This window comes from Triturus cristatus, chromosome 7 (genome assembly GCF_964204655.1).
Source record: "Triturus cristatus chromosome 7, aTriCri1.1, whole genome shotgun sequence".
Taxonomy (NCBI): Eukaryota; Metazoa; Chordata; class Amphibia; order Caudata; family Salamandridae; genus Triturus; species Triturus cristatus.
Genome location: NC_140590.1, coordinates 1,163,666,949 through 1,163,811,127, shown reverse-complemented (window position 1 = coordinate 1,163,811,127; position 144,179 = coordinate 1,163,666,949). Strand labels below are relative to the sequence as shown.

The 144,179-nt window shown below is 45.1% G+C and overlaps 2 protein-coding genes across 2 annotated transcripts; one reads left to right on the top strand and one right to left on the bottom strand.

The window, feature by feature from the left end:
- Positions 1 to 30,180: 30,180 nt before the first annotated feature.
- HYLS1 (HYLS1 centriolar and ciliogenesis associated) lies at positions 30,181 to 33,960 on the bottom strand. The gene has a single exon (XM_085618433.1). The coding sequence runs from the start codon at positions 32,863 to 32,865 to the stop codon at positions 31,549 to 31,551; it is 1,317 nt and encodes a 438-aa protein (XP_085474559.1). The 5' UTR covers positions 32,866 to 33,960; the 3' UTR covers positions 30,181 to 31,548.
- LOC146811337 (zinc finger BED domain-containing protein 5-like) lies at positions 33,663 to 84,382 on the top strand. Its single transcript, XM_085618432.1, has 2 exons — positions 33,663 to 33,780; positions 81,381 to 84,382. The coding sequence occupies exon 2, from the start codon at positions 81,401 to 81,403 to the stop codon at positions 83,297 to 83,299; it is 1,899 nt and encodes a 632-aa protein (XP_085474558.1). The 5' UTR covers positions 33,663 to 33,780; positions 81,381 to 81,400; the 3' UTR covers positions 83,300 to 84,382.
- Positions 84,383 to 144,179: the final 59,797 nt, after the last annotated feature.

The following is a 144,179-nucleotide window of genomic DNA, read 5'->3' as shown; positions in this document are numbered from 1 at the left end:
GTAACAGACAATGTTGAATTTCAAAATTCCCAGTAACATGTGTGGCCATTAACATGCATCCCAATTTCCAGGACTGCCAAATATCTCCTTGAAATGTTGAATACAAGATATCATTGTTATCAAAACAACAGCCTGGAAAATCAGTAAAAACTGATCTAGTCTTAAGTTATTAGATTGGAATACTAAACATACTTTTAGTTGGCCAAAAATGTGAGTTTGGAATATTCCATAAAATTATCAATTTGGCCAAGAATTACACTAGAATACACCGTTTCAATTCAATAATTCAAACAGGAGAATATTTCGAAGTTTTCCTGAGGGTACTGTGGCTACACATGTATGTATTTGCATTCTGCCAGGAAGAAAGAGATGACTATATGCTATTAAGTATGTATTTATCATTTGTAGAGCGCACTGTAACCCTACGGGCATCCTGGCGCTAAGACACAGCAGAAATGAACGCAACTGCGGCTGGGCAAAAAGAACAGCAGATTATGCTCTGGGAAAAAGCCAGGTCTTAACTTGCCTACGGAACAGCAGCCAATCCTGTATCTGTCTCAACTCTAATGGGAGACTATTCCACAGGCGCGCCGCTGCGACTCTGAACGCTCGCCCCCCCATGGTGGTTCTTTTTGTCATCGGAATCCTGACCAATTTGGCTACCGCGGAACGCAAGCTGCGCGTGGGTACATACCAGCTGAACCTACGTTGCAGCGGTTTAGGTCCTAGCCCATGAAGAGCTTTCAAAACCATGCACAAGGACTTAAACAAAATTCTTTGTCTCATCGGGAGCCAGTGCAACTCTGCTAGTGCCTCAGTAGTTGATGCATTGCGAGTTCTCATTAAGACGAGCTTTGCTGCTGCTGCCTGGATACGCTGGAGTTGCAGAACCAAGTAGCCAGGCGACTCAAGCAGCAAGGCATTGCAGTAGTCCAGGCGGGTAAGAATAACACAAAAACACAATTTAAATGAGGGTCACGGGGGAATTCAGTTTAAGGACTACTACACCTCCAATCCCCAAAAGATACTATGAAAACTACCAGAAGGTGCAAAGTCCATTAATGGAAAACAGCAAGCCACTGTGAACTGTGAAAGAGTGCAAGAGACTTATCAGATAGTTAGTACATCACCTGGCTGGAGTTAAGAGTCCATCAGCCCACCTTTACTGGCGGAACTTCGTCATCTGGAACTCTAGGGAATCAAAGTCTGGGCCCGCAATATCAAGCCAGAAGGCTCTGCTGGGTGCACAGCCTAATGCTTCCCAAGAAAAACAAGCTCCTGCCAAGGTGTATGTTCAAACCCTGAGGACTCCAGTAATGTGCAGTGCTCTAGTGTGGGTGTGAATTAAAAATGAATACCTGGGCAAAAAAATGTTTAATAGGAATTGTCCAGGTGCCATATCTATAGTCTTGAAAAAATAGACTATTTCCTGACTCAGTTTTAAAGGGTCGACATGTTTCAGCCGAAATGGTCAACTGACCCGGCTTTCTTCAGGACCAAAACATACGGTGGAAAAATACAAGCTACTGCAGGATAGATATAAATTTGTGAATTGTGAAACAACAAAATTAAACAGTGTAGGTGCGATCGTCGGGTAATTATGTGGCGATAGCCACCTTACCGGACAGGCACTCTCGTACTTAGACGTAAGAACTGTGTCTTCTTTCCTAAAGAGAATCCGGAGAATCAACCGTCAGAAGAGACATCTTACACATGAATCTCAGCAAACATGGCCGCTATACAACAATGCCTATTATGCACTGCTTTCTCTACAGAAACCACTATGATGGTTGCATATAAACAGAATTCAATTAGAACTGTTTAGGACTCACCCAGCCTTTTGTGGGAGAAACGCCTCACCTCACCCGGCTGACCGCTCAGGGATGGAGGCACCGCTCTGTTTGAATGTGAAGGCGAACAGATAAGTTGCAGGTTGATACCTATCTGTCCTAACTCTTCACACATACCTTCAAACAATTTAAAAACCTAAATAAACTCAAAAGTCAAAGACCTATAGAGAAACTCCCCATGGACACACTACTACAGGTAAATCAAATGATGGTCCTTAAAATTACATCATGTTTAAATATGCTAAGGTTGAAACAAAGACATATATCTGATGTAAGTTTTAGAGTAAATGATAGTCAACTGTGTTTCTGTTGGCTCAAAGCACATGGTCCGAAAACCTAGCGTTTGAATGCAGATGAACCTGGAGCTTTAAGCAGATTAAGGCAAGAGAGGTGTAGTCAGCTACCTTATTAAACCTCAAACAGAATACTGTTTATCAAAAAACATTACAAAGCATTACAGCTACAACTCCCCTTCCTTACCTGTCCGTCGGTACTTCAGACCAGCCTACGAGCTGTCTGGGAGGTGGCGGCAGGAAGGAGAGGGGTCCTTAAATACCCTCCCTAATCACGTTAAAGGATTCGATCATAATCAGGTGCGAGTGTGTTCATAATGCCAGCGCGATCATCAGGCATATAGCACATGCGCCAGGCTCTGAACACGCATCTCTAAAGCAAGCGCGCTGCACGTCCCGGCCGACTATAGTATGTACTGCTAGCTCGGCATCTCCACAGTGCACATGCGTATTAGAGAGCCCACAGAGACGCCAGCGTGACCTCGATCAATGCGCGGCAGGAACAATCGAAAATCCTTTGACGTGGCCAGCCCATCATCATCGGAAAAGGCGCATGCGCGTCAGGCACCTCGTGCGGGGCACAACCTGAAACACTAACCATGGTGCATGCACAGCACCAAGCTAGACTAGACCGCTAGAGTGTCCCCCACGCAAGAGATACTAGACGACCCAAAGAGAGCACCGGGAGTGCTCGTTACGGTCCACGTGTGTCAATAAAACGGTGGGGACCCTGCAAAGAGTGCCCTCATTCGTTAATATTTATACATGGTAGTTGAACCCTCGAAGACCTCATGGCTGAGTATCTACACATGTGGGCAGGTGTCAGGGCTGACTAATTGTTTCCAATGACACAGTCAGCGCTCGCCACAAGTGACCCACAGCGCACACGCACACGCACAACACGCACTACCAAACCATTCTCTGGCTACTTTGAAAAATGCACGGTTAGCTCTTTAACCGGTGACTCATGTGTAGCGGTAACTGTCTGTGTCTAACTAGAAACCCATCAGCTAGCATTTCTGGGCTGCGTCTCTACTGCGGTGTGTATACAATATTTGCAGACGAGATGGGACCAGAGGACCTATAGGTCCTGGCCAACATCAGACTGGTCCACCAGCAGACAAACAACCAAACAAACTGCCTATAGTGACCTGGCACAATGCTCGCATATAACCGACAGCAAACACCAACCACTGTAGCCTAAAAAGAATTGCCAACACACACCGTCCACGAGTGTCATGACAGACAGTAGTGATGGTAAATGCGTGCAGGGGGTGGATGCCGTAATGTGAATGCGTCTCTGTAGAATGGGGTCAGAGTACTCCTACAACAAACGGGACAGATATCCTATGGAATCAAATATCCTATCAAACATTAAGGATATCAAGTGTGGTGAGGTCTCTGATAAAGTGTCTACAAACCAGGTTTGATAAGAGTTATGATTGTCGGACCGGATTTCAAATGGAGGCCCATGGTATACTGTCATTGAGGCCGTGTGTATCTGTCTTAAATTTGAAAATCCATCTTTGCTCTTTGGAAAATAGAAACCTCGAGATATCTGTTATATGCTGGGGAATGAAGGGACGTTCCAGCACAATCCACCTCAGATCGTCGGCCTTGTGTTTTTTGGCGAGAAAATGATCTGTCAAACATGTGGACTGTTTCATGCAACGGATGGTGCTCTTGTGCTCACTTATGCGGAGCTTGACTTTGCGTGTAGTATATCCGATGTAATGCAAAGTGCAAGGGCATGTGATCCGATAGATCACACACTCCGAATTGCAGTTAGTGTGGTTATGTAATATCCAAGGTCGGCTCGTCCCTATGTCCAGGGAGTTGTAGCTGTAATGTTTTGTAATGTTTTTTGATAAACAGTATTCTGTTTGAGGTTTAATAAGGTAGCTGACTAGGGGACGCTAGGTGGCGCGCTAGCGCATGGTTGCCTTTGAGTAAGGCTCACGCAGTCCGGTGTCATTTATCCGCCTAAATTATCCTTTAACGGCGGCTGAGAGGGCTGAAATTGCACACAGCGGTTGCCTGGGAGATCTGCTGATGGCGGGCGAAGTTTGAAGGAAATCGGTGCATCGCTGGAGTCGGTAGCTGGCCTGGAAGCTCCGACGGACTGAGCGGCTGGTGACTGTGGAGCAGATTGCTGGTGGTGAATCCTGGGAAAGATCGCGGCCGCGATAACGGCCGTAGGCCTCAGGAGCGCGGACGGAGAAAGCCAAGCCCGGTGGCGAGACGCATGAGTGGCGGACGCTGTGAGCCCACTTGAGCGGAGATATTGCGGGACACGAGAGGTGGAGGAGCCTTCCCCCCCCCCCATCGGGAGGTCTGCTGCGATCGACTCGGCTGGCGCTGCAGCGGAACGGGTCTTGGATGTCCGGGTGCTGCCGTGCTCTGCCTGCTGCCAGGAGAACATGCGGGGAGCCACCGGGGGAAGTGGTGTGGTGAGTTGGAGCTTCCCCCAATCCCTATCGATTGTGGGCCTGGAGTGGCGCGGGGGGGCCCCCGGGTGCTGGAGACGCGTGGTTGAAACCTACATTCGACGGGGGAGCCGGAATCGGACTGGCGGACTGCGCCTCCGGTGCCTGGGTAGTGGTGGCACTGGTGGACGGGGGCTTGAGAGACCCAAACAGCACACAGGGGATTGGCGTGGCCCATTCTGGATCCTTTATAGCTGCCGGAGCTGAGTGTGAGGCTGGGCCGGGCGGAGTGCCTGCGGCCTTGGGCCCCGAGCATGCCGATGGGTACTGAGGACCGACACCCGCGGCAGGGATATTGAAGCCCAGTGGGAACTGTACATGGATCCTTCCTATCGGTGGCGCACACTGGATAGCGGGCGCTGTGCATTAGCGATGAGTGGTTGCTACTGGTGAATTTGGGCGGCCTTCCCTGTTGAGCACCAGGCGCGCCTCCTCAGAAGGGTTAGAAGGTAGTGAAAGCATGCACTGGCTCTGACAACGAGGCTACTGGCTGTACAGGAGGCCTATGGACTGTCGGTGAGACTGTACTGGCTGGAACTGTGGGGGTGACGTTGCTTGAAGTGCGGCTGACACTGCTGGCTTGGGTATTGCAGCGCGGTCCTGCAAACGGTGAGAAATATTGCATAGACACCAGACAGCCATGGGTAAGACGGATACGCGACAAGCTAAGCTCACGTTTGACTCTGGAAAGGCCACTAAACCTGGGGAAGTGTTGCACAGCCCGGATGAGACGGAAGGTGGTGCGGGGGATTCGGCGGCTACAGCGGCCGGTCTACATGAGGTGCTGCGAGAGATGCGCCAAGGGTTTGCGACGATTGCTGACAAAGTGGACCGAATATCGTCGTGTATGGATGCAGTGGTGCATAAACTGGATGCGCATGAGGAGCGCCTTAAAGGGGCGGAACAACGGATATCGGATGCAGAGGACACGGCAACACACCATACTTCGCAGCTCTCTAGAATGGACAACCTGCTGCGAGTAATAGCATCCACAAACGAGGATTTAGAAGTGAGGAGCCGCCGCAATAATGTCCGCATCGTAGGTATTCCAGAGACGACCAATACAGGCAAAATGGAGGACTATGTGGAACGGATGCTACTGGCAGCGATTGGGTCGGCTGCGTTTTCTCCCCACTTTATCGTAGAACGGGCACACCGTGCTCTGGGCCCTAGACCAAAGCCGGGTGCGACCCCCAGGCCCATCATTGCCCGGCTGTTGAACTATCGGGATCGGGATACGGCTCTAAGAACGGCGCGCGGCACGCGCTCTTTATCTTATGAAGGTAATTCCTTCACGTTGTTCCCGGATTTCACTCCAATGGTCCAGGAGGAGCGCAGGAAATTTTTAGCTGTGAAGGCCAAACTACGGAACTTGCAATTGGACTATGCATTGCTCTATCCAGCTCGGCTGCGAGTCACGTACCAGGGCAAACAAAAGTTTTTCACGACTCCTCAGCAAGTGGAGGATTTCCTCAAGCACTACAGACGAGCTACCAAGTCCGGGGCTGCGGCGGAAGAAGAACAGGCACCACAGCACGAGGAGGGGATGGACGGCGAACAGTGAGTGGGGTTGCTAATGATCGTGCACTGACAACATGGGGGTGAACGAACACTTGGTGTGAGCACTCTAATGGGGGAACTTGATAGCCACAGACGGCACCTTGGTCTAAGCATGATGCATAATCCTTAAATGCTTATGCGTAAAGAGACATGGGGAGGAGCGATGAGCACACTGTGGTGTTGGATATGGCTCTGTGAGTACGATAGATGCTTATTTTCTATAGGTTGTATACTTTGTTGTGTGTTAATGAAGACTCTCAGTTGCTGCTGGATATAACGCCGGACACCTCCTCTGGGTCATCGAGCCAGACTACAAGTCTCTTGTGAGTCTGGAATAGATGAGGGGGATATAGTGGTGCCACCTAGACATGATCCCTGAAGGGAAATACCCTAGCGTATATGGGGTGGTTTGGAGGTACGATTAGCCCTTGTTCTTGGGGCAATTGCGGGAGGGGCGGGGGGATCCTTGGCTGGCAAGTTGGGGTGTGCTTCAGTGGGAGGGGGGAGGATGGGAAGGCGTTATGGCATGGTTGGGGGAGTGGAGTTTGGGGATGGGGGGAGGGGGTATTGGGATGGGGATGGGTGTTAGTCTCAAGCAAAAAGTGGGGATGTTGGGTTATGGGGCGTTTGTACTGCTTATTCAGGGAGGTCCGAAGATGTGGGTGCTGTGGCATACATTGGTCAGTGCGCTGCTGCATATGCAAAGAATACTGCCGGATGACACATGGTGGCTAGGAGTGAGGGGAATTGATGAGAAATGGCTGAATTGAGGAGGAATGCAAGGCTCACAGTCCTCTCATGGAATGTTCGTGGATTAAATGATGCTAGAAAATGCAGAAAGGTAATCGCTTATTTAGAGCAGCATCAGGTACACATTGCGTTACTACAGGAAACACACCTTAGTCCCAGACCACATTACACACTGGCGGGGAAGTGGGCGGCAGTGCGCAGCTTTTCGTCGTATTCAGGGTATGCTAGGGGAGTTGCGATTTTAATCAAAAAGACAGTACCCTTTGTGAAGCTGGGGGAGCATGCGGACGCTGAGGGGAGATTTGTGGTGTTATGGGGTAGGCTGGGCACTGACACAGTCACTGTAGTAAACTGTTATGGTCCTAATGTGGATTCGCCAGCCTTCTTCACACACTTATGGGGAAAGATACTAGACACTGGCTCCATGCATATTTTATGGGGTGGAGATTTCAATGTAGCGCTGGTCCCCGGAATGGACAGGTCAGACAACAGTCCTCAATACAACAAAAGGGCACGGGATGCTTTAGCGGGTATATTGGAGGAAGGGGGATTGATTGATAGCTGGAGATTTGTACATGATGGACTTCGAGAAGGTACGCACTTTACAGCGTATGCTAACACATGGGCTAGACTGGACTACTGTTTTTTGTCTCGGGGTATAGCGTCGGATTTAGGAAGGGTTGCGCACTTACCGCGGTCATATTCGGATCATTGCCCGGTTCTGGTTCAGATAGCGGTCCCGGGAGGTGGGAGCGCTGGTACACGGTGGCGAATGCAACCCACGGCCTTTTTGGATGCTTTGTTTAAGACAGAGTTGGGAGAGGAGATAGCAGATTTCTTTCCCCGCAATAAGGGCTCGGTAGATAGTGTGGACACCATCTGGGAGGCATTTAAGGTAACGGTTAGGGGATACTACATATCAAAGAGCTTCGGGGTCCTAAAGGACATAAGAGGGACACTAGCTAAGTTAGAGGGAGAACTTAAGGACCTAGAGGCTAGGAAGAACAGAGAACCGATGGGCCCCATTCAGAAAGGATTCAGAGAACGGCTTACGCAGTTTGAAAAGGAAGCGGATAGGGAGGCTAACTTCAGGGGTAAATACTGGCAGGCTCGAAGATATTGTGAGGGGGAGAGGCCGGGACGTGCTTTGGCAGAGGTTACGCGGCCCCCGCGTTGTATGACGCACGTATTGGAACTGCACACACCGGAAGGGGTCACACGGCGAGATACGAAAGGTATTTTGGAACTCTTCACTACACAGTATACTGAGCTGTATACTGCTCACAATGTGGGGGAGGTAGCATGGGGGGATTTTCTGGATGATGTGGCGCTGTGTTGGCTGAGCGACGACCACAGGCAGTTCCTTGGTGCCCCGTTTGAATTAGATGAAATCCGGGAAGCAATTATGTCCCTGGCCAATGGAAAGGCGACGGGTTTGGATGGGCTGCCGGTGGAATTTTACAAATGTTACATTGATATCATGGCGCCAGTCCTCAAGGAGGTATATGAGGAGTCTTTGGAGGTGGGAGTGTTGCCGGGATCGATGAGGGAGGTGTTGATTACCTCGCTGTTGAAGCCGGGCAAGGATCCTGCTGACTGTGATGCATATAGACCGCTCTCTTTGATCAATTGTGACGCTAAGAAGTTGGCGAAGGTGCTAGCCAATAGGCTTTCGTTATTAATGACTAAGATAGCCCTTCCGGACCAGTCCGGGTTTGTGCCTGGGAGATCCACTGCCAATAATTTACGTACCCTTTTCTCTCTGATGCATACCATAGCGCCGGAAAAGCCAGTGGCTGCTATATTTCTTAACGCCACTAAAGCATTCGATTCGGTTGAGTGGAACTATCTGTTTGCTATCTTGTATAGGATGGGGTTTCCAAAGATATTTGTTGCGTGGATACGGTTGCTGTATACTGATCCGAAGGCGAAGGTCCTGATCAATGGTGAGATGTCGAGCCTGATTTCCTTAACCAGAGGTACTAGACAGGGTTGCCCATTGTCTCCATTGTTATTTGCTATCGCAATTGAGCCATTGGCGTGTCGTATCCGGCAGCTACACAAGCGCAGCGCCTTTCAATGTGTCCAGCGTCAAATAGATGTGTCACTGTATGCGGATGATTTGACGTTATATGTGGTGGATCCACAGACCAATCTTAATCCGCTACTTAGGGAATTATTGGTGTTTGGCCGGTTGTCTGGTATAAAAATTAATTGGAAGAAGTCGCAGTTCTTCCCTCTGACTCCTGCGGTGACCCGGTTCGCATTGGACTATCCGATTGAATGGTGTGATTCGGACCTTCGTTATTTAGGGATCCAGATATCAAAGATTAAGGAGGAGACAGTGCGAATAAATTATGGTTCTGCAATTGCCAAATTAACCGATGATGTGACAAGATGAATTTCTTTACCCTTCACTATGGCGGGAAGGGCCTCACTAATTAAAATGGTCGTGCTGCCCGGTTTTCTATATCTGTTCCAAAATGTCCCGTACTATCCAAGTGCTTATTTTTTCCGGACGCTCCGCTCAGAGTTAATAAGACTGTTCTGGGCCGGGAAGCAGCCTAGACTGGCGTGGTCGATTATAACTCAGCCCTATGGTAAAGGTGGCTTTGATGTCCCCGATTTTTTAGCCTATTACTTGAGTGCTCAAGCTCAGTTTGCGTACCACTGGTTTGTGCCTACGCCATTCATGCCGCAGTTGGCTGTGGAGGACTGGATAGTTAGGCCGCTGCCACTGCGCGGCATTATTCAAGGCCCGGTAAGTGTGATTGAGACGCCGGCTACTACAGTGACCTGTACGATAGATGCGTGGCAGCGGATTCTTCGTAAGGTAGCACTTCAGTTCTTATATGCACCGACCTTGCCACTAGTTTACCACCCGGGGTTGTCATTGTTGCAAGAAGGAGGGTTCCAGGAGATGTGCGCTAGGCGGCGGATCTGCAGCTGGGGCGATTTATTCCTGAATGGGCGGTTCAAAACGAAAGAACAGTGGTTTCAGGGGGGTCAGCCTACACCGCTAGAGGTCTTTTATTATCTTCGGTTGAGGCAGGGGCTCAGAGCTATCATACCACAGTTCCCAGAGGAACCTGGTGTAGTACAGCCTCTGCGAGTCGTACTTACGTCTGCGGATGGCAGACATCTAGTGTTGCACTTGTATCGTAGCATTAGAGAGCAAAGTGGGAGTGGAGCGTGCAGAGCGCTCGGACAGTGGAGTGAGGACATAGGAAGAGACATAACGGAGGCGCAATGGGCGTATTGTTGTGATCAGACCTCGCAGATATCGGCCAGTTGCAGACTACGTATTATTCACTATAAGTTTTTGCAGCGTTTATACTGCACACCCGTGCGGAAGTTGCGATTTCGCCTGGCGGATAATGACAGGTGTGAACGGTGTCACTCGGAAGGAGCTGGATTTTTACACCTGGCATGGTTATGTCCGGTTGTGTCTGATTACTGGGCGCAAGTGCACACTGCGCTGGTGGCTATGCTGGGCGCCACGATTGACTGTGATCCACTAGTGATGCTCCTGGGGTACACTATGGGAATAGCCAAGGTACATCGGAAATTTGGGAATATTGCTCTTTTGATGGCGAAAAGGAGGGTGGCATGTAGATGGGGGAGGGGTCGTGCGCCGAAATTTAAGGAATGGATAGCGGACTTATTATACTGTCAGGAACAGAACACAATATACGCAGACACACAACCATTGAATAGTAGAGCCAAGGATATATGGGACCCGTTTAGAGCATACTTGGCAGCGCAGGCGGTGGCAGAGGGAGACGGAACTCTAGAGACAAGTGGCACTGGTTCCACAGCTGCACCAGGCAGTTCGGAACAGTAGGCTGGGGATATGTTGTACTGATATGTGTGGCTGGCTGATGCTAGAGGACATGGTAAGAGTTGGGGTACTCGCAAGAGGTGTTATAGTCGTAAAAGAGCGAATGACTGAGACTGTTTTGTGCTGGTGTTAGAGGGTTGGGCACTCATTCCACAAGTTTGACTTTGTAGAGGTTGCACGCTGTAGCAGCGTGACAGTGAATTCAGCATAGCTATGTGGACCTTAGACTGATAGGAAATATGCAGTGATGTTATGTGAAATCGATTGGAGTGCTTCGCCTCCGGACCACTGGGTTGTCGGGCAAAAGGCTGTGTATATGCATATTGGTAACAAGTGGGTATTGTAGATGATAGCCGGCCCGAGAGGTTGTAGGCGTGATGGTGTACAATTGTTTTGAGATGGTAATAAAGGTTTTTGAAGAAAAAAAAAAAAAGAAAAAAAAGGTAGCTGACTACACCTCTCTTGCCTTATTCTGCTTAAAGCTCCAGGTTCATCTGCATTCAAACACTAGGTTTTCGGACCATGTGCTTTGAGCCAACAGAAACACAGTTGACTATCATTTACTCTAAAACTTACATCAGATATATGTCTTTGTTTCAACCTTAGCATATTTAAACATGATGTAATTTTAAGGACCATCATTTGATTTACCTGTATTAGTGTGTCCATGGGGAGTTTCTCTATAGGTCTTTGACTTTTGAGTTTATTTAGGTTTTTAAATTGTTTGAAGGTATGTGTGAAGAGTTAGGACGGATAGGTATCAACCTGCAACTTATCTGTTCGCCTTCACATTCAAACAGAGCGGTGCCTCCATCTCCGAGCGGTCAGCCGGGTGAGGTGAGGCGTTTCTCCCACAAAAGGCTGGGTGAGTCCTAAACAGTTCTAATTTAATTCTGTTTATATGCAACCATCATAGTGGTTTCTGTAGAGAAAGCAGTGCATAATAGGCATTGTTGTATAGCGGCCATGTTTGCTGAGATTCATGTGTAAGATGTCTCTTCTGACGGTTGATTCTCCGGATTCTCTTTAGGAAAGAAGACACAGTTCTTACGTCTAAGTACGAGAGTGCCTGTCCGGTAAGGTGGCTATCGCCACATAATAACCCGACGATCGCACCGACACTGTTTAATTTTGTTGTTTCACAATTCACAAATTTATATCTATCCTGCAGTAGCTTATATTTTTCCACCGTATGTTTTGGTCCTGAAGAAAGCCGGGTCAGTTGACCATTTCGGCTGAAACATGTCGACCCTTTAAAACTGAGTCAGGAAATAGTCTATTTTTTCAAGACTATAGGTTTTTTTTAGATATGGCACCTGGACAATTCCTATTAAACATTTTTTTGCCCAGGTATTCATTTTTAATTCACACCCACACTAGAGCACTGCACATTACTGGAGTCCTCAGGGTTTGAACATACACCTTGGCAGGAGCTTGTTTTTCTTGGGAAGCATTAGGTTGTGCACCCAGCAGATCCTTCTGGCTTGATATTGCGGGCCCAGACTTTGATTCCCTAGAGTTCCAGATGACGAAGTTCCGCCAGTAAAGGTGGGCTGATGGACTCTTAACTCCAGCCAGGTGATGTACTAACTATCTGATAAGTCTCTTGCACTCTTTCACAGTTCACAGTGGCTTGCTGTTTTCCATTAATGGACTTTGCACCTTCTGGTAGTTTTCAGGGTAAGAATAACACACCTGACTACTGTCCCTCTAACTATAGAGGGTAAGAGTGCTAACACCTTGCGCAAGCCTCTGATGATCAAGAGGCAGTTCGTGACCACTTTATTCACATGTGACTCCAGGCTGAGCTCCTCATTAAAGCTAACCCCCAAATTCCGCACTGTCTTCGCAGGTACCAGAGGTGCATCCAGGGGAAAAGGCCAAAAGTTAGATGGCAGGGCCTTCGGCACGTTGCCCACTGCACAGTGCAGAATCTCGGTTTTGGCATTGTTAAATTGCAGAGCATTATTTCTCAACCAGGACACCATTTCAGTCATACACTTGTGAAACATTACTTGGGAGTCAGCATGGTCCCCTTCCAGGGATACAATCAATTGCGTGTCATCAGCATAATTGACCGCCCTGATGTTATTAGTTTGAATAATCTCCACCAGTGGCCGCATATATACATTAAACAAGATAGGGCTAATTGAAGAGCCCTGAGGAACACCATGCTCGTTAGGAATAAAAACTGATGGTACGGGGGCAGAGACACAGCCTGCCGTCTACCTGATAGGTAAGAGCGGAGCCATTTCAAAGCCAGATATGTAACACCCACCTCCTCTAACCTTAGCAACAGAATATCATGGTTAACCGTGTCGAATGCGGCGGACAGATCTAGCAATATTAACGTTGCAGATTGACCCTTGTCCGCTCGCATCCGAAGATCATCCAACACGGTGACCAGCACGGTCTCCGTCCCATGCCAGGGTCGGAAGCCAAATTGGAGCCACACAAGCCTCAAGCCTCCAAGTGTAAGATTATTAGTACAATAAGTAATTTTACATTTCTACCATGATGTGGATTTTATTGTAGACATTACTGTAGGTAAAGCAACGGTCTTCAAATAGGATTCCATTAAGTCTTATACATAACCATTACACAGCCTAGTAGAGGCGAACAGTACACCGCCCTGTTACAAGACAACATGCTCCTTTAATATCATCCATGTGTGTGCCCCAGACAAGATTTTGGGTCTGATTACAATGTCAGGCGGACTTGCGTCTGCCCGACACAGTCTCAGTCCTGGGACCGACCGACCTCCAGTCAGCGGTCCCAACTGGCTAATTACAATGTAACCAAACACTGTTCGGTCGCATACTCCCATTTCTCGATGGGAGCTTGTGTTGCAGCCATAACACAAGCTCCCATTGAGAAATGGGAGGTGTTGTTTATCCCTGCACCCCGTAGCAGGCACCTCAAGGTGCCTGCCACGAGGTGAAGGGATCAACAGGGGGCACCATAGGTGCCACCTCAGCTCCCAACTCGGAGGCTGCGCACACAAAGGAGCCCTGCTGGGTCCCCCAAACACACTTTCCAACATGGTTTCCATGTCGGACAGGCCAGCATGGAAACCATGTCAGAAAACGTGCATCATAATCCCAAGGGCAGAAAGGCCTGCCCTTTGGGATTACGAGCCGGCTCTGACTGGAAGTCGGGCTCCACGAGCCCGCCGCAATGACTGGCCGATTTACTTTCCTACCACTAGCATTATAATGCGGTAGTCAGAATGTAAACCGAGCGGCCTGTCATGATGCGGCACGGAGAGCCTTTACAGGCTGCATCGTAATCGGCCCCTTTATGTTTAAAACAACATTATAAATACTTGGGTGTTTGCAAATGTAAAATGCATATTAGTAATGCAGTGCCTCCAGTGTATTATAGGCAAAGTGAGCGGATATTAAAGGAAATTATGATTATCTGAAAGAGGGGCAGGCGCCATCTAGCTAATTAGCATTCAAACTCTTGGAGACCCTTGCACTCACATGCCTGAATACAGAACTTCAGTCAATTAGGTCCAGTGGCGCAAACCCCCAACACACATGGGAGGTGCTTACCCGACCTACAGGTGGACACACTGGATGCTTCAGATTGCCCCCGGCTGAATTCACAACAATCAAGAGCTGTCGCCTGGGACGCCAAAGATTGTTTGATCCACATCCAAACCTCGTCAGCAATTAGAATGAGAAAGGAAGGTTGTAAAAAACAACTTTACGCAGACAAACGTCAGTAGCTTCAACTACCAACCCCCTACCAACCCCCTGCTTACCCCCAGAACCATTGCCACTCCACCCATATTCCACATAACCATCAAGTCTACATTAGTTAACCAAATTTGCTTATTAAAAGGGCCCAGACTGAGACCCATTTCTCTGAATGATCTCAATCGGGGCACGTTGGAAGATACGTTTTTTATTGTGCTTTTATTAGGCATGTAAAAACATCTTTTTTAAATGATTTATTACATCCAAAATGCACAATATCAACATCCTAAGAAAAGTAAAAAAGTATCAATTGATTATCAGATATGGTACCAATGGCCAGCGAGCCAAGATGGCGGACGTGCCTACCTGAAGCTCCGTATCCCACAACAATTAGTCATGGGTCGTCTCTGTTCTAGCTTTCCATTCACCCCGGCGGGGCCCTACCAAGCGCCGGAGAAACTATTGGATCGTGACGCACAGCCTGAACCTGTACAAACAGATGTGGCTCTGGGTGACAAGTTAGTGTGCTGTCTGCAGTGGAGAAAATTGGGGCGTCCCTAGAAACCACAAGAGTGTCCCTCGAAAGCAAAGTTGACAAAATCACTATAGACTACAGCCAGCTACAGGCAGACCAGCGCAAGCTGGCTGACAAACACCACACAACTGAAAAAACTACAAACAGCCACCTGGGAAAATACTGATATGTTACAGGCACTCCTTGGTCGCATAGCTGTGCTGGAAGACAGAGTGGAGGATGCGGAGGGCAGATTGCACCGCAACAGTATACGCGTCATAGGTCTGCCTGAAGGGACAGAAGGCCAAGATGCCGTGAAGTATATAGAGGGCTGGCTACGTGAATGGATGCCCCAAGCGGCGCTGTCCACCCAATTTGTGGTCGATAGGGCGCATCGTGTGCCAGCAAGGAATCCACCGCCGGGGCTGCCCCCAGATCCGTCCTGTTCTGCCTACTCATTTACTGGGACGTGACAGCATACTGCATGAGGCAGGCCGTGGGCAGGAGCTCAAGGCTAACGGTGCTGTATTGATGTTGTTTCCGGATTACACCGTAACAGTCCAGAACCAGAGGCACTCCTTCTTGGTGGTTAAGCGGCAGCTCCATGAGCTAAATATACAGAATTCACTGCTCTTACTTGCACACCAATGGGTGGTGGATAATGGCAACACCATATTCTTTGATGATCTGACAGATGTGTGGGACTGGATGAAGCAGGCGGGGCATGCAGCAGTGGCATCGCGCCCCACCGGATTGGAGATGGCTTTTGGAACAACACATCGTCGTAACCGATGCAAACAGAGATGCGTCAGTAGGGCTGAACAACTGGTAGCAGAGCCTAACCTTGAGCAAATTATTATAGAAAGAAGAAATGCCATACGGGTGGCGGCGGCGCAGCACTCTGAACAGCAGGTCTCGGATCCAGACAATGATAGGGATAAATCCACTAGCAAAGAGGACTCCATAACAGGGCATACTTCAGAATCTGACACACTGACACCACAGACAGTGACACCGCAAACAGCTGATCACTTCATCTAAATCGGTGGCACACACTCCTAGTAAGGGCCCTCAGGTCATTACCAGCACAGATTGTTCTGTATTACAGTGCCTGTGGGTCCGGGCTTGTGCTATGGGCCCCCTTCTGCTCACCTGATCAACTGTGGCCAACATTAGAAGTAAAACACACGCGGGGAGAGGGACAGCTCCAGGCACACACAGAAGTGGAACCGACATATGCGACCGCAAGCGACCACTATGTGTTTAAATGGACACAGGGGCATAGGGATCCTCACCCCCCAACCGTCACATGACATGCGAGTGGGAATTTTATTGGAGCCACTCTTAGTCCCCCAGGGCTGGTATAGATAAACAAAGGAAGAGTGTGTCCGTCAGAATTGAACCAGTGCTAAAGTATTTAAAAAAGCACAGGGGTGAATCACTATGTTTTAGAAGAACCCTCACTCACCAACCTAGTTGGTGACATGCTTCATCATTGGGTTCCCACCGGAGAGACCGAATGTCTCCCCGGTGTGCTACGACGCCTGATTTACAGCGGAGCTGGATTTTTTGTGTGTGAAGACAGTGCAATCCGTGATAGTGTAAGTTAAAATGTGTCACAATTTAAACCAATAAACAACTTTAATAGTGGTCAACTGGACACGGTTAAAAATAGTGTGGTGGACGTGAGAACTCTGGTGATAATTAGACCAGCTACGTCCTAAATAAAGTGCAATATAAACGAAGTGGTCAACATGTTTCTGCTTCTCACGATACTACATGAAGCATTCTTCAGGACCTAGTGGTGGACCACCACGGCGGTATACGCTCGCTAAGGCGTACCCTAACCTGTGGGGTCCGGAACCGCTAAAACTTACGGTTATAGAAAATTAACCCTTCAGGATTTCTGAGAGCTTTCGGTTCTGTTGGAGCAAAGAAGAAGTGAAAGGGGAAACAAAACAAACAGTGATTCACAACATACATATATATTCACAGAGAACAGACCATGGACACTCAAACAAATTTGTGAATGAACTTCATGCTCACAAATGGTGAATTTCCATAAAACCTGGACCACTGGGAGTTAACGTTCGTATCAGCCCGTGCCGGTATAGTGAATTTCTCGTGGTGCTAAATAGCACTAAACAGTTGTGCCAAAGAGTGCTGCGCCCTAGTGGGTGGTAAATGCAACAAGGGTGGAATTTCACGTGAGGTGCACTCTAAGTACATAAACTTCTGGCCGTCAAACTCTTAATCAGCGTTACACTCCGGCTGACTACGGGAGGCAGAATGAAGTGAAATAAAACAAAATAAAAATGCTTGGATTTGTCGGTGGAGATGCGAGGCATTATCAGACTGATTGGTAAACACCCAAACGGAACCACAAGGTTGGTAAATAGGTGCTTATGTGATGTTGGATTCAACGTCACTGCATGAGTCCGGGTGGGGGGCGGGACTTATAGTCACACACTAAGCAGAGAATAATAAAAGTAATAAAAGTAAGTAACTTACGAGGTAGAGGTGAAGCGGGATTAATCAAAGCAGAACCTCTACTTACTACGCCAAAGTCACCAGCCCACAGGAAACCTATTCGGCCCTCCTTCGGACTCGGATGTTAACGTCCGGGCCGGGAGTGGTACAGAAATAGGATGTGCTTTTCCGGTTGAGAAACGTAACGTCATCACGCATATCACGTGGTGCGGTGTATGCAGAAGTGGAAGACTAGACTGCTACAGTCGCCTCCCATACAAAGACTATTACGTGGTTACGGGGGTTTCTAAGGAAACCGCTAAACACCAAGAGGTTTATTAAATGTGACCTTGTTGTTAAAGTGGTGCTTATTCATTTATATAGAGTCATGCTGTTTATTTGGGATAAATTATGTCTGACATGCAGGAGAATGGACATCATGGTGTTGATGTTCCCTTCTCTAACCGATTATAAGAATCAGACAGAGGTATAGGTGCACGTAAATACGGACTATTTTTTATAGTTATACAGCTTGGTTCTGGGTTTACGAGGCGTCAAAGTAAACAAAGACCATAATAGTGTTAGCGGGCTTGAAAGGTTGTAATTTACGCAGGCTACTGTAATACGTTTGTTGCCACAAGTTGGTACATTCGTTTCGGGGGATCCCTATTGCATATCTGCTCCATCATGGTTGTACAAGGTACATTTCATGATTTGTTATGTTAGTTACCTAGTCACTGAGCAATGATATCACGAATGCTGCATCTCCCCCTGCACACGCCATCACTTTGGGACGGTCAACACCTCTGGCCAGGGGTGAGGGATGGTCCGAAGCAGGTGCTGCCACAGAAACAATGTCTCACGCAAATATAATAACATGCAATGTGAGGGGTATGCACTCACCAGCGTGCCGCTATGCAGTCTATTCCTACCTCAAGCACAAAGCTACTCATCGCTCTCCTGCAGGAGACTCGCCTGGAGACAGAGCACCTCTGCCGCCGCTGGCGAGGTCTGGTCTATGCTACCGACTACTCCTCATACACAAGAGGGGCGCTAATATGGATGCGGGTGGGGATCCCGTTCATATCGGATGAGGTTAAAACTGACTCGAACGGGGGATACGTCTTCATAGAAGCTCGCCTTAATGGTATCCCGCTGGTGTTGGGTGTGATATACGCCCCTGTTTTTTCAGTCATTTTTCCGGTCTCTCTCGGTGGCCCTGGTAGGATGGAGTGGTCTTCCATGGCTGATTGGGGGCAACTACAATGCTGTCCTTGACACATCGCTGGACCGCTCCTTCCCTCCATTACTAGGTACGCAATCCCAGAATAACGCTCGGGCCCTGGGCAAATGGATGCGTCAATGGACACTGGCAGACTAATGGCGGACACGTTACCCCAACACAAGGGTATATTCTTACTTCTCGGCACCACACAGCCTGCATATGCGATTCGATCGGATAATGGGCTCTCTGGCATTCCACCCCATGTTAGAACATGCAGAATATCTAGGCCGCACGCACTCTGATCACAACCCACTGTTGATGCGCCTGAAATGGGAAGCCCCTCGCCCAATAATACCACATGGCGCCTCCAACCGTCGGCCCTAAAAGACACACCACTTTGGGGTGCAGTGGGTACAGCCACTGCTGAATTAAATGAACTTAACAGGGGTCGGCCGGTGACGTACTAAGGGAATGGGAGGCATTCAAGATGACCATCAGGGGTAGTTGTCTTGGTATCAATTGGAACATCCGAAAGCAGCTGGAGGGAGAGGTGGGGAGGGGAGAGAACGAGCTTATGCACTTAGAAATGGACTGGGCAGTCTAGTCAGAGAGCATGGCGGCACTCGAAGAAAAACGGGCCGAATTAGCAGTTATTGGATCACCGGCGAAATGTTAACTATGAAGCACACTCAGCCAGCGTTCATGTGCACTCAGATTGGGCAGGCCGCCTACTAGCATGGCTTATACGGTAAGAACAAATATTTTAGCCCATAACTGCCCTCCGTGATGCAGAAGGGCGGCTGCTCTGCACACAAGTTGAAATACACGCTGGACTGGCAGGCTACTATACAATCCTCTATACATCCAGAAACACATTCAGTGACAGTTTGATTCCATACTTTCCCAGTGAATGCTCCTAACACTGGATCAGGCACAAATATTAGAGTTGGAAGAGCATATTACTTCCATGGAGATCGGAGCGGCAATAAGAGCATTAGCCACGGGCAAAACCCCGGGCACGGACAGCCTTCCTTCTGACTGTTATAAGCTTAGGCACCTGTAGTGACGCCACACCTCTAACAATTGTGAAACACTGCATTTGATGTGGGTCTCCTCTCCCTCTCTGCGGGAAGCACTGCTCGTGCATCTTATCAAGCCGGATAAAGATCCGACCGAGCCTGGTTCATATCCCCTGTTAGCTTTACTAAACACAGACTACAAAATACTGGCTAATGTGCTTGTTGATCGTCTGGCCCCGCTGGTGCCGCTGCTGGTGGGTGCAGATCAGAATGGCTTTATCCCAGCCCGCAATACGTCACTGAATCTTTGCCGCTCCTTCAGGGTTGCTGCCTATTCTCCCCTAAGCTGGCCACACTCAAGCTGTCTGGTATTAGATTTGGAGAAGGTATTCGACTCACTGAAATGGAACTCTCTCTTTGCGGTGCTTAATAAAATGGCTGTTCCAGGCCGTATTCTCGGTTTAGCCCAGCTGCTGTACGCACAACCAACGTCAAGAATTTAGACAGGCAATTACATTTTTGAACCCATACCCATCAGGCGTGGTACCAGATGGGGTGCCCCTGTCGCCACTGTTATTTCCTTTGGCTGTGGAGCCATTAGCTGCAATGCTCAGCAAACAGGGTGCGGAGAGGGGTATCCCCCCTGGGTGATGGCACACATGCAGTGTCATTATACGCCGATGATATCCTGATGTATCTCAGGGATGCGCGTGATCTTCCGCCTACGCTTACACATACGCTGGTGACCTTCGCTGATCTTTCAGGGCTGAAGGTCAATTGGAGCAAATCCTGCCTGGATCCCTTCAGCCAGGAACACACATATGCAGCACTCCGGTATAATGATGTGTGTTTACTCTGGCAGCCGGACACCTTCCGATATCTAGGGATCCGTACACATCATAAACGGGAGGATCTACTGGAGGGCAATCTGGGGAGAGCAATTACGGTATTGCGTTCGCGAATGTCCTTCTGGCGCACGCTCCCGCTGTCGGTTGCTGGCAGCATTGCACTGTTGAAAATGGTGGTACTCCCCAGACTGTTATACCATTTTACCAATCTCCCTGTCTACGTGGCACCAGCTCTGTTCCGGAGATTTTAATTAATTAAATGGCTCCTGCTGTTGTGTAGCTCTTGCGAAGCTTTATCTCCCATCCAACGGGGGTGGCCCAACGGTACCCAACATGGAGCAATACTATCTGGCCTTGAGACTCCAGGGGGTGGCGGGGTTACAGCTATCAGACACTGCCACAGAGGACCCACCCTGGTCTGAGGGAGACATACTTCACATGTTTCATCCATGCGTCAGATGCAGACCGCCAGACCAGCTTTTGCTTCAAGTTGCTCATAAAGCTTATCGTAGAAGTCTGTACATGACATGCTCAACAACTCCATATGCCCCAGCTTTATCATTACAGGGCACGCCTCGCACGTCACGTAGTTGCTGTAGAACTGGCGACCTGGCTGTCTGTGGTGGTACAAACGTTGGGAAATCTTTATCAAGACTGTGTGCTTCTTCCATATGTGGAGCTGGCGGAGGCGTACGAGCTACCACCTAGTCAGTTCTTACAATATTTCTTAATTTTAGCAACACTCAAGGACAGCTGGGGCTACATGAATGCAGAGCGGCCCATACACCTTACTGTGCAATACATACATGTCATGGGCAGGGGTGGACACCATACCAGATGGTTTGCGGAGCCGCTCCGGCTCTACACAGTGGCAACAATGACACCAGTTAGACAGAAATGAGAGGTAGATAGAGGATGGTCATTCACAGACATGGAATAATCCGAGGCACTACTCAGTCCTACATACATTACACGTAACTCATGCTTTCAGACTTATACAACACTTTATACTCCAGAGGGCCTATCTCACACTGGAAAAAATAAGTATTACGGAAGGGCAGATGGGGCGTCCCCCAGATGAAATCACCTAGGAGCCACCTTGTTGCACATGCTGTGGGCCTGCTCACCAATACATACATATTGAAATCAAGTCTGTGATGCCCTAGCGGCAGCCACGAGTTGTCTGCTGGAGCACACCTGGGAGGAATGCATACTGCATCTCTATCCTAGAAGTAAGAAGCTAAAAGCCATTTCCCGACTTCCTATACGTAGGCATATTAACTGCAACACGCTTGGGGCAGAGCGCTCTCCGTGGAGGACATCTGTGGCGTCCGTAAAGTACCTATTGCAACACAGTGAGAGGCCATATTGCAGGAATTTCACAGGTCGCTGGAGGGCGTGTTGGGGTCCCCAGTCACTGCCCCCCCCTGTAGACACCACCCTCGATGCTCTCTCTTGAGGCGCAGCTGGCTTGCGTTGTTGCTTCACCTACCTCCCCACATGCTGGTTTTATTTTACAGCCCCTGAGATGGGGGGCTGTGATGGGGAGGGGCACTACTGGAGTGCATGAAATACCCAATCACAAACTAAACATACCACATTAGCAGCATATGTTCTGCTCACCATAGGTCGGTTGCTTCCTGCCCCTCTCGGTATTAAATCAACCATATAAGTGGTGATCTGTGTGTGCAGCGTCGCGCACAACATCTGCTTTGTTATTATAGTACAGTGTAAGCTTAAGGGGGAACTGCAAGCCATAGACAGCTTACCTCATGAAGTGAAGTGAAATTGTACTAGAATAGTCAGAAGTTCTTGTTGCTCATGTTTAAATCTGTTGCAGAATTGTCTAATTGGTGGACTTAACTGTACAGCCTATTCGAATCTACACAGTCATTGGCAACTTTGCTATAGTACATTACATGTGCAAACGTGACAACATGGCTGTAACCATTATTTGGTGTATACCATGACTGTTCATCTCCTGTAAAGTCGAGAAAATTTTATGTAACGTGTATGCAAACAAAGCTAAATCTAACAAGCATTGGCATAGCCAATAGGTCTCGCCTTTAGGACCTTACAAGTGTTTAGCCATGCAGCACATTATCCTTGATGCTGTGCCACCACGGATTGAAGAGGTATACAATAGCTACACACTAGATCATGCAGTCCGAGTTAGAAATATATGCTTGCCTTAGTAAACACTTTTGAACACATTCCAAGGCTGTTCAACGCCATGGCAGAAAAACAAGTGGCTTGATGCAAGTAAACGGCAATGTAACATTCTGTGTGTGGCCATCTTGAAGCTGTTTCCTTGATAAATGTTACAAAAAAACGGAGCATGGATCACTACCCCACTCTCCATGCTAGTTCATGACAATGAGGTATCCTTTGTAATAAATACGCATGTTTTATGTAAATAGAAGTCATACTCCTTGCAGTATCGTATCTAAAGAATAGTCATGGTCTGCGGAAGTAATATCTTAAATTAATTACCACGAGATAAAAATACAACAAATTATTATGAATATATATTTCCATGTCTTCAGTAGTTGGAAAGTCAGTATCTACTGAGGGAGCAGGAGTGGAGGCACCGCTCCTCGCTATGGATGTGGTTGTCTCAGATGGGCGAGTACTGTCAGTATCCACTGAGGTGGCAGGAGTGGAGGCATCGTTCCTTAAGAGAGAGGCAGAAGCACTGTTATCCACTATGGGTGTAGTAGCCCCGAATGGGAAAGGCGCGAGGACCATACTCGTTAACGAAGGAGCTGAAAGATCTGTTGCCGCTGGAGCTGGTGTCATAAGATCAATATATGCCGTAATACGGGAGAAAAGTTGGTATCAGCAGCAGTTGCGGAAAGGGTATTGGAAATCTCTGAATGTGGATTAAAGAGATTGATATCAATCCCACGTGGAGCAGAGGTGGTAGCATCCAGTAAGGGGAGAACAGAAGAATCCGTTAATACAAAAGGCATAAAGAAGTTTTGTTTGATGGAGAATTAAACAGATTCTCAACTACTGAAGAGGCAGTTCCCCACATGGAGAGATTAGGTAGATCAGTATCTGACACTGGTGCAACAGAGATGAAGGTACACCACTCGTGATGAAGGAGTGAAGTTGGTCTTCCCACAGGAGGGCGCCAGAGATGTAAATATTTCATACGAGGATGACAAATACTGTTTTTGTCGCAGAAGTAGTCATTCTCCAATTGATGAAAATGAGAGCCTATTTCCAACACATGGGGTTTTAAAGAGGCAGAAGGAGCACCGTCAGAATCAACAGATGCTAGGAGAGAAGAGGTGCTATCTACTAAAGAGGAAACAGAGCAGGTGGCACTGCTCGACTCAGAATAAGATAAAGGGGGGGGGGACGTAAGAATGAGCTGTCCCCGCCAAGGGAAGGATGTTGGTCAATTAAGTGTGCAGAAGAGTCTGCTTCCACTGAAGCATTAGGAGGAAGGTCTGTGTCTAATGCAGGGGCAGGCGATTGATCAGCTTTGTCAGAGAGCAGGTTGATGTGTGCCAAGGGGTCTTCATCCCCTGAGGGGGGGGAGGGGGGTCTGAGAGAGGTCAAGAAACAGTGGTGTCTTCCAGCGGGATAGCCTCGGAGGAAGTTAATTGCGGAGACGAGCAAGGGTCATCCCATGGCGAGCAAACCAGGGGAGTCGTTGATCGAAGAATATTCTTTTCACAATTTATTTCGCACTGAGAGCTGTAATCCGAGTTACCTGATGTAGGAGGGTTGTTGTCTTCCTCCTCAAAATGAGACGCCTGTAACCTCCATAACGGATAGCTAAGACGTTCCGTAAAGAATGGCTCACCGTTGATTTCCCTGCTGTCTGATATGTTAGGAAGCACGACGGAGTAGTGCTGCCGGAGTGCGATCGAACATGGAAGATGAAATTGACGTAGAATGAGGAAGGACTAGAGGAAATGCTGCTTTCAGAGAAAGAAGGTCTTACAGAGGGAGTGATACCAGACTTTGGCAAACCGGTGTACTCTCTGTACTGGGAGAAGGTACGGGCTGAAGGTGAGAAAGACCAGATCTGCCAGGGGGGAGGTTGGAGTAAGAACATAGGTAGGGAGTGGTGTGATCAGAGAGTGGAGAAGGAGAAGAGAGAGTGAAGTCGGAGATGAAAAGAGGAAGGGAAGGAATAGTTTGGACGGAGGTGGGCGAACCGGTCGTACTCTCTGGAAGGGGAAAAACATCAGATGGAATGGGAGATGCATCAGCCTTTCCAGTGGTCCCTGTCCTATGGTTCGGGTCACTTAAGAGCACAGCAGAGTGGTCAGTATTGGCTACGGGGTGATTAAAACGCTTGGGCTCTACTAAAGGTGGGGGAGAAATGGGCACTCTGTCGGATTTCTCCTCCAGGGATGGCACAGTTGGGGCACTTTCTACTGGGAGGATAGGACAGATGCCAGCCATCTCCGAAACTGGCACAGAAATGTTAGTATTTTTCACGGCGGTAGTCTCGGAGGAAATTAAGGCTGGAGATAAGCTAACTTGGGTAGTCAGTAATTTAAGGTTACTCTGTGCATGATGTTTGTCGCACCGGGAGCAGAAATGTTTACAGTTATCTGAGTTGGAAGGGCGTGTGTCTTTCTCCCTAGGATACCTGGCCCAAAACATCTTTAATAAAGCGTGAAGACATTCCTCATTGGACTGATTACCTCTGAACCCTTACTGCGATCAACCTCCAAAACACTTTCGCACATTACCAACAGCCACTTGTCTTAATTTCACCTGCATCGCTCCCTGGAATGCTCTCCCGCCACCACCTAATGTTCCCAATCTAAGACCCAATATGCCAAATTTACCAGTTAAGTACACAATTTCTCCACTTGGATGCCACAACTTTCGTTTGTGATCAGTATCCATCTTACACTAGTCAAATAATCCAATTTTTACTGTTGAAACATGCATGACCATAACACAAGAGGCTGTGGGGACAGACTGCAAAAATGGTCAACAGCTTGGCACACGACACTAAGGTACTGCACTGAAAACACTGGGTGACAAAATAAGGGAAAGCACCACGCCACCGCAACGCAAGCTAGCAGACCCCCGTACACTCCTTACCGACTCCTCCAGAGACCCTCAGCCTCGTCATAGCAACCGCCCAGGCCGCCGACGTCACAATCAGCGACGTCTAGCGTTAAAAAGCACAGACCTCCAGCCGTTCACTCCTACCTTTAAACAAACATCCACTGGCTGGAGAAAAAGCCAGAGTGAGGCTTGCAATGCGCTGACGACGTACAGACCATGTGATATTGTTGGTCCACAAAGAGGCTTGTAATGCACGATGCCCTTCTCTCCAGACGATAGATCTCTACTCGCTCGCGTCACTCATACCATCTAACAAGATGCTTGGAACGTACAATCTCTTCTTTTCCTCGTGACTGCTATGAAATTGTCAGAGCTTGATGGTGCAAAGGCAAAATAACAAAAAATGCAAAAGAAACAGGCAAAGTTCCCCTAGACTATTTTTTCCATGCAAGGTATGTATTCTTATTTAGGTGTTGTGTACAGTACAAAAGAATCAAAATAAATTGCAATGTTGGCACTTCAGTCCTGGTGAGCTTTTATGGTGTACTCCCAGCCTCGTGTTCGCAAAAAGAAATAAGTATACACGTGAATGAATATGCAACTAGCACGGTCCGCTTTCACTTTCGTCCGTTGTGAATGCTTTCTTGTCTTTATGGGGCCATGTGTTTGAAACACATGGCCCCATAAAGATAAGAAAGCTTTCACGACGCACAGAAGGCAGACGAGCCCGTCCAAATGGGACCGCTCAGAAAGCCGGACGAAAACATCAAGCACACACCTCTTTTCCAATGGCTGGCCACCGTTTAGCATAAAAGGTGATGCCAGCTAATGGAAAAGAGGGGCGGGTCTTAATGCCCTTTACTAAAAAATCCCCATATCTTTAAATCTCGCCAGCGAGACTGCGCATGTACGCAGCCTACGCCAGGCGAGACCTAAAAATCAATAAACAGTTTAAATTTAAAAAAATCAGATATAATAGCAGTACTATTCAGTGCTTCACGTTTAACACTGCCTGTTTAGCGCAAGTGTTCCATTTGTCTAGTACAGATGCATCTTTAGTTCACCAGTTTATGATTCGGTCCAGTGCCCATTCTGCTGCCAAGTTCTTCGACTTCCCAAATACTTCAGCGTGAGTGGAAATGCCGTACCTAGAGTCCATGTCCTAATTATTATGAAACATTCAGGGTAGGAGGGAAAAAGGTTTAAAAAAATCTTGTATTGGATAGAAAATGAAGATTAATACATATATTATTAGCAAGGCACCAAAACTTGACTAGACATCCGAGAAGATGAAGAGCATCTAGAAGTAGACCCAGACGTTTTAACTGCATGAAGCAACAAACCTTGCCAAAGGCAATAAGTCTCACCTTTTTGACTTACTGGCTGTGCCAATGCCTTTTCACAATGCTGTACAGCATTAGAAAAATGCTATGCAACATGGCCAAAATCGCCATATTATAAGTGTGTGCATGCACGTTAACGTGCATCGATTATTGGGCATGTGCACCTACCAAATGATGCAGGCACCCTTTTCTTATTTGTCGATCCATGTTGGGCTAGTAAATAAGACAAATATTTAAAAAGTAGTAGCCTGAAAGTATTTTTTTCTTTAAGGCAAGGGGGCTAGGCCTACCCTCCACAAAAAAACAAAAACAAATGTTGGGGGCCTGGTGGGAGGGCATCGTAACAAAGTACCCATTGAAGCAGCAAAGGGAAGTGGGTGAAGGGAGTAAAGTAGCACATAAGGGAGAGCAACACAGGGGGACGAGAACCACACAAGTTAAAAAGTAACAGTGTAGAGGGGAGATGGCATTTGAAGGGTGGCTTGCAGCACAAGGGAGTCAACACAGAACACAGGGTGGTATTTGGCAGGGGAGAAGCACTTGAGGTATAGTGCTTAAAAACATATGCAATCTCAATAAGTGCCTAAGCAAAAAAGAAAAAGGTAATTGCCTAAAAGTGAGCAGTGGAAGAATAAAAGACAGCCAATAGGAGAGACAGTAAAAAGGCTATACTCCATGGGAGGGATCAACAAGTTGGACACACTGGGACATGGAAACCACCAAATAAGAAGCAAGCAAATGAGAGGAACAATGAACACAAACAGTAAGTAATGGGCAGACTGTAAACCCCTACAAATTCTTGGACAGCTTCTTCTGTCTGGTGGGCTCAATCTAAAAATCAGGGACGCAGATAGTAACTAGGGAGCAAACATAATGAAAAATAAGGGAATGGATGTGTTGAGAGTATTCATCATTTGTAAATGCCTCACTGACATCATAGTAAAAGAACACTTCATCTTGGATTTGGAAACCTCAGGTAGAATTCATTTAACAGGCCGCCATTTTGTAAGAGCAGTTTATAAAACTTGCCAACGCTCCTTTCCTGAAAGTAATGATGTTGATTTGGCACTCAAAGAAGCCCAAATGTGACATGCTTTGCCAAGCCCTGTACTTTGCAGTCCCATTGCCCTTCTGACCGGTTGCTCAGTGTAGCTCAAACCTGTTAGCACAACTAAGAGGCGGTTGGAAATACATACCAACCTCTCCCCCTTCAGAAGTACTGGATTCTTCCTGCAATCATGTGCAACTTAGTTCTTGAAGACCCAAACTGATTCTATCCTGGGTTCACTCTCCGCGCCGGATAATTAGGACATCTCCTACTCACTATAGTACATATGAAGAACTCGCTGGCGGCTACTTGCACTCCTTAAGGAAATAGGCTGGACAGTTACATGCTGTGTGACAGTATTTTTCAGAAACGTTACATCAGACTATGGTGTACCAGACTAAAGGAATATGGTATGGAGGCAGTGGTGAAGGATACTTGGAGGGCTCTGTGTTTGATGAATTTCATCGTAGAAAAAGTTGGTGATCAATAGCTTATAGATTTGACCATATTCAATACAGCTGCTTCTCCTGAAAGTTAAAAGCTCAAATCCCAAATAAAGGCTCAGTAGTTTGAGTGTCTGCTAAACGCGTCAATGTACATTACAGGTTAAAAAAAAAAACCTCCAAGCCAGCTCAGTAGAGAGAGACTTACATCACTGTTATTTTAGGTCTTTTCTCTGTTGTAAACTAAAATCCAACCCATTTAAAGGAACAGCTTTATATCAGCAGGAGCATCTCAAAATGAAAGTGTAACACATTCAGGAGTATTTTACAAGTGGCACATCTGAATGAAATACGATTTTTTTACATTAATTAATGAAAACCACACCCTAGACAATCTATAGATTACTTTTTCAATTGGCAAATTGATATGCCTACAAGCATGCAATTTTGGATAGGAGTCATATGATATCAGTATAATGACTTTGGGCTAGCTCTTAAAATCATGTTCGACTCAATAGAATGCCGCTAGGGCCAAATCCAGCACAAGAATGCCTATGTTCTCAGGTACGAGTACTGAGTCACGCAGAGGAGCTACCCTGGATGGAATTGAAGATAAACAACTCATGAAATGTAATCTTATGAGTGACCGTTCTGGTCCAAGTACATGTCTGGTACTGAACTTTCCTAGAATTCTGTTTTGTGACCTAGGTTTTTCTTTAGCTATTAAAATGGGGAGGCCTGTTGAATACATTACTATGGTAATGCTAGAGACAATCAAGTGCCACTACCAGGTAAAGCTAAAAGACTTTTACACCTTACCTCACAGAACTCAAGTTCACTGTTCAACAGAAACTACCAATCTAAGGACAGGCCTCAAAGTGACTTAGACAAGGCTCTCCAAACACACAATGAGGCTCAACCCTGATAAAACCAAATTATTTCTAGTTTACAATTCTCATACCGGACTCAATCTCATTAGAAAACACAACAATTATTGTTAGTAAAGCAAAGACCCTATGTTTCATATTTGACAACGGTCTCAAAAGATCTCTCAATTGGCTGCTGAGTCAGAAGGATATGTGTAACCTATAAAGCAGTACAATTTAAGTTCCAGACCTACTTAGTTCACAAACCGCATACTAAGAGGAATTTAAGGTTGAAATCCTTACATTTTACAAGCAGAAAACAATCATTCTCGGGGGTGAACCTGAAGCTGGAATAGCAGTACTATCCCTTCATTCATCTCCTTTAGGGGCAGGATAAAAGAATTATATTGACCTGATAAGAACATCCCTGTAAAGTAACTGTACAGATCTGCACTCCAGCGCAAGGTGCCATCACTTATCTCTTAACCTATAGAAATGAAATATTAATTTGTAACATGCACTAATGCCCAAGGGTGTATAGGGCTCCCGTTCAACAAAATTAATCAATTCCCTAAAAATCACAAACATTTTAATGAATAAATTCTATCCCCCCATTTCTAATTAGATCAATGGGGACAAACCAAGACTCCAACACTAAGAGTGCAATAGATGTTGCTTGAACGGCCAGGACTGGAAACAGGGTCTGTGATGCCACGGAGAGTTGTGGGAACCCTACTGCTGAAACAGGAAGCAGGATGATCTTACCCCCCAGGAACACTTGACTATCGGAGAGAGCACATACAATGACATTTGAAGCAAGTAAAAGCACAGTACTCATCTATCTCTTGATAAAATGAAGCCTTTACAGAAACAAGTATCGGCAAATATTTTATTAAAACATGTTTCTTGAAAGGACACACTCATAAAAACAGAGCACACATCTGAGGAGAGCATCAGCTGAAAGACGGCAAGTGACCATCAGTTTATTTATTTTTAAAAGCCCCTCAGAGAAAAAATTGCAATCAGGCTGATTTTAAGACACGAGCATTGATCCAGTTGTTTAATTCTGAGCACAAGGTTGTTTAGTACATGTTGATAATTTAAAAAAAGCAAATTTGGAGATTATGGTCTTTGGTCCTTCAGAAAGGCATTTGTCCAGATTTCATAACCCAGCTCATGGACATTGTGCTTAGGATTCTGAGTAGGAGTGGTAAATTGGTCGTAAATATGGCTTGAAGGCAGGTGTAGACTGAATATTGTGCAGTATAGGAAACATGCAAGATGAATCAGACACTCAAGAACCATTAAGGGTGTGAGGGGGAAGTGTCTTCTGAGTGGTTAGAAAATGGTTTGCTGTCTCTAGCTACCCTAAACCAGTTGTGGTGGGTTTTCGGGAAATAAGGACTCATGAGACAAAGCATTCGGGTGCCTAGAAAGGATAAAGGGTGACTGCTGTCTTTCTGGTGTGAGAAGCATCCCTGGATGACGCAGGAAGCCTCCTGAAATGTTCAAGATGAACAAAAACAGTTTGAATATTCAAGGTGAAAAGATGCTAAATAAATTGAATCTAAGAGATGAAAGCTTGAGACCTTTAGTGGAACAAGAAACTTCATGGGACGAGCAAGATGCAATGTCATGAATCTAGCACAGCATGGAAATCTTATTGGATCTTCTTACGCATGTGATGCAGAGGTGATTCCTCAAGGTCGGATTTGATATTAGAGATGAACATCTATGAAATCTCCAAGAGTTACACAAGATGAGGGCGATCACTGCAATGTAAAGAGTCTTTTGAAGGTACTGGAAATCCCAGAGGAACAATGGTGCCATAAATGTTTGGGATGGTAGATGTTACTGAGACACGGACCAAATTCCCTTAGATCTCGAAGGCGACATGGTAAATGTCGAATCTTTAGGGAAGAATTAGTCTCTTACTCAGGATGACACTAAGGTGATGTGGTTGGTCTCTGGGATAGAATTGGTCTATGAGAGGGAGGAAATACTTTGGAATCTCAAGGCAGAGCACTGGCTGATCAGACAGCAGGTCTTTGCAAAGGAAGAAAAAAATATGCAGGTGGCATATGGTTGTATGCTGTATAATCATGTAGAAATAAGCTTGTTTTTTAAGAGAAGACGGGATCCCTCATTGGATAGTAAGAAAAGCAAAATGATGAGGGAAAGGAGTATGTAGGTATATATGAAACCTAACTACACAAGGAACTTAAAATGAGAAGAAAAAAAACTTAGTGTGCCTGTGGTATGATACCATTGACGAGGTCATAGCGAACCCCCCATCGTAAGGCATACCTCTTCTTCTCAGTGGGCACAACATAACTGTTGGGCACATACACCTGTGGAGGCCTAGAAATCGCCTGTGGTGCCTTATACAGCATCTGCTCACGTATGCCCCAGCACAGCTCCCTTCGACCCTTCTCCACAGACATCTGCATGGAGTCCCAGCTCTGCTTGTAGTGCATGTACTTAGCCACAGGGTCAGTCCTCTTCCGGTAGCCATCGAGCAGCGGTTCTATTCTAGGACGGATGAATGACTTGTGCCTTTCCCAGTTGGCAGGCCGTTGGGTCCACCTGCTCGACTGCATGTCAGAGGAAAGCGAATCACTGTCAGTTACGGCTTCTCCTTGGAACACTGCTCTAGGTTCCCAGAAGTCAGAGTCAGTTTCAGAAATGATGGACTCATCAGAAATTAGGGTCTTGCCATCATGTCTCCTTCGCAGCACCTTCCTCTTCATCACAGGTCGCCGTCCAGGCACATCCAGGGAGCTGCTGCTGCTGCCCCCAGGGCTGCTGCCTCCTGGGCTGTTTGAGAGGGGTACCAGCCTCTCACCTCTCCGGCTGCTCAATCTAGGGGTATTGCTAGAAATGGGTGCTGATGGCCACTGCCTTCCAATGGCCACTGTGTGCTTGCTGTAAGAGTCACTCGGAGGAGCCCCGGTGGAACGCGGGGGCCACTCTGGTGCAGTGTTGCCACGGGATTGCCCACTCGAAACAGCACCTCTGGAAGGGGGTTGGCTGCCGCTCTGTGCCTGCCAAGAAGACGGACCAGCCCATGCTCCCCTTCCTGTATCTGCTGTGACAGCAAAATGTTGCGCTGGATCCACAGCATGATCATCACTGGTAGGACTATAGCTAGGTTCCTGCTGTTGGCCGTCTGGTCGCCACGCATCCCCAGGCCAAGGGTTTTCATCAGACCATGGGTCGCTGGAGGAGGGGGATGTCTCTGGTGTGAGTTCATTCTGGGCACTCCGCGCCATGTCTCCCTCAGGCCCTGGTATCAGCCCAGCTCGGCGCTCCATCAGTTGCTCCAAGTCCTGCTTAAACTCCAAGAGTCTCTCACGGGGAATGCCACTGAAGCCCAGGAGAGCCAGTTCCCGGCGTAGCTCCTCCTCTGTAATCTCTTGGCGTGCAGTGGGCTCCTCATCACGAGTCTGCCTCCGCCGCAGGCCCCATGTTGGTTCTTGCAGGGGGCTATCAAATTGAACATCTTGTGCATCTTCTCTTTCACTTTCCTCATGAGACCCTTCATTCCTTGATGAGGACATACTTTTGTCTCAGTCCCTTGGTTCTATTACACAACTCAATCGTCTTAAGCTCTTGGGGTTACACCAGAACGATCTTAAGTGCTTCGACCTCAAGACTTTAAAAAACAGCCCCAGTTTTCCTATGCACCGAGGATACTGCTTGCTCTTTCCGTTAATATGTCAGCTGATATCTCCTGGTAAAGTTAAGCATAAGTGAATGTTTTCTTACCCATCGATGAGCTTATTTTTCAAGCAGCCTGGTTGTATATGCATTGACACATCGTAACAAGTTTTTTTCTTTTTTCGCTCTGTGGTTCCTTATACTGAGAGCCTCTCTTGTTGAGATTACGGCTTGTGCTGCATCGGTTGATTGCACATACTCCCCAGTGATTTGATAGACGCCCTTTTACCGCCGTTTCAAGTTCTCCGGTGTGCGGTTAACCTTCCGCTTCGTTGCACGGTTTGTTGGTAGCCGTTGACTAGCAGTCTGAATTGTTGGTGGCACTCTGATGGATTTACCTTTCTGCCGCCAGTCTATAGAGTCGCCATTAACGCTGTAGTTTTTCTTCTGCAGAGTCCCGTCCACTTTTGCCCGGGACTAGATTGTTCGGCTTCTCCCTCTAGGCTGTTTTGTCTGTTCCCCTTTCCTCTTTACCCCCGCCTCCCCTTCCTTCAACAGCAGTTTGAGTCTCCCGGGCCGGGCAGCGGGAGCAGGAAGGGGCGGGGATCCTAGCAACGGCCAGTAATCAAACAAACTACACCTCCCGGCATCCCCTTGAAAAATAACCACGCCTGGCGCCATTGTCCGTAATAGCAACTTCATTTCCCGTCGTCCACCTGGAAAAGAACTACACCCGCTGACTTGCTTAGCGAAAAACCCAACTTTTATCCTGCAGGGCGGGACGCTATCATCTTCTTCGCATCTCCTCAGAAACGGTAAGTGGTGCGGACTGTAACCTGTGACCGCATTGAAAGTGAAGGAGTTTATCAGGTGCGATGTATGGCTACTGGGCTCGTAGTCGTTTATGGCCCAGTATAGCGGAGGCACCACCCACCTAGTCGTTCTCTCGGATCCCACAAACTCAATCATTGCACGATCACTTCTGCTTCCACCCCAGCAGGATGACCCTCCGCTTCCGGTGTACCACACTTTTGCCTTCCGGCAAGCATCTGCTTCCAGCCCAACCGTTAATGAACGCATATCATTCCAGTTCTAAAATAATATAGGCTGAGAATGAGCAGACGAGTTGGGTTTAACGTGGTCTACCTTTTTATTTTATATTTCCCAAGCAGACAAAAGGGCCTTTAAATTAAAACACACCAGTTAGCTGGCTGACAATCACTCAAAATGTATGCAGAACTCACAGTGATAGAGACACAAAACTGGACAAACCACAAACTTCCATGTATTAACTCAGTAACAGCATGTATGTGTTGAAACACACAACGGATAATGGTAAACTGCGTAAAAACACCTTAGTGCACAGTGGCACAGTCTAAGTCTGACTGAGCCAAAGTACATATTTGAAAGTGTCCTGTCTGGGTGCAGACAGATGCAGTAGAGGAAACGTGGTGATTAAATATGTTCAAGGATTTGACCAAATAAGGAAGGTGCACTCAACAAGTGCCAGTTATTATGCTGCTTGGCACGGTTGTCTCTTACAAATCGGGATTATAACCACTAAGAACTGTTTCTGTCATTGGCATCACTCTTCATGCTGTTATGGTCCATCTCAATATGGAAGTGACCTTTACATTATTATCTGATTTGGATCTTGATGTCTCATCTATATACATCTGTTCTGAATATTTTCCAGTAATCTGATCTTGATTCTTTGGGATACTGTGCAAATCGCCTTCCCAATATTATTCGTGTCAATTGCTTCGTAGCCCTGAAGAAGTTCCTTGGCAAAAGGGACGAAACGCGTTGGCTATTTGCCGTTTATTTACAACCTTTTGGAATGAAAACAAGATAAATGGACATTACCTGTGGTCTTGAATGACTCTTAAGTGCACCTTCCTTATTTGGTCAAATACTTGAACTTTGTAGCATCAATCAACGACGGATGCTGGAAGTGGATGCACCGTTTTTTGATAATATGAATTTGGGAATTTAAGTGCTTAACCTTTGTCTATCGTTGGTGGCTTTTTGTTTATGATTAAATATGTTCGGTTGTATCCTTTAAGGCATCTCTTGACTGTAACTTGTTGTAAATAAAAATGATGCCTGGGCACTCCTTCAGGTACAAACAGTTGACTTTATTGAGCAGCATAATAAACAATTCCCCAGCTGACCAGAGGAGTAACTGGCATAATTGGAATCTATAGCACGAACAACCGTAGAATATTGCAGGGGAATTCTAGAAGGGTTTAAGGAGCGAGGACACAAAGGAAGGGCTGAGGGACAGGTGATAGAACATGTGAGTAAGTAACTTTTATCTTTAACACATATTCCACCTTTATGCAAACAAACATACTTTCAATCTTCTTAACAGCAAAAAAACGAGAAAAAAACAATAGAAGAAAACACAAAAAAATGCAATAATGGAGAAAACAGGAAAAGAAAACTGTTTAACAAATGATATCATTTAAGTAAGCAGGTGGTCATGTGACTCCTTAAACATCTGGTCCCTTGAGACCTGTGTACATTTTCTTCACCAGAAGCACTGACAAATTGGAATCTATATCGCAAACAACCTTAGAACCCAGCAGGGGAATTCTAGAAGAGTTTAAGGAGCAAGGACACAAGGGCTGAGGGACAGGTGATACAACATGTGAGTAAGTAACTTTTATGTAAAACATAACCTAATAGATGCTTTCTGGCTTTGACGTTCTGCTCGTTGGCAGTTGATGATTGCCTGGATGCATGCTTATAGGCCCACTACTTTGGCTTATTTAATGTCTAATAAATAAAATACAACTTACCCAATATCTGCTTGTGAACTTATTACATTTTGGCAATTATCTGGGGAGTAAGTGAAGCGTTCATAGCGGCAGTTGGAGATACTACGGGATCTGGTGCATAAGTGAAGCATTTATAGCGACAGTTGAAGATACTATGGGACGTAAGGATGGGAAGCGCTTGCTGCAACGTGGAGATTTGACAAGCCGTCAGGCAAGGAGTGAGGGACAGTGCTTGCGTGTCATCTTCCTAGCAAACCACGTGCTACATTAGGCTACAACGTTGTGAGCAGCTACAAAATTTGGGGCGGCCATTGTGGGGGAAGTTGCCGAGGTAGTAGCAAACCAGTCTTTCTGTGATGCGCTATGTTGCATTGGATTACGTGAAGTGGTGGCCATCTTACATGCAGTTCTGCGGTGTGCTGTATTGTTGAAGGTATTGTTGAAGGCAAGTCTTTTTTCTTCCTTCTGCAGTTACTGAGGTCATTATGGAGATCGTTGGAGAGTTAGTGATTTCGTTTGGAGGGCGCACCAAAAGCCATCAATCGTGAGTTCGATAAGGATTTAGGCAAGCTGATAATTTACATTTTGTGGAAATATTGAGCAGGTTTGGTCCAGGTTTTTTGTTCCTGCATAACGTTGTGGGGTTTTATGGATTTTTGCAGCCTCAGCAGTCGTGTATATTTTTCAAAGCATTTTTTACGGTATGTGTATCTAACACCACAGGAAAAAATTAAGATGGCTAGTAGTGGTAATGTTCAGCAGCCTCCACATTTTCCAATGAATCCAGGGAAACCAGTATTAGAATGGAAAATATGGTTTTGAGCTTTCCGAAATTATTTGACTGCTAGAGATGCAGTCATTTATTCTCCAGTGAGAAAACTGTTTAGGGAATGAAGGACAAAGATTTTTTGACCATCTGCCAGAAGTGCAACCATCAGGCAAGGATTCAGGTGATGCGGGGGATTGGAATATGTATGTTGAAGCAGAAAATAAACTATTTCAACATGTTTCAGAGGAACCCAGTATTGCACTGCAGCATTTCAATTTTTATCAGTGTAAACAAAACTCTGTAGAGTCTTTAGACCAATATGTGGCTGCTTTGAGGATTTTGGACAGTACGTGTGAATTTGAAAATACAGTTGACCAATATATTAGGGACCAGATTGCTTTGAATTGCCATATTAAAAAAGTACAAGAGCACTTACTGTGCTGTACTAATCCCACTCTTGACCAAACAATAAAGTTAACAAAAGGAATGAAACTTTCAGTTAAGTTTGTTAAGATATCGGGAAAGTGGGTCAGGCTGAGAATGCTGAAAATGTAAGTTTGGTCAAAGAACAGGAAGCTGGGAAGGCCGGTAATGTTTTATTTTAGGTAAGGCTCACGTTATCATTTAGGAAACAATATAAGGTGTCCAGCTGAAGTGCATTAGAGGCAATAGAGTAGGTCACTTTATAAAAGTGTGTAAGAGTATGCGTGGAAGTGTGAAGATAAGTTGCATTTCTGAGTTTGAGCAACAGGAAGAGAGCAGTATGGAGTGGCAGGAAATTAGTAATATTGCTACTACTCAGGGGTGTGGAATTTAATAAAATATCTACTTGTCCATGGGGCAGGTTGCTTCATAAATCTACTTGTCCTGTAACAAAATCCACTCTTCCCTTTTGTGCCATGTTGGGCTGTGACTAATTATCACAGCAATCTCATTATACAAGAGCTCAGAAATAGCCTCTCTGAGTATGTCAGGGCTCCTTCCATAGTAGGGTTTGAATCCTAGCAATTCCCTTATGTTGCCACGTTTCCGCAGATCTATGTACTGGCGTTGAAGTTAATGGTAAGCAACAGTTCCAGGGTTGGAATGCCCGTTTGAGTCTGTGCAAACCTACTAACTTGCATGTTTTAAGGGTTTTCATCAACTCTTCTCTAATCTTTTCCCATACTGAGAAAGATTGGAAATTTACTCCTGACAATGGCAGACATAAAACTTGTTCCAAGATTGGGAAAAAAATGGTTGGAGAGAAAGTGAACTTGCAAACACTCAGAATTTTGCATGAGCAAATCTGCACCTGCAGGCAGATTTGCTCTTGCTAAAATGCTGTTAACAAAAGTACTATTTCTTGGCCTTCTTCTGTAAAGTCTTTTGAATTCACGAAAGTTGTATATCTGCACTTCATGCAGGGACATGAGTGCACTTTTGAGATTTTATTTAATAATTGGGCCCCTAATCAGTTCTGGCGTTAACTATGACCTTTTGTATTTATTAAAATTCTGTCTCTCTATCCATCTAACAGCTAGCTTTATTGTGAGTGACAGCATTCTATTCTTTCACAAGGAGCATAATTGACACAGTCAATTTGTTCCGCGCCATGAACTGCTGTGGCAATGTGTGCTTTTTGAGACCAAAGCAATTTTGCTTTTGCCAATGTTTGTTATAATGATGAGAGCCAGCAGCTCCCACACCAATAAGGTTTCACAAAAAACGGACCAAAACAAGGCACGCATTGACAGAACCAAAAGGCTGACCAACAATTTCAGACCTATTGGCTTTACCAATGTTTGTTTTTTTTTATGTTTCCCATAATCTTATTAAAACTGGTTACACTGATTTTCCATTATTAATATTTTTGGAAACTACGAGTGCTCCAGCGGGAAGGGGGCAAATTTACATATCCTCCCTGCGTCACAGATCCGTCAACCGCACTTACTCATTCGCACAAACATTCATTGGTGGGGCCCATAACACCAACACTCACACTTCTCACTCTGAATCCGCACGCAGGAGGATGACGAATCCGCTGGACATGTGGGGGTTACCTTATTACCTACAGAAAGAAATCTTTACATTATCCTAAATATATACAGTGACATTTATAGAATCCTAACTTTAACATCAAGGCATTCCACCACTTGGTCGATGGACCAATTTGTTGGACTGGTTGATGGTGATTTAGAACCAGCTAAAACACACTTAAAGTCTTAGATCCTTAATTAATAATCTTCAAAGAAAAATCACAAACTCATTTCTATTTAATAAATGTTTTAGTTTATCTAATAAATGTCACTTTCATCGACATAATCATCATCATTTCAAATCAGAAAATTTGATCATATTAACATGATTCCATATGGCATTTATACTTACCTAATCTTGGATTCTAGTGACCTTTCTCCCGCAACTTATTAGCCCTGCATAAGTCAAGCCTTTTCCGATATAACCCTCCAATCGAATGCAGGCTACAACCCAGTCAGTCCGGAGGCAAAGTTCTTTCGCCCTGCACGATACAGTCCCAAAGATCTCCGGGGACCTGGCCCTCGTGCAAGCAATCAATCACGCAAGTGCGGGACACCTTTCTGGAACGCGCTTGACTAGACCCTCTCCTATAGTTCCCCTTTTATAATAAATTTCAACGCAACAATTTCTGAAATTCAAGCAATCGGATTGGCTGTGCCCTCCAAATTGAAATATGGTCTTCAATTAACACTTCCCCGGTTCTCAGGGAAGTGGCTTATGTCATTCTTTTAGTTCATAAAGTTTCTTCTGCGAAAAAGATCCGAAGTAACAACATGCCGATTTCAACAAATATATTGTTCCTTTTGTCATTTCACCCTTCTTGAACTTAGCCAGTCCTCCACGTTCCTATCCTTGACAAGGAACACTGTGCTGTGGATCGAAGGACACCTGTAGATCTTCAGAGCCATCTGAGTCTGCGCAGTAGACATCGCGCTCACACGACAGTGGCCACTTCCGAACTCCATTTTGAATATCATGGCTTGGTAGGCCCGAATGCCAACTTAAGCAAAACAAACATAAAACATAATTAATATATGGAAATGAAGATTCTAATGTTTAAACCCACACTAAACCCATTATTTATTAGTATTTTCCTAGCTTATAGCGACATTTTAAGCAATAATACTCACCATTTGGTCCCAACAGGAACGCAAAACATCACCAAAGCAGCACAAATCATGCAATTTCTATCACCACACCTTCTATTGTTAATATGCGTACCACAGTTAGTAATTAAAGTTATTCTGCCATGCAAATAGCAATTAGTCCCGAGTGTAATTTGTGTTTATCAAGGTGCATTTTATTGATTAGTATATCACGGCACACAGTTAATACAGGTTAATATGTAAACTGATTACGTCATTAGTATTTTCATGCAGAAATAGAGATGGTATACAACATTTTTGTTTTATCTGCTCCATCAATCCCCCCTTTGGTGATTTTTTAATATCACCATAAATTCCACAAAAGTTTGATACATTTTTTACAGAAATGAATTCAGTTCTCTTAAGTGTTGTTACGTCACATCATAGTTTCCCCTGTCTCATCCTCTCTTGTCTTCTTATACATATTTTCTTTCCCTTCTTCCAATTCTATGTCTCCTATCTCTCTTTCATTTCTTTCTTTCTCTCTCTTCCTGGTTACTTCTCTTTTTATTTTATTTTGTACTTTTCTTCTTTTAATACATACACAACCTAATCTTATTATTAGTACTAATATTACCATACAAGTTACTGGAATTAAAATCTTGCCTATAAATGTACTGCCTAACTTAACTAAAAAATTCTTAATAGTAGAACACCCTTTACCAATTTACTCCCAAACACTTTCAACCTCCAATGGAACAATCTCTTCATGCAAGTCCGTTATATTCTTAATATATGTCTTTAAGTCTTGACTTTCGTCAGGAATATAAGTACAACAATGTTGCACCTTCAGCATTGCACAAACTCCTCCCTCTTTGGCCAAAATGATATCAAGGGCAAGTCGATTTTGCATCACCATGGCTCTCATGGCAACCATTTCGGTATTTACTAATAGAAATCCTCCAGCAGTGCTTGTCGATAAGCGATCCACCACTGTAGACAATTTTCTGATTTTATGTGCAATCAGAGATATTCCAACGGCTGGTATCTAGTGCTCCAAAAATATCCCCTACAATTTCTGACCAACTTTCCCTCCTTCTACGTATTGGTTGTCTACCTATCTCATGTGCACCATCTTTTCCCCTTCCCACATGAAATATCTTTGGGAAGACCAGGCCTAGGTAACATGTGCCATACCAATGGTTTGGTAACCGATAATAATCTTTGTTTCCACAGATAAAATATAACCCAGGGAATACCGGATCATTTCCCCCTTTAAATCCCCATCCTCCCATGATTCTATATGTATCATGGCATTCACTCGCACCTATAAAGTAGTTATCACAGACCGTTTCATTTCTTCTAATACACAATTTTCCTTTCTGAGGCCAGTCTAAAGCCATAGCTGGACTAGTTTCTCCCTTCAAATGTTTTTCTCTTTCTACGTATCAAACAGTCTTCTCTCCTTTTCCCTCAGGTATCTTTCTCTGCATCTTAATTCTCCTTTCTTCCACCATGTACAAAAAAGTCTTTTCTTCCTTCTTTAAACTACACATAAGATTATTCCTAAACACTGCCTCTAAGTCAACTCTTTAGTTTCTAAGAAATATTCACCTAAACATTTACCAGGTTTTATCCTACTCAATTCAGGGACTACAGGTACTTGTGAAAAAATATTATCTACATCTGAGAAATAGTATTCTAATTTTCCGGTTTTATAGAACAAACTTGCTAACATACTACATGTGATACTATAAGTCACAGGAAGGTGGTGATAGGTAACACCTTCTGATACAGATGCATGTATCTGCATGCAGACGTAATAATCTCTCACATCCATAGTTTTTACGTATTCATATAATAACTTTGAGAAAACGTTGTTAGAAAAATCGGTTATGGACCTATCCTTATGTAAATCAGTTCTATCTATCACTCCAGTTGGATGAGTATCATCAATCTTTTCTATATTAGTCTTATTCTCACTATTACCCTCTATCGTGTTGAACGTTACTTTAATTGAAACTATTAAAGCTAATACACTCCACAGAAGCATTAGTAATCCCGTACAACAACAACACACCTTGCACACCTTGCACCATCTTCGAAGGAACACACATGTAGATTTTCTACCTTCTGCGTTTGCCATTTCGGAAATGATCAGTGTCTTTTGACATAGCCTTGTCTACCCACAACTAGTTTTGTCTAAACCCAAGGCTCTGAGCACCTACTTGGTTTCTTTCTGATATGTCTCTTACTCAGTATTTCAATTTCTCTAGAACCTCTTTGTCCCTTCAATCTGGCATTTGATCATTCTTCACTTCACTCTCACAGTTTTGGTTCAGAATTTCCTGAACATCCGTCTCTTCTCCGATGTCGGACAAGATAACTCTCAGGATTTCCAAATCTTCGTCTTCCTCAACCACTTCTGGTCTAGTCACCTCTAGACTTCCTTGGCTGTCTGCTTCCTCTTGTGCTTCAGGAAGTGCCACATACGTCCATTCCGGTGATTTATACTTCTGGTTGGGTTTCTTAGTCCGTTTTCCCTTTTCCAAGGGTGTCTGATCACTGTCTTTTGATTTCTCTTGGCTAGACACCTCATTCACTTGTTCTGCTCTAGATGACTTTACTCGTGTTAATCGATATCTTAATCATTTTACCAAATTTCCTCTTTCACTTGCCTTTTCAATTTACTTCCCTTTTCACTCCTTTCAGTTTTCCATGCTCTTTTTCTCAGGACTGGACCTTCTTGTACTTCTTCTTCACTGTCTTCAGATTCGGTTCCACTTTGACCCTTGCCTTCGGTAGTTTTTCTTTCCACAATTTCCTGTTCCTTATCTAATTTTGTCCCTCCTCGTGTTTCTTCCACGCAATCTTCCTGCTGACTAACTGTCTACCTGGATGTGTGGTTTCCCTACACCTCTTCGGGGGTCTTCCGCAACAATCTCACCCTTTCTCTCTGTATCTAGTACCTCACCTTCTATTTCTATGACCTCAGGTGGAATTTCTCACGTGTTTACATGTGGAGCTTCTTTATCAAGGGTTTCCTTGACAGTCTCCTCAATGTTCCCTTTTACATTCTCATGTACTTGCACTTGTTCCATATCTGATTCTGAGCTAGTGTCAGAAATCTCCAATCTCCTTTTCAAGGGCAGATTCTCTGGTGCTATAACTGGACTTGATTCCAACTCCCCCCTTCCAGAAGTCGGTCTTGTTCTTGCTTCTTCTGAATCCGACTCGGAAGTGGTATCAGATTCTTCCAAGTATTCTTCTTCAGGGTTATTCACTGGATTAGGGATTCGCAAGGTATGACTTGCATGAATCCAATTCTTCACTCTGGCACATTTCACAGCTGTCATCGTGGTCAAGATCACTTGACGTGGTTTTCCCCACCGTGGGACCAGACATTTTTTTCTTCTATGCACTTTAATCCTTACCCAGTCTCCTGAACTTAAATCATGAGTTGGCTTCTTTTCAAGAGTGGTTGCATCCGATCCAACCTGATGAAACACAGAATGAACGGAATCACCCAATCCCTTGCAATAATCCAACACTAAGTCATCAGTTATAGGCAGTAGTTTGTTGACAGGAACGAAAACATGTCTCATTGCTCTTCCCATTACAATTTCATGGGGGCTCAGTCCAGTATTCCTATCAGGGATAGCTCTGATAGTCATGAGCACTAGAGGCAAGACACATTTTCCCCAATCTATTATTAATGGTGCCATTCACTTGTTCTACCACTCCAGAAGCCTCTGGGCGATAAGCACAATGCAGTTTTTGCTGTACATTTAATGCTTCACAAATTAGTTTCATGATTTCATTATGAAAATGTTTCCCTCTAACTAATTCGATCGTGACTGGAAAACCAAATCTGGGAATTAATTCTGTCAATAGGAGTTTCGCTACTATTGCAGGGGGGCATTTCAATAAAGTCAATCTGCATTCTGGTGAAAGGCGCTCCTTCCTGTCCTACTGTTCCTAGACTCACCACTGTTTTTCTTCCAGGATTGTATTGCTGACATATAAGGCATCTCTTACACAGGCTCTCAGCTCCAAGCCAAAATTTTGCATTATACCATGTCTGTTTGAAAAGCCTAATCATAGCATCCCTTCCTACATGTGCCTGTCCATGATACATCCGTGCCATGGTAGAGACCATGCTATCCGGCATGACTGGTCTTCCATCCCTATAAACCCAGACACAGTCTGTCTCTCGGGGTGCGCATCCTGATTTTATCCACTGTTTCCTTTCCTCATCCCCTGCCTCTTCTTGTAACTGTCTTGCCTCCTCCCAGGTATTCACAGTGTTAGTAAAAAGTAAGGGACATGAATTCATTTATTTTTCCCTGCCTCGATTGACCGAATTCTGGTTGCGCGCACAATATTGCGCCATGTCATTTGCAAATTCGTTCCCAGCCGACACATAGTTAGCAGTCTTTGAATGGGCAGCACATTTTACTACTGCCAATTGCTTAGGCAGCTGTATCGCCTCAAGCAACTTCCCAACCACTTCAGCATTCCTTATAGGAGTTCCATTCGATGTCAAGAACCCTCTTTGGGACCATAACTGCCCAAAGTCATGTACCACACCAAAGCCATACTGGCTATCGGTAATCACAGTGACTCTCAAATTCTTTCCCAATTTGCACGCTCTTGTTAATGCAAACAATTCAGCAACCTGGGCTGATCTCACTCCTTTCAGACAAGATGCTTCCAGTACAGCTGCTACAGTACATACCGCATATGCTGCACTCAGAATTCACTCGTCTGTTCTCAACCATGATCCATCCACAAACATCCCATAGTCACTTTCTTTCACAGGCACATCTTTTATATCAGGGCGTGGTTTAGTGCAAAAGTCAAGCACTTCCAGACAATCATGATCCACGTCATCCCTTACTTCCACATTCTCAGCATCTGGCAACAATGTTGATGGGTTCACATTTAGACATCTCACAAGACTCACATTTTTTTCACCTAAAATGACCTTCTCATACTTAGTTAGACGACTATGCGTCATAAACTGGGTGCGACTCCTAGTTAAAAGGATCGCCACATCATGAGGCACATACACTCTCACAGGATATCCCATCACAATTCCTTCACTCTATTCCAAGCTCTTACAGGTAGCCGCTACAGCTTTTAAGCAACCAGGCAACGCCACAGCTACAGGATCTAGTATAGCCGAAAAATATGCAATTGGTCACCTCAATTTTCCATGTTTCTGTACCAGTACAGAAAGTGCACACCCATTTCTTTCGCTGCAGTAGAGCTCAAACTCCTTTTCATAGTCAGGCATGCCAAGAGCTGGGGCTTCACACAAACCGTCTCTTAATTGTTTGAAAGCCTTCAATTCCTCCTTATTCAATTCAAGGGGGTCTTTCACATCACTCTTTGTCAATCATACCAGAGGTTTTGCAATCAGTGAGAAGTTGCTGATCCATTGACGGCAGTATCCAACCATAATAAGAAACATTATCACCTCTCTTTGAGTCATTGTTGCTCTCATTCCTTTGATTATCCTGATTCTATCTGCAGTCACCTTTCTCAGCCCTTTTTCAATTTTATGGCCTAAATACTGTACTTCTTTTTGGCAAAATTGTAATTTTGATGGGGATACCTTAAGTTCTACATCCGCTAAATGATTCAGCAACGCAACAGTATCCACTACACAGGCTTCTTGAGTTCTCGATGCCATCAGTAGGTCATCGATATATTGGACTAGTACTGAACTTTCAGGCATTTTTAATCTTCTAGGGACTTCTTCAGAATCTGATTGAATATCGATGGACTTACTGTATACCCCTGTGGGATTCGGCACCATGCCAAAGTACGTTCGCCAAACCGGAACGCAAAAATCTGTTGGCTGTCAGGGTGCAATGGGATGGAAAAGAAAGCATGACACAGATCAATGACTATGTACCATTCTGCATCATGAGGAATCTGGTATAGAATCACAGAAGGGTTTGGTACGATAGGACAACATGACACAACAATCTTATTCACTTTTCTCAGGTCTTGTACTATCCTAAAAGCTCCGTTAGGCTTCTACAGACCCATAATTGGTGAATTTCATGGACTGCTCATTATCTCTTTCAAAATACCTTGTTTAATCATTTTGTCTATTATAGGAGTGACTCCTGCAATTATTTCGGGTGTTAATTTATACTGGGGAATATTTGGGTAACTTATTCCTTCCTTTGCAGTAATTTTTACGGGGTCTACATTTCTCATTAGTCCCACGTCTTCTCCCGTGAAATCCCATACCTCGGGTTTCACTGTTTTCTTTAATTCCTGAGGCAATTCTTCTGGATTAAATACAGCAAATGCCTCCGTAATCTCGGGTTCCATATTAGCCATGGTCATTTTGTACAGTACATCCTCGTCAGGAGTCTCAAAAGCTATACCATCAGGAGTACAGAAGATCGTACAATTCATCTTACACCACAAATCCCTCCCTAACAAATTTACAGGGCTGGTGTCGCAGACGACAAAGCGATGCATGTTGGGAAATTTCCCTATTTTAACCTTAACTGGTTCAGTAAGATACGTTTTTATCTGTCTGTTTGAGACTCCAACTACTTTGATTTTGTCATCCGAGAGAGGAAGATTTTTAACGTCAGCTGATCTAACAGTTGAGCGAGTAGCACCAGTATCTACTAGGAAAGTAATGTTTTCATCATTTATCTTTCCGTCCACAAAAGGGCCTGTCTGGTCTACTTCCAGAGTTGCGCCAAGTACGCACTCTTCTTCCTCTCTTCGGCATCGTCAATATCTCTCTTCTGACTCACTCTCATCGCGTTGCAGCCAATACTGCGAAACGACACTAGTGCGCGGCAGCTTAGTTACCTGTTCTTCGTTGTAGAATCCTGTCTCATTACCGTATTTCTGTGGATTTACGCTCTATGGAAAAGGTAGTTTTGGCACCTGACACTGTTGGGCAACGACCTGTTGCTGTCACTGTGGTTGACAACTCACCTCATTCTGCACCTGTGGATTTAATGATGCATTATCGCCATTAGCACTTGGGGGTAATTTACACTCGGATTTCCAATGCCCTATCTTTCCGCAGTTATGACATGTCCACTTCTTTTTGGCTTCATCTAAACTAATATGTCCTTTTGCCTTCCCAATATTGGGTTTTTGTTTCACATGGCTCATGCCATTTGCCTGTTCAATCAGTTGGGCTTCCTGTCTTTCCGCCACTTTAACCTGAGCCCACATGGCCTTTTCTTTTAGCTTATGTTGCTTGGCTTCAATCTTGTCACTAAAATATTTTGCATGCCTCAATACTTCATCTATCTTTTTAATTTGCCAATCCACAGTATGCTGTTTTATCATTTCGCTTACTTCAGCCCGCAACCCGTACACAAATCGATATACGAAATGACTTAAATCTTTCTCACTCAAATTTTCATCACCATTGTATTGTTTAAAAGCCAAAACCAATCTCTCATAATAGGCATGTACAGATTCCTTTATTTCTTGAATGAGTTCTATCAATTTTTACCCAATCAGTTTCTTTTGGAGGAACTTTATTTTTCAAGAAGGTAACTACCTGTTCGTAATTTTTCATTACTTCTGGATCAGGGGCACCTGTTTTAGGATCTCTAGGGTATTCCTGAGTGGGCCAACCTACTGTAATTTTACATTCTGCCCATAGATCTGCTGGCACAATTATGTCGAATAGACCATTCAAATCTATCCATAGTACTTTGGATAATTTAACAAACCTATCTACCTGCCTGTACCATTCCACCGGCTTCTCACGAAGTTGGGGAAAGTCATTTGTAAATGATAAAATGTCCTGCCTAGTCCAAGGAACATGCACATAGCCTCCTCCTGGGATTTCTCTTCTGGGACATTCAGTTACCACTGTCTCCTTTTCTCTTACTGCAAAAGCTGAAAAAGCCTTGTCTGTTGCATCGTCCCATTTCCGAAACAACCTGCTCTTCCATTTATCTACATCACCCCATTACCTTAGCAAAACAATCAGTTCTTTAATTTGAGTTAATCTTCCTGCGGTATTCAAATTTTCAATGTCCTTTTCAGCAAAGTCTACTCTGTTCGGTTTTTGTAACGATTTTATACTCTCAAAATCAATACCCATCTCACTTGCCACTTCTTCCAATTTCTCATGCAAACTTCTCGCCCTCCATGTTATACTTTTACATAGCAACATCAGCTCTTCATCCTGATATGTTTTCAACTTTTCTGTGGGAATAGTCCCTACTATCAATTCTTCCAAAGTTATTTTTCATTTTGCCACATCTAAAGGTCGAGGTTCGGCATTTTTTCGCTGTAGACTCCTTAACCAATCTCTTAATTCATCAGAAGCGGGACCTACAGGGATTGTTTCATTCCTTACTCGCTCCAGACTCCTCTCTGGGGATTCTGGTGCCGATTCTGTTGTCATTAATGTTTTACTTGCTGGACTTTGATTTACTGTCAAATTTGTAGGAGTACTTAACCCAGAAGTTCCCACCAATTTTCCCCATGGATTTTCTCCTGAATCTCTTTTTCCCGTTTCAGTTTGTTTATTACTATTGTAAGCAATCATTAGACAATGCTCAGTATCTTTCTGCTTATCAAAAACAGGCATCACTGGCCCTATTGTTACAGGAACAGTTACGGCTTCCATATTTTTGGTCAATTCCCTAATCTTTTCAGTTAACTCCAGGGTAGTTCTAGCTAATTCAGCTAAGTTTTCATTTGCCATTCTAATGGGCTGTGTATTTTCAGATTCCCTAAAGGGGCTATTTTTCCCTAAATCAGGTGGTGTTGGCTCAGAATTCTTATTTCGTGGTGCTTCTTTTACTGGCGCATTTGGCGCCAGCAACGTGGAGTTTGGTTGGTACGAGGGAGGAGTTTTATAGAACATGTCCTCGAGTACATCATCCTCCGACTTATTCACACCATACTTGTAGTCTTCTAGCCCTGTATTGTTTCTCTTCTCTGTACACTTTCTACTACTAGTCTCTTCAGCATTTCTCATAGGGAACATCCCATCAGCCATATTTGCACTCCGCCATCTCCTCATCCTGTCATCATGATTCTCCTGTCCACACGGTCTCCCAAACATGTATCTATACCTTCCGCCACTCCACTGTCGCTCGCTTTCCTACAACTCATCTTCTCATTCTGTTAGAGCTTCAAACTGAGGAGGTCTAGGTTTCGGTTCTAGTCTCATCATCCTTTCTCTTAAATTCCTTAATACCGCTAAACTAAAGGAGCCATTTTCTGGGAATGCTAATACTTCATCTTCTTTGGTATATTTCGCTCAATTATCCAACCAAATACAAGTATGATACCCATATTTCGCCACCATAAAGGATGCGGGCGATTTCGGCGGGGGAAGTATCTGTCCTTCCCTAGTTACAATTGGCTTATCCTTTTTAAATAAGTTCTTGATTTTTCCAAACCATGGTTTTTTCTCTTACTCTGGTGGATCGTAATACATAATTTTCCTTATCCTATATCGCTAGCTTTCTTCTAAGACTATTCTGTGTTCTTATCCAATCGTAGCGCGACTCACACCAACGCACCTATCTGGAGCGTTTTACGTCACACTGTAATTCTTCAGTCCTAGCGCGACTCACACTAACGCACCAATCCGGAACGTTTACGTCACTCTGTAATTCTCTACTCCTAGCGCGACTCACACCAACGCACCAATCCATGAAGACCTCGTCTTCACTATAGCTGGCCAATCTCATCACAGCCTTTCTGTCGTCAGCTTTTCTTGCTACTCCTCCTTCTGCTGACCCCTCCTTTACAATTTTTTATCGGCAAACCTTTTCACGTTCTCTTTTCACTCAAAATCTGTTAGTAACGACATAAAAACGCCACCATTGCCTGTTTCGCTAAACCAAAGAAATAGTTTTGACCTTTTACCCAAGAATTCAGTATTTCTCGAGAGCAGCGCTTACCTCTGCCCTTCCACAGAATTATTCCTTTCGGCGATAAAGTAGCACTTCCCTCTACTTTACCCTTCTAACAAGCAAAGGCTAACCGTTTCTCTGGGGATAAAACACATGTGGAGACTACAATGCTCCTGAGAATTAAGGCCAGAGTTTCACGAGAAAACCGAGTGCTATTTCTCTCTCTCAAATCTTTATTTCGACTCAAAGAGTCATAAAAGAAATACCATACAATTACAAACAAAAAAGCAAAAATACAGAAATAAAAACATCTATGTTTTAAAGTGGATACATCATTTACAGGGGTATTTGCAGCATATAAGAACCACATATAATGCAATTTAAAATTTAATTCAACAAAAAAGTTCTTCTAATGTTCCATACAGCTGCTAAATACTTACTGATAGCAAATACAGTAAGGGGGATAAATCAGATTTCAGTAATCTGTAGGCATCTAAGTGATGCCTAAAACCCCAATTTCTGCAGATGGGAATTATCCACTTTTTCCTTGATTTTGTATACGAAGGACAGAATAGCATTAAATGAATTTCGTCCTCTAGCTCGTTGGTATAAGAAGGACAATTTTTCAGTGTGGGCGGGTGCCATTTGCTGGTGAGGGCTCTAATGGGGAGTGCATTATATCTCCATTGCAAGAATAATTTCCTGAGGCGAATGGGATTAATATCATCCAACACTGTTTCGGGATTATAGTAATCCTTCATTACTAAAAAGGTGTCAGTCATTGACCCCAGGGTATCACTTGCAAGAGAAGCAGTGAGATTACGGTTATAGTATAATTCGACCAAATTTTTACGAGATATAGTAGCACAGGCCTCAAGAGGTTTGGTCCACAGGGTCGAAAGACCCAACCCCGAAAGTTCATCCTTGACGTACTTTAGCCATGGAATATTACATAGAGCTGGGTGTTGGTAGAGTTCCATGAGTTCGGAACGGTAGCTCGCAAGTTCAGGGGTTATCCAGAGTCGCCTCCAGAAGGTTAAAGGCTTCACACCTAGTTCTTCCTTTATTGGTCTCAAATCCATGTCAAGCCTGAGAGGGAGAAGCGGCGTACTTGGTGGAAGGGCAGCCAAGTTCCGTAAGAACTTATTTTCCGTGACGGCAATTTCCGGTGCACAATTATTGCCCCAGAGTTCACCGCCATATGTTAGAGCCCCACGAGCCTGCATTCTATAAATTTCCAGAGGCGGGCCAATAGGATGGGTCATTGATTGATTCCATAATTTCAAAATGCCCGCCACCTTTTGAGTTAACTTTAGATTTGATTTTGTCTGGTGATGGGACCATGTCATTTTTTCATTCCGAGTTAGTCCCAAATACTCAAAAGTGTGGACTCTCTCTAGGCTAATACCATTAATGGTCGGATTGGGGCGCAGAGACCTAGGGGGGTTGAAGATCATGAATTTTGTCTTAGCCGTATTGATCTCCAGTCCCCGATCAATGCAAAAGGAGACTAAACCATCAAGGACTCGTTGAAGCCCCATAGGGGTCTTAGCCAAAAGAAGGGTGTCGTCAGCGAACATAATGGCTGAAATGCCTATGCCCGCAAGTCGTGGAGCGTCTCTGTTTGGAACGTCATTTAGATGGGAAATGAGGCCATTTACATAAAGACAGAACAAGGTGGGAGCCAGAACACACCCCTGCCTTACCCCTCTTTGAACAGGGAAGCTAGCTGATAAGCCACCATCTCTTCCACATCTAACTTTCGCATAGTTATTAGTATGGAGACGAACTAGAATCTGCAGGAGAGGACCCGGGAGGCCTAGATCCTGTAACACAGTCCACAGTTTCGTGCGTGGGACTAAATCAAAGGCCGCACGCAGATCAACGAAGACTGTGTAGAGGGAACCCCCCTCCACCTTTACTGTCTTCCAGAAGAGCATGCATAATCTAAAAATCTGATCAGTTGTTGAGACGCTCTTTCTGAAGCCAGCCTGATAGTCGCTCAGGATCCCGGAGGTCTCTGTCCAGTCCGTAATACGGTCTGGGATCAACCTCGAGAAAAGTTTCTGAGCAACATCTATCAGACTGATTGGTCTGTAATTGGCGGGAAGTAAGGGGGACCCTTTTTTAAAGATAGGCACAAATTCTGCACCTAAGCAGGTAAGAGGGACGGGCAAGCCCTCCAGGATTGCATTGAACAAAAGTTGAAGGTATGGTACCCAGACTCTGGGTTCATGTTTATACAAGTCACCGGGTACTCCGTCCAAACCAGGAGCTTTACCTGGAGGGAGCATAGAAATTGCGAGCTCGATCTCTCTCATTGTAAAATTTACTTGATTCTCGCCCTGTGCAGCATGTAATAGGGTCTCCGGTGCTAGGGGTGGGCCCTTATACAGAGAGCTAAAATGTTTTTCCCAAACCTCTGGAGCAATGTTTGTTTTTACAATTGCAGCAGGTTCGAGTGTGCCGGTGGACACAATCAGCCAAAATCTCCGTGAATCTCTAGAATTTAAGGCAGATGTTAACCTATCCCAATTTCCAGAAGCCCACTCCAATTTGGCGTGGTGTATTAAAAGTCTGTAAGTCTGTCTTTTGTGTTAAATATCAACCTTACAAGCTTTCTTTTTTATTGCATCCCAATAAGTCACTCTTGGCCGATCTACAGGTCTTGTTGTACCAATGAGGCCGACTTGTAGATCTTTTTTTACAAGGGACAATTGGATTAAATAAGCCAGATAATTTAAAAAATAAATCCTCGTTTGCCCTAGCCAATTTTTCATAATAATTGGTAGAGGAAAACTGCTCTATAATTTCTGCTATATTATTTAATACTGAGGCCACCATCTCATAGACATGGGATAATTCATGGTAGTTACCAACCATTTTATCCCATTTAATTCTGCGTTTATTATTTGTCAGAGTAGCTCTGCTTAATGCCTCCATATCAACTAGTGGTAGTGAATCAACAGAGCACAAATCCGATAAGGAAACGTCCAGAATCAAGGGGTTGTGATCACTCTCCTCTCTAGGGACCACCTGAAAATCAAATACTCTGTTCCATTCCTTACACTGTACGAAAATATAATCAAGTCTGGCCTCCCTATTCGGCTTATTAAATGTGGGTCTTGGGGGGTTGTCTGAGATAGTTCGGCCGTTACAAGCCCTAATCGAATGGACCATTGTCAGGGAGGTAATTTGGACGGCCAATGGGGCCCATGACTTAGCCATTTGGCCCGTGACCTGGGGGATATTCCAAATTTCATCCTCCTTGATTTATTTGATCCACCAAGCCCTCAAGTGGTTCGAAATGGGAATTAAAGTCACCCACTATAAGAAGCATCAGAGAGGGCATCAATCACCCGGGATTCCGCACAAGGATTCACGGGTCTAGCGTACACATTAATCACCGCTAACTTGGTATCTAGGGCCCAGTCCAATATCAGACATAAAATATCATCAGACCCAGTTTCAAAGATCGTAACGGTGCATCCCAAATGAATAGTTTCTTGGAAGCAACATATCTGATGGAGATCTATAAAAGAGCCCCATATTGGGCAATCAAGTTTACTAGCTAAGCCAGCTATGTTCCATGATAGAACTTTGTGTATAGCTGAGCAATTTATAGCAACAGCAGGGTTTGTACACACTGATGACTCAGACAGGTTCTGCGAAGTAGTAGTAATAGGGGGGGGGGGAGGTAAGGGGACAGAGCAGGAGGGCTGCTGTGTGGGGAGTAAGGAAACTTCAGAAGAAGGAATAGGATTTGGAACCACCCGTCCCAGTCAATCCACATCTTCAAGGCACGCATACCTATTATTAGATAGGTAATCACCACATAGGGGCTCGCCAAAACGGGTATACCTCTGTCTGCCTCTCATCGAATTAGGACCAACTATAGTCCAGTTTCCATCCCTCTCAACCTGAGAAAAAATATCAACTGGAGGATAGAAAAAAGAGAGTGGTAACGGTTTAATAAGAGAGGTACCAGTATTGCCAATCCAGTTGGAAATATAGGAATGCAGTTAGGGAATTACTAAAATTCACCAAAATACAATCTCCCTTAATATTCTTTGTGGTGCTTCCCACCCAAGGAACCCTCCTGACCATTAGAACCTCCGACCTAATATTAGGGGGAAGAGGCCTATGCGTATTAAGCCAACTAATCACTTTATTTTTTAAGGAAGCGTAAATTTCAGACTCCGGGTTAGTAAGTTCTGGAACACCAGTTAAAATTATAACATAAGGTGAAGCTTCTGGAGGGAGATTGATTATATTTTCCAGTTAGCACGGGGCATTTTTGGATGGATATGGTCGCCTAGATCCCCAGGAATTCGTCCAACATCTATATGATTTGGTTTAGGTGCCCCAGTAATGTTCACAGTTGTGGTTTGTGATTGGGGTTGAACAGATACAGAAGTTGAGAGTGGGAGAATAGAGGGTATAGGTGGAAGAAGATTAGATATAGGTACTGGAATACTGGGTGGAAGAGGGTCCTTTCTAAGAAGGGAATTTGTCAAACCTAAAGATGTGGGAAAAGAGAGGGATTGTAAATCAGTCTTGCTCAACTCATGTGCCTCGTGTGTTTGACCTCTGCGGTCTAGTGACTTCACAGGGGCTATTAAAGCCCTTTCTATTTCTTGGAGCCTTAATTCAATAGCATCAAACCTAACCAGCAATGGGGTAAAGAATCCCTTGAGGGCACTATTTATAGTGTGAGTAAGGCGATCATACCCCTCGTCAGGACTGTGGTCTCGGTCAGAGACTAGTATATGAGTCTCAGGTTGCAATGGAGTACGGACCAATGGTGATTTAGAAGTAACGTTGATGACTTGGGCAGACCTAGTACGAATTGGGGTAGGTGTATTAACAGTGCTAGTATGGGATTTATCAAATCTGGCTTTCTTTCCTCTCTTACAATTCCCCTCACGTTTCCTTTTAGGGACTGCACCCTGCTGGGAGAGGCGGGCACACGTCCGGGTCGGATCGGGTGATAATAGGTGCGTGGATTGGGATGTACCCTCAGGGATGGATTGGAGTGTGTCTCTACATGAGGAGGAACTAGATCTAAGATCTTGTAATACGGTTTCAATTGTCTGATCAATGCTATCCATTAGGGCTACCTGTGAATCATCCAGATTCGAAGGGGACCCCACAGATGCTAATAAACCCAGCGAAGACCTCCTCGTACTAATAATCCCATCAGATAAACGCCTTTCTAGCATATTCAATTCACCCAGAACTACAGAATTTGCCCTAATAATGAAATTGTCCAAAGTACCAGGTACAGTAGGTTGTGATCTTGTTGGTTTACTTCGGGTATCCATAATTGCAGACTTCCTCAGGGACGGGGACGGCGATAATACAGAACAAAGGGACGAGGCCCGGTCCGGTCTTGAACATGCTTGAACGGGCCCGCCCTTAGCCCGGGCTTCGCCCCGGTCTGCGCCCCGCCCGCGTCCCGCTCACGCGATAATGGGCGTGCGTTATGTAGCGGGAAAAGGAGGGGCCAGGAAGAGTGACCAGGTGCGCTAAGCGATTTCGTGGCAGGGCACCCTGGGCCTCGCAGTCCCGGCTGCAGTATCAGGCTTCAAGAACAGTAGCACTGTAGAGAGTGTCCCAAGAACTCCTCGATGCAAGGTGAGTAAAATAATTTAAAAGGCAAAGTCCGCGCCTGCGAGCGGCGCCCGCGAAGCGGGGGCCGCGAGGCGTTGTGTGGGCGAGGTAATTGGAGGAGGGGCCAGGAAGAGTGACCAGGTGCGCTAAGCGATTTCGTGGCAGGGCACCCTGGGCCTCGCAGTCCCGGCTGCAGTATCAGGCTTCAAGAACAGTAGCGCTGTAGAGAGTGTCCCAAGAACTGCTCGATGCAAGGTGAGTAAAATAGTTTAAAAGGCAAAAGTCCGCGCCTGCGAGCGGCTTCCGCGAAGCGGGGGCCGCGAGGCGTTGTGTGGGCGAGGTAATTGGAGGAGGGGCCAGGAAGAGTGACCAGGTGCGCTAAGCGATTTCGTGGCAGGGCACCCTGGGCCTCGCAGTCCCGGCTGCAGTATCAGGCTTCAAGAACAGTAGCGCTGTAGAGAGTGTCCCAAGAACTGCTCGATGCAAGGTGAGTAAAATAGTTTAAAAGGCAAAAGTCCGCGCCTGCGAGCGGCTCCCGTGAAGCGGGGGCCGCGAGGCGTTATGTGGGCGAGGTAATTGGAGGAGGGGCCAGGAAGAGTGACCAGGTGCGCTAAGCGATTTCGTGGCAGGGCACCCTGGGCCTCGCAGTCCCGGCTGCAGTATCAGGCTTCAAGAACAGTAGCACTGTAGAGAGTGTCCCAAGAACTCCTCGATGCAAGGTGAGTAAAATAATTTAAAAGGCAAAGTCCGCGCCTGCGAGCGGCCCCCGCTAAGCGGGGGCCGCGAGGCGTTGTGTGGGCAAGGTAATTGGAGGAGGGGCCAGAAAGAGTGACCAGGTGCGCTAAGCGATTTCGTGGCAGGGCACCCTGGGCCTCGCAGTCCCGGCTGCAGTATCAGGCTTCAAGAACAGTAGCACTGTAGAGAGTGTCCCAAGAACTCCTCGATGCAAGGTGAGTAAAATAATTTAAAAGGCAAAGTCCGCGCCTGCGAGCGGCGCCCGCGAAGCGGGGGCCGCGAGGCGTTGTGTGGGCGAGGTAATTGGAGGAGGGGCCAGGAAGAGTGACCAGGTGCGCTAAGCGATTTCGTGGCAGGGCACCCTGGGCCTCGCAGTCCCGGCTGCAGTATCAGGCTTCAAGAACAGTAGCGCTGTAGAGAGTGTCCCAAGAACTGCTCGATGCAAGGTGAGTAAAATAGTTTAAAAGGCAAAAGTCCGCGCCTGCGAGCGGCTCCCGCGAAGCGGGGGCCGCGAGGCGTTATGTGGGCGAGGTAATTGGAGGAGGGGCCAGGAAGAGTGACCAGGTGCGCTAAGCGATTTCGTGGCAGGGCACCCTGGGCCTCGCAGTCCCGGCTGCAGTATCAGGCTTCAAGAACAGTAGCGCTGTAGAGAGTGTCCCAAGAACTCCTCGATGCAAGGTGAGTAAAATAATTTAAAAGGCAAAGTCCGCGCCTGGGTTGCCACTGTTGGACTCCATGTATTTTAAACAGCAAGACAGATCTGGCGCGAACGGTTGGAATCTGCCACGGAAACCTATATGCTATTTCACTTACACACATTCATACGGAAAATGTAGTTCATTCGCACAAGAATTCCGTATTTCTCGAGAGCAACGCTTACCTCTGCCCTTCCACAGAATTATTCAGTTTCGTCGATAAAGTAGCACTTCCCTCTACTTTACCCTTCTTACAAGCACACACATTCATTGGTGGGGCCCGTAACACCAACACCAACACTCACACTTCTCACTCTGAATCCGCACGCAGGAGGATGACGAATCCACGAGGATGACGAATCCGCTGGACATGTGGGGGGTACCTTATTACCTATATTATTCCATAATATATACAGTGACTTTTATAGAATCCTAACTTTAACATCAAGGCACTCCACCACTTGGTCGATGGACCAATTTGTTGGACTGGTTGATGGTGATTTAGAACCAGCTAAAACTCATTTAAAGTCTTAGATCCTTAATTAATAATCTTCAAAGAAAAATCACAAACTAATTTCTGTTAATAAATGTTTTAGTTTATCTAATAAATTTCACTTTCATCGACATAATCATCATCATTTCAAATCAGAAAATGTGATCATATTAACATGATTCCATATGGCACTTCTATTGACCTAATCTTGGATTCTAGTGACCTTTCTCCCGCAACTTATTAGCCCTGCATAAGTCAAGCCTTTTCCGATATAACCCTCCAATCGAATGCAGGCTACAACCCAGTCAGTCCGGAGGCAAAGTTCTTTCGCCCTGCACGATACAGTCCCAAAGATTTCCGGGGACCTGGCCCTCGTGCAAGCAATCGATCACGCAAGTTCAGGACACCCTTCTGGAACGTACTAGACTAGACCCTCTCCTGTAGTTCCCCTGTTATAATAAATTTCAACGCAATCGGCAACAATTTCTGAAATTCAAGCAATTGGATGGGCTGTGCCCTCCAAATTGATATATGGTCTTCAATTCACACTTTCCCGGTTCTCAAGGAAGTGGCTTATGTCATTCTTTTAGTTCATAAAGCATCTTGTGCGAAAAAGGTCCGAAGTAACAACATGCCGATTTCAACGAATATATTGTTCCTTTTGTCATTTCACCCTTCTTGAACTTTGGCAGTCCGCCACGTTCCTATCCTTGACAAGGAACACTGTGCTGTGGATCGAAGGACGCCTGGAGATCTTCAGAGCCATCTGAGTCTGCGCAGTAGACATCGCGCTCACACGACAGTGGCCACTTCCGAACTCCATTTTGAATATCATGGCTTGGTAGGCCCGAATGCCAACTTAAGCAAAACAAACATAAAACATAATTAATATATGGAAATTAAGATTCTAATGTTTAAACCCACACTAATCCCATTATTTATTAGTATTTTCCTAGCTTATAGCGACATTTTAAGTAATAATACTCACCATTTGGTCCCAACAGGAACGCAAAACATCACCAAAGCAACACAAATCATGCAATTTCTATCACCACACCTTCTATTGTTAATATGCGTACCACAGTTAGTCATTAAAGTTATTCTGCCATGCAAATAGCAGTTAGTCCCGCGTGTAATTCGTGTTTATCAAGGGACATTTTATTGATTAGTATATCACGGCACACAGTTAATACAGGTTAATATGTAAACTGATTACGTCATTAGTATTTTCTTGCAGAAATAGAGAAGGTATACAAATTTTTTGTTTTACCTGCTCCATCACTAGCATACATTAACACATTTTACTAAATGATGCTGCAAAAAAAGGTACCTAAAATGTTACAGTAGTTCATCGAAATGTTTTTGCATTTTTTTGTGAACATGTTATTTTGAAAGCAAAGAATCATCAATCTTGCTTTCAAGTTTCTGCATATATTTGCATCTAATCAGAGAGCATTCTGGGAGCAGTATACATAGCCTTATATCGCTAAACATTGAAAACGTGTGTACACGTTTTTATACTGGAACCACTGTCAGTAGCACAGTTTGAGCTAACATGTCCTTAAATTGCTCACCCTAATAATAAAGGTTTTGCATTAATGAACCATAAATACAAGTGTGAACAGCATTAACACATGGGCACAAATATTACCTTAACTGCAGGCAATACCTTTCCCTGAGCCATACATAATGTGGTGCTGTAAACTGGCAATCAATCTGTGATGTAGGGGCAAAATACACGTGAAAACTTGTTGCCCTTGATCCCAAACAATATGTCCCGGGCGTCAGGCTATAGGAATTCCACATACCTGTATCGCTGCTATTTTTTACAGTGGATGTGAAGCTGGGTGCCGGTGAAGTGGCTAGTAAGAATGGACCGTACTGGGACGTAAGAGAAGGCAGTGTGGATGTGAAGATTATGGTGGATTCTTGTTCACCTGTGACAATATTATATAAAGGAATATTCAAAACTTTATGGAGGGATATGCAGCATCTGAGCTGTAGCCTACGGAGACACAGAAATTGAGGCTTTTGTTTTTTAGGACCAATTATATTTTCTTGATAGGATGATTCATGCAAAAGTGTATGTGGCTGTAAAAAGCAAGGATATCTTGGGATGGATTGATGGATTGACCAAGGAAGATTGGGTAGGATGTTAACACCTGGCACAAGTGTTCCCATTAGTTTGGTGGACAGGGTGAATGACAATGTTTGTGATGTGGAGACCATTCTTAACAAATACCCACAGGTTTATGTGGACAAAATTGGTGTTGTGAAGTGGTTCGAACATGAGATTATTTTAAAACAGAATGTAATACCTGTTGCGCACAAAGTATGGGTTGTGCCTTTGTGTGTCGGGGAGGAGTTGAGAAAACACTTGGACCAGTTGGTGGTGGACAGAGTTATTGAACCTGTGAATGCAACTGAATGGGTTAGTACTGTAGTAATAGCTAATAAAAACAAGCATTTGCAAATCAAAAGGTCTTGCATTTACGCAAGTTTAAGCTATTGGCATTATAAATGGCAATGCCTTTTATTTATGTTTTAAAAACGGAAACAAATATAAAAGGCATTGTTATTTGCAATGTCTATAGCTTAAACATGCGTAAATGCGAGACCTATTACATTGCAAATGCTTGTTTGAACTGTAAGCGGCATTAGAGCTTTATTTTTGGGTACTTTGCAGTGTTTTAAACCAACACTACACGGAATACTCTTATTGCAAGCTCCACGGTAACTGTTAAACTCTACACAAACTTTCTTTTTCACAATTTCGAGATGACAGATTTTCTCCAAATTAAGCTTCCAATTACAGTTTTTGCACGGGCAGGTCCGTCCTGTTAAAAACGTGAAGAATTTGAACTGACCAGACAGTGTGGAAATAGAAATATCGGCCCTGATGATTCAAAGGATTGTACCCATTCTGTGTCTATAGGGAAATGTGTTAGCACATATGAGTCACTGCTTGGTAATACCAGTCACAGAGGCCATTTCTCTATGTTATTCCCCATTTCCATTGGGAAAACATAGAAATGGGTACATGAATTGCTTGAGAAATAAAGTCATCACGCAGTAAGGGTATTTCTTCTAGGTGGGGATTTTAGCAGACTCTAGCAGCACACTTGTAATATGGGGGCTCCCAAGTCTGAAGCCCTCTATAGCAAGCCCTAGAGGAGCAGGGTCACCATCCATGTCATCACAGACACTGTTACCAGCCCTGGACTCTCAACCTTAGACATCTGTGCTATCAGGTTAGTCTAACCTGCTCAGTTGAAGCAAACCAACACTACTACATCCAGAATGCTTTAGGTTAACCATGAAAGCCCTGTACAGGAAACACAGTCGTTGGTGAAATATATGGAGTTGCACGCCGGACTGACTGGTGCTGCTGATGAAATATCTGGTTTAAAAGAAGTGGGATTTTTTTGCTGCTATTATGAGCCTTTCTGGTGCAGGCACTTACTTCCTATTCTTAAAGCTTATTGGTTTTGCCAATACAAATCTGCATTTTATTTTCTCCGAATGAGATATGAGCAGGCTTGTTTGCCATTCAGTTGGAGGATATTTACAAAGTTCTCTGCGCTGGTGCAACTTAATTAATTTTTAGACTCCTTTTTAGCGTAACCTGTCTTCTGATGGTTAAGATATGTTATGCTTGGTATAACTGTATATGGACTTTTAATGATTTTATGACTCGTCTTATTACTGCTGTTCTTTTATGATTATTGTTGAATAATCGAATAGAGATATGATGATGAAGGTATTCGTCAGATTCACTACTGCAACAATATCTATTTCTTTCTTTATTTATTTGAAGTTGTACATAGTCAGTACTTTAAGCAGGCAGGTAGTCTCCAGTCCTGAGTACCTGCACTTCTTCAATTTGAAATGGAGAGTTTCTGCGCTTCTCAGCACTGCTGGAATACAGCTAATTGGAGATACTCTTCAGGAGTACACAGGTATTCTAGATAGTGAGTACCTGCACTTCTATATTTCCATTTGACCCACTGTATATAGTACACACCACAATCGGGTGACACCAGAGCCTGTTTTCAGGTTGCCAGAATGAAAAACACACCATAGACACAGCGCACCTTGTTATGAATCACTGTTAGGAGGATTACATTGTGCAAGTGTACATAAAGACAGCATATACTCTAGCGCGAGGACACAGGTATGCAAAAGACGGGTGTAACTCGTCATAAAAGTCAGGACTGTAGCCATTAGACACAGCATATAAATCTTGCGCTCACTGGTAGAAATGTTAAGATAACCCCATGACTGCAGTCAGAGAGCCTGAAAAGATTTCACCCCGGGCGGGTCACATGAAGGGGGTCCAAGATGGAAGCTGCCAAGCCAGGTTTTCAGGATAACCGCTGCATGTGAATTTGTGTCGTCTGATACGCTGAACATCTGGCACAGACCCAGCCCTCCTGGACCAACGCTGGACTCCATGACAGTTATAAGAGAGATGAAGTAATGGCGGTGGGCGGGCGCTTATGGCTTTGCGGCTGCGCCCCTTGACCCCAGCTTCACTTCTGGAGAAACAAAAAGCCCCACTGACAGCCCAAGCGCCTAGAGACTCTTGGGTAGCGAGCGCTAATCAATCAGTAATCATCATTACTGCAGAGGCCCAGATGTTAATTTTAAACATCCTGGAACAATCATAAACACATAATCTCCTGTAATGAGGTGTGGTAAGGTAAGGGGTACTTTATTGAGACAATCAAGTCCACTAAAGTGCCTAGTGAAAGGTACACCAAGAGAAAGTCAGCAAGACAATACACAAATGTAGCCAAGTTTGTTAAAAAGTAAAAAGCATATGTTAGAAAGGTGTCTTTAAAATTTACCCTTTAATGGTTAATTGCAGTACCTTTAAAAGTGAGGGTATTAATGGCATAACATGATGGGCAAGCAATAGCGTGATCTCCTTTAATGAGTTACAGCCCACTGACTCTGGAATACGTTTGGTTAGGAAAAGCATGTGATATTCTGCAAACCTCCACAGTGGCTGCCTGTCACGCATGACACCTTTAGCCCGACCTGTGTTTTTTTGTGGTTTTTTTTGTACTTGCAGCTCTTTGCATTCGAGAACTTTTCTTTTGCTTTTCCCATTAAAAAATGTACGGTGTACCCTGAACTTAAGCTCACATTACCAGAGCAGGGTAACTCATCATCGGTACACAGCAGGGCCCTGTGCAGCTCACCCTTGGATATATTGGGGCACTGTGCTACATAAGTGGGCAGTGTACGGGGCTCCACTGCTAGGCACCATACCCTCACAGAGTCCACCGTGCTAGATCCCCACAGAGTCCACCGTGCTAGATCCCCACAGAGTCCACCGTGCTAGATCCCCACAGAGTCCACCGTGCTAGATCCCCACAGAGTCCACAGTGCTAGATCCCCACAGAGTCCACTGTGCTAGATCCCACAGATTCCCCTGTGCTAGAACCACACAAACCATAGAGTTCCATGTGCTAGATCCCCAGAGTCCTCTGTGCTAGAGCCCCCCAAGCCGTTGAATTCCATGTGCTAGATCTCCAACAACACTACAGGCCCCTGTCCTAGATCCCTACAACGATCTTTATGGGGGAGGAGGGGTGAGGTCTGCCCTCTGGCGAGGCAGTGACTTGTGATGGGTGAGTGAGACTCTGGTCGGCGAAACTTTACACCTCCCACGTGCACATCGCACCGTGATCTGAGGTCTCTGCGTGGCAGTAAGCCTGCTTCCAGCGGCAGGGGCAGTACAGGCACCCAGATCTGTGTCCCTAGTTGTGTCTTAAGAGATGCCCAATTTAGTGGGGGCAAATCACAAAAATTGACGGACTGGCATCACACACCACCAGGTGTCATGCTTCATCATCTGCCAGTCCTCGCCCTCTAAAAAACGCGTTTGATAGAGGGCGGGCATACACCTGAAGACAGGGATGCACTTCTAGACTAAGTGGGGGCCCAAACAAAAAAAGGAGTGAGTGAATTTAAAAACCATCATAGTATACCTGAACAATTTTTATTCTATGGGGTTACTATGTGGGATTAAAATGTATAAGTGCGGTGAGTGGGGACCTTATCATCCCGTCGCCGCTGTGAATCAGTGATTGTTAATAGGGGGTCAACATGTTTCTGCCTGTATTGTCCACTTGGGTACGTGGCATTCGTCAGGACCTTAAATATTGGGCTCCAATCTTACCACTGGGGGCGTAGGCCTATAGCCAGCTGCCACCTGTTTAGAGAAACCTGTAAGAGAGAGGGGGTGAGACAAACATAAAATACTCAAAATGGTTGTCATTCGGTAGACCTTGATGTGTCACAGTCACGCTCCATACTTACTGCTCTCTCCTAAAGTGAAAAGGTGGAAAATGTATATGAGTGTCAGGCATCTGTGTTCACTCTGACATTCATGTGAAACAAATATAGAAGTCTTACCCTATTGGAAAAACCTATTTGCCCCATGGGAGGGGTAGGGGGGAAATCCTTGTGGCCACATTCTGGTGGGAGACGATAAAGGATGAAGACAAAAGGGTTAAAAACCAGACTGGTTGGGAAGGTATATCAAAGATACTGAATTAGTTAGCAGAAAAAACCGTCAGGGCGTGCTTGGTCTACTATAGTTTCAACCTGTTGGAAGAAGAAATCAGAACAATGACTTACAGTTCAAGGCGTACTCCCCGCTAGAAAACCTAGTGCTGCATGCGTCCAGCCTCCTCCCCGGTGACATTAAGTGTAGTGCGCAGCAAGCTTTTATACTGTTGGGTGGGGTCGTGGCATGCGATATGGGTTTCAGGTGAGCGTGGCGCACAGTGATGATGCTGCATTTCCTGTGTCCTGAGCGAAGCATGCAGAAAGGACTGCACGTTGCCTGTTTGTTGCCTGACCCTCGTTGGGGTGTGTCAGCACATGGCGCTGCTCTATGACACGCCGCTTCCTGTGTCCCGTCATTACCTCAGATGATTGCCTGGGGTGGGGCGGGACCAGCTGTGGCCAATGAGAGCGCCTGCCATAGTTTCTGGAGATATTTAACGTGTGTAGACAAGTTATATAGAAATATGGGGAACATGTGCCCTGCTCATGAGTATTATTTCATGACGGGAGCAGTTACGAGTATTTACACAGAAGAAAGGAAGAGAAAACAAACCCAGATTGTTTACAGTCAGGGTGGCGGTGTGGTTAAACCTACAATTAGTGCACAAGTTGATTTTACAGCTACCGCATGATTGCTGATCAAGATGATTCTAGTTTTAGGGAGTAAGGGAAACTGCGTGTAGCTCTATTCACATGTATTACTGTGTCTATTGTTTGTGTTTTTGTCTTTATAATGGGTACTGTTAAAGTGTATGTTTTAGTGAGCGCTAAGGGAAGTTACTTCATTTGTAGCCATGGGATATCATCGTTCAATCCGTTTTTCCATGTCCCAAGGCGAAACACCCAACGCTGTTCTCTAACATGTAAGACATGTGAGAGGCAGCCATTGCGCTTCTGTACTACTTCCAGTACCGTCCATCTTAGATCTTTATCAGAGTGTTCTTTCTCAAGGAAGTGTTTTGTTAATTTGGTGTTATCTTTCTTCCTTCTGATAGTGCTCCGGTGCTCACTAATTCTGATCTTTACACGCCTAGTAGTCATGCCAACATACATGAGTTGGCAAGGGCATTTGAGTAGGTACACTACATTTTCTGTGTTGCAGTTACAGAAGTTCTTCTGAGTCCATGGCCGCTCAGTACCTATGTCCACTTCTTTTGTGGTGGCCGTGAATTGGCATGATACGCAATCGCCACAGGGGTAATGTCCAGTTGGTCGTTGGTGGCCCCATAGTGTCAGTTGGTTGTCATCTGTAGCGGCTGGTGGTTTTGTATGGACTAGTTCATCCTTGATGTTCCTACTGCGTTTGTACGCAAATAGGGGTTGGGTCCAGACTTTGTCGGTGGTGTTTAATATGCGCCATTTCTTTTGAATAATGTTCTGAATTTTGTTGGACGCTGGGGTAAAGGTGGTGACACACACCATCCGGTTCGCCGGCTCCTTTGGCGTATTTTCTAAAAGAGCTGCTCGGTTGTTGTTTCGAGCTCTTTTTTTGGCATTCTTGACCAATTTTTTGGGGTAATTTCTTGCTCTGAGTTTCATTTCCAGGGTGTCTGCTTGTTCATGAAAGTCTAAAATTTCTGAACAATATCTGCGGATGCGCAGAAATTGCCCTACCGGGAGGTTTTGTCTTAGGGCTTTGGGATGGAAGCTTTCAAAAAGCAGAAGGCTGTTTTTGTCGGTTGCTTTGTTGTGAACTCTTGTGCGTAGGCCTTCTGAAGATAGGTTGATTTCAAGGTCCAGGAATATTGCTCTTTCTTTGTCGATGGTATGTGTGAATTAACACGGCAAGACAACTGGCGGATGCCCTTCTTGTTGAGATCCAGCAGAGCGAGAGTTAACTTGAAACGACTATTGATATCAAAATCTTTAAGAAAAAATTAGATGATATCAATAACGACCATCAGAACATTATTCAAAAGAAATGGCGCATATTAAACACCACCGACAAAGTCTGGACCCAACCCCTATTTGCGTACAAACGCAGTAGGAACATCAAGGATGAACTAGTCCATACAAAACCACCAGCCGCTACAGATGACAACCAACTGACACTATGGGGCCACCAACGACCAACTGGACATTACCCCTGTGGCGATTGCGTATCATGCCAATTCACGGCCACCACAAAAGAAGTGGACATAGGTACTGAGCGGCCATGGACTCAGAAGAACTTCTCTAACTGCAACACAGAAAATGTAGTGTACCTACTCAAATGCCCTTGCCAACTCATGTATGTTGGCATGACTACTAGGCGTGTAAAGATCAGAATTAGTGAGCACCGGAGCACTATCAGAAGGAAGAAAGATAACACCAAATTAACAAAACACTTCCTTGAGAAAGAACACTCTGATAAAGATCTAAGATGGACGGTACTGCAAGTAGTACAGAAGCGCAATGGCTGCCTCTCACATGTCTTACATGTTAGAGAACAGCGTTGGGTGTTTCGCCTTGGGACATGGAAAAACGGATTGAACGATGATATCCCATGGCTACAAATGAAGTAACTTTCCTTAGCGCTCACTAAAACATACACTTTAACAGTACCCATTATAAAGACAAAAACACAAACAATAGACACAGTAATACATGTGAATAGAGCTACACGCAGTTTCCCTTACTCCCTAAAACTAGAATCATCTTGATCAGCAATCATGCGGTAGCTGTAAAATCAACTTGTTCACTAATTGTAGGTTTAACCACACCGCCACCCTGACTGTAAACAATCTGGGTTTGTTTTCTCTTCCTTTCTTCTGTGTAAATACTCGTAACTGCTCCCGTCATGAAATAATACTCATGAGCAGGGCACATGTTCCCCATATTTCTATATAACTTGTCTACACACGTTAAATATCTCCAGAAACTATGGCAGGCGCTCTCATTGGACCACAGCTGGTCCCGCCCCACCCCAGGCAATCATCTGAGGTAATGACGGGACACAGGATGCGGCGTGTCATAGAGCAGCGCAATGTGCTGACACACCCCAACGAGGGTCAGGCAACAAACAGGCAACGTGCAGTCCTTTCTGCATGCTTCGCTCAGGACACAGGAAATGCAGCATCATCACTGTGCGCCACGCTCACCTGAAACCCATATCGCATGCCACGACCCCACCCAACAGTATAAAAGCTTGCTGCGCACTACACTTAATGTCACCGGGGAGGAGGCTGGACGCATGCAGCACTAGGTTTTCTAGCGGGGAGTACGCCTTGAACTGTAAGTCATTGTTCTGATTTCTTCTTCCAACAGGTTGAAACTATAGTAGACCAAGCACGCCCTGACGGTTTTTTCTGCTAACTAATTCAGTATCTTTGATATACCTTCCCAACCAGTCTGGTTTTTAACCCTTTTGTCTTCATCCTTTATCGTCTCCCACCAGAATGTGGCCACAAGGATTTCCCCCCTACCCCTCCCATGGGGCAAATAGGTTTTTCCAATAGGGTAAGACTTCTATATTTGTTTCACATGAATGTCAGAGTGAACACAGATGCCTGACACTCATATACATTTTTCACCTTTTCACTTTAGGAGAGAGCAGTAAGTATGGAGCGTGACTGTGACACATCAAGGTCTACCGAATGACAACCATTTTGAGTATTTTATGTTTGTCTCACCCCCTCTCTCTTACAGGTTTCTCTAAACAGGTGGCAGCTGGCTATAGGCCTACGCCCCCAGTGGTAAGATTAGAGCCCAATATTTAAGGTCCTGAGAATGCCACGTACCCAAGTGGACAATACAGGCAGAAACATGTTGACCCCCTATTAACAATCACTGATTCACAGCGGCGACGGGATGATAAGGTCCCCACTCACCGCACTTATATATTTTAATCCCACATAGTAACCCCACAGAATAAAAATTGTTCAGGTATACTATGATGGTTTTTAAATTCACTCACTCCTTTTTTTGTTTGGGCCCCCACTTAGTCTAGAAGTGCATCCCTGTCTTCAGGTGTATGCCCGCCCTCTATCAAACGCGTTTTTTAGAGGGCGAGGACTGGCAGATGATGAAGCATGACACCTGGTGGTGTGTGATGCCAGTCTGTCAATTTTTGTGATTTGCCCCCACTAAATTGGGCATCTCTTAAGACACAACTAGGGACGGTCCTTTCTGTGGTTCATAGCTTTGTTTGGAGGCTGATTGTTCTCTAGTGCCCTAACGCCTCTAGTTCCCTCCCCGGGCCAGACCCTGGGTGTAACTGTGGTTCTTTACCCAGATCTGTGTGCCATGGGGCGGAGGGCTGCCCTCCAGTGAGGCAGCGACATGTCATGTGATGGAAGATGTCATGGGTGAGAGCTCGCCCTGCCGCCTGCCCACAGCGCTACTCTCTGTGGCAGACAAGGGCTTACGTTCGCCCTAGAGCGTAGACACTGCCCCTCCCTCCTCTGCCAGGCGATGTGTTCCCACAAGGGCTGATGTTATTTGATTGGTGGGGCTTACTCTCCCTAGCTCCCCTGCCCTTTGTGGGAGTGAGTGGGGGCAGCCTTCCGAATGGATTATATCAGCGCGGAGTATCAATTCCAGCTGAGAGGATCTGCACGCGAGTCTGAGACCTGTGCCTGGGGATCTGCCCGGATGTCTGGGGATCGCCTCACGTGCCCGGAGAACTGCCCCCCCCCCCCTCTCCCCCCCATCCATAGAAGTGTCTGGAGATCTGCTTGCGATCCCGCAACCCTACCTCTGTGCATGGCGATCTGCCCGGATGTATGGATATCTGCCCGAATGTCTGGGGCTCGCCTCACGTGCCTGGACAACTTTCCCTGTCTACCCCCGAGTCTGGAGATCTGCTCGCGATCCAGGGACCTGTCCAAGGTTTCGGGACAAACGGTCGGGTTTGCTTGAGGCTGCTGAAGGAAACTGAGCGCGCGAAAGTGAAAGCGCGGTGGAAGCACACGAGACGCCGCGAGCGTGCACATCTGCTGTCCGGCCGCAAGATGACATCGCCAGAGAAGAGACGGCGTGAGCGTGCACATCCGCTGTCTGGGCAAGTGCACATCTCCTGACCCCCCCTTCGGCAAGCAAGTTGATGACAATAGATCTCGCCAAGGCGCGCAGCGCATGCGCTGCGTCGCTAGGCAAGACCTAAAAATGGCACTATTCGTCTGTGTAGATTTACGTTCATTAAATAAGAACATTGATGTGGACTGTCATCCACTACCCAAAATTCATAAGGTTTTGACGACTTTAGGGGGAGCAAAATACTTCAGCAATATTGACCTAAAGGCAGCGTATCATCAGGTGCCTTTGAAAAAAGAATCCCAAGTTTTAACCACATTTATTACTCCAGTTGGAACATTTAAATACTTGTGTTTACTGTTTGGACTAGTGTCCTCTGCTAGTGTATTCCAGAAACTGATGTATTGTTTGTTTAAGGGGGGTTCTGGAGTACAAGCCTTCCAAGACGATATTTTGATTTTTGTTAAAACTATTGAACAACATAATTGCATTCTAAACAATTCTTAACCAATTGTGTTGAATATTTGAGTCACTTTATAAAGTAGAAAGATGTGAAACCTAAGGATGGTTTGATGAAGGCCTTAAGGCAGAGCTTTCCAAACTCTGTGTCGCGACACGGTACTGTGTCGCCTGCAAGTGGTGGGTGTGTCGCAGGATGACGCCTGTACTTCGCAGTTCGTACACCAGACGTACGCAGAGAAAGGAGAGGGTGAGCGTGTGTGTATGCGACACATGCACATTTCGCTCCTCAGAGCCATTCCCGGCAGGAGTGTTAGCCCGGGGACGGGGAGGAAACGACAGGGCCGGAGAACAATCAGTGGCCGCCAGGCTCCGCTGACTGTCTGAGCCCCCGCACCATGAGCATCGAGCCTCTGGCTGGCCTGACCGATCTGCTGCACACTTTATTCTGACACAGTAAGTAAGGCCTTGACATTCGAGACCTTCTCACAAGTACGGGTGTTCAAGTAGGTAGGCAGGGCATAGACTGCGCCTTTCTGCCTGATGTGTTGTTTGAATATTCGCTGGTCCTATAAACGGTTGGCCTGGAAGAGGATGGGTGATGTGAGGTGGGTGGAGCAGGGCTGGATGGAGGGCAGGGCTGGATGGAGGGCAGGGATGGATAGATGAATGGACGAAGAGTAGGATAAACTGATTTAAAGAAAGTCAAAAGGAGACTCACTGGCATCATTCACTCGCTCACGGCCGTTTGGGATATGGTTCGACTACTCCCTTCTTGTGCATTGGCTGTGCATCAGGAAGACCCGGAGCAGGCACTATACAAAGCGCCGCATGCACAGCCTCAGGAGCACTGGCACTATTCAAAGCGCCGCATGCACAGCCTCAGGCGCACAGGCACTATACAAAGCGCCGCATACACAGCCTCAGGTGAACAGGCACTATTCAAAGCGCCGCATGCACAGCCTCAGGCGCACTGGCACTATTCAAAGCGCCGCATGCACAGCCTCAGGCGCACAGGCACTATACAAAGCGCCGCATACACAGCCTCAGGTGAACAGGCACTATTCAAAGCGCCGCATGCACAGCCTCAGGCGCACAGGCACTATACAAAGCGCCGCATGCACAGCCTCATGCGCACAGGCACTATACAAAGCGCCGCATACACAGCCTCAGGCGAACAGGCACTATACAAAGCGCCGCATACACAGTCTCAGGCGCACAGGCACTCACCACTCACTGTGTTCACAACCTTCTTGTGCACTGCCGGGTTAGGAGAGGACTGATCCGGCCCAGGAAGTCTGTGCAGTAAGAAGGCCCCGGAGCAGACACCATAAAAAGCGCAGCATGCGCAGTCTCAGGCAAACAGGCACTCATCACTCACTGATGTCATCACCTTCTTGTAACAGGGCGATAATTAACACGCTACCTTCTCTGAACAGTTCACCAACGAGAGAAGCGGCTCCCAAAAACAAAGAAGGGATAAGGGTGGGGGGGTCCAGGAGACGGGGTCTGGGTTTTTAAGGTTAAACAAAGCACTCTTGTAAACCTGCTAGCTCTGCTGTACAATCGAACATCAAGTTCAGGGAGGCCAGACTGGGTAATTCGGCCCTAGGGACTCCCAGGGCAAACAGAATGATTGAGTATTTTTATTTAACTTACAGCACTTAGTAGCGATGATTATCATTTTTACCCCACGCCTCCTAATACTGATGTTCAGCTTGCTTCCAAACACTCCCACTTTTGGCAGATAAGAAACGTGAGGCATGAAAATGTAATGACTTGCACAGTATTATTCTATTTTATTTGTAGTCCCCGGGGAACATAGCTCCACTGGCCTTAGAGCTGACTGCCAACCCAACAGAAAAGCATGAGAATTTCTCAAGCAAGTATTTGGGAAACACAAACCTGTTCTGACAGTAAAACAAATCTAAGCTATGCTGAAACTGTGAGTCTCTTCTAGTGCCTTCATGAAAGGACAGAGCTGGTGTGCCTGTCACAAGTCGCCCAGAAGAGTATTTCATAGTAAGCCGGCAATAACTAGAAAAGGCCTAACCTCAGCCTTTTTCCGATGGTTTGGGGGCCCCATAGTGGTTAATGCAAATAGTGGTTTTTTTGGTGTGTGGAGAAACTAGCCTCGCAGTAGGGACACATGTATGACTTGGTGGTATATTTCATGAAGTCTTTCTTTTTGCGCGCCTAGGATGTCAGCAGAACAAGCGATAGACAGTTTTGCTAGTCACTGTCTTGTTAGAACAGATTCACAATTGCTTTCTTAACCTTCCTGCTTTCTCAAATTTGCTTGAAAATACACCATTTGCCCGCTTTTTGTTCAAAATGTTCTCATGTGGAAAAGCCCCCGGAACTTCCGTAGGTGGTTAGGCCTCCCTCGCTACGCTCGCTCACATTACCGTGTCGTGAAATGATGCATGTCTAAAAAGTGTGTCACCAACAAGAAAAGTTTGGAAAGCTGTGCCTTAAGGAATGTACCATGCCCACAAAATAAGGATGAACTAAAGTCATTTATTGGATTGAGCAATTACTATACACGGTTTGTGAGTGGCTATGCAACTCTCATGGAGCCTTTAAAAAAAGAAAGAAAGAAACATTTGTTTAGGAAGACAACCAGAAAAAAGTATTTGAGGAAATCAAAAGAATACTGACCAAAGTGCTAGCATTAAAGACTTTTGTCAGTGGTTCCATATGTATTATATTGACTGATGCTAATGCTCTTGGCCTACGTAATATTCTGTGCCAAAAGGTGGATGTTGAGGAACTTACTATTGCTTTCGCGTCAAGGGTACTCTAGGAAGTGGAGAAAAGATAAATTACGAAAGAGAGGGAAGCATTAGCGTGTGCCATTGAGAAATACAAAACGTATGTATGGGGTACTAAATTCGTCCTGTGTACAGATCATAAGCCATTAGTATAACTACTTGGTGAGAAGGGTTGGTCTGCAGCATGATCTAGACTGGTTCATATTCTAACAAAATTACAAAAATACAAATTTGAAATAAGATCTTTACCAGGGGGATTAATGTCTGTGTCAGGTTGAGGACTTTTTCTTCTGGCCTTTAGACAAGAAGATGTTTCCCTTGCTGGGTCTTGAAGGTTCTGGTCTGTCTGAGGTAGGGGCAACCCTTTCTGGTAGCCACGGTGCTGCTAACAATTCAACGTCAGGAGAGACAGTGCCTTCCTGAAGGAGTCCCTGAGAGGAAAAACCCAGAATGGAAAAACCTCTGGTGGAGCCAGTGACTCCAGAATTCAGACAACTGGATACGTCCACGATGGTAGACAGCAAGGTGGCAACAGACCTGAGAAAGAGAGAACTGAGGAAGGAGGAGACCACTGGAAAGATACCAAACTTGAGCAAGTATCACCAACAGAAGCAAGTAGAAGAAAACAGGAGCGAAGAGACACCAACAAGGGCGAAGAATCACCAACAGGAGCGGAGGGACACCAACAGGAACGAAGAGTGTTGCAATGCAAGAAAGGATTTCAGCTCCTTAAATACCCAAAGACAGAAAGTGATGTAACAGGAAGGAGAACCACCATCTTGGTTTGGGATAGGAAAAGGAAAAAGGTAGAAAAACCAACCAAATGGTGAAGAAGCCACACCCAAGGCATTCTGGGAACCAGGCAGAGGAACATGGGGAAAAGAACATGAAAAAGATGGCCCCTGAACAATACTGCAGGCAACTAATGAAGTATTTCAGGTAAGAGTAGTTTGACCATAGGCAAGCGTCTACCAATGTCCACATTGGCATCATGGGTCAATGCAAATAAATGCAGTAGGGCGCGTCTTTGCACTCAAGAAAGAAACGAAGGGCCGCCGCACTGAGCTGCGGCGTGCCCTGTGTCTGGAACTAGGTGCCGCGGGTCGATTCACGGTCCGTGGCAGTGAGTTGGGAAGAGCCGCGGGTCGATCTGCGGCCCGCGGCAGTAAGGCGGGAAAAGCTGTGGGTCGGGTCACGGCGTAACAGTCTGGGCTGACTGTTTGTCGAGATTACCTCTTGAGGTAGAAGTGGATGATTCTGGGAATTTGGATTTTGAGTGGGTAGTATCTGTTGTTGATGCTGCTAAGATTAGTGAAGGAACTGTCAGTGAAGAGGAGTGGAACAAAGCATTTTAGGAAGATGTTAAATTGGTGAAGGTGTTCGAATATGTCAGCAAAGAGATGGCCACCCCTTAAGCATTTACAAGGGGATTTTCATTGTTTTGCTCAAATGGTATCTCGGCTCTCTATAGAATCAGGGATTTTACTAAGAGCTGGTGAATTTATTCCTCCAGATAATCTTAAATCCAGCATCATTGGGTTGGCACATATCCGGTTATTTCGTAGACCTACATGGACAAGCAGGTTGAGGATTTTGTGGTTGTGTGAAGAATGTTTACTTTTCAAGAAGTACTGGGAGACAAAAATGTCTCCTTTGGTAACCACTCCTTTTGCAGACTGTCCATGGGGTAAAGTGGTAAAGAATTTTTCTGGACCCATTTCTCAGTTGATATATATATATATATATATAAATATATATATATATATATATATATATATATATTCACAAATGGGTGTATTATGGTTTTTTTTTTTTTTTTTTTTATTTATAAATTTTTTATTCGGCACAAGCAGATTACGATAACATAACATACATAATGAAGCCTTTAACAAGACATAGACACAACTTTAGCAAATTCTTGCATATTCATATCTAGTTGAATTAAAATACAGATACCAATCATATCCATCCCGTCAATGGCGCCCATAATTGCACACCCAGCTGCCTTCTTTTATAGCCTTTCAGTTTATATAAGGCCATTTCCACAAATGGGTGTATTATGGGTGTATTATGAATCTGTAAGCATATATATATATATATTCACGAATGGGTGTATTATGGGTGTATTATGAATCTGTAAGCGAAATTAGCACTCAGGTGGCAGCAAGATGTTTGCTTTGGAAGGCAATCTGACAGAGTTGGTTATGGATAATGGTGTACACATGATTTGTGAAGAAATGGAGCTCTTTCTCAAAAACGAAGGTGTTAAACATTATACTGTGGCGCTTTATAGTCCAAGTGCCAATGGAGCCGTTGAGAGGGTGAACAGGTTACTCAAAGAGGGAATGCAGTGTGGATTGGATGTAAAGGAGTTCATAAAGAATAAGATATGGGCCTCGTATTGTTATTGGAGAATCTCCTTTTCTGTTACTGAGGGGTAGGAATTCCCACACAGGGTTATATTGGATGGAAAGGTACCCTCAAAAAAAAAGTATGCAAGAGTAAGGAGATTATGATAAACTCAGGTTGAAAGGTGACGGTGCCCAGAACAAAACGAAACAGTACCCTGATCAGACTCATTGCCTAAGTAACATTAAGATTGATGTGGGTAGCATATCGGGTAGAACTTCGGTCAATGGATTTTCCACAGCTCCAAGCCTACCTGTACGGGGTCCCCATACCGCACACCCTCCCCTCCATCACTCGATCGGTGTTCATGGCTTGGCGTGCGGCCTTACGTCACACACGCTGTGGCGGGACACTTACTAGGGAGACGCCCTTGTGGACGGGCGCTTGGCTGAAAGACACTTCATCCCTTCAAGGCTTCAGCCGCTGAGACCGCCTCGGGATTTTGCTCCTCGGAGATGTTTGGGTAGGAGACCACATTCGATCGTTTGCGGATCTCCAGCAGAGGTACTCACTCCACTCCTCTCAATTTTATAAATATCTACAATTAAGGCACGCCCTACGGCTGCACATTCCGTCCCCCACCTCCTTCCCGGAATTCAACCCTCTCGAAGCTCAGGTGATGATGGGGAACCTGGGCAGAGGGGGAGTATCGTGGATTTACCGTTCCCTCGTCAACAATGGCCCCGCATCCCTAGCCTTGTTGTGCGCCTGGTGGGAGGGGTGGCTGGGTCCCCTAGAAGACGCTGATTGGAGGGATGCCCTTATGGCTCCCAAGACCTTGACCACCTCCTCCAAGCTGCGTCTGATCCAACTCTACTACCTCCATGCAGCATACCTCACCCCAGCGCGCCTCTACAGGGCTCGTTTGCGGCCCTCTCCATCCTGCACACATTGTAGTCAGGCCCCGGCGGATTTCTACCATATGATCAGGAAGTGGCCGGTCCTGGAGCCCTTTTCGGTGGGGGTGGAACTGGAACTCACGCAGACCCTGGGATGGGAGGTTCCTCATGACCCGCTGCGCCTGATCCTGGGGGTGTTCGATGGTCTTGATGGCACCCGGGCCGATAAGCGCTTTCTGAGCACTGCATTGGCGGTGGCGAAAAGGGACATTGCGATGCTCTGGTCCCAGGCCAAGCCACCGACTAGGCGGAAGTGGAGAAGGGGGGTGGATTGGTGCGGTACCCAAGAGGAAGCCCTTTTTGAAGCTCGGGGTTGTTCTGAGCTTTTTGTTAAGGTATGGGGCAAGTGGTTCAACCTGCGGCCTTAGGGGGTGCAGCCTTTTTTGTCACGATTGTAAGTGGGTGCATGGGTTGTTCTTTTCCTTGCGGACACTTTGCAGGGCTTTGCCCCTTATTCTTGCCAATGGGTCTCTTCAATCATGTATATGGTCTTACTGCCGGAATTGTTTTTTGTGATCTGTTATTAAAACCAATAAACTTGATTATCAAAAAAAGATTGATGTTGGTCATGTGAAAAAACATGAAATCTAGGAAAACTAAAGTGGATTTCCATTTTAATGATCCATTTAAAGTGATTCAGGTTGCACGCACGCTTATTCAGTTGGCGGATGGGCATTGGTGATCAAAAACAAATTTGCTTCTTATTCAGGATTATCGGAAAGAATTATAATGAGGAAGGTATGCATGCCAGGGGATACTTTAATTCCTATTGAAGTACTGCTGGAAAATCAGAGTTCTGAACATGATAATGCCCTGGGTATTGGCCAACATAATGCGTCAAAGCCATTGACTTCTTTGTCCTCTTCTACTAGTCCTGAGGTTATGCAGGAGTTATTACCTCCTGTGCAATGTCACACTGAGAGTGGAAGCAACAATTGAAATGATGTAGCTATTACCACCAGAAGTGGTAGCCTATCTAAGAAACCTACTTATTTACAGGAGTTTGGAATGTAATGATGATTTGATTTTATTTGGTTTAGGGAAATGGAAGATGCATATAGTCATAATGCACTTTTTATTTTTATGTTTTGTAGAATCATTTAGGATTACATTTGTGTCTTATATACTGATGTTCTATGCATGACTTTGTTCTTAATGTTTGTTTTTAGGAGGGGAGATGTTTTATCCTTTAGTGCAGTGCTTTCCAAACTGTGTGTCGCGAAACAGTAGTGTGTCGCCTTCCATTTGTGGGTGTGTCGTGCGACGATGATGTCTCCGGGCAGATTAGGGTGAATGCTCTCTTGGACCATATGTATTCAGTGACGCAGTACGGGTGAGTACGCGGAGGAGGAAGGAGAAACGTTAGGCGAGCGTGCGGCCTTGTTCATTTTGCGACGCAGTGACCAGGAGCTGCCTCTGCCCCCCATCCCAGACGCTCAGTAAGGGAAATTTTCAAAATTTAAAAACTCTGTTGGCACCCATCTCTACTTTTCTCCTCTTTCGCTTCTCCCTCTCGCCCATCCTATCATTTTCCCTCTTCTCTCATTCTGCTTATGCCCACGCTATGCCTGCTATCATTGTTAAGAAAAGCAGGCATGCTAGGGTAGCAATGTCGTCCTTTCAAAAACGTAATCGTGAATGGAATGCATCTGCTATTTATATCCGTTCTATCGATTCGGAGGAATTCATTTATTCACTCAGATTCTTTCATTTCATCCAGACATAACCTGTGCAATTTTCCGGTTGACAATTGCACCATCCTGCATTCTAGCATTCGCCGAAAATAGTATCTAAATAAATAAGTTATGCGGCATGAGTCACGAGAAGCGAGGGGGAGCAGTAATCAAAATCAGGAGCAAACAGCCCTCACGAATTAAATGAGGATGATTTAGGTTGCGATCAAAAACATTTGCCAATTAATGCATAGAAAGAATTCCAATAATGCTGCCATTTTTAAGACCAACTCTATTGTGCCTAGCTCATTCTCCCTGCTCATGTGCACTGAATATGAAGCAAAGGAAATGAGAGATTAGTTACGTCATTGTAAGCAAATCATGCTTTTTCATTTTATTGACAAAGCTTAAAAAATGGAAGAAATTCTGCTAGCAAGCAATGCTTTCATGGAACCGATGTATCTGCTGGAGTCCCTTCTACGACGTTTGAGGGATGACAGCAAGTCTTTCACGTCGGGTCATGTCTGCTACCCTCATAATTCCTGATCCATAATTTCAGATTTAAATAGTTTGGGATGCAAAAGGTCTGATTTTCTACATCTATCGATCCATTAATTTTGGGGACATGAGTATAATATGTCTACATGTGGAGTACGATACAGGGATAATCAAGAAAAACTGAAATATAATGGGTACTGAGAATTCCTTAATTAGCAGGATAAGGTCCACACCCCCTGTCACATCAGTAGAGTACGTTCATTAAGTCATACACAAGTGAGAAACTAGATATCATGCTCTCCAGAGGCGTAAGTAAATTGGAGGAGGCCCTCCTGCAAAGTACATTGAGGGCCCCCCTCCAAACTCCACCAGAAGATATCAGGCCAGGGTACTGTGCACTGCAGAGGTCTGCGGGGGCCTTTGTTATGCCACTGACGCTCTCAGGATCAATATGAACACCACTGAGGTGTTTCACATATGCCGCAGCAGCAAAGCCTGCATGTACATATATAACTGCAGGTGGTGTTCTAAGCATAGAAGTACAGGCACATCAGGGAATACATTACATGTACAACGCATACATGGCTTGGATTTTGGAGTGCTCACGCATACATGCCAATAGACCCCATTCAGGCGGGAGACCACCGATTTTTCAAGCCAAAAATAGCTTAATTTTAGCTGTCTCCCACCTGAAATTGCATTTTCTACAATAGAAGTCAATGGGGAATTTTCACTCTCCCAATATCTATTTTTATTTTAAGTCTCCCACGTCTCTGTCCTAAAATGTTGGCATGTATGCTATTATACATATAAATGCGTAGGGCTGACTGAGCAGACCACACTGGGGCGGGGGTCCTGAACCAGTGAACCACAGGGTCTGTAGTCTTAAGTTGAACCTTCGCTATAAACAAATATAATCTGTGCCTTAGCATGCACTTTTAGTTAGAAGGCCAGACTGAGAACCGAAAAGTGCACTGGTAAATATGTTCCAAGCAGCCCTGTTTCCATCCATCCATTTTCTGTCTCTCCTTTTCTCCTCTTTTGCTTCTCCCTCTCGCTTTCTCTCTGATTTCTCCCATCCTCTCTTTTTCCCTCTTCTCGCTTTCTGCTTATGCCCACGCTGTGCCTGCTATAATAAAGTGACAGAGGTGTTAGTTAGTTCACTAGTATGGCGCCAATCTCAGAGGTGTAGTTGTAACTACACCTCCGAGATTAACGCCATACTAGTTCACTAACCTAGCACCAGGGGATACAAACTACACCTCCGAGATTAGCGCCACATAGCTGCCAAGGTTTCAGAATGTTGTCCATAGTTTAAGTGATACCGCTGTCGGGATTTACTCACAATGTGGTAGGATATTGCAAGTACGGGCTTCTGGGCGCCCCACCCTGCCTGCAGTCTACCGGCACCTGCTTCCCGCACAGATGGTGGGGTCGGAATGTATGGCTGTGCGCGCATCCCCGTGTCTTTCCATATATCTGCTTTCATACTTTTGTGTGCGTCAATGAGTTTTTACCTTCGGATTTGCATCCAATTACCTCTCGGCGTGGTGTGGTATTATTTAACATGCAAATCTCTATGCTACCTGTATGTTTCTGTTAGTAGGTTGTTTTGTTAGCATGTCGTGTGTTTGTGTTAGCAAGTCGGCACACTTTTTCGTTTTTGCTCGTTCATGTTTGTTTGATCAAGGCATTTCTTTGACAGTTTTTGAGCATGTTTGTGACTATAATTTTTATGTCAGGTACTTTATTCCCTGCGCTTGCCCGGATGCGTTGGCCTCTGTATGTGTGTTTGTGTCTGTGATTGTGTGTTTTTTGTATGCGCATCTGCCCATGTGCGTGCACTGATTTGTGTATTTTTACTCTCTGTGCGTGTTCCTGTGTTCTGTGTAGGCGCATTTGGTTGTGTTTCTTTTTGTGTTCTTGTTTCTTATCAGAGTTTGTCTGCGTGTGTTTGCACAGGTTTGTACTGTGTGCTCCTGGGACCATGTCTGGTTACATTCATGTTTAGGCTTTCCAACCTGCATTTATTTGCCTTCCTGTTTTATTTGTTTCCGAATCTTTTTCTTTGTGTGCGAGTTGTTGAGTGTGTTTGTCTGCCTGCAAGGGTTTCTGCGTTTGTTTTGCGTTTTTTTCACAGCTGTGTGCAAGTTTAAAGCCAGTTGTATTAGAAACATCTAGCAGGGCAGATATGGTTTCAGTTACTTGAGGGTGTACTGTCAAAAGTGCAGGTGCTTCCGGTTTTGTTTTGTGGTGCTTCCGGAGAATTTGTCTCGTTTCAGCATTGTGTGTTAGTCAGTTGTCCTTTGTGTCTAGGAGAGTGCAAGCTTTTGTGTATGCGAGTGTATGAGAATTTGTGTTCACCATGCCGTCGCTTCTTTAGGTCATCTCTGTGTGTGTGTGTGTGTGTGTGTGTGAGCGTGTGTATGTATGTGGGAGAGCGTATGCTCGAGTCTGGAAATGTCACATATTTCTATGCATGTGATTGTATGTTTGTTTTTGAACATGTCTGTCATCCTTTGTATATTTATGCATGTTTGTGGCAGAGTATGAGGGGGAGGTATGGGAGACATTTACATACTCCAGCACTGTAAGCAGAGTATGAGGGGGAGGTATGAGAGACACGTTTACATACCCCAGGTACCCTCTTCTGTGGTACGGTATGCATGAAAATATTTCAAATGGGCTACAGGTGAAATATGTTTTCTAAGATTGACTTTTTCATGTTAAATGTTTATTTTATTGTGGTGATTCGAAGGGGCGCAGGTGGCAAGAGGCCACCAGTTCCGGAATAGATCAGCAGCATGCACGTTATTATGCATGAACAATGGTTGTGGGTATGACCACTGGTCCTTTTATTCTTGTCAGAGTAGTTGCAAAGGCTGAGATGAAGGGTCTTTGCAAGCCAAAGAATGTGGGTTCTCAAATGCCAGGGGTTAGTTGCCACTTCTGGTAATTGCTCTGATATTTGGTTTAGTTGGCATTACAGCAGATACCTAGTATGTTTTTGTGTCCCTGAATCACCGAATTAGTGTCAGAACTGAGTGGTAAAAGGTTTGTGTTCCAAAACACTTGCAGGGCTCTTGTTCTGAGATCCCATCTGATAATAAAGGAAAGGGCGTCATAGCCCCAGGGCTGATATTATGTTGCTTAATGAACTTCTACCTCCGTTATTACGATGCTTGTGTTCCAGTTTCTAAGCCTGTGACGACTCTGCAATATGTTCCTGCATTGTATTTATGTCGTTATCATTTGCTAACTTGAGCTGTGATTGAGAGGTATAGTTACAGAAGAGTGAAAAGATAAAAGTAAAGATCCATAAAATATTATGTTTTTTGAAACAGAGGAGCAGATGCACAGTCATCGCTGGGATTAGTCGTCCTTCTTATCTTCAACCCATTGAACATTTTTGCGATTTTTAGTGCTTCACTGAAACTCATCGATAAATCTTTCTCATTTATGCCTGTGATATTATTGACTAGATTAGAACTAGATTTTTGAAAGATGGCAGCCATTATTTTCAACACAGCTTGGGCAACAGTTTGATTTCCCAAACATTTTAGAGATTTCATAAACGTGGTCCTCCAACTTAATTAGAATTTCCCATGGGCAACGTTGGCGTGGCTCTTCCACCTTCAATGTCATGTTTTCCGCGTGCCGCACTGCTACCTCATTTAGGTTGCCTGTCTCTGATCCAGCCAAAAAGGCTTCAGTGTCATAGCAGAGGTATATGTGGTTGTTTATGTGATATCTCTTGATTGCTTCCTGTTCAAATAAGTAGATTAAGAATATGAGACAACTTTGTTTTTTAGGAAAGTAAGCAATCTAGTTTGGTGGTGAAGACCATGTCATGGAAATGTAAGGGCCTTCTGATAAAGGATGGAATATAATTGTGGGGTCTGGACAGCTCACTTGGCATCCTGAGTCTGTCCGAGCCAGCATCAATGAGAGCTCTGATTTCACATGATTATCTACTAGTCAAATCCTGATATGTTACTAGAGAGAATGAGGACTGTAAGCAAGGTGTAAGAATGTTAAACTTAGTATCTCATGTTCTTCCTATCTCTAAATTTCCACATTTCTTCATTTTCCCAGAAGGCCAACAGAAACTCAAAATGGATACGTTTATAATTAAGAAGCGAAAAGCTGGTGAAGATGGCGTTTGCGAAGAACAAAATGTAGCAGCTATTGAGCGAAGTACCCAAGAATCAACTGAACGGTCTGCCTCAGTACGTAAGAAGTGTAAAGGGAAAATCTCCAATCCTCGTTCATATAATAAAGCTTATATGAAACTGGGGTTCACATTTTCTGGTAATGAAAACCATCCTTGTCCCCAGTGTTTAGTTTGTGGGGAAATACTTGCAAATGAAAGTATGGTACCAAATAAATTAAAACAACATTTTACCACAAAACACAGCCATTTGTCAGAAAAAACAGTAGAATACTTTATTGAGCTTTCAAAATCTAAAAGGAAGCAGTCTGCCTCATTCACAAAGAGAATGAAGACATCAGAGAAAGCTCAAAAGGCAAGTTACTTGGTTGCTCAAATAATTGCCAAAAACAAGGAACCACACACTGTTGCCGAAACCACCATAAAGCAATCTTGCTGTGCTATTGTTCGAACAATGTTTGGGCCAGAATTTGAGATAGAAGTTAATAAAATCGCTTTGGCAGATAACACAATTGGAAGACATATTCAAGATATGTCTGCTAACGTTAAGCTGCAAATGAAGGATATTTTTCAAGACGATAATGTGATCTTTACATTGCAATTAGACGAATCAACAGATGTCAGTGGGTTAGCTCAATTACTGGTTTTTATACGTTTCATTCATACTGACAGAATTATTGAGCAATTCCTGTGTTGCCTAGAACTTCCATTGAGAACTAGAGGTGAAGATATATTTAAAACTGTAGATTGCTTCATGAAGGAAAATAATTTGCGCTGGTTAAATTGTGTCGGGATATGCACGGATGGTGCACCCTCAATGGTTGGCTCAACAAAAGGTTTTATAGCTTTAGCAAAGAAAGAAAATGAAAATATCATATTTACTCATTGCTTTTTACATCGCGAGGCACTAGTCGCGCAAACCATTGGAAATGAATTAAGAAAAGTTATGAACAAAGTGATTCAAATGGTCAATTACATTAAAAGCAGACCTCTTAAATCAAGAATATTTGCTCATATTTGTGAACAAATGGGGGCATGGTTTAAAAAGCTCCTACTGCACACAGACGTTCGCTGGCTCTCAAGAGGTCGCGTGCTTTGTCGTGTATACGAACTGCGGGAAATGATGCTTAAACTTTTTGAGGAAAATCAGCAACACGAATTCTGCGATCTAATTCAAAACAAACTTTGGTGCACAAAATTGGCATATCTTGCTGACATATTTGAACATTTGAATAAAATTAACACCAGTATGCAAGGCAAAGGAGAAAATATCTTAACAGCAGTAGATAACCTGTGTGCATTGAGAGACAATATAAAAATTTGGGAAAGGAAAGTGAAAGAAGGCAATTTTGAAATGTTTCCCAAAACTGATGAGTGTCAGCTGAAATGTGATATCAGCCCGCTGATTGTTGACCATTTAACATTGCTTGGAGAGAAAGTTTATCATTACTTCCCAAATGTTGAAATACAAGACTATGATTGGATCAGAAATCCATTTCTTTCAACTGCAACTGGGAACTTTTCACTAACTGAAGAAGAAGAATTAGCTGAAATAAAAAATGATCGAAGTATGTTAATGATGCATGCAGAGGGTGATTTAGACAGATTTTGGATTCGTGTTACAAAAATTCATCCAAACATAGGTAAAAAAGCGTTACAAATTCTCTTGCAGTTTTCTACTACATACATTTGTGAAGTATCCTTTTCAACAATGACAAACTCAAAGACACTGAAACGTGGATGCTTGAAAATGCTTGATGATGAAATGCGAGTGTCTTTATCTAATATTCAACCAAATATTGACCAGCTGTGTTCATCCTATCAGTCTCATATATCTCATTAAAATAGTAAGACAAGTGCTGTTGTTTTTATTCAAATTTTGTAATTCTTGTGCTCGCTCGCATTACCGTGTCACAAGATGAAGATTGTCTAAAAGGTGTGTCACTAACATGAAACGTTTGGAAAGCTGTGCTTTAGTGCATCTCTTGACTGTAACCTTATTCTTATTATTAGAATGTTGATTTGTGAGCGTGCTCGTGTTCGGTTGCATAGATTCATTCTGGCTTTGACGTTCTGCTCATTGACAGTTGATGGTTCAAGCCGGTCTGCATGGATGCAACCTTATGAGCCCACTCTTTGGCTAATTTAATGTCTAATAAATTACATTTCAACTTGCACAATATCTGTGTGCGAACTTATTACAGTCCGCCATTAAACCTCAGTTTCAGGCCCTATGTTCATGACCTGAAACACCACAGGTGACACAATGTCAGCTAGATTGGCACTGTAGCCACGATGACACCCGAAACCTGCCTACATAAAACAGGATGGGCTGGCACTGGCTTAGACTTCAGTCGATGTATGGCATGGGAAGTGGCAAGGACTTGGGGATCGGAGATGTATGATAGTGAGTCCTTCCCAAGGGGTGGAGCCATTACAGGGCGGGGGTCCTTGTTCGTTAATATCACTGTGTGTGGTTCAGGAGCACTGAAGAGGGTGCTGGAGCCATGACAGCTTGGTGTAATCCCCTCCTGCTGAATCTCTATGGCAGAGGGCATGGTTGCAGACTATGTGCGGGCTAGGAGCTCATGCAGGGGGTATGAGGGCTGGCACTGCTTGGTGCCCTGTGAGTGATGAACACTTCATGGTAGAAACTAGATAGTGCCGGTTATCTTTAATGTGATGGAGTGCCATAAGAGATGACATTTGTATATAGGGGGAAATATAAGGAAGAAGCAGAGGGCAGACTTAAGTGGAAACAGGGAGTCAGACACCCAGTACAGCTCCCTGAGGTACACCCTGTTCGTAGTTGCATACAGACACTACACGGTCTCCAGTTCTACCACAGCCTGCCCAAGGGCTTTCAGGACTAGGTTACATTACATATTCACACAGATCGGTGAGTGCCGAACATCTGACAGCAGTCTTTGGGTAACAGATGTTTAAACGTCTGTGCATTCCCTCATCTATACAGTATTCCAGCTTTTGCACAAGATCACAAACACTGAAAGTAAAGGGCTCCTTAGTGAAAATTTGCCCAGCACAGCTACAGTCTGAATTCTATGTCAGGACCGGAGGCTTCGGATTATGCTATCTCTCTTCGCTTTATTACCAATAACAAACACACAGCAGCCAGAGAGATTCACAAATATCAGTGTAAAAAACCCATAAAAACTACAACTCCCTACAACCAGGGATATACAGTGTAAATCAGTCCATCAACTATTTCCACAACATTATGTAAAGTCCTCTGTCAGCTCTCTCTCCTCCTCTTTCTTCGCTGCTGCGCAGCCAGTTAAGTGCTCGTGGTTTTTTTATTGCTTTGGAGTGTTGTAAATGCTACATGGGATACCTTAAATATTGCTTTGTTTTTCTATTGCGGATATTGGTGATTCTTTGCTCTTGAACTTTCTTTCTTACAGAGCCCCTACCGGCCGCGGGAACGTTTTCGCTCCTTACGCGGCCGGCTCCCCTGCTGTTGCGGCTTCTTCGCACGCCGCTAGGGGCGCTCGACCGCCTTGTGACTCTTGCGTCGCGTCTCCTCAGAAGAGGAGCGCGCCGCGAGTCAAACGGTCGGAAGAGCCTGCCCCTGCTGCCTCTCCACTAACGTCCGCATCGCGGACCGTATTTTCCCCTGCAAAAATTGAAACGCCCCGGTGGGGTCTGTATTGCGGTTCGATCCGCGGTGAACGCGCTGGTATACATAACAGCGTTGTAAGCACCCTTCAGAACACCACGCATCTCGCGGGCGGTGTCGAAATAACTTTGGGCATAGCAAACCACTTTATTGGCATAATAATAATTGTTTTCAACGCGTTTGGAAGGCAGCTGCCCTGTCAGGTGAATCCTGAGGGCGTATGCGCGTTGAGGGCCTGGTGCAGCCCTATTGTAACCCTCTGGGTTACCCTAATTGCGGCCTCAGGCCTGATCATAATTATATCACCTGCTGATTGTGTGACACCTCTGTCCTCCTTGTCCTTCCCTAGAAGTACTTACCCTTGCCAGAGATATGGCCAGTCAGTCTGAATACTATGAGGAGGAAGTTCAGGAATACTTACCTTTTAGCGATGATTTCTTCGAAGCAGTTGATGATTCAATATATCGAGTAGTTAATGAGGTAGTGGGCCCGATGGAGCAACGTCCCTCGGATAGAATAGTTTTGGAATGCAACCGTTTGGTGGCGGCTCGCGGCAGCGCGTCGCCTGCCCCAGGGGATCTTACTGAAGGGGTTCCTCCCCCCCCCCCCCTCCCCCTAAAAAGCAACGTCCCGACGGTGTGGATGCAGACGCCTTTGCGCGCCTTAAGACGGCGTTTTTAGCGAAGACGGCCCTATGTGCTCCCCTCCCAGCAGGTGATCAGCCTCAAGATATGCCAGATCCCCCATCCCCGGCGACTGATAATGATACCCAAGGAGATACTGATGATGAAGCGGGTTCTTCCCGTCCTTGGCGCCTGACCCCGACGACCTCTTCGGCAGCGCCGGAGGAGGATGCTGATATGCTGAATCCGGATGATATAATGCACCCCCGGTCTTCGGCTTGGGTCCCAGGGGTTAAGGTCGTTAGATTCCTTGCCAACCGTCTGCGTAAGCCTCTGGAAAAGGAGGCGCGGAGTTGTTTGAGGGCGGAATGCCCGCTTCCCTCCTTGCCGGACAAAATCGCGCTTACACCGGAACTGGACTCCAAAATGGCCACCTTCTTGGCGAAATTTGTAAAAGATCCCCGTAAAGGCATTGATAGGTCTTGGCGGTCCTGTCAAGATAAACTCCTCGACACCGTCGGTCCAATGGCAAAAATCTTAGACATGGCGGAGGAGGCTATGGTGACTGGTTCAACGATTTCTCCTGAGGTATTATCTAATTGGGCCCAACGGGCCATCATTTTTATGGGAAACGCAAATTGCGCTCTTTCAACGGAGCGTCGCCGCTCCTTGTTGATTAAATTGGATCCCAAGCTTGGAGATTTCGCTTCTTCTGAGGCCGGGGCAGTTGCTCAGGGGGGCCTCTTTGGCGAGCCCTTTGTGAAAGAATTGGGGAAGTTTGTGTCTACCTTTACCTCCTTGGACAAGGCCCAGTCCGGTATTAAGAGAGTGTTTACCCAGCGGGTTTTCCGCGGGGCCGGTCGAGGCAGGGGCCGCTCGTCCGGCGTCGGGTTCCAGCAAAACCCTCAAAGGGGACAAGGCTCTGGTCGTGGTCAATACAATTCCACCGCAAACTACACCAACTTCTATCCAACGCGAGGACAGCGTTTCAGAGGTCGTGGAGGCTACAAGTCCAATTCTGGAGGCGGGAGTTCTGGCGGTAAGTGTCCTTCCTGCATGTCACATAAGGATAGGGGGGCGACTGGCATGCTTCAGAGAGGCTTGGGCGGCGTTGACGTCTGATGCATGGGTCCTTCAGACAATTCAGGGCTTTCATGTAGAATTTCTGGACAGCCCTTGCCAGGTAACGCGGCCAAGTCCACTACAATTCAGCCTTCAGGACGAACGGTTGATTGACGAAGAGGTTGCCGACTTGCTTCGCAAAGGCGCCATTTGTCGCACAACTTTGCATCCTCAGCAATATTTTCCTCGTGGACAAGACCGACGGAGGTCGTCGTCCGGTAATCAATCTCAAAGAATTCAACACGTGGTTAGTGTATCGCCATTTCAAAATGGAGGGAATTCATCTCTTGCGCGATCTCTTGCGCCCTTCCGTTTGGATGGCGCGTTTGGATTTAAAAGACGCCTACCTCGTGATTCCTGTGCATCCGCCCCACAGACGATTCCTACAGTTTCGTTGGGGGGGTCTGGTATACGAATTCACAGCCCTTCCGTTCGGGCTTTCCTCGACACCGTGGTGTTTCACCAAAGTGCTTCATCCCGCGGTAGAGCTTCTCCGGGCGCGAGGTATACGCATGATCGTCTATCTGGACGACCTTCTTCTGATGACTCAGTCTCCTCAACTCTTGTTGGTGCAACTTCAGCAAACCGTTTCTCTTCTGCAGAGCCTAGGGTTCGTTATCAACACGGCGAAATCAATACTTCAACCTTCGCAGTCAGTCACCTTCCTGGGCTTTATGGTAGACTCCGTTCAGGCGACGCTGAGTCTACCCTCTCGGAAGATGGCAAAAATTCGACACGAAATGCGCCAGACGGTGTCCAAGCCCTCCATTTCCCTCCGTCAACTGGCCAGGATTGTAGGCCTCCTGTCGTCCTCGATCCAGGCGATTTTTCCGGGCCCGTTACACTATCGAGCGTTGCAGCGCCTAAATGCCTACTACCTCAGGCGGGGTCGGTCGTACGATTACGTGGTGCCACTTTCGGCAGAAGCCAAAGAGGAAGTTCTTTGGTGGCTCACTCATATGGAGGCATGGAACGGTCGGGCGATATTTGGATCCGTTCCAGACTTGGTCATCGAGTCCGACGCCAGCAAACTGGGTTGGGGTGCTCGATGCGGGGATTTTTCCACCGGAGGTGTTTGGTCAGCAGACGAGCGAGTTTTTCACATCAATTGCTTGGAACTGCTAGCCAGTTCTTTCGCAGTGCGCTGTTGGACCAAGGACAGGATGCAGTCTTGTGTCCTTCTAAAGATGGACAACATCTCCGCGGTCCGTTACGTCAATCGGTTGGGAGGGCCCCGTTCTCGGGCGTTGGCCAACCTAGCGAAGGACTTTTGGGGCTACTGCCTCGATATATCGGTGACGGCGGAGTATCTCCCGGGCCAGCACAATCAGGTAGCGGACTGGCATTCTCGTCATCTCTACGACTCCAGCTTATGGAAGCTGGACCTTCCGGTCTTCCAATGGTTGAACAATCTCTGGGGACCTTTTTCAGCGGACCTTTTTGCCTCCCGTTTGGACAATCAAGTGCCCAGATTCTTCAGTTGGAGGCCGGATCCGATGGCTCTGGCCACGGATGCCTTTCTCCAAGACTGGAGGGCGGAAAACGGATATGCGTTCCCGCCGTTCTCCAGCCCAGATCCGACGACAATACGCAGAGTTGACCCTGATAACCCCCCTATGGAGGTCTCAAGTTTGGTTTCCAGTTCTTCTGGAACTTTCCTGGGATTCTCCAATCCTACTCCCCCTGTATCCTCAACTTCTTCGGAACCCAGAAGGGAACCTTCATCCCCTGATCACTCAGGAGACGCTCAGACTCATGGCGTCTTTCAGGAGACGATGGTCGCTGCCGGGACTTTCGGGACAGGCTGAGGCCCTCCTGTCAAAGGCATGGGCAGACAGCACCACGAAACGTTATAGATCCGCGTGGTCACGATGGGTTCGTTGGTGTCTTCGACGGGATCTGGATCCCGTGGTCGCTGGAATCGTTCCCCTCTTGAACTTTTTCCGCCGATTTGGCGTCGGACGGTTTGGCATATCGCTCCATTAATGCTATCAGGTCGGCGATCTCTGCCGGTCATGAGCCTCTAGACAGGAGCGCCTATTGGGGAACACCCGATGGTCTGCAGACTTTTACGGGGCGTGCGCTTATCGTTACCCCCAGAACCTCGTTATTCCGTTCTTTGGGACGTCAACAGAGTCTTGAATCTGTTTCTTTCTTGGCAGTCTAATCGATACCTTTCTCTGAAAGAATTGTCTTCCAAGCTTGCTATGCTTCTATGCTTGATCTCCTGCCGACGAGTTTCCGATGTTCGCGCATTAGACGTCTCTGCGCGTGTTTTCTCCCCGGAAGGGGTTGTTTTTACGATTGGACGCAGGACCAAGTCGCATTCACGAACAATAACGTACCCGGCTTTCTGGGACTCCCCCAAACTATGTGTGGTAGATTGTTTAAAGACATATGAGGATTTAACGCAGGAACTCCGCCCGCCGGGCGAACGGCAACTCTTGATAGCTCTCAAGAAACCGCACAAAGCAGTCTCTTCTCCCACCATTGCCAGGTGGGTGCGATGGGTTATGCAAGAGGCTGGCATTGACACAAAACTATTTGGTGCCCATTCTGCCAGATGTGCTATGGCCTCGAAGGCTTTCGCGCTGGGTGCGCGATTGGAGGATTTAATGCGAGCAGCGGACTGGTCGTCCGACTCCACCTTCAAGAGGTTTTATTTTAAACCAGTTCTTGATGAGGCACAGTTAGTGGTAAGTAAGCTTTGAACTAGCATAATCCGAAGCCTCCGGTCCTGACATAGAATCGGAATTTGCCTAGTAACATGACGGTAAGTTCCAATTCTATTAAGGACACGGAGGCGAGGATTATCCCGCCCGGGGCACCTTCGGTGCGAACCCCCCCGTATGACAGTAAGTATTTATTTTTCTCGACCTTGGTTGGCGGGACATGCTTGCTTAGTTTGATGTTGTTTCTACTGTGGCCATTGCATAATATGCTCGGTATGGTTCACACGGTTCTCACCTCCCTGCTTGGTTTCTTTTAGGTAATGATGAATCCAAGCAAGACCAATAAGGAAATGGCTTGACTTGCGCGAAGAAAGAGGAGGAGAGAGAGCTGACAGAGGACTTTACATGATGTCGTGGAAATAGTTGATGGACTGATTTACTCTGTATATCCCTGGTTGTAGGGAGTTGTAGTTTTTATGGGTTTTTTACACTGATATTTGCGAATCTCTCCGGCTGCTGTGTGTTTGTTATTGGTAATAAAGCAAAGAGAGATAGCATAATCCTCGCCTCCGTGTCCTTAATAGAATTGGAACTTACCGTCCTGTTACTAGGCAAATTCCGATTCTTCTTCAGTGAAAACCTTCGATGTATGGATGCCGTAACGACTGGGCTATTTCTTTTCCATTGTACCCAGAGTAGTACAACGGCCATAAGAGCTCCATGCATTGCGTGGATGGACTCCAGATTAGGTCTCCAGATGGATTCTAAATAAAGCCTGCAGAGAAAAGTGTTTTATTACATGAAGTTGTGATTAATTACAAACTCTGGCAACTCACCTTAAGATGTAAAGCAGGGAGCAACCTCTGTTTCAGTTTAGAACTCTCTGTAGTACATACACTGTTGATCACCTGCTCAGTGTGCTGGATGGAGGAGGTGTTGCACTGCTTGTATGTGTCTCCACCTCTGTGGTGTTCAACAAAATATACAGTCTTCATTTTGGAGACCCATATGGGGTTCAGAAAAATAAAAAAAATGGCACAGGAGCCCTTTATTCTGAAATGGCTCCTATTTTTGTTGTTTCAGTTAACATATTGTCCCCAACCCACACCGTATTCACACTCAGGAAAAAATGTATGCAAATTGACTAAAAAAATACATAATGTAACTTTAACTTGTGATTAAGTATTTACATATATGTTTGATTTGTTTTGGTATGCCTAGCATTCCCATTATTGTTTGATATTTTAGGGTATAAATGGGCTGTTTTTGTATTTATTTTGCATGGATTGTTTTGCTTCATTTTTCGTTCCCCTTGACTTTTCTTCTATTTTGACAAAAAACTTTTGTTTCCATGAGGAAAAAGCAGCAAACTCATTATGATTTATCTTTTTGTTTATAATGTTCTCTTTTGAACATGAAAACGCAGCTTTTTAAAAAAACATAATATTTGTCACTGTGGAGGCTTCTTTGCAATTTTCTAGTTGACTCAAGTCGATATTTTGGGCTAACATGCTATTTTAAAATAAACTCTGTATTGAAAATGTCCTCTCCCGTAATGGATTATGAGATGTATTATAACATACATAAAAAAAAGCTAATACTAACTGCTTCACTGCACTTTAATAACATTATGTTTTCCCGCCTCATTCTCATCACCACAATTAACACAATTATTCAGTTTTACGCCACTGTTTGTAAACAGCCATTTATCTCAAACTTGTATGTTAGCCTTTACATGTTCCTTGGTAGTACACATTGGGGAAAAAGCTTTGCAGGAAGCATAGGTCTCTGGGACCAGTCATCAACTACTGCTTTCGTGAAAGCGCGTTTCATAATATGTATGCCCACACAAGGCCCCATCTCAGTTCTGAAATACTGCTGCATTCTTTTGGCGGCAAACTTCTAGACGGAGCTACGTTAGACACAGTTATCAGGGATCAATTTGTTTTTGGTTGCAATTCAAGAAAAGTCTTGCAACGTCTTGCTCTGTTTTCACGATCCCACCTGTGTTGAAGTTTTGGATATGGCCAAAGCCACAGAACGTTCAGTTATCTCCAGCAAATGCATTGTAACTGAACCTGTTGTGCATGCCTTGAACTCTGTAAAAAATTCTGAAAACGGTGCATGCATTGTCCTATAGAAAAAAAATTCACAAAAATCAAAAAAGAGTGGCCCATATTGTTGTAGTTCCAAAACACATCTGAGGAATTATGCCTCGTGTCCAGCTTTAGGTAAAAAGTTTCTAGAGCAACTTCTTTAGATATTTCTACTGTGATGGATGAATGTTCACAGGATTTGTCAAGGGTTGTCCTCGCACTCTACGTGGATTCTGTAGATGTGAAACCGGTGAAGAGTTCACTATGTGATGTACATATTGGTTTTATAAAACAACATGGTGGCAGACTCGGGGGCGCCCATCACAATTGTTTCAAGCTCCTTCTATGAAACTAAAGCTTTAAGTCCTCCATCTATTTCTCCTAAAGAATATGGATATCAAGATATAAACGTGATTGGTTTCTTTATGAATAAATAATTTGGAATATTTGGGCAGACAGACACGCACAAAAATATATGTTACCGAAAAAGGGAAACCTATCATTAGTTGGCAGGATTTAGCAAAGTTGGATTTGATGCTTGCCCCTGGTTCTCCCAGTTTGGTTATGGTGAACAACATGTGTGTAGCTTCAATCACTGAAAGTAGTGATAGTGTTTTGTCTGATTAAATCCAAAAATCTCCAGCAGTATTTACAATTAGTTTTGGAAAGATTCACAAGTTTGAGCATAGAATAAAGCTTAAGAAGAATTATTTACCAGTGGCCCACAAGTTCCTGATCCAGTGCTTAGGTTTGTCAGATCGTATTGGTTGGTATCTGACATGTGAGTCGATGTTAAACAATATGAGGTGGTGGTCAGACCAGTCAATGGGAGTAATCGATCTGAGCGAGACCAGCTCATTTTTGGTGATGATCGCATCTAGAGTTGCTCCATTGATGTGTGTTGGATCAATGCAGAGTTGTTTGAAGTTGGTTATTTCCAGCAGGTTGGAGAGGTTCTGGACTGTGGTGTCTTCTGGGTTGTTCCAGTGGGTATTGAAGTCACCCAGGAACACGTCTTTCATGTCTGTTAGGGAGAAACGAGTTATTAGGTCGGCTAGTTCTACGGCGAAGAGGGCAGCTCACCAGGAGGATAGTATATGGTGTGAAATTTGATGGGTGTGGTGCCTTTGACTGTAGGATCCACACCAAGGTACTCAAAAGTCCGGTATTCTGCAGATTTTAATGTGGTAATCTGTATTTCTTCTTTATGAACGATAGCTAGCCCACCACCTGTTTTGATCGGTCTGTCATGTCTGATGATGTTGTAACCCTGAGTGGCGAGTAGGTCTAGAATGGGGGTAGAGTGGTCATTGAGCCAGGATTCTATGAGGAATGGGATGTCTATTTCTTCACCGAGTATAACTTCAGCAATGTCAGTGCCGTGTTGCACTGCTGATCTGCAGTTGAGGAGCATGCATGATAGAGGGCAGGGAGGCTCAATGTTGGGTTGTGCTGTTTGGATAGAAGTGTATTGAGCAGGGGGTCAGGGCGAGTGGACAGTTCTAGGGATTCTATTTGTGCCGACTATAACTGGGATTGCGAAAGGAGCCGTATTCAGGTTCATTGAGAGGTAAGAGTCGTTGATCTCATCTGCTTCCAGTACTGAGATGGGGCGGAGAGCTCGGCTAGGTCTTGTTTTAGGTGTAGGATGTTGGCAGCTAGGGTGTCGATTTTCTGCTCCATTCGGGGGAAGGTGTGTAACTACCGGGGTGTATGCGCAAGGTGGCTTAATCAGGTTGGGAAGGACTTGTTGTAGGTGTAGGATGTTGTCAGCTAGGGAGTCCATTTTCTGCTCCATTCTAGTCAGTTGTTGGGTATGTGAGTTAGGAGAGTTTCTTGCCTTCGGAGAGAGCAGTGTAAGGTTCGGAACAGTAGAAGGGAAGAGTACTGGGTTCTGGAATTGAACGGTATCCCTGGAATTAAACGTGGAGATAGATTGATCGTGAAGAGTCGGGACATTGATGCTTCCAGATTTGAGGTCAGTAGGAGATGTTGTGGGTCTTGGGTCAGAGGGAGGAGAATGAGCAATGGTTAGGAGGACGTCAGTGTCCAGGGGATTGGCAGTGGGATTGAAAGTGGATACGGTTTGGGTATGTGGTCTTGAGTCAGAGGCAGGAGAGTGTGCAGTGGTTTGAGGGAGGTCAGTGTCCAAGGGACTGTCGGTGATGTTGGACATGGAGATCGTTTGGGCGGGTGGAATAGTGTCAGTATTGGGGTTGGGGATAGTTTGCGAGGGTATAGTCTGGTCTACTGAGGTCAAAGGGGGAGTGCCTATAGCGAGTTCAGTAGTGGACAGACCGTAGTTTGCTTCCAATCTGCCTAGCTCGAGGTCAGCCTTGCTGTGTTTATTGACTGTGAGTTTACTGGTCCTGGAGGGATCAGTAGGTGTCATGATAGTGGGTGTTTGTCGGCAGAGTGTGATAATGGGTGATCTGCGATTGTAATGGGTGATGGTGGAAGTCCATGAGTTGTGGAGTGGGTCAGCAAGGACGGGAGTTTGGATCGGTTCTGTGTGTTTTGTCAGGGTGGGAGGGGAGATTGGGTTTGATGGTTCTGTTGAGTTAATGAGGGGAATAATGACGGGAAGTGACGATCAAAAGTGGTGAGGGGCGGGTCAGTGGCCTGTATGAGAATGTTTCCTGTTTTGAAGATGGAGATGGCGAGTTCCCCTTTAAAGCTAGTGGAGACGGTTGTGGAGGTTTTTTCGCCATAGGGAATTTTGACTGACTTGGTGACTTGAAAGTGAAGAAGGAAGGTGGTTTTTTTCAACTTTTTGGGCGATTAGTGTAAAAGAATGAGTCCGCTTTTGTCTTGCCGTTAGACGCGGTGTGGTAGTTGTCTACTATAAGTGTTTACGGATGCTGTTTTAAAGTTCTGTGCTTGAAGTTCTTTTTAGCATGACTGGATAGATTTTCTCACTAAGCTTTGATTGCTTCCACAAATGAATGCTGAATCGCAAATCAACTTGATATGTTTACATTTTCTTACAAAGTTACTCAAAGGCTTATGTGACACCTTCAAACCAGTCCTGTCTTTCAAGCACTGCAATGCCGCACTGTTTCCATCAGGGGTAGGGGATGAAAATTCCCAACATACTAAAAGTTGAAGGTTAAAACACCAGGACTGCCTAAATGAAAAATGGAAGTGTAAGTGATGGAGTGTTTGAGCGAAGAAAGTGTAGGAGTATGTGGGAGAGTAAGTGAGAATGTGTGCGTGTTTGTGTGAGTGAGATAGTGGGACGGAGTGTGCACTGGAGTGTGCACGAGTTACGCTGGTGCATGTGCTGCTGGCCCTGACATACTGGAAGCAATTCTTGTTTATGGAGTTAGGCCCCCATGTCCTATTAATGAGGGTTTGGAGGTGGATACCCACGGCAAAGAACAGGTCTTAGCACAATGGCGATAATTCATGGCATATGAGACACCTTTGGCAAAATACAGGTGCTGATATTTTGGAGGTTATGTTATGTTTCTATATGTATTTGTAAAGTGCACTATCACCCGCAAGGGTATCCTGGTTCTGAGTAGGTGTGTGTGCGCAGCCCCACCTTGGGTAGGTTGGTAAACTGAAAAGCCAGGTCTTCGGGTTCTTATGGAATTCGAAAAGAGAGGAGGAAGCTCTGACACGGAGTGGGACGCCGTTCCAAGCTTTTGCAGCGATGAAAGAGAACACTTGTCCTCCTGACCTGGTTCTCCTTGGCATACGAGAGGGCCTAGGGTAGAAGGGCACCAATGCAAACTGCAGACCCTTGCTTAGCAGAGAACATTTTTGATGTATAGACACAGAAAGCATATGCGGTGCATCCATGGAAAAAGTGTGACACTGGCATATTATTTGTAATACCTGGCATAACTCTACTCACCTTCGCAACACCCTACCATAACTACCTCAGAACTATATTGTCCACATAGCCTACTGTCTAGTGAACACTTCTCATGCATACTGTTGCTTTGTATTTTTATTTATTCCATATGTATTTCGTGTAATTGCTGCTATGACAACTCTGTAAGCGCTCCGATACTTTTGGGTCTGGCTCACACTATTGTTCCTATATACTGCTGTTTTCTGTGGAATTCTTTTATTTAATGTTACTATGCATTATTATTATTATTTACTTCATATTTAAGTTGTGTGATTGTTGTTGCCCTAACTCTGTAAAGCACTCTGATACCTTCGAGTCAAGTTAGCGCTATACAAAAGTCGATAAATCAAATAAATAATAAGGGGATGCCCATTGTATAATAATAGAACTGGTAGACTGAGGTTAATCCTTGGCATTTAGGGGCACCCGTAACAAAATAATTATGCTAATATATTAGAGGTTATTCTTGGCATAGGAGAGAAGACACCCATGGTGTCAGGACACCAATGGCAAAATGTTGTCCCTTGCATAATGGAGGCAATTTTTTACAATTCGGGCATCCATGGTATATGTGGGCGCATGGCAAACTTCTGGCTTGGCATGCAGGGGAACTAATGACAAAATTCTGGAACTGACATAGTGGAGTTGATTCCTAAAATATGGCAAATCGTGAACAAATGTGTCTTCTGCTAGGGAATGTCAGGCTTCCTTGGCATAGCATAAAAGTACTGAGATATTTCATGACTGCCCCTTCAGAGGTGCATGTGAACCTTGTACTTTATAATGAACTGTTTGACCACATTTGTTTCCCAAATTTATTAGGGAGAACCCCGCCCCCGAACATACCTAGAGTCTGGCTCACCAGCTTTGTTCGAAGGGGCCTGGCTGCCACTGGTGCAGCTGGGGCAGTGGCACCGAGGCCCAGAGGCGTGAAGGGGCTGAACCTTGATTATTGTTATACTTCAAAGTTCACACAGTGGCCAGGGGGGCCATTTCCTTCCTTTTAACAAGAGCCCAGGGAGCTTCCAAGCGCTGCATTAGGCAGGCTGGAAGTATACAGTTACTAACAGCTCCCACAGAACCGGAAACGCTCCTCTGTGTTTCCACCAATGCCCTGGGGTTATTTTTAGCGTTGGTGGTATTATCCAGCCTCCTGTCCTCCGATAGCACCAGTGTTATTCTTGGGAGTGTCATTGTTAAAATATACATCAGAGTTCACAGGCAGTGAAGTCATCCTGGAAATGTGAGTGACGTCACCCTGAAGCGCATTTGCATAAATAAAATACCCCTCATGCCATTTCCCCCTTATTGTACCATGTGAATTGCAGAAAACATTCCAAGGCAATAGAAAAAAAAAGCGCTGTCCCGAAAGTGAAAGAGGACTGCGCTGCAGCCGATCTCTTGTCTTTATGGGGCCATGTGTTAGAAACACATGGCCCCATAAAGATAAGAAATCGCTTATGACAGACGCAAAGCAGGCTAGCCAGTCCAAGTGGGCCGGCACAAAAAGCCAAAGGGATTCAACACAGATAGCTTATTTCCAATGGCTGGCCACCGTTTAGCATAAACGGTGACGCCAGCCAATGGAAATAAGGGGCGGGGCTTAAAGCCCTTTACTAAAATTACTCATCTGCATTAAATCTCGCCGAGCGAGCTGCGCATGTGCGCAACAACGCTAGGTGAGACCTAAAAAAAGGGGTTGTCAGTTTTCTCTGAACCTGTGCAAATTATTTAGTTCAGTGTGCCCTTTTTGCACCCCTGTCTTATGGGTATGACTCCCTCACCACAAAATTATATAATGTATAAAATGAAATACTGGTGCCAGAACAGTAATTATCACATTGCAGTTGTACATATCTTTACTACAATAATTGTGTGCTGTATATTATTGAAACTGCCTAACTCTTGGATATGTAAAATTACAGCTTGACACTTACTGTGCCGGCTCCCCTATTGTAATTTGTGAACTAAAGGCATAATTAAGAGATAACGCTCTGCAAGTACAAGATGGTTTTGTTGGTGTAGGGAAAGACATCTGGATCCCATTGGTACAGACGTTGCCCATATCCTGAATTTCCTCTCTGGGAAGCGTGAACTGCTACTGGCCCAGAGGACAGTGAATACATTGTGATAAATAATCTCTGTGGGTCATAAACCAATAAGTGAGACAGCAGTGTGGGAGCATCTTTGGGTGTGTAAATTGATGAAAGGAATACGATTATTCAAACTTCCAGAACCCAGATATTCCACCCTTTTGGACTTGGATGTGGTCTTTGGCCAGATATTGAATTTCTGGCTTGGAAAGAATTATCCTCCAAACTGGCTATGCTGTGGCATATGATTTTGTGCAAAAGTGTCTCTGATGTCAGGGTTACAGACATTTCAAATAAGCACAAAAGTGTACCGTTCCGAGATGATGGTCCAGGTTACTATATTAGGTATCCGGTTCCTACCTTGCCATTAGATGCATTTATTATTGAAGCACAAGCAGTCCCCCACCAAAAGGTTGGGTGAAAGCTTGTGCTTCAGTAATGAAATGCTTCTAATGACCAAGTACGGGCTGGATACCTAATACAGTAACCTCGACCCTCATCTCGGAACGGTACACTTTTGTGTATATTGAGATGGTTGGTAGAGTGTGTACAGGGCCATAACGTCTCTCAGACCTTTTAGTTTGATACTGAGGGTTCTGGACATGCCAGGGCATGTGATAATGCCAGACGGAGCCATTTTTGTGGTGGCCAGGCCGACAAATACCAGGTCGGTTTCATACCCAGCATTCAGGGATAAACCTAAACTGTTTGTGATGAGATGCGTTAAAGCATACCAAAATATTGCAGCAAAGTTAGGACCTGCATAAAAAATCCCCTATCACTTTGAAGAACTCCTTTAGAGCTGTTTCATCACTATCTATTGACAAGTGGAGAAAATGAATCATGCAGGAAGCTGGAATCGATGTGTGCTGTTTTAGGTCATACTTAGCATGAGGAGCAATTGCTTCTAAAGTAATTGCTGTTTTTGGAAGAATGGAGGACATTCTGAATGCTGCAGATAGTTAATATGATTCGTCCTTCAAGAACTTTTATTTTAAACCAGTCTCCGATGCAGCAGCACTTGTGGTAAATAGGCTTTGAAGATACATAATCCTTGCTTCCAATCCTGACAGAATATACATTTTCCAAGCTATTGTGAAGGAAGGTTTCAATTCTGTTAAGGACACGGACTCAAGGATTAGCCAACCTGAGAATATGTATGAAGGCATGTATGCACATGCAGTTTAAGAATTTAGAGTGAATCAAATAAATTCTCATGCATTAAGATTGATATGGCAAAGTCGGATGTTTCATTACCTTCTACTGTTACACCTGTTAATTGGATGGATTGTTTAGCTGTGACTAGGTTATATTGCAGTAGCTTGTACTACAAAAGGAATGAATATGGGTTCTTGAAAAATGTTAGTGTGCAGTGTTTAGTTTAACGAACTATGTAACAGGTATTATGTTGATTCTGTCAGATGCAGACCAGAAGTGTAATCAATAGAAGAAACAACAGCTGAGATCCTCTTGCGAAGAAAGAGGAAAAGGAAGTGAAGTCACTAAGGGAAATACAGGACTAGATTATATGATTGGTGGGTGGACTTATAGTTATTTTGCTGCATGTTCTATCTCTGTGTCCAGTGGGAAATGTAGGTTTGTACAATTTAATGGGTTTAACCTCGAAATTACTGCTGCATTTAATGAAGTGAAGAAAGATATGCAGAATTCTCAATTAAACTTCCTTAAAAGAATTGAAACTCAATAGTTAGAAAATGTTATATTTCCTCTGGAAGAGGCATGTTTGGTAAGGCGTAGGCCATAGAAATAGTAGAGCAAATCCACCTGCTATTTGAAATTAGATGCTTTGTACCCCTGTCCATTAAACCCACATGTCATAAACATGCAGTCTTTCATCCTGAACACATAAAGGGGTCTATTAGAATGTCGGGTGGATCGCCACCACCCACATGGCGGTGGCGATCCGCCCGACATTCTCCTCCGCCCGCATGCCATTTCCCCCCCGCCATATTAGTATGGCGGGGGGGGGGGGACCCCGGCAGATGGAAAGAGCGTCCGCCGGTTTTCCGCTGGTCACACAGGTGACCGGGCAGAAAAGGGGCCTGGTATGGTGGCGGTGTCTGCTAGACACCGCCATCCATATTATGATGGCAGCGGGAAGCAGCCTCAACGCTGCCACGGAAAGGCATGCGGTTTCCTCAGTTGGGGACCCGTTGCGGGCCCCAGGATGTTGGGGGTGGGGGGCACATGGCCCTGCATTGGCACAGACAAAGTGGCAGGCACCGCGTGGTGCCTGTCACCATGTGCATGCCAAGGCACTATGTGCATTCACAGCATTGTGGCGGACGGTGATGTGAGCACCGCCCACCACAATGCTGGGAATAGAGGATGCCACCGCCATGGTGGCAGTGGCATCCTAATTGCCGGTGCTGGACTGCCGCACCACTGGCGGCCGGTCCCAGCACCACTAGGGTGGCAGGCGGAATAGGCCCCTTAGTCTCTTTAGTACACAGCTCTTATCACATCTAGTAAATGCCACAATTTTTCTTCTTTTGAACCTGGAGTAGGAAGAAATTAAGGACGCAAAATCTCCTGTTCATATTGAAATCTGAACAGACATCTTGGGCGAAAGGTAGGATTGGACTTTAAAACAATTCCTTCTTCCACTATCCATAAAAATGGAAATTTACAATATAAAGCCCCCTGTTCTCCAATTCTACAAGCAGAACTGATTACTACCAAAAATACTAACTTCACGGTTAAATTATTTAAATCAACAGAAGGAAATGGTTCAAATGGGAGATGTTGTAACATTTTCACAACTAAAGGCAAATCGCAAGGAGGCATTAAAGACTTCACAACAGTTCTTGCAGTGGAAACAAACTTTTAAAATTCTTCCAACTAACTCCTCATCGTGGTTAATTCCATCACCAGTTCTAAATATTTTAGTAGCAGACATTTGTGACTTCAAGGTGTACACAGAATAATTTTTCTCAGATACATCCTGTAGTATTTGAAGTACTGAGAAAATCACACACTCTACTGAAGAGACATAATTTAAAGAAAACAAGTGCTCGGAACCTTTGTCGTGTTTTGATTGTGATTTCAAGGTTCAAGGAAGACAACATTTCGGAATTACTTTAGGCAAATGAACAGGAATTCTTGTACTTTGAAAACCTATCCTCTTAATCTCAAGGTCTATAGTGATAGGTATGATAGTGGAAGACACCCTAGTGCTTGGAGGGGAAATGGTATAATTGGAATTTTCCAGTGAGGCCCCAGTGACATGTAGTTCACCAAGGGGAATCAAGACCTGTGTGGCCAAAATTGTATCACTACTATTACTTTGGCTGACATCCGCTTTATTTTCAGAAGCTGTGGGAGAATTAGTGGAATAGGGAGAAAAGCAAAGAGAAGAAGTGAAAGCAATGGTACAGATAGGACATTCACTTCCCAAATTCACTAAGCTGGAAATCAGAAGAAAAATGTGTGCATGTGTATGTTCTCTGGGGAAGCAAATACTTCCGTAGATGGATTCTCAAATGTTGGATATATCTTTGAAAACGTCTTTGGTGTTAATAACAGAAACTGAGAGGACATAAACACTCTCCTCGGGTGACCTTCTCTGGTTGTCCTTTCCACTTACATGTACCACCTTCAAAGGAATAAAGTGATTATGTGCACAAGAACCAATCTTCAAAATAATTAGATTCAGAGACATTGATTTGGTCCTTTCCAGTCTGTTCATATACGATATGGCTACCATGGTGCTTGTTCGTACTACCTCATGTTGATACACAATCTGATCTTGAAATCTTTGTAGAGCATGAAGAGTTGCGAACATTCTTTCCAATTTGATGGTTTATTACGCTCTTGCATGAACGATCTGTCCTGAAGGGAAAGCTGACCACATGTTCCTCCCCAGCTGGCATCCATGGTTCGCATTCTTGTCTGATCTTATTCCAGCGCTATCCTCTTTCTTCAAAGTACTCTAGGTTAATCACCACTGAAGAGCAGTACTAGTGCGAAGTGTAACAGGAATCTGCCTCTCTAAACTCATGTGGGAGTGTTGCCACTATTTCAGTAGATGCAGCAACACTGATCTCAAATACAGCAGTACCAATGGGACAAGAAACACACAGGAGGCCATGTGTCCCTGCACCTGTCACAAAAAGCTTTGCAGAAGCTTGTTTCACAATCTGTAAAATTGTTTATTGTAATTTCTCTGCTCTTTCCACCGGAGAAATATAATTCCCATATCTGTTTTGAACTGGGCTTTAATAAATACCATGTCTTGAGCTGGTTCCATCTTGCATTTTTGCAAGTTGATCAAGAAGTCATGCTCCAGAAGACATTCTTCAGCTGCCTTTCAACCCACAAATCTTCCTTCTTTGTTGAATCATGGATGAATCAGTCGTCCAGAGAGGGATATATCTTCCAACTCCCAAAATGAAGTAGAGCCACCAAATATGCAATCATCATGGTGAATGCTCTTGGTGCTGATTTTATCTCAAGGGAAAAAATATGAAACTGGAAGTGGAAACCCCAAAAAATGCACTCAGGAACTTCTGATGATCCACGGTTATGGGCACATGCAGGTGGGCTTCTTCTAGGTTTACAGCAATCATGAAATTCATCTTCATGATCAAGAAAATTATATTCAGGTCAGTCGATCTTGAAGGGTATCTTCATGATCCATCTTTTGACTTCTGAAGTTAATAATCTGGATTACCCTTACAGCTTGGGAACCAGAAACACTATAGATTAGCACCTCTCTCCGCTTTCCTCCTTGGCTACTCCTATAATTGATTTCTTCAAAAGCAATATTTTTACTGCCATCACCATTGCTTCTTTCTTGACTGGATTTGAAGGAGGTATTATGGTCCCTGTCTTTGGAGCTATTGCAGCAAAATCAATGTGGTATCCTTCTCTGATTACTTCCAACACGCAAGCATCGGAGGTGGACTTTTCCCATGCCAGCCTCAAATGCTTCAATTGACCCCCATGGCATAGTTAGGACTGGTGATTTTTATTGGTAATGAAAGTTTAGCTTTATGTTCTGTATGGTTTCTGTAATTTTTTTTTCTCATCTTGGAAATCCAGACTGCTGTTGTTGAGATCTCCTTGATGGTTGACAAAAGGATGATTTCCAAGAATAGTAGCCTGTTGAAGCTGATGACGTAGTTGGTTGCCTAAAAGAGGAAAAGTGCTTCATCTCTTTGGAAAGTTGAAGTAACGTTTCAGCTAATTCAGTTCCAAAGAGACGTACTGCTTCAAAAAGTAGTCACAATACTGTACACTTTTGTGAGGCGCCATTCCTTAAGAAAGTACCAGATACTTTTATCTTATCTGATGAGATATGTAGGAAAGTGCCCTTTTTTGACATGGTCTCCCCCACTTTTTGCCCACTGATACTGATGTTCTTGACTGGATGTGCACTGGGTCCCTACTAAACAGACCCCGGTACCAGCTCTCTTTCCCTAAAAACTGCCACGTGTCCAATTGTAACCCAATTGGTAAGGACTTTAGCAACCTTGTAAGTCCCTGGTAAATGGTAACTATGATACTCAGGGTATGGGCACTAAAAAGGATCCCTATGGGCTGCAGCACGTATTATGCCACCCAAAGGGACCCCCCACAAAAACTGCATGCAGACTGCCAATGCAGGATGTGTGAAAGGGTGGATGCCCTTCTGAAAAAATGGCATTGCACACTCCCTGTGTGCAATGCCCAAATATACTTGGATCCACATAGGAGGCCGTATCGTGCACACCGTAACAGGCAGAGCAGAGTGCTTTATTGGCACCGAACCCCGGTTTAGGATATTTATATGCCCATATTCGACGGAGAAGCGGGGACTCTATAGTGGAAAGCTACCTTAGGTGTTTGATCTTTTGCGTTGGAAGTACAAGGGCAATACCAAAATAAAGAAACGGGTGTCCTGAGGTCTATTTAGACTCGGAGTGTATGCAATTAAGGTGTTCATAAACCCTTTGTGAAGGACCTATCCTGGCCGCAGATAAGGATAAAAAGAACCTTTGGCAGTATTTATATGGATACAGCTCTTTAAATAATAAGTATCACTTGTTTTAAATGTAACTGATATTGGGACTCTATTTTAATTTTCCTGAAGAAGGTGTTGGCCGTGAATTAGTGCCCACCGAAACGCGTCGATGCTCTTAAAGAGGAAACCACACAAAATCTTTGATTACAGTTCTTTGTGACATGCATGATTGAAAGCGATATTTCTTGGGGTCGCAATTGATGAATCTTTGATTTGGTGATTTCCCTTTGTGAATAGGACTACTCAGTCCTTTTTTACTGTGTTCCCAATCTTATGTTTTATGGTGTTTATTGAATTGTTATTGCAGATGTTTTTTTAACAATATACTGATATTTATGTATTGATATGTTTATATTGTTATTGCTTCATAATCAGCTATATGACAATATAGTATTGAACTTGCAGATTATTTAATGATATTGTGAATACATTTTTATGACTTATTTTTTCTCTCAACTGTTGTGACTACATTTACGTTGTCCATCCTCATCCCGCTAGTGTGAAAGGTGTGTTGATTGTAATGTATTAATGACAAGGAGGCTCTATTTGTTTGACTAAGGTCATATTTGGTGCCCCTCTCCTCTGTCTTTGGGGTCCCTCTCTCTTCTTTTGAAATGCAATGCCCAAATATACTGCATGGCTTATATGCAAGTCATCCCTACAGCAGGCCTTAGAGCCCTAAGGCAGGGTATAATATAATACATGTGAGGGCATATCTGCAGGAGCAGGTATTCCCCTATGATGCCTAGTACCACTATTAGGGCATTGCAAGTGATGAGGCAGCCTTATTAAGGGCATGTACTGGACACTAGTCCTTAGGAGTAACTTCGCTACGTGATGGCTGTACTGAAAATAGTGGTGTTTGGTATTAAACACCTTGTCTCAATAAATCTATACTGATGCCAGTATCAGATTTCTTGTGACATATACTCAGAGGTCACCTTTGAGGCACCCCCTGAAAACATACTAGTCCAATAGTGTGCTGGCTCACTTGTATTGTCCAACCTGTCATCACAGACAAGTTTCGGACCCCTGTAGGTGAGAGCCTGTGCTCTCAGAGGCCAAAAACAATGCCTGCTCTGGGGGGAGGTGGTGGCACCTCCTCTAGCAGGATGGCTAGTGAATTAGCATAGCATTGCAAGAGGCTTCAAAGCTTCTGCCACCTTTGATATGTAACCTATCGCTTCCCCGAGACCTGGTAAATGCCACCCCCTGCTATGAAACTAATTTGGCACCGGAGCATGCAGGAAAATCAGAAAGTCCGAAGGCATGTCCCACTTTAAGGCTAGCCACCCCTAAGGTGGGCCACCTGAAGTGAACCGCCGAGAAAGGGTTTCACCATCTTTTTAATTGCAGACTCGATTTTCTTGTCAATTTTCTCTTTAAGAGAATCCTGTCAAACTGTCCAACATTGAATCGACCACCACCGACTCTAGAATTTTCTAATCCTTGTCTGAACAGTAAATATACTCTAGACATGAATCTAGGACCAATAATTTTATCAGGGCCCTTCCATTCATGCATCAAATCACCCATAGCACGTTGAACAGCTAAACCAAGGGAAAGAGTTTAAGAATTGTGTCAATACAAGTTCAGATGAAGTTGAAGGCATTTCTTCTGCCGGAAATCCCTTATTTTGTCATACTTAGGCTGAAATTTCAGGTTAGTGCTCCTTGTCTACTTACTTTCCTCTTTGGCCTTTGATAGTAACATCCATTTTATTTTCCTCAGTCAGAGCCAGAAGAAGAAACGTTCTGTGGAGTTTGTGGATTTACTGAAGATTGTATACTGGCCATAGTCTGCAACACAATTCTCCTGATCTTTGAATCAAAATCTTCTTTCTGCCCTTTCTAATGTCTTTTGGGAGGAAAGAAGGAGCTTGACCGAAAAAAGCGTGTTCGAGGTTGTTAATTTCGGGGTTTTTCAAAGCATTGACTAGACCAAGGAAAAGATTGCACAGAGCTCAAATTTTCGCAAGCATAGCTCATCCAGTCAAGTTTAGTTTACGTTCTGGGACTTGCAGCTCTGCATTAATAAAAAACAAGGCTGCAGGTGCATAAAGATGTTTCTGCGAAGCAAAAGGAAGGGTGGTGGAGAGATTCATATGGATCTTATAGCTGCTTGACTCCTAGGCACTTTCGCTTCTCACGCTGAGCCTTTTTAGGTCTGGTGTTAGCCAAGACCTTTGGTTTTAATAAAAAAACAACTATACTATACATTCTTCCAAGGGTTTTCAGGCAGCCCTATTCATCAGTTGATCTGATGCAGTGTCATTCACATTCACATTTTGATTTTGCACACCACAGCATGCATCATAGTGCACAGGTTTAGCCAAGGTGAGCCACTGGCTTACCTGACTGTAAGTTATGGCATTATGATCTTGCACTTAGTATTTGGCTTCAGTGCCCGGGACTGCGGATCCAAAATCTCCTTTATAAAAAATATATATATATTCCTGCTTTTAGACAATGCTTGTTTTCATACAATACATGCATTCATACAAAAAACATTAGGAAATAAAATCAACATTGGCAAAATCAAAAGGTCACCAGCAAACACCATTTCTGTTGGCTTTGACAATGCTTGTTTTAATATTTGGGGCAGGTCTTAAGCCTTTATAACTTTTTTTGACTGAAGATATCCCAGACAAATTTGCATTCTTTTTCCCCCACAAATTTGGGATTATAAAGGTACCCAGGGTTTGTGGTTTTTTTTTCTGCAGGAGACTCAAAAAATAACCAAGATCTGGCAAAGTGCTTTTTTTTTATTGGGAAAAAGTGCTTTGCAAGAAACTGTGTTTTTATCTAAAAAGGGCATCAACAAAAGGCTTTCTGTGTCAAGTTCATTTTCTTTCTTATTGCTGGCCTATTTTGCAGTTTCTACCTACTTGGAGCTTGAAGAGGAAAAAGGTGCGACACCCATGGGTTAACTTTTACAACTATACATTTGTGAAAGGTAAAAACAAATCTGAGTTCTGTAAGGGTTTATTTGTATAGATTGCTCATGGATTCCCTAAATAACTTGTTAAAAAAATTACAAAATAATGGAGGTAAGTAGTAAAAACTAGAAATAGGTGACAATGTTTTCATCTGTATTTTTTTCCCTGATGGTCGATATCTAAAATTAAGATACACGGCCACTAGAATTATGTCATTCTGTGGCTCCAGCTTTTTTTCACATAAATATGGATTTGCCGCATTAGCCACATAATCCATCATCTGCTGCATAAACTGCAGATTTTAACAAAAATAATTTTGTTTCTAGTCCAAACGGATCAAAGGTAACTAAAAGCAGGCGATGTGTTCAAGCACAGTGGAAGGCCCTTCGCAAAGGTTAACTTGTCATCTTTCATTTGCTTATTTATGTATTTGTATTTAGTTTTAAAACCGACACTCCTAATGTGAAATATTTGTCCAGACTATATAGATATATATTTTCACTGAAAAAACCATTGGTTTCAGGCACGTTATAGTTAGGAATTAGCATTTAAAAAACCTTAGAAATTCACTGAAAAAACCATAGGTTTCAGGGGCGTTATAGTTAGCAGGACTTTTCACTCGTACAAAACCATTTAAATTCCCCTGTTATAGTTAGTTCAGCTAACTATAACTCGCGCGCCCCCAATGCACTGCAGATGACGTCACATATTACATCACTCATGACATGGTCAGTGACATCACTGATGACATCTCAAATGACATCACTGATGACATCATCCAGTGAATGTGTGTTTTTCTGAAAATTACATATGTTTTATATATGTATATCTCAAGGTCGATGGAAGAATAAATGGGTATATAAGTGTCTAAATGGATGATTTGTTTTTGAAAAATTGATTGTATAACTGACTGATTAAGTGTATCTTAGTGAATATATGGCTTAGTGAGTAATGTTTAAATATGTAAATATCTGTATAAGTCTCTCACTTTGTGTATGAGTGGCTGCATGGGTTGGTAAGTAGCTACATGAGTGTTTATATAGGTTATTAGTTGTTTTTTTGAGTATCAGTATGAGTGTCTGTATGGTTCGGTGGGGGGTATTACGTAGTGCATAGGTGCATGAATGAGTTACTCACTGTTTGTATGTGTTGAAGACAGCATGTGTGCAGGACTGTATGGGTGGATGAGTGTGTGCATGGGTGTGTTAGTGAGTGAATGACTTTCTCAATAGTGTCTTTATGAGTAACTACATATGTTTTAAACTAGTATATGTGACTATTGGTGTATATAAGTGAGTATACGTGAGAGTGAGATATTGAAAGAGTTCCTGTATGAATAAGTATGTGTTTCTATAAGTGATTGTTGAAAAGACTAAGTATGTGTAAGTTTCTGGAGAAGTAAGTATGGTTGTATGTGTATAACTGTATATGCAAGTAAATGGATGTTTGATTCTTTATTAGCATGAGTGACTATGTGTGTGAGTAACTATGGATGAGTGGTGTTGTGTAACAGGATGTATTGGTGTACGAGTACATATGATGAGTGAGTACATGTATGAGTGACTGTATAGGACTGTTGGTGAATGAGTGGATGTGTATGTGGATCTTAGAATTACTGAATAGGTTGTTGTAACTGATATTGGTATGTCCATTGTTTTGAAAATGTTAGTTTCTATTTTTGAATGTGTGTATCAAAGGTTATATTAGGGGGAGAGGAGGTCTGCCTCTCAATCACAAGGATGATGTCATCAGTGATGTCATTTGAGATGTCATCAGTGATGTCATGAGTGATGTCACTGACCATGTCATGAGTGATGTAATATGTGACGTCATCAACAGTGCATTGCGGGCGCGCGAGTTATAGTTAGCTGAACTAACTATAACGGGGGAATTTCAATGGTTTTGTACGAGTGAAAAGTCCAGCTAACTATAACGCCCCTGAAACCTATGGTTTTTTCAGTGAATTTCTAAGGTTTTTTAAATGCTAATTCCTAACTATAACGTGCCTGAAACCTATGGTTTTTTCAGTGAATTTCAAAGGTTTTTTAAATGCTAATTTCTAACTATGCCTACAGAGATGGGATATGTGAATAAAGAAGAAAAAACGCACAGAAAGAAACAAAAGATATGCAGAAAGAAGCAACAGAAGTCCTCAAAGACGAAGAAAAGTGCAGGAAAAAGGATAACGTGCAGAAAGAACAAACAGAGGAGCAGAAAGAAGCCTTGTTGCAAAATCATCCTGTACCCTCAACTTTTTCAGTCGGATACTGGTGGTAACTGAGTCTGACTAACCAGTCCTAGAGCCAGTGCTATGTTAAAAGACACTCAGAATACAGTGAAAACACTTACATACACTAGGGAACACTATGCGTTGGGGTCCCCCTGTGATCAGCATGACCTCCTCTGTAAGCCCCTAGTATATAATAGGGCAGGGGATTAAAACTACCTCTTAAAACGCGCCACAGGGCGTGTTTGCACACATCACCTCAGGCTCAGGCCCCGTCCCCTCACTTCCCCACTGTATAAACACGCCCTGTGGCCGTTTTAAGTTGGGAGATTAAGTCCCCTTGAATCCTGAGGGTCCCTATGGTCCAACTAGACCACTAGATACCTCCAGTAAGCGCCACAGAGCTGCGTTGCAGAGAGATGTAAAAAGGGGCACGGCCTAGACCACCTCTCTGCAACGCAGCGCAGTGGCGCTTACTGGATGCACCTGGTGGGCTAGTTGGCCCCCAGGGTCCCTCAGGATTGAAGGGGAATTATTTCTCCAACTTAAAACGCACCACAGGGCTTGTTTGCACACGTTAACTCAGGACCCGTCCTCAATGGTTAGAGCGGCAGACCCTGATGCAGAGTTCTGGCCATGGACCAGGGTTCGATTCCCGCCTCGGCGGGGCTCGGGCTCAATTTCCTCGGACCTGTCTATTCTCGCCTCGGTGCCTATTCTAATCACGGGCCCCACGCTGCAACTCTGGGCAATAGCTTGCTTAGCCTCCACACCGGCCCCAACAGCGCTAAGGATGCCTGGCTTCACCCTGGGGGTGCCCAGGAGTGGACACCTCACAGGGAACGCCAGGAGGGGTTCCACAGCGGTATGAGTATCAGCGCCAGGAAACCGTAAAAAGGCGACACTGCAAGGTGGCCGCCTGGTGACAGTGCGCTCTATAAGTACCTTTACATTTACATTTCCCTTCACCACTGTGTAAACACGCCCTGTGGCCGTTTTTAGTTGGGAGATTAAGTTCATTTGAATCCTGAGGGTCCCTAGGGTCCATCTAGCCCACTAGGTACCTCCAGTAAGCGCCACAGAGCTGCGTTGCAGAGAGGTGTAAAAAGTGGCACGGCCTGGACCACCTCTCTGCAACGCAGCTCAGTGGCGCTTACTGGAAGCACCTGGTGGGCTAGTTAGCCCTCCAGGGGCCCTCAGGATTGAAGGGGAATTATTTCCCCAACTTAAAACACGCCATAGGGCGTCTTTGCACACGTCACCTCAGGCCCGTCCCCTCCCTTCCCCACTGTGTAAACACGCCCTGTGGCCGTTTTTTAAGTTGGGAGATTAAGTCCCCTTGAATCCTGAGGATCCTGAGGGGCAAAATAGCCCACTAGGTACGTCCAGTAAGCGCCATTGCAGACAGGTGTAAAAAGAGGCACGGCCTGCACCACCTCTCTGCAACGCAGAGCAGTGGCGCTTTCTGGAAGCACCTGGTGGGCTAGTTGGCCCCCAGGGTCCCTCAGGATTGAAAGGGAATTATTTCCCCAACTTAAAACGCGCCACAGGGCGTGTTTGCACACGTCCCCTCCCTTCACAACTGTGTAAACGCACCCTGTGGCCGTTCTAAGTTGAGAGATTAAGTCCCCTTGAATCCTAAGGGTCCCTAGGGTCAAACTAGCCCACTAGGTACCTGCAGTAAGCGCCACAGAGCTGTGTTGCATAGAGGTGTAAAAAGGGGCGTGGCCTCAGAACACCTGTCTGCAACGCAGCTCCCTGGCGCATACTGGAGATACCTGTTGGGCTAGTTGGCCCTCAGGGACCCTCCGTATTGAAGGGGAATTAATTCCCCAACTCACAACTGGCTAGGGGGCACGTTTGCAGAGTGCTGCAAGGAGGGGGCATGGACTCCGGCGCGATGCCGGTCTTTTATTTATTTTATTTTTTTAAGAAGGAGGGTTGTGTGGCCCCCCCTTCTTTTTCTAATTTACTGGCCCTGGGGACCCCATCCCCCAGGGCGTGCACCCTAATCGTTTTTGTTGAAAAAAAATAATTTCGCCCTCCCAAGGCCTTAATCGGCCCCGGGGAACCCAACCCCCGGGTCATGGCCTTTTTTTTTTTTTTTAATTCTTTAGGAGGGGAGCTGCGTTGCCCCCCTCCTCAGGCCACTTATGGCCTCGGGAACCCTATCCCCTGGGGCCGGCCTTTGTTTTTTATTATTTAAAAAATATATATATTTATAGAAACACCTAGGACATGCTGGACAAACCGTATTTACCTATCACCATGACGATTTGTGTGATATTCATTAAAAGGCGACTATGCATAGAATGAATCCACATGGAATGTATTTACACCGCTAATGAAGCTCTGACGTGTCTGACGCCCCACCGTGCCAAATCCCGGCGCCCCCGCCGGTGGGTACTCTCCAAGTAGACACCCTTGTTGACGGGTACATTTAATATACACGCACACCAAGCCATTCAAAGGGGATTCGACAAAAATTCGACCAAACTATGCAAGAAACCCCCTCACGGTTAATAAAACACACATCCACCGCCGGATGTGTAATACTTTTTATTTTACTCTCTGGAAAGGAGACAAACCTCACTTGCGAGTCACAGCGTGCTCCTGGCTGAGCCCAATGCTCTGTTACACCCACCAGTGCCCGCCGAGTGCCTCACACCTCTGTGTTGTATTCCACCAGCTAGTGCGTATGCTATGACACTCTCTAGCCCATGTGCACTGTAACACCACCCCGTGAATATGTCATGCCACACTTGCCTTCGCACGGGTTATATTGCCCCATCTAACGTGCCTTCCTCGATGCCTATGATATAACGCACAGCGCTATGCCATACATAATACAATCTGGGATCCATATCTTTGTCACAGTGCATATGCAACGTTACACTCCCCAGCACATATTTTATATTACAACTTTAGAGACTAGTTAGGTTACACAACACTGCCCTGTGCATATTACACTCCAAGGCGCATATCGCATAGCACGCGCTAGTGCCTGTGCTATCTCGCGCTCTCCAATGAATCTGTCATTGCGCACAATGTATTGCATATTATATTTCACGCCCCGGTTCATCTTATATCACACTTTTTGGTGCATAGTTTATACCATATACTATATCTAGTTTTCATTTTCAATCGTGCTCTCAGGACTATGTTCTATATAACACTGCGTCCACCTACCCTTTTCACGGGCATTACATTTTGCGATGGGGGTGGAGGGTCAGGGGGTGTTTCTGCCAAGTGAGCCCGGAGTCACAGTCACAAACGTCCTCTTCTTCCTGAATAAAAGTGAGATTATGCTGCATACTTGTTCATATTTTAAGTAGTTCGCACAGACACACATTTTAAAAACAATAAAGTTCCTAATACCCACTTTCTCTGAACAGTTAGCTTGCTGCCCCATCCACCTCCTCCTTATCCTCTGTTGTCTGAATCCATGGACTAGCCTCCTCCCTCCTGCCATGCATGGTCTGAGGTGCTGCCACTGCCCTCCATTTAGCATGATGTACCAGTCCACTCCTCCTGCCCTCCATTGCCCAATTCTATGGCCCATCATTGACCTCCTGCTTAGCCTCTGTGCTTAGCTTGCTGCCCCTATTCTCCTTCCCCCTGCCCTCCGATGTCTTTGTGCATGCCCCTGCTCCATCCTTTTTGCCCACCATGGACCTGCCACTCCTATCTACTCTGAGTGTTCTGTTGAGCTGCCACTCCCCTCCCACCTGCCTAGCATTGTCATATGACTGTAACATGTCCCTGCCACCTCCACCCTGCCTGTCCACATGCCATGCCCCTATCCCCTACTCCTGTCCTCCATGGTCCATTTTACTGCCACACCCTTCTGCCCTCCCTGGTCTGTTGTGCTGCAATTGCTCCTCTTGCCTGCCCCGCGCGGTCTGTTGTGAGGCCCTTTCCCCTGAACTCTCTTGTCTGTGCCCAGGTCCTGACCCTCCCTTCTATCCTCCATGGTCCTTTGTGCATGCCCCTGCACCTTCCTTCTTCCCCATCATAGCCATTGTGCTGCCACTAACCCTCCTGCTTGCCATGCATGGTCTTCTGTGCTGCCATGGCCCTTCCCACCTTCCCTGTGTGGTCAGCTAGCTGCCCCTGACCCCCTCCCACCTTCCCTCCATGGTCTGTGTGTATGCCATCATAGTCTCATTGTTGCTCTCCATGGTGTGTCTTTTTTCTAGTGCCCAACCTGCCTGACCTCCATGTTCATCTTGCTGCTCCTGCCCTGCCCTCTTGCCCCCAGCCCTCTGTTTCCATGTGCAGACCCCTATTCCCTCCCTCCTGGTTTTTCTGTTCCATTGTAATGCCCCTGATCCGTCCCTCCTGCCCTTTATGGTCTGTTATGCTGCAGCTTTCTCTCCTGTCTGTGCATTATGGTCAGCTAGCTACCATTGCCTCTTTCCCCTCTGTTCTCTGTTGTCCATGTGCATGGTCCTGTCCCCTCCCTATTGCTTTCTATGGATTGTTGTGCTGCACTCCCGTCCCGCATGCGCTGTGTGGTGTATTGTGCTGCTGCAAACCCTGATGCCTGCCCTGTAGGGTCAGTTTGGTGCACCTCTCCATGTCCCTCCTGTCCTCTGTTATCCGAGTCCATGTCCCTACCCCAATTCCTCCTGCCTACCATGATCCAATGTACCATACGTGCGAACATTTTGAACTTGGTAAGAGGGAGATTTTGAAGAAAAACTGGGGTATTGATTTTCCCCTTTGAGTTACATTGAAAAAGAGGAGATTGTAGACAGGAGACGGATCAAATAAAGCCCATTTGAGCTTAAAAACATTGGACGTTTCCTGGCTGAAACAGGTCTGTTGGCATGTATGGTTGTACTACCACTGCCTCTTCCTTCTGCCCACAATGGTCTATTATATTGCCACAGCCTCTCTTGCCAGTCCTGTATTGTTGGTTTGTTGTCCCTGCCCCCCTTTCCACTGCCCTCCATAGTCTGTTGTGCTGCCACTGCCCTTCCTGCCTGCCCAGTGTGGTCAAATTGTTGCCTCTGCACTCTCCTACCTGCCTTCAATTTTCAGAGTCCGTGCCCCTGGCCTCTGCCTCTCAACAGTATCCCAATGAACCACTAGATTGCTAACATTCTATATTTATTACAAAAGTGTGGAACGCCTGGCGTCATCTTGATGTAATCAAAACTGTAATACCTAGAGTATTTCCTTTAGAAATTACATATATGAGAGGGTCTTATTTGCATCAAAATTATGGTTAGTGCTCTAAAAAACTAAAATGAGGACATATTTTCTGAGTTTTCAAATAGCGACAAAGAACTTTTAAATTATTTGTAATCTTTATGTTTTTTTATCCATTTGACCACTTGATTAAATGTTGCACCTAGGGAAGAGGATGTGGTGTTACTTCCAGAGCTGCAGACTTTGCAACTGGGGAACCAGGTTGGAGTTTCTGCTTCAGCTCAACATTCTGTGATTCTGGTCAAATCACTTAATCTCCCCATGTCTACAACCAAAATGAATTTGATCTTGTGTGATGTAACCAATGCTCATGTAAAACACTCCAATACCTGACAAGTCTGCACTATATAAAACTGCAAATACACAAAAAATAAGTGTTTTGCACACTTCTGTCATTGGGCTACATGTGGGCTACATCTGGGTGATATTTGTGCTGCATTTGGGCTCTTTTGTCTCTGGTGGCCATCTTGGGAGATTTATTTGTTATGAAGTTTCCTAATTTCCTCATTTACTGCAGTCTCCTCAGTAGGAAATGCTTTCAGTTTTTTACTTTGATTCCATCAAGAAGGTATTCAGATATGTCACAAATTTGCCATAAATTCTGAATGTTAGCACTCTAGTTGTTCATTAGATCACTGTAGTAAAGCTACTGCGCACAAGGGAAGTCTGCTGCTGGTATTCAAAGTGCATGTTTCAGTCTGCATGTCAGAATTTGTTTATGAAATAGAAGTGGATTTGAGAAGTCAAAATGTGCCCTAATTTTTCTTTCTGAAGCACTAATCATAATTTCTATGGCACAATGAACCCCCTCATTTTGTTCCTTTGTAAATTAAATGTTTTAAGTGTTACCACTTTATTTCAATCAAGATGGCTTCAGGTGTGCCATACTTTTGTCATAAGTAAGACTGTTAGCGCTCTAGTTGTTCGTTAGAACACTCTGGGACATTCTGTCATTGGGCTATACTTGGGCTACATCTGGGTGATATTTGGGCTACATTTGGGCTCTTTTGTCTCTGGTGGCCATTTTGGGAGACTTGTTTGTTATGATGTTTCCTAATTTCCTCATTTACTACAATCTCCTCAGTAGGAAATACTTTCAGTTTTTTACTCTGATTCCATCAAGAAGGCATTCAGATGTGTCACACATTTGCCATAAATTCAGAATGTTAGCACTCTAATTGCTTATTAGATCACTGTAGTAAAGCTACTGGTCACCAGGGAAGTCTGCTGCTGGTATTGAAAGTGCATGTTTCAGTCTGCATGTCAGACTTTTTTAATGAAATGGAAGAGGATTTGAGAAGTCACTCAAAATGTGCCCTACTTTTTCTTTCTGCAGCACTAATCATACTTTCTATGGCAAAATGAACCCCCTCATTTTGTTCCTTTTTAAATTAAATGTTTTAAGAGTTACCACTTTATTCCAACCAAGATGGCTTCAGGTGTGCCGTACGTTTGTCATAAGTAGGACTGTTAGCGCTCTAGTTGTTCTTTAGAACACTCTGGGACGCTGCAGTAGAACACAAAGGAATCAACTGACAGTCTCTGCCCTTGTTGGATGTACATGTTTTACTGAGAATGTCAGACTTCATTCTCACAAGACTGAGAAATATAATGTGAATTTACAGAAAATATGCTCTCAGTTTAGCTTATAGATCACCTTCCAAACCTCTGTGGGAAAAGCATGAGAAAATAGTTTTCTTTTAAGCATGATTCATGATATCACAGCAGAAGGCTTTTTCACATGGTAAAATCACCTTAGAACACACCACAATTCCTAAAATGAGTATGGTACCATCAACAAATGATTTATAATGTAACTAAAGTCTTAAAACCTTCTATTAACTGCAATGCTTTTTAATGAGGTGCTATCATGTATATTGGTCCCAAGATGGCTGCCAACACTTCTTGGATGAAGTGCTGACAGCCAATCAGATCTCACGATGAGATGTGTGGTTAGGCTCCGCCCAGATATATATGTGATTTTATATTTGATTTTCTCAGGAACTACTGAACAGATTGACACCATTTAAGCAAAAGGCACATGCCTGACCTGAGGACTACCTCTTTGCCAAATTTCAAGTAATTCTGTTCAGCCGTTCGGGCTGTACCTTCGACTAAAGGTCCTATGGGAAAATGCATTTGGAAAACGCGTTTTGGGACCCCCCTTTTTTCTCAGCCCCCGCTTGACGAATCACCCCGAGACTTTCAGGGTAGGAGCTGAGCGGAGCGCCCCATTAGTTTTGAAAATTTCACGAAGATAAGCCAACCGGCGCCAAAGTTATTCAAAATAGAATTTTCAGATTTCCTATGGGAACTCGGTCCTAACTATAACTATCTACTGGCGACCGCCAGTAGATAATGTATATATATATATATATATATATATATATATATATATATATCCTGTTTCATAGAAACACGCTGCACTCACGGGGCCCCTTCAAATACATTTTAATGGCAAGGACGCGTTTCGGCATTCCGCTTTCTTCTTGCTTGCATATAAAACAGACAGCACTGATGTAATGGTGTATTTAAACTGATAACTGGATTGTCATTGGGCGCAGCATTTGAAAGGGGAAAGGAGATTGGTTTATCGTAGGCAAGTGTCACTTCACCTCCATGTTACGGGGATTTTCACATCTGATAGTGTTCCTCTGGAGTAAAATTCCAAAATTCTCTGTATAGATGACTCTTAAAGGAATTACATATTGAGCTTCCACATGGGCAAACCTCCAGAGTGCACAGTTCGTTTTTTTGTAGGTATCCACTATTCCCCTTTACTTGCTGCCAGCTCGATAACATCTTGTTTGAAATACCTCATATTGCTGTTTTGATGACTCCCTTTGGGGGGGCCCCTTGTCTAACCACGAAGCTTCATAGCACACAGGAAAGCTGTTTAGATTGGCGGGGAGACCGCCATCGACAGGCTGCCGGTGGCGGTCTCCCCGCCATCCTAATCAGCCCCTTAGTGTGGATCCTGCTACTATTTCTTACCAAAAATGTTATATAAATGTCAAAGTATAACAGTACCAACTCAATTTCTCATATTTATGTGACTGAAAATGTTGTACCTCGCAGTCAACAGAAAAAGTCAAGCTTTCCTTCATTCCCATACTTTTCCCAATGAAAATGGTACCTCACATTTGTGGGTGGGCCTGTAGTACCGGACTTGAACTGGAAAAAACCTTGGAATGTGTCAAGTCATTGTAGTGTCAATGTGGTCTGCACATATTAACAGTTTTAGCACATGCGTTGAGCCTGTCCACACATGCTAGGTCTCAGTTTTCTTGGTAGATAGGTGGGAATGCAGGATGGTTAAATTTTTTGCCATTATTTGTAAGGGCCTGAGATGTTTGTCACATAAATGTGAACAAAATTGCATTTGTTGTTGTTGACCCACCATTCTTTGGCATTTTCAGGGCATTCTGGGTAAGAAAATATGCTGGGATCCACACAAACCACACCACCCTTGATTTTGTAGGGTCTCAAGTTTTCAGAAATGCCTTTGGGTGGTAGGTTTTTCTGGGTGCCGGCTGATTCCAGGCCCTAATATAATATAGCAGCCATCTGCCACAGAAAGAGAAACGGAATTTGTTGCTTTTTAGGAACTGTTGTGATGTTTGCAGGGAATTCTTGTAAGACAGCATGCTGGGATTCATACAAGCCACACTACCCTGTATTTTACTGGGTCTCTAGATTTTAGGAACAGCCTTAGCTGGTAGTAGTCTTGGTGTCAACCCACCATGTTCCCAAATAATGCAGTGAGCCCCATGGCAAGTGAAAGTAAAATGTGTATTATCAGGCATAGTTTTGACATTCGCCAGCCATTCTGGGTTATACAGCATGTTCAGCTGCACACCAGCCACACTATACTGGATTCTCATTCTCTCTTGGATGCAGAATGCCCAGGTTTGAAAGGCTTCCCTGTATAGCAGTCAACCTAGAGCCTGAGAGCACTGCAGTGATCTCCCTTGACAAGTGAAAGGAAATTGAGATATCTTTAGGAGTAGTTTTGGCATATATGCCAGCAGAGCTGGGCTAATCCTATCATTATGCCTCTCCCAGGAATAGGGGACAGAAAAAATGCCTAGGTCCCAGGAGTGTGGTGGCAGCCCAACGCAAAGACAGGCCTGGCCCCCACTCCAGACCTTTTAAAATATTGTTTTACATTTACCTTGTTCCAGTGGGCAGATAGGGAGTGAACCTCCAATCTGCCCTACTAGAGGCATATACGCTGTCTTGTAACAGAGGTGTGGGATGCAGCCCAATGCAAGGCCAGTCAGCCCCCCATTCATATTTTTTTTTAAAAGTAATTCTTTGTGGTCTAGTGAGCTTTATTCTGCCTTAGGGCAGATTTGGGGTAGACCTCCAGTTTTCCCCTCTCTCCCCAGAGGTCAGAAGACTGATATGCCTAGCCCAATGCCAGTATTGGTGACCTTCCAACCCATGCATAATAAAATAAGTAATCAAATCATCCTTGGTGTCTAGTGCTGCTTTATGTCTCCTTCTTGGGCAGATTGAGTACAAACACAATCTTCCTTTTGGGAGTGAGTAGAGAAAGACTGTGTGGGTCCCTGGGGTAGAGGGGTATGACCTGATGCCAATAAGAGTCCGCTCCTTCCCAATATATAATAAAATCAAGTAATCCCTTGTGTCCCTTAGTGCTTTCTTCTCCCCCCTCACCCCCCCCCCCCGGGTGGGAGATTGGGCATAAACTACCCAGTATTCATCCAAGGGGTGCAGCAAACTGTTGTTGGCCCTTGGGGTCCAGATGTATGGGCCAGCCCCACCCCATACATAATTAAAAATAAATGAATCCCCGGTGTCTAGTGGTTCTGTACTATCCAGTTCAGGAGCCTAGTATCCCACAACCATTCTTAAAGAAAGGCAGTCCAAACTTGTGGGACTGCAATCATCTTCAAACCGTCCATTATATGCTCCAAGTTCAAACATCCATTTCAGCATCTGTCAAGATATCCGTTCCAACCTCACCTTTTTCCACCTTCCATCAAGACATCACCTATCTTTGTTAAGCACATGTTTTTCCATTGCTCGCTAAAAACCGAATGTGATTCACAAGGCAGTGAATAAACTGCATCTTGTCAACTGACCTAGCTCACCATCTACCTTAGTGACTTCAACCTTAATTGGGGAAATACTTTTTTAAAACTATTCAGATCCCTAAATTCTTTCATTAACCTCCATGACCTGCATTAGCTGTCCACACCCACAGCAAAGACCCCATCCTCTTCCTCATCATTGACAGCCCCTACATGATCCTCTGCCGTCAAACAATCGAAGTTGATTGGTCCATTCACTTACCTCTTCCCTTTCTTCTTTTTCTTCCTCATAATACATCTTTCTTGAACAACTCAACTCAAAAGCACTCACTCAAAAACATTGGGCTCTGGAGCTTAGCATGCTCGTCTGTCAAAATCTCATGCTGTTATACAAAACTGAGATCTCAACAACATGATGAACATTTACAACATCAGCATCCCCAAGCAACTAATACTATTGCCCAGCTGAAGCTTAAATCACAACGGCAAAGACCCTCACAACCATGGTCCTCTCACAACCTGAATTCAAAAAGGTGTCTTATCCAGAAAATTGAAAATGAATGGAGGCTCTATAAATCCCCTAGCCTCCACATTAGAAATTGCTGAGGAAAGGTTCCAAACTAAACATCCTCTTTGACAAATAAGGATACCTTAAATTACAACTATTGCAGTCCTCGCACCCATCCAGATCATTATTCCTGCTCATCTACACCAACATCAATGTTCCTGTCAAATCATCTTCCGTTCCATTCCCAGCAACCCCAACATGTTCAAGGAGTTCTCCAATAATAAAATCCTCTCAATCCTTGCCGCCACTTCTTCCAACAACACTTCAGTATTTTTTCTCTTAAATCAATGGCTGTTTGGGCCCCCTTCAAACCAGTGCAACAAGAACACCGCTCTTCAATCATTAAAATATCAATCCCACTTCATACGTCTATTACATCATACCAGCGAACATCATCAAGGACGATTTCTCCTTTTTGCAGAGGCTGGGCGTAGAATTTTTAATGCTTGCCTCGACTAATGAATTTTCCATGGCTCACTTAAGTGCTGCCAAATTAACCATCTCTTAAAGAAGCACAATCTTGATCCTAAACTCTCATCAAATGACCACCCTATTCAAACATTCTTCGGTTAGGCAAGGCTTTGGAATAATATGTGCTTCTCTATAACTCACCAACCACATCAATATGGGTAATCTTGTGGTTCACAGTCTATAGTCAAAGCTGGCCAAAGCACTAAGACGGCCTCACTAAAGATCCTAGGTGACATTCACAGTATTGATGATGGAGGTGACACATGTCTAGTTGTCCTGCTTGACCTCACATCGGCCTTCAATCCTATTGATTATGAACAAATGCTTAATCAATATTTTGGAATTAAAGGATTGTGAGAAAATGGGGTGCATTATATGGTATGGTTGTACGACCTCAGCGCTTAATACACCTGCCAACCCCTTTTAGGACCCTTAGGTTTCGTTTTTCAAACCCTCAGCTCAACCCTTCATAGCTGTGGCTCTGAGAAGCAAGGCTTACACAAAGGAGCAAGTGTAAAGCATTTGAACAGCACCAAAACATTTGAAGAAGAAATCAACAAGACACTAAAGAAATCTGACACCAATTTATAAAAATAGACTGAATTTTTTGACACCACAATGAAAAAGATCCACCGGAGTGTTCCGGAGATATAGAATTTACAAGTTATACTAAATCAAATCATTTCAATGAACCACGAACAAGCATTGGGAAATTCAACAAATGTGACATAAAAATGTTTTTAGATAAAAAATTGGGCTAGCTGTAATGCGGTGACTTAGAGTCACTTTAGGTGACCAACTTCAGTAGGGAGCCAGTCAGGGGGACCAGCAAGGTCCTCCAAAACGGTTACCTCAGCAGGTGAAGCAGTCTTCAGGCAGTTCCAGGTACTTGTATCCCTTTCAGGGCTTTCATATAGAAGCATATATATGATGCAAGGGATGGAGAATGCTGAAGGTGCTCAAAGGATGCTGTGAATGCGATGCGGTTGACGGGGGTCTTGCTGCTACCACTCCTTGGTCCAAGAGGTTGTGGAGGTCTTGGTCACAGAGTCAACGTAACACAAAGCCCTCATGGTGCTGGCAGAAGTCCAGTCGTCACTGGACTATCAGTCACCCAGTATCACGGTCACAAGCCAATCCTTCCTGGGTCGACAGCTCATCCTCTGGAGATGCCAGTTGCACTTTGCCGACACTACTGGGCTCAGCAAACTCAGGTGCAACTTTGTGCGGCAGGTCCTGAGCCTGATGCTGCATGGCCACGGTTGGGGGTGGTTTGAAGACTTTGGGTGCCTAACGCGCCCCAGCAGGCTTCTTCAGCTGTTGTGCCCTTGTGCTATGAACAGAAGGACAGTCAGCTGGCCCTTGGAATCTCTTGGCTTTTGCTAGGGTCTGGAGATGGCTTCTTCTTGAGCCGGACACACCAGGCACAGTCCCTCTCCTCTACTAGCCCACAGCAGCAGCAGGTGCAGTCCACGATGGTGCAGCCTTTCTTTGCCGGTTCCATGGTTCAGCAGGGTAGTCCTTCCTCAGTCTTTCTTCCAGTGCATTTGAAATCTGAGTTCAGGATACCATACTTTATTCTCAGAAAATGCCCTCGGGGCAGGATGCAGTTGGTAGCCAATAGTTTACCGGGTTCCCTCTCGCCTGAGGATCACTTTTTGCAAAGTATGGCATCTGTGCATCCCAGGATGTACCATTCTGACCACTTCCAATATGGCACGACCCCTCTCCCAGTATGTGAAGGTACCCAGCCCAACCCAGAGGTGTGGCTACCAACGTGGCTACACAGCCTTGGAATGCCGGTTTGGCAACTGGTTTCCCGTCTCCGTCCCTAGTGGCAGCCTGTCTGCCTGAACAATGGAGAAGTCCCTCTCGCAAGTGTTACCCATTTGCCCTTTAAAGGCGGCTTCTCCTTTGAAGCTGGCCTTTTTTTCGGCCAACATCTTTTGTGGCTTCCTGCATGAGGGAGGTGACATCTCCTTCCAGAGTAAGCCCCTGTTGTATCCTTTCCTGGGAGTCATTAGCACGTCTCGCAGGGAGGGCAGAAAGGTGTCTCGGCGAAGTACTCCGTGCGCAACTGGTATGGGCACATGGGACTAAAGGCAACAAAGTGGCAACTTTGCTAAAGTTGCATGCTGCGACTTGTTACATAAATTTCGACCTGGGGATCAAGTCGGACTTGATGTAATGAATTGTTTGATACCTTTCAGAATCCACTTTAGTTGCACCATTCCAGAGTTAGCAAACTGAGGGGTCAGCGTGTAGCTCGGTACTCGCCAATTGGGCGACCAAGCTTTTCCACAACAGTTTTACATTTTTACTGTCAAAACATGTAACATTACATGGTCTGTCTAGGAGATATGTTGCAGCCTGCCTTAGGACTTGATAGGCCCTCCATACGGGTGACTTACACATATACCCTGGGGAGGTCTGGCTTTGCCATTACTTTAAATGGCAAAGTCGGGTCAACAGTTCAAACTTCTCTTCCAGCCTACAAATGGTGGGCTGGGAGTCTCGCTTTACTCATGTCACACCCAGCGTGTCACAACCAGTGCTGCAACCACTGGGGGGGACCCTCTTACTTACATGCCCTGGGCACCATCTACCAGGGACTTGTAGGTAGGTTATCATAGCTATTTAGGTAAGATCCAATTTGACATTCCAGTTTAAGGGTAAGGGCACATGCACCGAGGTCTGGTTACCAGATCTCAGTATACTTTCATAGTCGAAAAACCAGCATCTTTAGTCCAAAAACTTGGGGGTGACCATACAAAAAGATGCATTTCCTTACAAGGATCTGTTCTAAAATGGTTTGAATCTTGTCTCTCTAAAGCCCACTAGTAAAGATCGATGGCAATATCTGTAAACTTACTCCTTTTGTGTGCTGTGTCCCACAAGGCTCCATCCAAGCATCCACACTTTAAACTTTACATAGTACTTGTCTGTGAAATTTACAGGGATACAGGGGTCTATACATCCTCCAATATTCGGACGGCACCAAAATCTACCTCAGACCTTCCACAGTTCTTGACATCCTCAATATTTGTTCTGTCCTTCTCAATATTCAAACTTGGATGTCCAAGAATATTTTCACCCTAAACCTACAAAAAAGAATTATGCTGCTCTCTCCCAATTCACAAAGTACTTTAACCTGGATTTGGTAAACAACCTCAACATCTCAGACATTTTCCTGTTTAAGCTGCTTGTGTCACAACTCCTCTAAAATCGTCAGGCAATGCTCCAATTCTCTCAGGACTGGATTTTTGCAATGCTTTGCTTACAGGCATCCCTTAAACAGCTCTCCTACTTATAAGAATGGTCCTGGATGCTGCTGCCAGACCTGTATCATCAACCAATTATTTCATGAATATCACCTCTATCATCACCGAGCTGGTCTAGCTCCATATTGAGGCTAAAATAAAGTTCAAGCGGGGCTGTCTGGCCTACAGAGCTGTTAACGTCAACCCCCTGCCCTACCTTGCCAGACTGCTCAAACGGTATGAGTATGAGGACACCAGAACTTCGAGAGTCGATAATTCCCTATCAAGCTACCTTGCTTCAAAACTGCTCATTTTCAACAGCTGTCCTCCTGAGGAGCAGCTTACCTTCTTTGGACTTTTCCCCGCAAGACTTGAGGATAAAACCCACACTGATGTATTTCCGTAAGCACCTAAAAGCACATTTATTTTGACAGTTCCTAGCTCGTTAATGCTCATTGTCATTTTGATACCTTGCTTATGCAATTGAGATGGCTCCCCACTTTAGTCTCCCACTTGGCTTCTCCGTCCTTCCATTTTTTGTCATCCATCCTGTATACCGGTCCTCTTTTTCTCACTCTGACTCCTTCCCATTTCCCTTTACCTACTGTTGTTCCAACCTCACTACTCCTTGCACCACTGCCTGCCCCGCTCACTTCCCTTCCTACCCTACTTCCCACGCTCTTGCGTTTCACCTCCACCACATCTTCCTCATCTTATCCCTCTACTTTCTGGTCTTTTTCTGTTTCCTCTCCAACTCTTTGTACTTGCTCCCCTTCCCCCTTTTCGCTTCCTCCTCTGCTCTCATCCCTCTCCAACCTTCCTCCCCTCCCTCCTTATCTTTCCCACTACACCTCTAGTCCATGTGGCAGTCAATCGAGGGTGGGATTACACATAACAGCCAACTAGTGTTTCAGGCAAATACAAATAAAAATTCTTCTGTATATATGACCGATAGTTTTCAAATCTTTTCTTCGGAGTAAACATAAAATGTTCACAAGTCCATTTCGCCCCTGTTTTTTCCACATGGAGATGCATACTGGCTTTCCTTCCCACCAGCTACCCCATACAAAACAAAAACAGGAAAATATTAGACAGGGGCGGCTCCTCCGCTATGGCGGAGGAGCGTCACCCCACTGCTGCTACCCAGCAGAAGCAACAGTGAAAAATAAAATGATAATAAAATTATTTTATTACCATTTTCTTTTCCTCCCTTGCCTGTGCTGGGTAGCCAAGTCGCAGGGCGGGGCCAGGCCATCCTGAGCTTCAGGAGGAGGAGTTGTGGGCGCTGCTAATTGTGCATATCGGTATGGCCGGACGTCTCGGGCCAGCCAAACCGACATGCGCACTTAGCATTTCTCCCTCTGGCTTTGTTGCATAGCCGGGTGGAGAACAGTCCTAGGTCCCCAGGCTCTGTTTAAGTGGCAAACCAGGCCACTAACACCAATACCAGTACTTCTCTCATGCTGGTAATAGCGTTCCCAGTATGAGAGAAACGCTGGGATTGGACTCTGGGAGCCTGTGCAGTGTGCACCAGTCAAGGATCAGGAGAGGAGCAAGACAGAGCGGATGCAGCATCAAGTAAGTCTTAATCTATTTATTTTTCAATGTTTTGTTTTTTGTATTTATGTACACCGCCCCCTCCCACCCCCACCCCACCCCTGCTGCCGCCATACCACTTTGCATCGAGAGCAGCTGCCACTGGTATTAAAATGCAGAAACAAAAAAGTAAAATATAAAGAAATTCCTAGATGTTTCTTGTTTTTGGGGGTTTCAATAGCACTTCTTTCTCTTTGTATTTCTCCTATTGTTCATTGTTTTTTCCTGTTCTTTACTAAAGGGACTTTCTTACAAAACTTGTCTTTACTCTATTTGTATTCTTGACAAATGCTCTTTAACTTGTCTTATCCATTGCTTTCCTCATTGAAACATGAGAAAAGATAATTAAAAAACATACACATAGCTAATCACCATTCTCCTAGGCCAATCTATTCCGCACTCTGAAATGTATAGGACATAGTAATAAGAGTGTGTTTATTCTACCTAAAACATATCTGAGGCAATATATGCTTCCTTCCTGGCCTCACATTTGCCCCACCCATGCACCCAACACACTCCTGGGTTGGTCACAATCCTTCTGGACTATGGTGGCACAATGGGTTTCAGCAGTGAGTGAGCAGACAGACACCACCAATCTTCCAACCAGATCTCCTTCTTCTCCTTCAGTGTTTGATGTCCCTGCATCTGTGAATCTCTCTGGCAATGTGGTGGCAGTCTCCTTTGCTTTTTCCTTTGTAATCTAGAGGAAGTCTTGGTGTGCTTCGGAGAAGGAAGGCCTGCAGCTCTGGCTCGGCGTCCTCAGTGCTGCGGCTCTTTCCGCTCCTCCACATTCCTTGCTCCTTCTAAAAAATTGATTAGATCTTCATCTTTTCAGTCTTTCTTTTATATATCTATTTTGTTTATTTCACATTTCTTCTCTTTCTAATTCTTATTGGATCTGTCATCTTTCTTCTTTTTCAGGTTGGCCGGGACCTGAAAGCAGAAAGGTGAAGTTACGACTTGGGTCTCTACATCTCGGTATGTTTACCCTGTTACAGGGATGCGGGGGCAGCCGCCAACCCCATTCCAGATTTTAGATTTCCTTGGTGCTAATGGGCTTTCTGATCCCCCGGGGCAGGCAGATTTATAGTAATCACCCTAATTTGCTCCACAAGGGGGCAGAAAGACGTTTATAGGCTTGGGTGTAGGGGGAGTGCAACTCCATGCCTGGAAGGCATGAAAACGGCCCTTGTGGTGTAGCGGGGTGGATTCCTGATGACGGATTGCCGTCAGGAATTTATTAGGGCAAGTCATTAGAACAGGGAGAATCCTGTTTTTTCCCTGCAACAGCCTTTTTAGGTCTCACCAACAGATAGCACTTAGCTGTCTGCTGTCAAATACCTATTGTTGACAATACCAATACTTACAGTGGTATGTGAGTCTGTCCATTGCTTGTTCTTGACACTGATTTACTTGCATCCTATTTGATGGTGTCTCTTCCTCTTCTTATGTTTTTCCCTCCTCGGAAGCATAGTTTCTTTACCTTCCCTTTGATTGGATGATGTATATCCTTCCGCTGCTTTCATACAGGGGGCTTTATTTTTCTTTTTGGCTCAGCACTTCATGGGGCATGTTTTCTTGCTGTCCAGCATATGCTGTTTTGCCACTCAGAGCACCGCCGACCCGGCACACTTCGTGTTGCTGCTACTTGCTCCCCAAGCTCATCTGTTGAGTCCCAGTCCTACTCTTTCTTCTCTTAATTCAACACCCTACATCAAGCTCCTCTGTTGCTCCCTTCCTGTTTTTTGTCAGCGGTTATTTCAACCTACATTGCTTCCCGCTGGCTCCACCTTTTTGTTCTTTTTTTGAGAGTTGCACTTTGTTGCCAGACCACTCCTTTATTTAAAAAAAATGTACTTTTGCACACTTTTTATATATTTTTTAATTGACTTCTCCAAGATGGGTGTCTGCCGTCTTGGAACACACTTGATTGGTCATGGCCATGAATGTTAAGGAAGACTTCTCCACAAGGCTAAGAGGAAAACGTACAGAGGTTCTCTGGACATCCCCTTTGAAATGCTCAAAGAGACTTTTCTTGCCCCAAACTAGGAGTATTCGAGTCCATTGTGGACCCTTAACGTTTTCCTCTTGACAAATCCTCTAGAGAAGATGAAATTCCTCCTGGTCTTGAGGATCAGAACCAGTCCTTTAAAAAGGATGATATGGGGGTTATCTGATGAATCTGGGGATTCACGGGATAAAAAGCAGAGATCTTGGTGCCCCCTTTCGGGAAAAAGAAAGCAAGACTGGTCTGGCATCAACTTCATTTAAGAAAATCACATTCCTTAACTTGGCTCCCATCTTCTAAGACATCCAAAGCATACTATGTCAGTGTTGAGATCGAAAAGTCCCCTGTATGGTTAAAGACGTGTACCCCTGCCCTGAGTGCCTAACTGTAGTGGGGTCTGGATGGGAAGCAGCCGTTACAACACAACCGTTACATTGCATGCCGTTGCAACAAAAAAAAGTGTGCAGCAGTAGGTAGAAGGTGTCTGATTTAACTCCAACACCTTCCCTACTGTTGCACACACTGGAGATGGAATAGAAAATTAATCTATTGCAACTTCCAGCGCTCCCCCGACAGAAAGTAGGGGTAAAGTTTGGCGTTGCAACGGCATGCGATATAATGGCATGCGTTGTAACGTCACATATCCGTCTAGATCCATAATGCTCATTTTGTTTGTCATAGGCGAACACAGATCATGCGTGTGCGCCATGACATAGTCCTGTCTTACAGATTGCGGTCTTGTTGGACTGGGAGTGGGACCCAAAATTCTACCCTCATAGTGGTGGAAGGCTGTTGCCTTCAACAGGAGTTACACAAACAAATGATGGACGGAATGCTGAATAAATCATACATTCACCCCCAGTTAAGAGATCTGGGTTAAATCCATCATGCTTTTGACCACTACGCCACCCCAGTTTAGACCCAGCCATATGCAAATCAGTCTTGACCCTGTGCCTCATGGGAACAGTCCAGACCGAACTGCCAAGCCCGGTCCTTCCTGGACTGGAAACAAGCATCCTGAGACCGGTTTCTGGGTATTACCCTTCATCGGCCAGGCTAGCTTGAATCCAGTGGCACGGTGAGCAAGGGACCCACATCTGGGCATACCCATCCCACTTAGGGTGAAAAGTGCATACGCAAACAAATGATGGACGGAATCCTGAATAAATCATACATTCACCCCCAGTTTAGACCCAGCCATATGCAAATCAGTCTTGACCCTGTGCCTCATGGGAACAGTCCAGAGAGAACTGCCAAGCCAGGTCCTCCCTGGACCGGAAACAAGCATCCTGGGACCGGTTCCTGGGTATTACCCTTCATCAGCCAGGCTAGCTTGAATCCAGATGCACAGTTAGCAAGGGACCCACGTCTGGGCATACCCATTTCACTTAGGGTGAAAAGTTCTAAGCAAACAAATGATGGGCTTAATGCTGAATAAATCATACATTCACCTCCAGTCAAGAGATCTGGGTTAAATCCATCATTCTTTTGCTCACCATGCCACCCCAGTTTAGACCCAGCCATATGCAAATCAGCCTTGACCCTGTGCCTCATGGGAACAGTCCAGAGCGAACTGCCAAGCCAGGTCCTCCCTGGACCGGAATCAAGCATTGTGGGATCGGTTCCTGGGTATTACCCTTCATCAGCCAGGCTAGCTTGAATACAGTTGCACAAGGGACCCACGTCTGGGCATACCCATCCCACTTAGGGTGAAAAGTGCTAAGCAAACAAATGATGGAAGGGATGCCGAATAAATCATACATTCACCCCCAGTCAAGAGATCTGGGTTAAATCCATCGTTCTTTTCGCTCACCATGCCACCCCAGTTTAGACCCAGCCATATGCAAATGAGTCTTGACCCTGTGCCTCATGGGAACAGTCCAGATCGAACTGCTATGCCAGGGGTGCAGAAGTGGATAGAAGGTGTTGGATCTAACTCAAACACCTTCCCTACTGTTGCACACACTGGAGTTGGAATAGAAAATGTATCTATTCCAACTTCCAGCGCTCCCTCGACAGAAAGTCGGGGTAAAGTTTGGCGTTGCAAAGGCATGCGATGTGATGGCATACGTTGTAACGTCACATATCCCTCTTGATCCATAATGCTGATTTTTTGTCATAGGCGAACACAGATCATGCGCGTGCACCATGACATAGTCCTGTCTTACAGATTGCGGTCTTGTTGGACTGGGAGTGAGCCCCAAAATGCTACCCTCATAGTGGTGGAAGGCTACCGCCTTCAACAGGAGTTAAGCAGCACAAGTGCAGCGGTGGCAGCATATCGAATAGTGATCAGTAGTAGTGAGCAGGTTATTTTTACCGTGTCAATGGAGTGAGGTCTACAGGTTCACTCACCTTCTTTTTTACTCAAATTCTTTTTTATTGACTTTCAACAGCAGCAAGTACAGATACAGGCCAAATAGTACAGTGTGAAAAGGCCGTCATCATTGTGGTACAGCAAGAGGGGTATGTAATTTGATCACGTCACAGTTCAGGCAGCAATTGTGAGGAGAGAAATAGAAAGACAAAACGTAGGAGGGAGCATTGTAGAAAAAGCTTCATCATGACAACATGAATATGGTACATCAATGCACGCTCAATGAAAGTAACATACCAGAACATAGTAAACAAGGCAGATCCTGATCCCTCCGCTATGAGCATGGCAGTCAAAGAGGGATTCCAACTTAAGATTTACACACAGTTCGTTCCTCTAAGTGACTGGTACAAACAAGGGTAACAGTGCCCCGATTGGGCCACAATGTCGCTCCAGGCTGGTATTGTAGCAACATGTAAGAAAGAAAAACTAAAGCCCCTCCAGAGAGGGGGGGATAAGAGGCCCAATGGGGGAGAAACATTAAGAAAATGGAGAGTGATCCGTACATCCTGGGCCGATGAAAGAAGCAATGCCACCAAGTGTGTGGGAGCAAAGGCTGGGCTGGTGCTAGGGGCTAGAGGTCCAGGGGAAGGAGGCCTGATGTGTGGGGGTGTTCTAGGGGTGGTCATTGGCATCCTTAACAGCATAGAGGGCTGTGGGTAAGGAAGGCAGATACCCCCAACTCAAACAGTATCAGTCAAACAGGTGAAGAGCACGCAGTCTGGATGGCTGGAAGTAAAGGTGCTCCATCCATGACATGTAGAAAAGGATCAATCACCTTTTCAGAAGTTCCACAGCTGTGTACTTAATTCACCCTCGGCCTACATCAGGTAGATGTGGACTGCTGTGCAGCGCAGGAGTCGCGACTCTGCGCTGGATGTATGTGTACCTGGAAAGGGTACAATACAGGGATAGAGCAATACTGTGTAGTACATGTGAGATAGTGCATCTGCTGATTGTATGTATGACTGCGAGAAATACGACATGGGAGATGCAGTGCTGTGCAGTGCAACCCAAGCATGTGCTGGATGTATCTGTGCTTGTGTGAAGTACAATACATGAAGGGTGAAGCGTTGTGCAGCGCGCATATGGCGAGTGTGTCCTGGCAGTGTGTGTGTTTGCAAATAGCACATCCTAGAACATTATAGAAAAGCTTCAGTGCTGAAAAGTGTGCGCAGACTGAATGCATGTACTAAATGCATGTGTACTTGGGGTGGTACAATGCACGCAAGTAGCAGTGCTGGACAATAAGTGTGCTGTGGATGTACACTGTGTAATTGTACCTGCATTGGTACATTACATGGGGGACCCTGCGTTCCGTTTTGGGAGACCCAGGCCTGCCAATGAGAAGACATGTGGAGGAGAGGAATGCCCCAGACAAATTTGCGTATTGCTGCATTCCTATCAGCTGGGTGGGACACACACTGGAGGAAAGGATGAAGAAACTCCCTTTACACTTCAAAAGGTTGCTCTTTGATTCAGTGACGGAGCACAAGGAAGGAGCGGAACACATCTCAGAAAGAGAAATGGATCTGATAAGGGAATCATAAAGAGTAGGGCTGGGGTCTGGAATTAACCTTTTGATGCACACGTCACTGTAGCTGACATCCAGGTGTGAACTCTGCTCACTCCCATGAATTGTGTTGTGGGTCATTCAGCTTCGGAGTCATGCCTGCTGTGACAGACACCCTTTCAAGGTGAAAGAAGAAAAAGAGAAGTGGACAGTTCAAAAGAGCAGAACCCCAAAATAAAACATCAAAGGCTCAGACACTAAATCACATTTTGGTGTCTGGAAAAGGACTATAAGAAGGGGAGTTTGAGACCCCGAGCTTCTTCATCTGCCAAGTAGCAAGATGAGCTGTGTGAGAAGGGGAAGCTGTGCAGGACATCGGTCTGTGACCAGGACTGGGGTTCCAAGGCCTGCTAGTCTCCCTGCTGGGTAAAGGGACATCACCCAGGGGAACCAAGATGACATGTCCTCGAGCACCAGTGCCAGCCTGCCTGCCAAGACCATTGTGCCAAGTGAGGAGGAGGAGGAGAGCATTAGATGGAGCGAGATCCAGTGGGGAGCCCTACAGAGAGGACTCCATGAGTGAGGTGTGAGGAGAAAGGCTGCAAATTGATCGAGTCATTGCCTGTGTGCAGGAACGGTTCGGCAACCCCCGTATGCCAGGAGAGGGCCGCAGTGATCTCAGCGGTGTGAACAGCACCCTGTGGGTAGCGCCAGGCACGCACTGCCCCAGTGACCCTGTATGCCAAAGGGGGCCACTGTTGAACTTATTTGGGCCAGGAGAGTGAGACTTGTATCCGCTGAGATCGGCGATCCCATATGCCAGGACGGGACCGCCACAGTGAAGAGTCTGCTCCTGATTGTGAGTAACAAGGCAATCCTGTATGCTAGGAGGGGCTGCAGGTACCACTGTGGCCAAGTGTTCAGATTATGGCCCAGATGGGAGGATTACTGCCATGGCCTGCGGGTCAAGCTCAACAGCTGGTCCGAACTGGTTCTCCGAGCCTTGCAGGACGGCACCAAAAACCTCACATCCTCGCTGGAGATCCAGTCAGGAGCCCAAGAATTTCTCCCCTTCACCTCATTATGGCACCTGCCCCGAAAGCGATTGTCCTTTTAGATACTAATATACTTTATGATACCTATCCCTAGCAGTGCTTAGTAGACCAGACTGTTTTTCGCAAGGCTTTCCATGCATAATTACGGCCCAACATGCACGTACACAAATACACCAGCACTGCTCTTCCAACCCACTATGTAGAACCTTATGGATTAACCACCAGTGTGCAGCGTCCCATGTTTGTGAAATGCTCTGACACTGATGCAATGTACTCACTACGCAACAAATTTCTGTACATACTGATCAGACCAATTATATAATATATTAATTGTTAATTTTTCTTTGTTGTTTCAGTTTTTCTGTTTGCCCTTTTTGTGATGTCATTTCATTGCTTGTAAATTTTTCTTTTTCTTATTTATTGTTATTTTATATTAGGAGTATGGACAATATGCTGAAATGAAGCCGTTTCCAATTTTTTGCTTTCTATTAATTTAATATTTATTCCATACGTTACAATATTATTAATTGCAGTTATGGTATTATGAAATATAGACACAGCTTTGAAAAAACTCGATGCCTGCGCACCACATGGGCAAAACACGTGCCAACTGGTCACAATTCTCAAATTCTTGTTCCAAATCAATAATGTTTGAAGACCATCAAGAATTACAAAATTAATAAACCACAAAAACATAAAATGAAAAATCAATCTAAATTGTATTTATTGGAATAATCCATTTCGGAACTTGGATCTATATATTATGCAAGACTAATTTATATCCTTATTCACTAATGTGTTCACTTACCTGTATCTACACTTCCCATCAAGGGAGCCTTTGACTGCTCATCCACAGCTACCTCTGAGAGTCAAATGCAGAAGCAGTACTTGGCCCAGTTGCTCATGATCCTTAGTAAAAGGTCACAACCACCACGGTTGGGCCCAGTAGCCCCTGCGTAACCTGTGACTCTCTGAAAGGGGTTCCGACAGTCAGCTTATCAATAAAGATGTAAGGAACAGTTCTTGGTCAGAGTATCTGCTCTCTTTTCTTGGAAAAGCCTCTCAAGATCGAATCAATCCGGATTCTTATAAAGCACGATTACTCACCCATAAGGGTCTCAAGGCACTGGGTGCGGGGGGGGGTGTAATTCTGCGGTTCAGTGGAAGAGCCAGGTATTGAGGCGCTTCCTGAATTGCAGCAGCGATGGTGATTGCCCGAGGTGCAGAGGCAAGGAGTTCCCGGTCTTCAAAGCAAGGTAGGAGAAGGATCTTCCTCCAGCTGTGGTCTTGCGGATCCGTGGGATGGTGGCCAGGGCCAGTTGGGCGGAGCAGAGAGGAATGGTGGGAGTGTAGAAGGAGAGGCGGTGGTTGAGGTATGCAGGTCTGGCATTGTGGAGGGCTTTGTAGGCATGTGTGAGGAGCTTGATCTTTTGTTCATAGGTAGCCAGTGAAGGTCTCTCAGGTTGCCGGTGATGTGGCTGCGGCTTGGGATGTTCAGGATGAGTCTGGCGGAGGTGTTCTGGATGTTCTGCAGTGTCTTTAGGCGTTTGTATGGTGCCGGCATAGAGTGCATTGCAGCAGTCGAGCCAGCTGCTGACGAGTGCATGGGTGACCATTTTCCTGGACTCGGTAGGGATCCATTTGAAGATCTTACAAGCAGGCAGAGTATGTGGAAGCAGGAGGACAAAACAGTGTTGATCTGGCGGGTCATTGAGAGCGAGGAGTCCCGGATGATGCTGGGGTTTCGTGCATAGTCCATGGGTGTGGGGGGGGGTTCTGAGTGCTCTGGGCTACCAGGAGTCGTCCCTGTCAGAGGGGGTGGAGCCCAGGATGAGGACTTCGGCCTCATGTTGGTTTGTCTGTGAGAAAATCAGCTGGGTATGTATCGGCAGTGTAGGAGACGATGTTGAGTCCGTGGCTTCTTACGATGGCTGCAAGCAGGGCCATGTAGATGTTGAAGAGGGTGGGGATCAGGGAGGATCCTGAGGCACTCCACAGCAGATGTCTGTGGTTTCTGAGTTGTATGGTGGTAGTCTGACTCTGTGTTTGGCCGGTGAGGAAGGAGCGGATCAATTTTAGGGCTTTGTCGTGGATGCCAGCGTCGCGGAGTCTTGCGCAGAGGGTGTGGTGGGAGACAGTGTTGAAGGCGGCTCAGTGGTGTATGAGGATGAAGGCAGCCATTTCCCTCGTTCGAGGAGGGTGTGGATGTTGTCTGTAGCTGCGAGGAGAGTGGTCTCGAAGTAGTGGTTGCTTCTGAAGCCTGAATGGGAGAGGTCCAGGATGTGGTTTGTTTCGATTAACTCGGAGAGTTGGGCGTTGATGGCTTTCTTGATGACCTTGGATCTAAGGAAAGGGGCTGTTTATCCAGTCGCAATAAACTCTTGGATCGAAGTAGGCTGAATAGACTGTTTAGCCTGAAACATCCAAAGAATAGCCTCACAGTGTACCATCAACCGAATACCTCTGTGCCTTCAAAATTTTAGTATGAATCCCACTGGCTTGGTAAAGAACTAATAGGCAGAAAAGTGAAATGAGAGACAAAGTTCTATTAGATATGTTCCTGAATGACATAAATAAAATACACAAGAGGTACGTGAAAAGTACTGGTCATGGTATTTTCATCTTCAAGTTCTCAATATCTTCCAATTTCATGCAAAAATGTATCCATTAAAAGGTGAAGTGCCTCCATAAATAGTTGTGTACTACCTAATAATTATTATTAGGTATATGACTTGTTACAGCATCTAGCTTCTTTGAACAAACAAAAAGAATACTTCGGAAATTCATAGGTATTTATAACAGTACCTTTTTGCAGAAGAGTTATAAACCGTTTTCAGTTGAATTAAAATGTGAGAGAAAAAGATCGAGGTTAACTTGTTGAACAGGTTAGTTGCAATGTAGCTGTAGGAGAGTAGGATCTGCACTTATGTTGCCCCCACTTTTTTTCTGATGTATACACTGGTTTCTGGCTATAGTCTGGCTGGGTCCCTGCTAATCAGGGCCCCAGTCTCACTGATCTCTCTAAACAACTTGGTGTGCATATTAGATGCACTAGTGATTGGATACTGTGGTACCTTATGAGCCCCTAGTATATGGTACCTAGGGCATTGGTACTCCACAGGCCTACCAGGGGCTGCAACATGTATTATGCCACCCCTGGGAAGCATTCACAATCTGACACCACAGGCCTGCTACTGCAGCCTGGGTGAGGTAGTGTTAGCACTCCTCACTAAGGTATAGGTTCCTATATCTCACCATACATACACATATAAACCTATCAGCCACCCCTAATGCAGGCCCTAACAATCCCGAGGGCAGGGTGCTTGGTTTACTATGTGAGGGGGTGCTTCTGCATGAGCAGGACCCCTCTGCAGCTGGCAGAGTCTATTCTCTGCTGCTGTTTGTGGATGCGGTTAAACCATATACTCTTAAGTGCATTATAACCTCGCGGTAAATGCTAACTTTGGAATGACTGCATCAAGACATGTCATGTTTGGTGTCAAACAACTTGGAATCATACCCCCACACCAGTAACTGGTGTGGGAGTATGATCCCACCCTTCTAGAGGGGATGACATGTACCCACTGTACTAAACGGTAGAAATGTTCTAGAGCCCTGGCATAACAAAATGGATGCCACCAGCACAGACACTGGGCTGCCCTCCTGCTGCTGAGCGAAACTCGCAGTGGAGGAAGCCCAACAAAAGGTATACTGTCACAGGGAGGTGTCACCACCTCCCAGACAGGATTTAGTGTATTGGAGCTGGGTGGGTGCACTCTTAAAGTGCTTTGAAGTCCTGCACTGGGGGAGCAGTAGGCTCCTCTGTGCATATGCCAGCTCAAACCGGTTCAGGGGCTACCTGCCCCTGCTCTGGCGCGAAACTGGACAAAGGGAAGTGGGTGTAACCACCCACTACCCTGACCCTCCTAGAGGAGTGGTCATAGTGCTAGTCCCTCCCCTATCTTCACTATAAGATAGCAAGCATTGCCAATGTAATCCAGATTACCCTGGACGACGCTCTACAAAGAAGAATCCTGGCCCTTCGACGTTCCACTATCTCTGGAAGACTGAAGAATCTCCCTTGGAGTCAAGGAGTGACTCCCCTGCTTGGCAGGCACCTGTAACTTCAATCGACGGTTGCAAACTTCACCGCTCCCGCCGGAGTCGGAAGTCCCTGCATCCCCTGAAGCGGATTTCCTGACCTCTCGACGGCCATTTTGAGTCCACAGCGAAGCTGTGGCATCTGGACCCCACGAGTGACGAGGAACAGCAATACCAGGGAACCATGCACTGATTTCGAGTGCAAACCCTAAACAACGTTCTACGAACTTGTGCTTTGGACCATTTGTAGTCCAAGTCCCTAGCAGGTCTGGTTCCGAAAATCAGCGGCCTACCCTGTCCCGAGTGACCGTGGGCTCCTGTGAAACTTTTCCTGCAAAGGCGTCTTCGTCGTTACTTGCCCGTTGGCTAGTGACTCACCCGAAGACTTTCCAACCGACTTCAAGGGCTCTCCTGGTTGCTCCGGGCCTGCCCTCACTTACCCTTGCTGGGTAAGTCCATCAGACCTTGCTGGTCTGCATCACCGACTATCTTCAGTTCACACAAGACTTGCAGTTGCCAAGGCTTGTTGGCTCTAATCCGGTTGCCGACACCGTCATCAGCTGCAGACGTCGTGAGACACTCCGAATCCAGCTGCTGGTCATCGTCGATCCCTCCTGGACCTCGTGAGCGAAGAGACAAATCACCATCGACGACCTGAAACGACGCGACATCAGTGGTCATCCATCCTGCTGGCCACCGGTCACTGGCAAGTGACTTTGAACACTGTCCCCTTAATTTTCAGGTCCTCTTCATCTTCAACCCACCTTCGGATTCCAGCGGACACCTCTTCAGTCGTCTCAAGCAGCAAGTCTTCATTGGTCACCATTGAAAACAGCATCGCGACCCGACACCAAAAGACACCTATGCACCCGGCTTCCCTGGGTGAGGTAACTCGTGCACTCCGGTGCCCAAGTGTGTGTTGGCCCTCGAAATACTTACCCTGTAAGTGTCTTGCTTGTTGACTTCTTCGAAGTGCCCTAAAACTTTAAAATACAAACCGTGACTTGCTCCATTGTAACCTATAGGAAACCCGCGGCTGTGTTTAGACACTGCACGCGTCTCCCGTGGGCTTGTTACTTACCTGCTAACACTGCAGTAGTGAAGCCCCAGCGATTCCCAAGGCCCTAGGCTTTGTCATTTTGCAAGTCGACTTTGTTAAACCATTTTCTTAGTATATGGTCTGGTACGCCCCTAGGGCTACAGCCATATTTGTGCTTAATTTATTGAGAACTGTTGACATTTTAATGTGTATCTGGGTTCTAATCTCATAAAGAGATTAGTAGAGTGTATCTATAAATAAATACATATATATTTGATATATATACCTGTGTGGTGTCCTTTTCATTTGGTAATTCAAGAGATTATAAGGTAAAACAAGCTGCTTCACGTTCCTCAGAGACTTAGCCTGAAGGCTGCTTTCCACAGCTACCACCAGGATAGCTTTCTTTAAAAGGTTGTCTTAAACATATCTACCATAAGAGTCGAATTGGACTGGTGCAAGGTGGCCACTATAACTAGTGACCAGCATATGCCAGGCCAACTTCTCACAGTAGCTATGAAAAATTCTGAACTGCCTGTAATATCAAAGTATAGTAGTCTTTATCTAGAAAAGGAAACAGGAAAGTGTGCCACCTATTGGTTACTTGGAAGAAAAGACAGAGGGACCATGTGCTCCGCAGCATTTGAGCAAGGTTTTGTGTCATAGAAATGCCACAGATATATATACAAAAAAAGAAAATAATATTGCCTTGCAGTTCCTTCATAATCTTTTCCTTTAGAGAACTAGATTGGGTGGGATCTCTGCTGGGAATGGGGTTATAAACTCATTTGATGCTGATGCAAGGACAGATAAAGCAACCTCTGAGTTTCTGAACCCATTCTCAAAACAATAACCCACAATTCTCTATGGAAAGTACAACACACATTTATATATAGCTTAAGGTATAATGTGACTAAAGGTGGACTACAGCACCTTGTCATCTTGTGTTTGTGACATCAATCGATGGGATTTCTGAATCCACACATCAGAATGGAAGCACTTGGATTTACATTGATTGTATTGTGGCTCTATAGTATTCCCTGTCCAAGACTGGTCTTCCTCTAAATGAGGAATCTCCAACCTTTTCAATTATGAGAGCTACTTCTGATCAATGACAACCACCCTGAACTACAGCCAAATATATAGAATAGATAGAGGTACATAATGGGAGGCAGGGAGAAAAGATTAGAAGCACCCAATAAAGGAGAGGAAGGAAGGGCAGACTGACAGTATGGTAGAATAGTGAGGAAATAAAGAAGGAGAAAAATCAAGGAGCAGTGAAATGAAAGAAAGTAAAGTAGGAACATAGAAAGCAAGGAGAGAAGGAACAGAAAGAGTGAAGAAGAAAGTGTAAGAAGGGATAAAGAAAAAGAAGGAAGGAAATGGTGAATGTAGGAAAGAGGAATGGAGAAGACAAGAAAGAAAAAGATCAAAGAAAGAAACAAAGCAAAGGAACAGATTAGAAGAAATGGGAAAGAACAAAGGAGAGTTGGAAATAAAGGAAGTAAGAAATGAATGAGAGACAATGAGGAAGAAACGAAGGAATGACCCTTGAGAAAATGAAAGAAGGACCAAAGAGAAGAAGGGAAGGAAGTAAGGGGCGAACGAAAAAAGGCAAGAAGGGGATTCAGAGAAATAGAAGATCTAGACAAGAAAGAAGTGAAAGAGGGGAGAAATTAGGGAAATAAGTGAATAAAGAAGCAAAGAAAGAAAAGGTGAACGTAAGAAAGAAAGGAACAAAGGAGAAAAAGACAAAGAAAAAGTGAGAAAAGAGAGGAAAAGAATGAAAAAGAGCATGATAGAAAGAGAAAAAAAGACATTAAAATGTAATGATGCTCACAATAATGGCTCACTGTATGAAGTCACTGAAGCAATACTTTTCACTTGGTGGTTTTCAGAGACGTTTACAAACTGTGCCCCAAGATATTTAAGCAGCTGCTCACTTGTTTAACAAGAAACTAGGACGGATCCTGTTACTGCACCATCAGCCCGGCCTCACAGAACCAGAAGGTGTTGTAAGTACAGTACTAGCAAACAGGCAAACAATTGAATACTTTTGAACTCCTAGCACCGATCTACTACAACACAGCCTGAAACTACTGGCAGCTCGCAATCAGTATGTTGGAAAAGCCTGGAGTAGAAAGGAGAGGAAAGAATGGCAGAAGGAACTGAAGGTAGGAGAGAAAGGAAGTAAAAAAAGAAAGTAACTGTGGAATGAAAGAAATTAAAGCAAAAACATAGGAAACAAGGTGAAAAGGAACAAAAAAGGGAGGTGCGAGCGAAAGACGGGATGAAAGGGAAGAGAAAAAGAAAAAGCAAAGTATGCATGAAGGAGATAATGGAGAAGACGAAAGAAAATAAGGAAAAAATTCAAGTAACAAAAAAGAAAGGCAAAGAAGGCCAAAAGGAGAGAGGAGATGAGGGAAGTAAGAAAGGAAAGTGAGAAGAAGAGGAAGGAAAGAAGGAACAAATGAATGACATGGGAGAAAATAAAAGAAGGGAAGAGTGGAGTAGGTAAGAAGGCAAAACATGGGAAGTAATAATGGAAAGAATGATAGAAGGCATGGAGGAAAGATAGAATGAGACAAGGACATGAAAGAAGTGGAAGAAAGGAAAGAAGGAATGCAGGGGAGAAGGAAAGAAAAAGCAAAGAAAGGGCGAAAGTGAGAAAGCAAGACAAGATCAAAGAAGAGTAAAAAATGGAAAGAAGAAGAGGAGAGAAAGACAGAAAGAAGGAAAGCAAAAAAGGAGAGAAAGAAAAATGAAAATAGAAAGAAAGAAAGACAGGGAAAGAAAGAAAAAGAAAGTGAAAAGAGAGAGAAAGAGAAAAGGGGAAAAAGCGAAAAAGAAAGAAAAAGGGAAGACGAGAAACATGAGAGACATTTAAATGTAGTGATACTCTCAAAAATGACTTGTTTGAAGTCATTGGAGCATTAGCAGACAGGTGAATGCTTCCGAATTCCAGGCAGTGATCTGTTCTAACGCAATCTGTGAGCTAGTGATAGTTCGCCATCAACGTGTTGAAGAAACCTGCTCTGTAGTAACGGTAGGGCTGCTAGACCAACTGTAAGGCATAAACCATAGGTTTCTCTTTTGGCCCAGGATCAAGCCTCACTGCCGACTCACAACCTATCTCAATAGCTTAGCGCACAGGCCAAAAAGATCAACCCCTTGAATGTATATTAGAGAAGCAATTGCCTTAGCCAAAACCTATGACTTGGCCCTTTCCCAACCCATCTACACCTCCAGGATTCAGGTGATGACAGGAATCGGGAGAAACATCAACCCTTCCAAAATTGCCAGACCCCCAACCAACTACATCAGAATCCCCCTGGCTCCCTGCGCCCAGAAGCCGAACAGCAGCAATAACATCAACTGCTTGCTCATAAACTGCAGATCAGCCACAAAACATGCAACGGATCTAGCTGAAGCCTTACTAAACCATGACATTGACATCGCATTTATCACTTCTCCTCCTACCCTATACTTTACCTACTAGTCCCCTCTGCATTTTCCATCATCAAGAAAGACGGAAAATCACATGGGGCGGCATAGCTATTATCCACAAGACAAACATCCACATGATAGAAACAAACACCTATTCCTACCCCACATTTGAACATATCAGCGTTAACTTAAAGATGAAGAACAAAACTACTAAATGACACCTTCTCTTGCACCCTCCAGGCAACACATACTGCCACGGAGAACACCGATCGGACAGGATTATGCACAGCTCACTTTCAAACAACGGCAACCTATTCCTAGGTGACTTCTACCTTCACTGGAATGATGAGCACAACCCCCTCATACTAACCTTAAACGATCTCCTTCGCAGCAAAAATCTAATCCAGCACTACAAAGGGCAAACTCATACCCGAGGCGAAACACTGGACGCCGTCATAACACACAAGTAAGTAATAAATATCAACACCATCATTCCAGTCGACTGGTCAGACCACCACATCATTCTGTTTCACATCAACCAAATGGAGCCTCTCCCCCCACTCATTCTCAGAAACCCATGCAATGGTCCTGCAACATAAATCGGATTCCACTGGAGGTCCTAGAAGAAAGAATGATATCCCTTCTCCCTCCCGCCAACAGACAACCTCTTAACAGAGGACCTTACTTCCCACTATAACTCAACAATGTCATCCATCCTAGACCAACTAGCGCCCCGAAAACTTTAAAAAGTTAGAGATACCCCTTCAAGGTCATGGTTTCACAAAGACCTTAGCGCAGAAAGAAGACAACTGAGAGGCGCAGAAAGACTCTGGAGAACAGAACCCTCCACCTCCCACCTTCAACAGCTCAGAGCTGAAAGCAGAAAATATTAAAACCACATTATCAAAGATAAAGCCGCTTTCTTCCGCAGAGCATTAGATAAGATTAAAAACCACCCCAAAGAACTGTTCACCATCATTAAACAACAAACTTCAAAACCAATAAAACCAAATCCCCATGTCCCCAAAGAACACTGTGACAACCTCGCCAAATTCTTCAAGGATAAAATATCGAAGATCGAACTCTCCTTAGACCACCACACTCTGCCATCCTCTGGAAACCCTCCCTTCAGAAGGGAGGAACCCAACGCACCGCCGCCCTCTCCAAACTGTCCGAAGGTGGCCTTTCACCTGGAGCACTCTGAATGTGACTCAACCCTGGGACACCCCCTCAACTCACTGGAGATGGAGGTCGTTTAGCACACTCTCGGAGGATGACATCACAAAGATGATTGCAAACACCAAGCCCTCCTCTCACCTTTCTGATCCTCTTCTGGTCTTCTTGATGAAGAGCCTCAACCCCACCCTAACCCCTCTATGGAGCAAAATAATAAACAGCTCTCTGAGTAATGGGTCAATGACTGACTGCCTCAAACTAGGACAAGCCGCTCCCTTGCTGAAGAAACCAGGTGCAGACCTAGAGGATGTCAACAACTTCCGGCCCATCTCCAACCTCTACCTCCTGGCTAAAATACTTGAGAAATTCGTTCTCTCCCAACTCACCCAACACATTGATCCTAGCAATCTTTTCGACTCGCTCCAATTAGGGTTTAGAAAAGGAAGTAGCATGGAAACTGCCCTGCTCAACAAAGCGGATGACATACACAAGTCACTGGATCACAAACTGCTTCTAGGAACACTCCACAATAGGATCGGAATCTACAGCCTAGTCCTGAAATGGTTTACCTCCTATCTCCATAACCATTCCCAGCTAATAAAAATCAACAACTCTATCTCAGACACATCCACCATAACCAGGGGTGTCCTCTCTCCTACACTTTTCAATATATACATGGAACCCCTCACCACCATTCTCAAACAAGCAAACATCCTCTATCACCTTGGACGAAACTAAAGAAAATCCCCACTGGAAGATGTATGACGACTAAACTCCACTCTCATAAAAGTCCAAAACTGGCTCACTCTTTACCACCTGAAACTCAACCAAGACAAATTGGAACTCCTACTCCTATCCAACAACGGACTGACCTCTCAGGTCCAAGAGTGGATAAACTCCATTGATGAATTGAACTGCAAACAGACTCTTTCCGAATCCGTTAACTCCTTGGGGGGGATCTCCCTCGACCCAAGCCTGACCATGATTCAACACATAAAGAATAAAGCTAAGAGCGCATTTTACAACCTACACCTCCTAAACAAAATCAAACCCTTCCTCCCCTGAGTGATCTAAAAACTGCCACACAAGCAATGGTACTATCTAGACTGGACTATGGGAATACCACCCGCAATGGCTCTGTGAAATAGCACCTCGCCCTCCTAAGAGCCAAACTTAAAGCAGCAGCAAGGATGGTCACCGGAGAAAAAAACAATGATCGCATCTTCCACTCCCTAAAAAATCTTAAATGGATCCCGATCAAGGCCCGTTGCTGACTGAAAACGGCCTGCCTCACCCACAAAGAACTCCACACCTGGAAACCAGCTTACCTTGAATGAATGAATGAATGAAATGAGTTTTGTCATGCGCAAACTTTGCCCAATGGGCGTCAAGGCGCCTAATTCAAATAATACAGCTCGCAAATCAAACCAGCATTCTCTCATTGGTAGGCTTTGGTAAAGTACCACGTCTTAAGGGCCTTTTTGAACAGATCAATTGAGGGAAGGGTTTTGACCTCAATTGGAAGAGAGTTCCAGAGCTTAGGAGCGGCAACAGAAAAAGCTCTCGCTCCCCATCTGGCTAGCCTTGTGCGGGGCACTACCAGTTGAAATAACCCAGCAGATCGAAGAGATCTGGTTGGGATATAGCGGGTAAGCAGAGACCCAAGTGCATCGTCCGTGCCAGCCGCAAGAGCTCTGTATGTAAGACATAGAATCTTAAAAAAGACTCTATGCTGAACAGGGAGCCAATGAAGATCTCTCCTAGCAGTCGTGGCTGAAGATGCCAAGGGAAGGGCCAGAACAAAACGTGCTGCAGCATTCTGCACGATTTGCAGTCGATGGATAAGGCCCTTGTTGGACTCCACATACAGGGAGTTGCAATAATCGAGCCTGGAGCCAACAAGAGCGACTGCAATCTGCTTATGAGCCTGGAGAGAAAGATAGTTACGGATCCTATTTAGAATCCTGATAACACCCCAGCATGTGGCCACGGTCCTATTTACTTGGAGCATCATAGAGAGTGAGGTGTCAAAGACCACGCCGAGATTTCTGGCTGATTGGGAGGGAGTGGGGCAGGTGCCAAGAGATGAAGACCACCACTCGCTCGACCAAACATCTTGGTCTTTCCCAAAGACCAAGACCTCTGTTTTGTCGCCGTTTAGCTTTAGGGAATTGATGATCATCCAATCTGCCACATGCTGCATGCATGACCTAAAGCTAATGGCGGATGTATGGACAGAGGAATGAGCCAGTGACACCATGATCTGGGTGTCGTCGGCGTAGGACACCACCTCCATCTCCTGCGATCTTACTAGTCTAGCAAGGGGGGCCACATAGATGTTAAACAGGGTCGGACTAAGGGCCGACCCCTGTGGCACCCCACATTGCAATGACTTGGCAGGGGAGAGGAAATTTCCAAGCTTTACTCTCTGTTCTCTACCAAGGAGAAAGGAGTTAAGAAGATTCAAGGCCGGCCCAGTAACCCCTGCCTCCCTAAGCCAAGATGTTAAAATGGCGGGAGACAGGGTATCGAACGCGGCTGTG

Bases quoted from the DNA above. Each gene is read 5' to 3' on its own strand.
- HYLS1 (XM_085618433.1), bottom strand. From the start codon at position 32,865: ATGTCCTCATCAAGGAATGAAGGGTCTCATGAGGAAAGTGAAAGAGAA.
- LOC146811337 (XM_085618432.1), top strand. From the start codon at position 81,401: ATGGATACGTTTATAATTAAGAAGCGAAAAGCTGGTGAAGATGGCGTT.